Source organism: Phodopus roborovskii, unplaced genomic scaffold, assembly GCF_943737965.1.
Source record: "Phodopus roborovskii unplaced genomic scaffold, PHOROB, whole genome shotgun sequence".
In the NCBI taxonomy this organism is placed as follows: Eukaryota; Metazoa; Chordata; class Mammalia; order Rodentia; family Cricetidae; genus Phodopus; species Phodopus roborovskii.
In genome coordinates this window covers 51,280,179-51,424,357 of record NW_026126517.1, presented here as the reverse complement: position 1 = coordinate 51,424,357, position 144,179 = coordinate 51,280,179, and the positions used below count along the sequence as shown (strand labels likewise).

The window sequence follows — 144,179 nt, the reverse complement described above, 5'->3', positions numbered from 1 at the left end:
ACTTTTGTTAACATGTTGCAATCACCATCCCCATTTCATATACGTGTGAACTGAAACACAGGAACATCAGACACGTTGCCTTTGACAAACAGAAGGTAAATGGCAGAAGTGACTTGAAATCCAGCAGTTTGTTCCAGAATCTGGGACATCGAAACTGTTGATTCTATTCTTGTCAATATTACAACTTTTTAGAGTAACAACCCTGGAATACCAATTTAAGAATAAATAGGATGAAAAACAAAATTGAGGTATGCCATACATGCAATTTCCTTGTATGGCTTGCATTTTTAAAATTATTTCTTTTGTGTTTTTTAGATTATAATATAATTACTTTGTTTTCTTTTTTTGTTTTTTTTTTCCTTTCCGTTTTCTTCCTTCAACCCTTTCCATATATCTCTCCTTGCTCTCTTTAAAATTCATGGCCTCATAGGGATGACTTGGATGGATGTCACTGCTGATAAACTCTTAAGAGTCTATGGATGGCATGTCCAACATGCTGCAGTCTTTAGCCACTCACTACAGGCACACAGAGAATGCAGAGGGCCTCCTGAAAGTAAACAAGTTTCTGAGCACTTTGGACAGGAGAGTTAAAGCTTCATGTTGACAATGAAATTGAGAGTTTGACTGAAGCAAATTCACGGGACTTCCTATACCAGTGGTCAGGCAGGGCCTGAGGTCCTGAAGTCACTAGTAACTCCTCTGCTGCCTGGCTGCCAACCGAGTGGGATGATGGGAGGACCTCCACTGCTACAGAGAAGCTTCGCCAGGTAGGACACCTGGGCACGGTTCTGCATGCTTCACTCCTGGATGCTCACAGTCCTGCCCTCCAAAGTTTTCACCTGGAGCTTCCTGTCATCCTTGCAGGAGCTGATGACCTCTATGAGCACAAAGTTGTTTCCATCAGGAGAGATGACAGTCAGGTAGGTCTTTATTGCTGCCTTCACTGACTGAGAACTAACCCCAGTCCTGGAGATGTCTAATAAACCCCTTTCCTTTGTTGAAATAAATCAATGTAAATAAATAAATAAATAAATTCATGGCCTCTATTCCATTAGTTGTTTTATGCATGTGTGCACGCAGGCACACACACACACACACACACACACACACACACACACACACACAACTAGTGCGTTTGTAAACCTTTCTAAGTACACAAATGTAGCCTGTTTAGTCTGCGCAATGTTAATTGCATATACATTTTCAGGACTGACCGTTTGCTGTTGAATAACCAGTTGCTGTGCTCTTCCCTGAAAAACAAAAACAAAACGAATCCATTTCTCCTGTTCCCAGCAACCCTTAGCTGCCTATAGTTCGTTGTGTAGGGTTGGAGCTTCCTGTGTCACATTAGCATGTCTGCTCTTGCCCTGTTCAGTTCATGTATAGGCAGTCATGTTGGTAAGACTTTAAAATTCTCAAACTACATCTTGTAAGATCTTGGGTGTTTGATACTTATGTTGGCGTGTTATTTTGGACCCTGACTCTCCTACTTTAGTACTTAAATTATTGCATCAATCTGATATTAAATTCTCTCTATATAAACTGATCTACTTGTCGGGCTTATTGTGAATATTAGTTAAGGAATGGAAAATACCTGCAAAGGAATGGAATATGCACTCATCAGTATGATTGTTGTGTGGCAGTGATAGAAAATGTCATATTCTTTCCACTTACTCTCTGTTCTTGGCCCCTAATTCAAAAGAAGAAGATCAGATAGCCCCTAGAATGGCCCAGTGACCTGGGTTTTGAGAAGACAAGTAAAAGGAAAGAACATATATAAATCTCAAAGGTGGGAGGTGAGGAACCATGGTGCCAGATGAGACTGGACGGGCAGAAAGCAACCAGATTAGAGGTTCTTGTCCACCATCTGAAGGAGTTCTGCCTTTATCTTAAGTACAATAAACATTATTGAACAGTTTTTATGTCTGTACACTGCATATTTTTTTAACTTGGCTGAATGAAAATGAATATATCAGTGGTCATTTTTGTCTTGGCATAAGAAGGTACTGTGGAGAATAAAGAGATGCTTGGTGTAGCTCCTCAGCATACTTAATACATTATCAGTCCAGGAGATGTGCCTTTCTAGCACTTTGATTCTCCTGCAGCCTCGTTTCTGCCTAAATTGGTAGTGTCTAGTTGACATCACCATTGAGTCCTGTTCTCACTAAACTTTTACAAGACATCATATTTCATTGGACTTATGTCAAAAAAATCCTTACAAAGGATCTTTTGAAAGCAAGGTTAAAACTAAATTATAGAATGAACAATGAAGAAAGTCTCTTGTCCAAATATACTTACTACCATGTAAACATTTAGGAGAATTACAAAAAGAGTATAATTAAAATGACTTTTTAAATACTTGATATATTTTTAAATTCTTCTGGAAATTTTATTCTTTATATAAATATGTATTGAATTTGTTGAATTCTGCTCTATGCAGATTTCTATGACTGACACTGGAGGGGTTAACCCATATTTGCTAACATAATACAGCAGTAAAATCATCATTTTGTGTTACTAGGGACCATCCTGTGTATTTCATGAAGGACTCATTTTGAGTTATAGCAGGTGTCTAACTGTAATCACAGTCTTTACCTCATTTAGAGAGCTTCAGTTTACCTACCCAGCATTATAATGCTCACTTTGAGTAGTAGAGACTGAAGCAAATACTATACAGTAATTATTCAGGGTAGAGTCTAACACAATAGGAATAAAAAAACCAAACCCATGTTTGAAAGCAACATTTTCTCTACCTTCTCTGTTGATCCTCTAGAGCACTCAGCTTGGCATGTTATTCGATGCAGGGTTTAGAGAAGATTTATTAGAAGTTGTAAGAAACATGTCTGGACTGGAGTGTACGGCACTTCTTAGGAAAGTGTCCTGACTGTAAGCTCATCCATGTCTGGGGAAAATTGTATCTATAAATGAATAACATTGAGAACTTACATATTTACGGTTTCCAGTGAATTTGCGACTCTTATCTAATCACTATTATAATCCCTTCAAGCATTAGTCTAATCTCACATATGGCAGGTCTTAAATATTTTTAGTGTAAAATTATTTAATGATAAGAGGTTCAAATTTTTCAGTAACCATTAGGATTCACAGAATGATACACTCTTAATAATGTGAGGCAACTTCTCTCCAAGTTTCCCTAACCGTTTAGAGTCAGGACTTGATGCTTGAAAAGGAGCAGAGATGTCTCAAACCCAGTAGATTCATTTACTTTTAGCCAATTATAATGACTACCACATGGAGGTTGTTGACACTGCTGCATGACCCACACGCATCAGCACCAAGTTAATGTGCAAACCATGACCCAAATGATCGCCTTTATAAATCCCCACTGCTGTCAGATAACAAAGTCCATTGCCCCGGCCTTACTTCCTGGAATAACCTTTGATCTTCACAACAACAGTAAAAATAATTACTGACTTTGGCCAAACCAGGATCAGTCATTTCTCGTGAGTAGCTAGCTGCACAGCTGGAGCCAGATGTGCAGCTCTCCCTGTACAGGTCTGCGCTTACCGTCCTCTAGCTTTTATATCATGCTTGTCATTCGTTTATCAGAGAACCAAATGTTTTTCTTTGTAAATGTGTGTAAAACAGTCTCAGAATTTCAAACAATAACAAATCAGGGCTGAACATGCTGAGACGCACAGAAAGGAAATCTCCCATCTGTGTAAATCAAACAGTGGCATCAACAACAACAAAAAAGGGGGGAGGAGCGGGGGAAGAAGAAGAAGGAAAGAAAAAAAGAAAGAAAGCTAAAAGCATATACATATTAGTATACATTTTTCAATAATTTGTCCAAGGAAAGAATAATATTCAAGGAACATGCTCAAAGTTTTAGGGAGAAAAATGGGTGACTATTGCTAGAAATGGCAAGAGGCTGATAGACCCAAGGCTTTGGGGTAAACATGTCCTGGCTTGGGTTTGAACTTGCCAGACAGGGACTATGGCCAGAGGCACTAAGTTTGAGCCTTTGTCTTAAGCTATCAGGCCTTTTTCTCAGATCAGCGATGTAAGGAAGATGCCAGAAATTTACTGTCTTCACTATCTATGTGTGGTCCCTCTCCCTAGCTGTTTGCCATCAGGGATCTGTCTAACTCCTAATTCCACCTTAGTACTTGGCAGACATTACCTTAGCTTTGTTTTTAAAGCTAGGATAATTTAATCTGCCAATCATTGTAATCGTTGTCCCTTGTTTTCTTATTTTGACAAGGCTCCTAAATGTACTACCAAATAATTGAAATTGTATACAAACCAAAATAAGGGTTTATTTCCTTGAGTAATATCATCTTTCAGGTTGATTTGACTTTGTTTTCCTGCTTGATTGAAAGGCATTTCAAGCAATGGGCTTCTCATGGACACAAAGCCTGGATGATGTGGGTTGGGGGCCTCTTATCTTTTCCTCCTCTTGGGCAAGGTTAAATGTGAAAACATAAGAACACTTCAGTTTAACAAGTGATTGAGTGAGTTTACAAGGAGAACCATGGGCGTCACCTACCCTCAGGAGGAAGGCTTTATATATCCAGTTCTCATTGGAAGAAACCATGAATGCTGACTCTCACAGCTATGTGGAAAAGTATGACTCTAGCCAACTGCTCCACAGGTTTTGGAAATGCAAAGGAAACAAGTTCAGTTATGACACATGAGTTGTACCTGGTTTCAAATGGATTCAGTTATACAATGTTTTTCATTATTTTACTAATACTTTATCAAAAATCAGATATAATAACACATACATATGACACAAACATTTGAAATGACAAAAACTGGTTACAGACCAGCCTGAGCTATATAATTTTTTGCAGGATAGCCTAAGCTACATAGCTAGTTACAAGCCAACCTGGCTATGTAGTAAAAATTCAGCTCAAATAAATTAACTATATCTTCTCAAAGGGAAAAAAGACTCTTAAGACAGCTCCTGTTAATTTCATTTTAAGCCCAGGTAGCAGTTGTCATATAAGAGGACAAGCTAATCAATCTGACACTGAAATTCTCCATCTTTTTCCAGTAGTGTCAAGATCAGTTAGTCAATTGATCCAGTCTACACTGGAAAGTATCAGCAACTCTTAAATCAGGAAATTCTTTTGTTTCCTGCCCATGTCTTACAACACATTCCTCTGACATGATCACATGTCACAAGGCAGGGCTGCAAATACATTCCTGTGAACCATACCCAAACTGAATGATTCATTTGCTCCTGACCCCAAGTGGGACAAGTAAGATTTTCCTTTTTTTAAGAATTTGAAATCCTTTCAGACTATGGCTTTCACCCAAAGGTAATTTTATTTTCTAATATATAGTATCAATAAGAACTCCTAGGAAGAAACTGTGTCTGCAGAGATTGTTTGACTGATTAGTTCTACAGTGATCTGGAAAGGTTGGAATGTTGCAGGTCCAGAGGCAAATCACCTGACCTGGGCTAGCTTTATCTCTCTGAATAGCCTTTCCTTGTGTGCCTTTGTGTCAGAACTAATGTCCTGTGACTAACAGATAAAAAAAAAAATTTTTGCAATCTATTATCTTAGCAGATCACTGACTTCCACCAACCCCAAAACTAGGAATGGCATCATCTACAGAAAACCTTCTGCCATCTTGCTGTATGTAACCATCTCTTTGATGTACCCAGCAAAGTATTTTAAATTTTTCCTGATTAATGATTTTCTTTCTTCTATAAAATTTTTATAGAACTGCTTCCATGTTGGAACATGGAATATAGAATAACCTAAATCAGTGTTCTCAGACCATGGTCACTCAGATTCAACACTAAGATAAACTAAATGGGCTTCATTACTTCTGCCCAGGAGAAGGGGCTTTGGTGTCTGTATATAGATGTAGGGAAACAACTAACTGCTGCACAATGTCCAGGGTAGTGCTGCCGAATGCAAACAATTAATTCTCAAACTGCAAATAATCTCTGTTCCATCCTTTGTTAAATAGCTTTCTTTAAAATATGATTTTATGCTCTAAAAGTTTGACCTTTTAAAACTATTCTGTTAAATGACTTAGTATGCTTAAAAGGTTATGTCATGAAGTCAAAAACATTTTCATCCCCTATTTTTGCATGTCTTTTAGGTTTACACTATGACATTATAATATATAAGTGTATAGAGAAATGAATTCAGTATCATGGTTGACTGATGATAGGAAATGTCACTGAAAGGAGGTTAGATATGTGACTAATTTCATTTTTCAGTTGGATAAGATGTATACACTCATTTTTATTAAACTTATCTTAAAATTAAGTATGGATTTTATTCACTTTGAATATCTATTTCATAATTACAAAAGGTAATAGTCTTCCAAATAAGTAAGAGTTAGAAATCATTCTTTAAAAAATTCACAACTTTTACTACAACAACCAGCAAACATTTCTGTGTCACAAAAGAAAGTGCCACCTTCACAGACTGTCTCTCTGCTTCGGTGGTGGTGAAGACCTTTAATCTCAGCACTTGGGAGGCAGAGGCAGGAAGATCTCCGTGAGTTTGAGGCCAGTCTGGCCTACAAAACTACACAGAGAAACCCTGTCTGGAAAAAGAAAAAAGAGAAAAGAAAATCCCTCACAGAGATACCCAGAGGCTTCGTGTTTTAGTTGGTTCCAGGTACAGCTGACAACCAAGATTCAACCATCACAAATGGCTTTCAAGCTAAAGGATATGTTTGTAAAGGAACAGTAACAATCCTTTAGAGATTCTGCATGTTAATTCCTTATCTGATGTATAGCTGGCAACATTTTTCTCCTCTTCTGTGCCTTCTGTACCCTGCTGTTTCCTTTGCTGTACAGAAGCTTGCAAATCTCATGCAACCCTATTTGTTGATGATGTCATATAAAGAAATCAAGAACTTAAAGAACAAAAGCTAATAATCTCAGCAATAAATAGACAAATGAATTAATTCTCGAAAGAAGGAGTACAAATAGCCAATAAATGTAAAAAGAAATGTTCAAAATCTTCAGATAAATGTTAATTCAAATCAAACTGCAGTAGGAGTCTATGTCATTCAATGAAATTGGATACCATAGAGAAATAAACTTCAACCAATGCTAGTGAGGATATTTGTGGAAAGAAAATGTATATGCTGTGGCTGGGAGTGTAAATTAGTGCCACTGCTAAGGGGAATCAGTGAAAAGGTTCTTCAAGAAACTAACAATAGAAATGCTGTATGATCTAGCTATTCTACTCCTGGATTTACACTTAATGAATCGAAGTCAGAATACCAGACATCTTTGCAAGTTCTTATTTACTGTAACACTCTTTACAATAGCCCAAATGTGGAACTAGTCCACATGCCCACCAATACATGAATGAGTGAAGAAAATCTGTCTCAATGGGGAAAAGCACTTGCTGTGCATGCCTGATGACCTGAGTTTGATCCCTGTAACCTGAGATGGAGGGAGAGAACTGACTCCTGAGAGTTGTCCTTTGACCTCCACATGTGCATTGCACACATGCCACACTCATACATATACACACACATTGTACACACAGTAATAATCAACAAAATTTAAAAGTAAGAGTATAAAATGTAGTCTATATACAGGCAATGGAGTTTATTCGTGCAAAGAACAAGATTACGTCATTTGTAAGAAAATAGAAGAAACTGAAAATTCACAATTTATGCAAAATAACTCAGATATTCTCTCTCAGTATTTTATATTTTTAAAAAATGACATGAAAAGACAAGGGGGATCATTTGCAAAAAGGATAGGACCAGTGGGGGGGGGAGAAGATGCTGAATAGGACCAAAGCACATGATGACACATAGGTTTAAAAAAAATCACAATGAAATATGCACTATGTAATATATGTTACTAAAATAAATACGAAGACAGAATTTGTAAAATTTATTTTAGAAAAAGATTTAATGGTTTAAAACCTTGTGATCAATTATAAGGTACTTTAAATTTTTTTCCAAAAAACAAAAGATAGTAAAGTGAATTTTTATTGCAGAATGTAGTAAAGTAGTCTAACATTAGAACATCCGAAATTGCTCGTATTTAGGAAAATGGAATTTTATGGCCAGATTTCAGCAAAAATATAACTCATTAATATTAATATTAGTATTTGTTTCAGGCATACTTACTCTTTTCTTTTAAATTCTAATCAGTTGTATTTCAATTTATGTCAGCCATTTAAACCTATTTACATATTTTGTGCATATATAGATGCTCTTATATTTGTTAGAGTGGCTTATGTATATCATTTATATATAAATAAAGGTACATATATTTTGTAATCATGCTATGAGAGAACATGATTTTCTTTTAACATTTGGAGACCAATGGTATAAAAATATTTCTATTGTCACATGAAATATTAACTTTCCATTCTTGCTGACTTTTGATGATATTTGTGACAAAAGGACCATCCTGGTCATTAGGTTTGCTATATAAGTATTAAACATCTAAGGCAATTGTCACAGAAATCTGCATCTAAATGCCTTTATAGTTGACTTCTTCCGTTGGGTGGGTGACTGGTTGGTTGGTTGATTGGTTGTGCGTTGGTTGGCTTGATTTCTTATTAGTGTACATTAATTATAAAATAATAGGTTCTTTATGTTTTTATACATGTATAATTTCCTCTCCTCATTTTCCTCTCTTTTTCTACTAAATAATAGTTTAGCGATCACTCAGAGATTTAGTGAGGGTGGGGGTGTGCTCATGAATCTAGGCCCTTCCCAGGATGCTATTAGCTGTTGATATATGTGTAAGGGAAGCAGAGTCGGTGTCTTCAGTAGTATATACAGTGGTAAGCCTTCCAGCCTCCACTGGATAATTTCCCACCATGGTCAACATACAACCCTGGTTAAATTCCATAGGGCACAAGAGAAAAATAAAGACATGATAGAGAGAAAGAAACTTCTGAAGGAAAGGTGCTTGACAGGAGTGGAAGAGAAACAAAAGATGGTGGTCGGTGAGGGTAATCAGAATACATTGAATACAGGCTTGAAATTGGTAATGAAAAAATTATATTCATAAATATTATATAACAATATATTTTACAATTAAGCAGTTCATATGCACACATCCATACAAATATTAGAATCTTTTATGCCGTGGTAACCTAGAAATACTTTGTTTCAATTAAGCTGCTAAAGAATTTCTATAATATGAAAGTAAAATACTTGCCTTAAATTAAGCCAACAGAACTTATAAATCTAGGACAATGTTATGTATTGTTTCCAATTGCCATCATAATTTCTACATTTGAATCTATTATTAAATAATCTGGAGGGAATCACCAGTTCAGAGATCACACTCAACTCCACCTTTGATCTCAAATTTGAGCAGAAATTTTATTCTTCAACTTTAAATTTCAATTCTCTCAGTCTATTTTCCTGAAGAAAAATATATTAATAAAAGGTATATTATTTCTTACTGCTGAAGTTCCTCAAAAATACTTCTTTGAGAATATCATAATTTTTACTTGATAATATCAACAACAAACACAATTTCATATTCAGAAATTAGTTTCATTCCTTTGCATAGCAGTCATGGTCATGTTATTTCTAAATAAATTTACTAATGAGCATTAAACATTTTAAATATTACAATCCCAGTGTTAGGGAGACAAAGACATGGAGATTGCCACATTGAGGATCAGCCTGGGCTACACACACCAAGCTTCTGTCAGCTTGTGATACAGAGAGAAAGAGAGTCTCAAAAAAAGAAAAAAAGGAAGGGAAAGAAAATGAATAAATTTATTCAAATAAAACATTTTAATCCATTAAAATATTTAAAATCTAAATACTCTTTGCTTATTCAAGAAATATTAGTTAACTATATAGCTAAACAGAGGAAGTTGGAAAAATTCTTAGAAAGTCTGTGTGATCAGAAACCACCTTGAACTTTCAGTGTTTGGGGGCTGATAGTGTTTGACAGACTTTTGGTTTTTTTTTGTTTTGTTTTGTTTTGTTTTTTTTCCATATGGACCAAACAGTGAATTGCTGTATTACTCTCAAATGGGTGATTTATAGGGAGAGGTGTTGGGATAAACAAGGCCAAAGAATGTGGACCATAATGCTTTGGGACTCTATACTGTGTTGGCTAACACATAGTCTAGGTGCATTAATATAGATTTATGCAAATACTTAATATGTACTTAATCTGTTCTCCTATGGAAAACTTCAACATGAACAAAAGAAGTACCAGGCACAATTTTACCTTTGAACAATCTGTTTAGAAGGATAAGGTAGAACCCCCACACACACACACACACACACACACACAAAGAGAAAAGAAAAAAGAAACTGTCTACAGACTTAACATTTGCTGTTTAAAACTTCCACATAACTTTAAAACTAATAACAACATACTAACATTACACATACAGGATATTAAACAAAGGAAAACCTCTGTATAGCAAGAGAGGGGAATGTTACTTATAAGAGCTGAGAGCTATTTTGTCACACACATAAATGAGCCCCACAAATGTATCAACTCCAAATTCTGTATGCCAGGAGTCTTAGTTGGCTCAACTGGTCTCTCTGGCCTTCGTAAAGCAACAGGTAAGCCATACTGAGAGGCACTGGAAGATTCTGCTTCCATGTTCTCTTTGGCAGCATCCAGTTTCTCAAGATAGTAGGATGGGATTCCTGTTGCTCACTGTTTGGTGTTGACGACTGTTGTGGATTCATCCATTTTGCCAACACAAGCCCTTCCTTCTCCCTCCGTCCTCAGAGCTAGCATTGCTTTTTAAGTTTGATCTCCTTCCCCACTTCACCTTTTCAATCTGCTACAGTTGTTGCTGCTGTTGCTGATAATAAGGAGGAGGAGGAGCAGGGTAAAGAGAACAATAATGATGATGATGCATGTGAGTTTCTGGCTCTTGTGTCTCCACAGTTTTCTTTTAAAACGTCAAGTGATTATTCTGATCCATCAAGGTGATCCAGGTCAATCTCCCTGTTCTACAGTCATCTGAGTAGCCACTCCACATTCAAGATCCCTAAGTGAGACCTAGAGTAGTCTTTAAATTGCAACACAGAATGGGAATCTTGGAGCGATGTCCTTAGAAATCTGCCTAGAGCGGTTGCACTAACAAAAAATGTGAGCAGTGCTAGGCAAACAAGCGTCTGCTTTGAATTTCTTCTCTGACAGTTAGTTTCCCCTGCAGACCAAACAATTGCCAGCTTCCTTCCTAGCTCTCTATCTATAACCAAGATCCCTAGCATAGAGACCAAACAGTCAGCTAGTGCTCTGTAGTTGTTTGTGACAAATGTCCATAATTGATGAATATTTGATTTGCCACATTCTCTTGATCTTTATTTTTAAATATATTAATAAAAAGTCACATATTTTTACATTTAACCTTACATTAAAAGACAAGTTAACACAGTAACCATAAAGAATACTGTTTATAACACAAACTTTATTGTTCGTTTCCTTATCCACAGATGCCCACATTGAACTGCTAATTCCTGATTTTTTTCATCTTTACTTGAATAGTATACTTTTATACAGTTGTTCTGATTGGAATGTATCTATTGCTTAGCTACCTAAGAAGAGAAGAATTTACCAAAACCACGCTTCATCACCCTCTCCACTTCCTTACCCCCCTAGTAAGTTGGTGACCTTGTCAGATTGTATTTTTTTTTTCAGGGTAACTGCATTAAGTTCTCCCATCCTTCATCAGACACAGAAAAACTTTCTTTCTCATTGAGACATGGAATATTTGTTCCTCCCCTGATTCTCACAGGCGCTTGGAAACAGCAGAATTGACGCTACTTGACTTCTAAGGGTCGGCAATAAAAGACAAAACAGCTTTCTCATGATTCTCTTGGGATGCTCATTTCTGGAATGCAGCCATCGTGCTCTGAGGAAACCCAGAGCACAAGGAGAGGTCATGTGTCGAAGTTCCAGCCAACAGATCCAGCTGAGGTCCTAGCTGACAGCCAGGATCAACTGCCAGACATCTGAGGAAGTCTCAGTGATGACTCAAGTGCCAGCCATTGTCTGTCTATAACCACAGGAGAGACCCAGAGTGAATAGCTGGCTGAGCCTGGCCATTTCTCAGAAGCAGGAGAGAAAACAATGTTGTTGTCTAAGGTTGCTAGCTTTAGGGTCAGCAATAGGTATATGAAACCATTATAACTGCAGTTTGTTCATATTGTTATATTTTATCATTTCAGCATTCTGTCTAAATTTAATGTTAGTTTGTAAAAAAAAATTAAACAGTTTATTTTGAAACTTTTTCATCTTTTAACATCTCTAAGTTTCTAAGGATATTTTGCAAAATACTGTTTAGAATTCCCAGAAGGGGCATCATAATTCTGCCTCCCTGCTTGATTGATGTCATCATCAAGAGGCATGAGTTTTAAAATTTTGTTGGTTTGATGAAATTCTATATTTTATTGATGATAATCATACTCAGCTTTTCCCAAGTTTGACGGCTGAATGAGTTCATTTCCCCAAACGAATATAAAAAGCAAAATTGTTAGAAAATACTTACCTTTTCTATGATTATTTTTTAAAGCATATTTAGCAAATACATTAACAATATTGAACACCTTATGGGTGTGTGTGATACAAAACAAAAATAAATTTAATGACTTGTTCTATTACTCCCTACCTATTCATTCTGAATATTTTAACATAAGCAGAATTTAGTGTATTGTGAGCCCATAAATGAAACTTCATGAAAAATTGAGAAACATTAAATCCTTAGGATCACTAAATTCTTGCAAGCAAATAATGGTTCTGCACATGAAAGCCCTGTATACCCCTCACAAATGTTTTTATTATAATCAGCTACCATTGTTCTGATATCTAAGGAAATCTCCTTCTTATATGTTATAATATTTATTGAGTGTGTGTGTGTGTGTGTGTGTGTGTGTGTGTGTGTGTGTGTGTGTGTGTGTGTGATAGCATGCTATGGAGATCAGAAGAAAACTTACAGGACTTGGGTTTCTCCAATTATGTGGATCCTGGTGATGGAACTTGGTTATCAGTGTTGGTAATAAACACCCAATTTTCTAAGCCATCTTGCTAATCTGTGACCTCTCTTTATAGTGCTTTTTTCTTTGCATTTTTCTTACATTAACTTTTTCACTGAGGATGCTAAAGGGGGAAATATTCTGTCTGAGTTATGGAATTTTAGCATTTTTGTCTTAAGCTCAATTTCTTGATGGTAGATTAGTATTAAGTTGTAAATTTAAAATATTTTTTAAATTAAAATAATTTTATATTCTCCTAGTATCCACTTTCATCACTGGTCTTGTGTCTTTTTATTGGCATAGAGTAATTGCATAAAGTAGTGGATTTCATCATGACATTTTTATATGGGCAGATAAGGTGACTTGTCATCACACATCTCTCTTCCCATTCTTTTAAGCTTCCCCTTCTATTTCCATGTTTGTATGTGTTTGGTGGTTCACCTTTGTCGTCGTTGTTTGTAGTTTGGGTGAGTGTTTTAGGTTTTGAGTTTGTCTGGTTTTGCTTTGTTTTACATTCTGACACTTGGCTGTTTTCCTGACTCTGGCTGATGTTGCTTAGCGTGTTGATCTACACTTCCATTCATGTTCGTGCAGATGCTGTGGTTTTCTCCTAATAACTGAGTGATAATCCCTTGTTACGTCTTCTTTATCCATTCAATACATGGGCTATTACGCTGATTCCATGACTTAACAGCTGTGGATAATGCCACTATACCTGACTGTGCCATGCCTCTACTGGGTGCTGCCTTCAACCCCTTCAGATGATGCAGAGTGCTATTTCTAGATGGTGTGATAGTTCTACTCTTAGATTATTGAATGGCTGCGTTGATTTACATTGCCACTAGCAGTGCATTAGAACTGACCCCCAAAGTGTGGTGTTTTTATTGTTATTGTTTGTTTTATTTTACTTAATGATATTGTTCTCAATGGACAAGATAGAATGTCACCATAGTTGTGGTTTGTGGTCCACTGATGGCTAAGGAAGTTTCTATGTAAACAATTTCATCATTGCTAAAGGTCTTTGGAATTTGACATTTTTACTAAAAAGCATTCAGGTTCATATGATTCTTGACAAAAATAGGACACCTAACACCATTATCATAGCAAACAAATAGTATCAATGACAGCAGGCCAGGTGTGTTATCTGATGAATACTGGGAAGTGGGTGCACCAGCGTTTCCTACGAGAGTGTACACTCACTTTTCTGCATGTGTGTTAAAAGCTGTGTTTCTTAGAATGCAGAGCCCACAAATAACAATGCAAGCTAATAATACCAGTGCTGGTATCATTTAACATTAAATCCCTTGCTGGATTTTTATGAGCTGGAAAGCAGTACTTTACTTGTCCAGCCAGCCACCACTGGATTTTCCCTATTAAAAAGTTTAAAAAAAAAAAAACCTGTCTTGCAAAACCATCTCTGAGTATTTTCCTAAACTCTGCAACTGATAACTGACTCCACTGTCCTGGCTAAGCTGTGCTGTGGACACAGATGTCCTATTGTCCATTTGCTTGACAGCTCACATTGTCTTACTACAGTATAGGGACATTTTCTTTTATTGATTATTTTGTTTCCATAACCTCTTTTCTGTTCTCCGCTGTTGCATGCCTTCGATCACTATCAAGATCTCCTGATTTTTCCCCAATGCTGTGATAGTTGTCTTGAGCTCTGCACTGGGGGAAAATTCTTTGCTATGCATCTTTAGCTATCTTTTCACCCTGGTCCAAGTTTCCCATCCACATGTTTTGTCTCAAACTTTGCAATATATATATATATATATTATCTGTGTATTTATAGGTAACTTGGGTGATTTTAATTATGATCTGCTCTTAATGTATTGATATAAAATTCCCATATAGCTCATTGAATAAAGCCAGCATTTCTTATGATAGTGCATGGGAGGATCTGAGAAAAAAGTTTAACTTGTCACAGCTATGAGAAATGCTGTAGGATCTAGTGGATAAAAGTGGTTAATGTTAACAAATGTCCCATATTTCAGAGAACAGACACCTACACACATACAAGAAGAAAAAAAGAAAGAAAGAAAAATAAAAAAAGAAAAGTCAGTTGGACAAGGTTTGAGATATAATAGAATAAACCTATTATTCGAAATATGGAAAATACTGTTAACTTCATTACACTTAAGTTAGTGGATATATTTTCCACTATATAGTTTATATTGTTTTTCTTCACACAATTGTTGATCTCACCTCTTAGAACACATTAAGACAAAAATACTTGATTGACTCATGGGTATCTCCCCCTTAATTGTACTCATCTTTGCTGAGTGAGAGACCTAGATATTGATTTGTTTTAAAGAAGGGATCATGCCAAGAGGTCAGTACAATAGTCAAATCAAAGTAAAGTGATTCCCTGCATTTCACTATCAAATAGGCCTTTTCATTTTTTACATTTTAGATTTTTCATGTTTTTTACTCTTCTATATGAAGGCCTTAATTCATTTCAAATCCTCCTCTGCCTTTTTTTCAAGCTCAATGTAATTCTAGAGAAGCTCTCCAGACAAACACGAAGGTTGGATATTAAAGAGGAATATCATACCTTATGGGCTGGAGGGGAAGAGAGCCTAAGTCTCTTCAGACTCTGCTGTGGAATGATCCTTCTGTACACTGTGAATATGCGTTACTCTCATTGGTTAATAGAAAGCTGACAGGCTGATACGCGGACAGGAAGTATAGGCAGGGCAGCCAGACACAGAGGGCTTTGGGGGGAGGAGGAGCAGAGTCAGACGAAACACCAGCCAGCTGCTGAGGAAGCAGGATATATAACAAATGAGGTAACAAGCCATGATCCACGTGGCAAAGCATAGATAAGAAATATGGGTTAATTTAAGTGTAGGAGTTAGCTACTAACAATCCTAAGCTATCTGTGTCAATGATTTGGGCTGGCTTTTGAGATTGGGAAAGAAATATCTGCCTATAAGATCCAGCTCTTACTAAAGAGCTTTCAATTCATTAATCAATTGATTTTAATATCCCTGATTATCACCCTTTCCTCTTTATATTGATGTTATTGATCTTAAGTTATCCTGGGCTCCATTAAAATTAATTGATTTCATTTCTGCAATATTTATGTAGATTCTTCTACCCTACCGGCTTTTTAGATTTCAAAGTTTGTTTAAACTTTCTGGCCCACTGATGTTCTATCTTCTGTTTGTCAACACAGTTGTGTGTTAATTTCCCCTTTTAATGGTTATTTTAACAAAATAATTGGCAGGAGAAGAATAAACTTTAAAACCTCAAAAAAACTCAAAAATATGGTATAGGTATTGAATTTCTTATTCTCTGGTACATTCTGTTTCTTACAATTAACGACTGAAAAACAAATAGATTAAAAGATACCACCAAGGCAATGCTCAGGCATGTAATGCTACAGTAGGAAAGCTGAGGTGAAAATATAATACCAATCTGGGCAAGCAGGACCCATCTGTGGGGATAGGGGGACAGAGATAGGAAAAAAAAGATGTGTGGGAGAAACAGATTATTTCAGAGAAACGTAGGATTTACAATTGGTCAAGTGACTGAGATACAGTAGAGGAAGCAAATATCATTTTATTAATCTTATAGATAGGAACCAAATAGCTTGCAATAGGAAATGGTGGCACCTGTTTAAATATGCTACCTGAGGCCAATTGTAATCAGACACCTAAGATACTGTGAATCTGGTGCTGGAAAACAATGGAAGTAGTAAGGAAATACAAATTGAAAAGTTAGTCATGTGAGTGCAGTTCCCAAAGAGGCCCGAAGAGGGAGTCAGATCCCCCTGGAGCTGGGATGACAGGAAGCAATGAGCAGTCAAATAGGGATGCTGGATTCAGCTCCTCCAAAAAAGCAACAAGTGCTCTTAACCACTGAGCCATCTCTCCAGCCCTCATTTTTACGGTATTGGACACATTAAAATTTTAAGAGGTGATGTTGTTGAAAGCTGTGATGTAATGTCGCTCATTGCCCATAATAAAGATTTTTTAAATTGTGATATATTTTATTACTATAATTAGCCCATTCCCCTTTAGTGGATAATAGTCTAACATTTGTGTGTTCCTTTGTTTTATCCTCATCTTTCCTGTAATTTTAAATTTTAGGTGTGTTTCTTTTTAATAGCATGTCATGTGAATGCTTATTGAAACAAATATTTAAAATCAAGCAGGGCAACAATGATCACTTCAGTCTATTTGTCTATTTGCATTAAATGTTAGATGACCCCTTTCCATCATGTGTCTGTGCTATTTAGCCCTTCATACATGTTTCTTTCCCTCCCATTCCTACTCCATCTATGTGAACTGATTACATTTTATCACATTACAAGTATCTCCTATGCTGGTATAAAATAGATGCCATTCCTTGTTTCTGCAAATGAGGTGTTACGTCATAGCTACACCTATCCCTTTAAGTAATTTCTTTAAATACTTTTAAAATATAAAAGCGAGTTTGAATACTTACTTAAGGAATACCAAAGCCTAAAAAGTTGTTAGTAAACATTTTTATGGGAGAAAAAAGTTCTCTTCTGGTTTAGATGTTATGTATTGTTTTTCTGGTCTGGATTTATTTGAAACTTTACCATGAATTCTGAGAACAAAACTGAAGATGTTCATTTAGTCATCACCAGATAAAACATAAAGCTATATTATCTACCCTCCTGACAGTCTCACTCTGTAGCAAACAAATGAAAACAAAAATCCATTTACATTGCCAACCACCTGCCTCTCAGCATGGGTATTTTATTTTGAACATGATACAATTGTTCTTTCCTTTTGAGGTACATCTTTGAGCAATAGATTTGCTTTTAATAATATATTTTCTTTTAGTTTCCTGATTTGTTTGCATTGAAATTGCCAAAAGATTTGACAGATAATTTTGACTAAGTTCATAATTCTAAATATCATTTTTCCCTTAGCAAAAATCCAAAGACAGGAATTAAGTGTTGCCTGATTCTCAAAATTTGATTGATAAGTCAGTCCTTAGCCCAGAACTCACATCTTCAGTTCTCCAGAATAGACACATGGCAGAACTTCCTTTGATGCACATGAACTTTCAGTTCCCTTGTGAACTGCATTCCCTTCATCCAATGCACTGTGACCTGCACATCTAACTTCTAGTTCATCTAGCTCACTAACCAGCACATCTAATAAAGTTTGACACTTAGTTTTTGGTCTCAAAAAAGCATGTAACACCTACCTATTATATTGTCCATTGTATTACTCAATACCCTGGATAAGCTCTGTGAGTTGTGCTACCTCTGTTCTTTACACTACTTCCTGCACTACGTCCTGGCTGTGAGCTTAATTCCCTGGCATGTTTTCAGTGGGGTGTTCCTCAAGGCCTGAGGTGGCGTGGAAGTCCCCAGACAGGGTTTCCATGTTCTTTCTCCAGTGCCTTTTCAGATTCACCAGGGGATCTTTAAAATCTGAGCATACAGGTGTGATTTCTAGTAAATGTTCCCATGAATATCCCACGATGCTGTGTTCTTCTCACCCTGCAGAGCCAAGACAAATTTCCTTGATATCGGGTCCTGCTTGCTCTCCTGATTTATGCAGTAGTCTCTGATCTGGTCTCTTACACTTCATAATATTTGTTCCCGCTTCTAAGTTTTGGTGGCTGAACCCAAAGCTCTAGACTACAGTGAACACTCCAATCTCTGTCCTGAACTCTACTCTGGCTTCCCTGGATTAGTTCCTTGCTTTGATCAGTTCGTTTGTTTACAACCTTGCAACACATTTAAAAGTATGTTTTATACATCAGTGCCTTGTTGAGCCATTATCAGAGAAACTTCCTCCTGCAGCAGATGGGAACAAACACAAATACAGAGCCCCACAGCCAGACAGTGTTCAGAAAGAGAGAGAGACTTTGGAACATTCAGCCCTAAATAGGATGTCTCTGTCAAATCTCTCCCCTCAGGCCTCAGGGAGACCCATGGAAGAGGATGTGGAAATAGTGTAAGAGCGGGGGGGGGGGGGAAGGAGGGAATGGAAGACATCAAGAAAACAAGGCCTCTAAATCAACATGAGCAGAACTCAGAAGAACTCACTAGCTGAGGCAGCATGGACAGAGCCTGCACAGGTCTGCACCAGTTCCTCTGCATATGTATTATGGCTCCCAGGTTAGTATTTTCTGGGATTCCTGAATACACTAGCGAAAGGGTCCATGGTTCTTGTGCCTTTTCTTGAGCTCTTTCCTTCTGTTAGTTTGATCTATCCACCTTTGATAAAACTTTTGTTTTATCTCATATTTTAATTTGTTATATTATGAATGAATGAATGAATGAATGAATATTTAGCAACTTGGGTAAAGGTTAACAACTGACCTGTCATTTTTACCTGGTGAGAGGAAAAACAGTTATCTCCAATAGAGTGGCACTAAGTTTATCACCAGTCCAGCACAGGCCTCATGTTAGAAGTTGACCAAACACAATGGACTTCAGAGTTTTGTTGGGTTTTTTGTTTGTTTGTTTTTGCTATTGCAGTTTGGTGGTTTTTGGTTTGGCTTGGGGATGCTGTTGCATTTTGTTTTATTGGTTTGGAGAGGTTGATGTTCTTTCAGAGTTTTGTTTGATATTTTTGAAAAAGAACTTGAGTTGGCGGGGAGAATCTATAAGGACTTGAAATATAATATATAATATATATATATTTTAAATTGTTTTAAATAATGAGCATTTTTAGTATAAATTTATACACATGTATGAACCTGAGTGTGTGTGTTTTATTGAGGAAAGGATGATTACTGTGCAATTTGAGGTTCCTTATCAATCTTTTGGCTCAAGTTTTTAAAATTGCTCTTTTACTCTGGGAATGTTTTGGGGTTTTTTGTTTATTTTGTTTTTTGTTGCAGGAAAATAAATATAATCTACAATTTGAATTCTCTGTTACTGTATTTCACTATTCATTAGTAACCACGGTGTGTTGAAATGACACAATATTACTCAAATCTGCTAAATCATCAGGTTAGCTTTTGTTTCTGCACTGACAAAGTCTTGAGGCACTCAAAATACTATTCTCTCTCTCTCTCTCTCCTCTATAAATAATTTTATGATTTCCATAACTGAAGATATAGGGAATCTCCTTCCCCACTGTGTACAAACATCAATTTTTCAGTAAAATGGAGAGTAAGGGGGAAAACTTGATACAGGGTTTTAGTTTTCAGGACTTTGGTGATTTATAAAGGCTACATATTCTCTTATTTTCATCTCTGAGATCATTGTCTTTCAGATGCCATTAATGAGTATTGTAGTGGCCTGATCTGAGTCCCTTCGCTCCTTCTGTAACAACCACTTTAGTGTGGCCTTGTTCTATACCTAAATAAGAGAAAACATTGCCATTGCTTATAATTTTTCATATTTTCTCCTCAGTTTTCATCTCCTCCAACTTGATAAAATACAGATGTATATTTAGTGATGTGTATACTTTACCAGCAGAGGGATCTTCACTCTAAACTTTTAAGTCTTCCAGCTTTCTTCCCCTCAAACAGAGTGAACAAGAAAGCAGAAGAAATCACGTGACTCCACACAGACTTTGAATGATAGATTGAGCACTAGACTGAGCGGTTATGAGGTGGTTGCCTGTGTTTAGGGATGAGGATTTCTTCTGCCCTGAGCACAACTGCAGTGTAAGCTAATTATTCATTGTAAATGTCTTGAGAGATCACAGTTGCCAGACTGTAGAGTTGCCAGGAGTCTCTGGCTCAGCTTCCATGATGATGATACAGGGAATACAAAGTGATGGTTCTTCCGTTGAAAAACTAATTTTTCAGTCTGTTTTCTTTATTTCTGTGCGAAATCTTTTAGCCTTAGTTTCTTCAAAACTTGAGTATTTATGATTTATGTCCTCTTACATCCAAACTCGACAAAGAACTTTCATGAAGCAGGACAGATGTAAAGCAGAAAAAGTTCTGAAGTGCACAAACAAAAATGTCAGCACACTAACTATTTATAATGGCTTAAATCTATTAAAAACCATTATTTTTGTTTCTGGTAATAGCTAGATTATTAGTAAATATTACTAAGAATTTATGAAAATTATTTGGGAACATCATGAGTATACCTACATATAATTTGTGGAAGACACAAAATCAATGTCAATTAGAGTGTTTCTATGTATACATGCATGTATGTGCTCATGGGTTTTCATGTGTATGTGAGAAAGCATTAGTGAGGGCCAGAGGTCAATCTCGGGTGTCCTTCCCGAGGAGACACCCACACTGTTTTTGAGACTGGGTCTTTCACCGGGACCTGAGTCTCACCCTCTGGGTTGGCTGGCTGGTTCCATTTTTTCCCCCACACTAAGATTACAAGTGCACACTGCAGCATCTATCTACTTGGTTCTGGGGATTGAATTCAGGTCCTGAAGCTTCCATGGTAACACTGGGTAACTTTGCAGTCCCATTTATTTTCCTTCTTGTTTCTTGTTCTAGATGAATAAGAACAAATTAAAATATTTTCCATTCTAATGATTTTTGCTATTTTCAATATTTCTTTGTTTGGACAGATTTTTAAGCTATAATTCATAGACTGGTGCTTTGGCCACTTAATAGTTAACTATGAAAGGTACAAATGGGGTCATCAATTGAAAGCAAGTAATGGTCCACATAATTAAAAAACACTTTATATTTGCTAAATACTTTAATATAGGATGCACTTACATTTTATATTTTTTAAATAAAGAACTATGCCACACACATACACATATACTCACACTCATATACACACATGTACATGAATGCACTCACACACACACACACACACACACACACACACAAACAAAATAACAGAGGCTGGCATGACAAGTTTAATATATTTTAAATGTAAACATACATTCAAGTAGCACATTTAAAGAATAATATAATAGATTTCTATTTTTTAATCTCTAATCTTATCCTCAATGGTATACTATTAACTTATTAACTAAAAATATATTACTTAATGTATCCCCCCAATATAGTCAATACCATACTTTCTATACTGTAAACTGTGTTTTAAAACAACATTGTAAATTATCTGAATTATAAACAAGCCACAACATTTGGAAATTCCTAATGATAGACTTTTGCTTGGAAGTTACAGATTGTGATTAATTAACAGTGTCTTATGAATATTTCCAGTTGACTGTTACAAGCCTCACCATGCAGCTAACAGCAGCAGAAAGTGATCAGCCTAAAGACCCCACTCCTCAAAAAGCCAGTGTGTGCTGTAAAGGACCTTAGAGACCAGTTACCATTTCAACAGAGATAAAATAAATTAACATAAGAGAGAAGAGCATGCACACACGTGTACAAACACACTTTCACACCATTCCAGGACTTTCCCTATTGTACTTGGAGAAAGGGTTTCAAAATCCCCTTATAAAATCAGGTTTGCACTGAGCTTATTCGCAAAAATATGAAAAATGGCTCTTAGCTGTCTGAAAATGGCAATTCCATCATAGCCATCCTGGTATATTTTTTTTTCCTTCAGTTTAATTTCAATGGCTTCCCCCTAAATAAAATCCCTTGCATCACATCAACCGGCAACGTTTATTACAAAGGCTAGTAAATGCTAACTATGCTATTGGGATCCTCAGTTCTAACACATTTTATGCATGAAGTGACTCTTGTCTCTAGGGAGGAAAATGAACTACATGCAAATATTTCTTGACTTTGGACTAAGTTTTAAATAAGGGGAATAAAACACTGTAGCGGTAGTGTTCGAGACAATGGTCAGGTATGATTCATTTGAGGTAAGGCTGTACTGTGTTTTTGAGTGTCCATTTGGAAATGTGTGGACATAGACTCAAGCCTGTGCCAAGAGAATTTCTGAAGCTTTGACCTTGGGAAAAAAAAAAAAAAACCTACAACCCAGAAGCCAGAAGCAGCATGCTCCTAGAGTTACACCAATTCCATTAAAGAGAACAGTTAAAACAATCAGGCAGCCCTTCAGCTCCTGTGTCCTGCCTACTGTTTATTTATTCAAAGCCAGTTCAACATTTTACTTTAGCCAATGAAGCATAAGTGCTAAAAGAAAGTTTTCATTTAGCCAAGCAATGTTTTATTTTTTTTAATTTGGGTGCCTAGTTTTTAAAACGTTATTTCTGAATATTCTATTTTAGTTTTCATTGGTGCAATATAACCAAATGTATTCATTTCCCTTCAAATATTTTAAGCTGTCAAAGGAATTCTACTTAATATCCGAAATTATTTATAATAGTATTAGAAAAAGTGTTGACATAGAATTAAACTGGACTCAGCACACCCCATCAAAAGTTAGAGTAGGAATCTATTATATAATATAGGAACCTTTAAAATAGATTTTACTGATAAGGCATCCAAAAGAGAATACATATTCTTAAATAAATAAAAAGTGTATATACATAATATCATACATAGAGAGATGAAAATGGCTTGGGCTTATTTTAAGAAAGTCCCCATTTATCTGCTTTTTTATTGTCATTTTTTATTGTCATCATAAACATGGTGCAGATCAGTTTTGTTATTACCACAATTCCTTAGCGCTAGTGACAGCCACAGGAGCGTACTACCATATTTCTGTATTTCTTCAAAATGACATTGGAGCTGTCATCAAAATAGAGAACGGAGATGGCATTCAGTTTGGTTGGAGCACAACAAGGCTTGGGAACATGGTCAGGAAACATCAGGTGTACCTAGCAAAGACGGGAGATACAAAGGAAAATGTGGCTCTTGGAGAAATGGGGTAAACACTTCATTTACAGCTTTAAGAATATGATGCTTATATCATGATTTGTATCATCTGATCCTTTATATACAATAGACGACTGGAGGTGGGGATGGCCAACAGGATGTATTCTCAATCAACAATCACTAAGAATCAGACAGTCCTAAGTGAGTACTGGGGGCTTGAAATGCAGCCCATCAGATAAAGCAAGCTCTGTATGGAACATTCAGTGGAATTTTCCTTGTGGGGGATGACATGACACTTAGCACTGCCCTCCTTTAACTGGCCAAGTATCTTCTGTGTCCACTACAAAAATAACAGAGGCTGTGGGCTCAAGTCAGTGCAGACACACTTGGACTACAGAAAATGTTAAGTCTGCAGGATATTGTAATTGAATAGCTAAACACTGCATCACAAACATTGTGCCAACTCTTACTCCTACACAGTAAAGATAAGCTAAAATCCACAATGAAATAAAACCTATACTGGTTTTGCCTTCACTCGAGACCCTTCTCCTACTGGATTACCATATCCAGACATGATATGAGGGTTTGAGCCCAGTCTTATTTCATCTTGTTAGACCTTTTTTTTTTAAATAAGGGAAACAGAAGAAGAGTTTATCTGGTGTGGAAAAGGGAGGTAGGGGTATGGACTGGGAGAAGTGGAGGGAGGGGAAACTGTGGTCAGGATGTAATGTATGAGAGAAGAATAAAAAGTTTCTTTAAAATCCGGTACTTGTTTTAGAGCAACTATTTCAACTCTCCTTCATAAAATTTTTTACCACACTGACTGGAGTTTCGCATCATTTTCCTTTCCCTATACAATCCTTAGAAAACTACCAAAAAGCAAGCTGAAGCTGAAGAAAGGGGCCCAGATAGTTTGCAAATTGAATATACATTCCCTTAACAACAAAACTAAAAATGTTGCTGAATGGAAAAGTGAAGTGCTTAAATAAAACTTTGGTACTCATTTCGATCAGACTGGCAGTTTTCCTGTAGGTTATAATACCTGAACTTGAAGCCAGATTATGGTTCCCACCTACTCTTCCCTTCCCCCAAAGGAGTTTGTTTATGGGAAGTCCCACTGATGAGCCTTAAGGGACCTACAAAAAGGCAAACACGGCCTCTTAGAGTCTTGGTTTCATGGTATTCTGGCTGAAAAGATATAGGAGCCCTGCATATGAGCAAGAACACCGCACAAAATCTCCTAAGACCTCACAAAACTAAAAGTTGGAGAGGTTTTACAGATTTCAGATGCAGTTTCTATCCCTTGTCAGCTTTATCTCCCATGACTGGCACAGATATGACTGATAACCCCCAGGGTTCAATGGCCTTGGTAGCCTCAATACGCATCTGCTCCAAACAAAATGGATTGTTTTTTAATGATTCTTCAAACGTATTTATCACAAACATGCTGTTCTTTAACATGCCTGTCTTCTCATTCCATGTCCTTCACAGAGCAAGGTAAGAATATACACACCGCCAGAAACATTAAAGACACCCTTGCCCAGGGAGTTTGAGACTTGCAATGATGTGTCTTCAATACCACGATAATAAGCAACACAGATGAAGGTCTTCCAACTTGACATCAGGATTTCTTTTTGTTTTCTCTTAAAACCACTTCTACACTATAGCCATAAGAACTAAAATACTTATTTATATATTTATAAAAGAAAAACAAAACAAAGAAAATGACAGGATTTTTTTCTCAATCAGTATTCATGTTTAGCATGAGGGAATTTTGATCTATATGCTACATATCTAAGAAAGCAAAATTCTGCTTCTATAGTCAGGCATCATTAATTTAAAAATGAAAACAAAAATAGATCAAGAATTTTGAGAAATGAAGTAGCATTATTTTATAAGCTATCTTAGTTAGGTTTTCTGTTGCGATAATGCATCATGATCAAGAGCAACTTAAAGAGAAACAGGTTTATTTCATCTTACAATTTGTAATCCATCATCCAAGGAAGTCAGGGCAGGAGTCTGCAGGCAAGAGCTGACGTAGAGGTCATGGAGAAATGATGCTTATTTTCTTGCCCCTCATGGCTTGCTCAGCCTGCTATTTAGTAGCACCCAGGACCATCAGCCCAGAGAAGACCCATCCACAATGACCTGAGCCCTTCCACATCAATCACCAATCAAGAAAATGTATCCTAGACTTGGCCACAGGCCAATCTGGGGGTGAAGGGGGCAGTGCATATCTTCTCATTGAGGTTCCCTCTTCCAAAATGACTCCAGCTTGTGTCAAGGTGACTTAAAACTATTCAGCACATAAACTAACAGTAGCTGTTCCTTTCTGTCACTACATACAGAGTGAGCATGACTGTTCTCAATCTACCAGTAGAAGTCTGATGAAGTACCTTTGCAGAGCCTATATGCTCCCCATTGCTCAAGAATACTAACCCGTATTAAGAAGTATTTATGAAGTGAGGCTTATCTGACTTTAGTTCTCCCCAGGGATTTACTTTATGCCTCACATACTGTCATTAAAGTAGGCTATCTCATAAAAAAAAAAGAATATTTGTATTTTTCGAGAGACAGATCTCTCTATGTAGCCCTAGCTGTCCTGGAACTCACTGTGTAGACCAGGATGGCCTCAAATTCAGAGATCCATCTGCCTCTGCCTCCTAAATGTTGGAGTTAAAAGCATGTGCCACCACCGCCCAGATGAAAAGAACATTTTATATGTGACTGCCTATTAAAACATCAATTTGCTTTCTTTCATGTCCTCTCCCTGATTTTATTTCTAAAAATTTTTATGAAACCCATGTTTACCCACCATAGACAAATGCTTCAGACAAGCCAGGAGAGGCTACAGTATCTTTTAAGTCAAGAGTGATTAGCAGGTAAGCATCTAGGTACTTAAGTACTTGGTATGTCTGTTTATATTTCTTTTTTATATTATATCATATTATATTATATTTATCTCTCCTTATTTAGAAACTAGCTACTCTGTCCATCAGCTTTTGAGTTCAAATGGATTAAGGGAAATGTAAATTTAGGAGGTCAAATACAAAATCTAAGAGTTTGGAGCAGAGGTTACTAAATAAGCCTCCCTCACATAATGGGGTCGTTCTATAATCAGCAACACAACTCCACTCCTATCAGTCTTCTGTGGCTCTACAACTGTGTCCTCTGCTTTTCCTCCTAGATACATAATCATGGTTTTCATTATTAACCCATAGCAATTATATGGCACAATCTAGTGTGCCTCCTAAGAAACTGCTATCTTCCAGAAACTACCCTCTGACACATCAGTATGTCAAGAGAGGTTGGGTGATGTTCATTACATGGAGTAAAATCACAGATCCCTGAGTCAACACTTCAGTACCATAAGCACAGAAATATGCTGAAGCTACTAGAAATTTAATCATTGCTACATATCTAGAAGTATAGAAGTAGAAAATGACAGAAAAAAAGAGCAACTGAGGAGAAGGAAAACTCAATAGAAATGTTTTACTACTTATACATTATATTCAATGACTGTAATGCCAATGTATATTAAGAACTTGCTTGAAATAATTATGTCAAATCTCTCAGATGTGGTTCAGTGCAGCTGTTATTCAATGTTTCAGCAAAGATGACTAGTGAATTGCTAGTTTAAAACTCATTGCTGCATAGTAATTAATTACTTCAGTTTTCTCAGCTGAATTTGTATCAGTTTTGAGACCAAGGTTATTGACTTAAAACGATCTGAATTTCTTCATATGCTCACAATTGTTAACCCTGGCTGCAAGTTATGAAGGAATTTAAGAACTTGAGGTTGATAATTAAATTTTCTTTAAAGCAACTCTATACTATGTTTGTTATATAACCCATTGCTACCCCATAAGCACAGAACCTACCAGAGTCTGGACTATAGCATGGTTGGTGGCATTCATATGGGCATTAAGTGGAAAAGAACATTCTCCATCACAATAAAATGCGGCATATCCTTCCGGTGCTATGATCCAATCCTGAAATGTACAAAGTCAAAAAACTAATATCAGGTAAGTGACAGTAAAAAAAAAGATAATTCTTAAGGAGTGACTAAAGTTATTCCTCCTGAGTAAGTTTCCTTTCTTAGTCAAACAGTTATTCTAAAAGTACAGCTTTTCCTACATCCTTTAATTTTTAATTGAAATTTACAACAAAAGTATGGACATTTTCACAACAACTGATCATTTCTAATTTCTTCCAAGAGGTAACTATATAAAATGTAGTATACATTAATCGTTCTGTGTTTGAGAATAAAACTATCATCACAAAATAACGTTCTAAACTTTGTTTAAACTGGAAATGATTAACTTTAGGGCATTCAAGTGAACCAGAAAAGGTGGGGAGTGGCTGAAGTCCTCAGTGAGTCTGTGCTTTGACACGAGCATGGCCATATCAAGGACCCTAGTGGCTCAGACACATGGGAGTGGCAAGGCCTTCGCTGGGTCAGGCTCAGTGTCAAGGCCTTCCTTCAGTCAGAGCATAAATGTTGACAACAAGTGCATAATGAGACTCTTGACTCATGAGAAACAAGATAGCACTGCTTTCACCCATTCTTAAATGTTAACTTTAAGAATGCTATATTTCCTTAGATGGCTGTTAAACACAACTCATTGTGTTCCAATAAGGAAATAATAGTAAGGAAATGAAAATGATGTGCCTGAACCACATGCTGAACAGTTTTCAAAAATGATTCTTATACTGGAACAATTACTAACAAAGCCTATGACTCGCTAAGGATTTGAGATAAAAACAGAAAAGAAACACTTAAGTTCAACAATCTTACCTGCCACCCCAGATCGCGGAAACTCACATAGAGTTCGTGCTTCTTGCAGGCTTGTTTTTGTTCACTGGTATTATAATCTGCCAATTAAAGGAAAACAAAAATGTATGTTTTAAACAAATGACTGCCTGTTAGGTATAGAGGTATGCAATTTCTGTTATGAGATTATGGATAAAGTCTCTGGAGGAGATTATATATGTTAAGCAAGAGTTTGACTCTTAACTGAGAACTTTTGTAGAGTGTAGAGTTACTTTTGTAGAGTGTAGAATATCATTTGCTTTATAAGGTTCCAAAAAGAATTCTATTGCCACCATATGTCAGGCATAGGCTAGTGCTGTCATTCACTGAGTACTATTTACTGTGTGGTCATTCATTAATTCAGCCACATTAGTGGTACTTAGCATAAATATGTGGTGCATATTCATATACCATTTTCTGAAGAGGTGCTTTCAGAACAGATGCCAATGCCTATGGAGATTTTACTTAAATAAGTATCATCAGTATAAGATACTCTATTTTGACTTTCTGAGCATCACTTAAAAGCATGTGCACTGTGCACTTTTAGGCATCTTCATTCATGGCTAATGAAAATTTCCAGGAAAAAAAAATCAATCAAACAAAAATCTCAGGAAACCTATTCCTTTTTTCATTTCTTTCTCATGTCCAGTCTGTCAGGAAATCACCCACACAGCTTTCAAATAGATTTCAAACCCACTGGCTCATTCTCTCCATCATTGCTCCTGGACCAATGCACCATCACTAGCCAGGATTACTGCAGTATCCTGAGTAGTAGTTTCCCCTTCTCCGCTTACAATAAAGTGCTAAGGGAGCTTTTATCAAATTAAATATGCATTAGCCTGAAAGAACCCTGCTATGGTTCTAATACCACCAAAAGGAAAATATCCATCCACACAATGGTTAGGGGCTTTGTGTGAATGGGTCCCCTTACCTCTCTCACTCATTTCTAGAAATTCATCTCCTCTTTTACCTCATCCTAGCCATAAGAACTACTTCCTGCAAAACAGAGGGGTGAATTTAGACCTCATTTATGTCCCTCACACTTGTTTTATCCTTTTCCTGATATTTTCTTGCCAGGACATCAACATGGCTAACTGCTGTATCTTTCAGTATCTTTTAAGCTCCATCTCTGAAAGAGTCTTCACTAACTTGTATTTTTAAATATTGTATCACTGACCCCAATAGTCCTCATTTATCTTGGTTAGGTTGATTTAGTGTTTCACTTACACTTTGTGAAATTCTCTGTCATTACTTACTCGTTACATGCATTACTTCTTATCTATATTGCATCCCTTGAATAAATCCTCACCAAGGCAATATATTTAACTCTAGTTCATTGATGTATGCCAAGTATGAGAAATAGTAATTGATAAATAATATACATTTCATAAACATTTGAAGATTTAATGAATTTATTTCCCATTTTCCATGAGTAATTGAAGACAGATACATTGTTTAATTACATATTTTGAAATGCCTTAAAAACACTAAAATTTTATATTTTTTAAAAGTTAAATATACATATAAAACTCTAATCTTGCATCTGAAATAAATCAAAATATTTCAAAAACACAAAACTTCACCCAGAATTTTTTATGTTGTCACTGGAATTTGCACACAGCTTTTACAAATTACATTCTAAAAGATTTTAGTTATTGTGAAAGAGGGAAAATTAAGAGCAATGTAATTAACCCAAAGAAAGTTTGTGTTACTATTTCATCTTCTGACTTAATAATTTAACTACTAATGAAAGAGTCACACACCAGAAACCAAAGGGTTACCCAGTTGTCTTTATGATTATTTCAAATCAATATTTGTTTGATATCAATTTAGAAAACAGAATAGTAATTAAAATTTGAACAGAAGATTTTCCTCTTATGCAATAATTGAATAAGTATGTATGCTAATAGTGAAAATGACAACAATTTATTTTAAGATTATGTCCTCTTGCTTTCAGGGAAATTTCTACCTTAATCTGAATAATACTCCAAACAATTCTATTCAGGCAATAAACAAGTGTCTTTGTAACAATTAACAGTAAATGAATACATTATATACACAAGCACAGATTAGATAGATACATAGATATATAGATATATAGATAGATAGATAGATAGATGATAGAGATGATAGGCAGATAGATACCATTATTAGAATTTTATGTTTATTAAAAAAAGGAAGTGCATAAAATTAAAAGCCAAATATCTCATTTATCATTTAATTAATGTAGTTTCATAAATACTAGGGGAGATATATATCACATAATTATAATGAGGAATTAAGTTTATAATGGATTCTTGTTCCAAGAGTCTGACGTCATGGAGAGTTCTATCCATATGCTTATTCTGTCAGAAATAAAAATTAATGGGCACTGAGTGAAGTAAATATTTTAGTCAAATCAGCAAAGTCTGCAGTTAGGTTCATACTCAATGGTTGGCAAACTAAGCTGCAGGAAAAATGGGCAAGGAAATGATATTTATAGCTTTAAAAATATCAACTGGCAGTCCTTAGGAGATTAAATGAAATGGATATAATTCTACTGTTGATGACCAGGTCTACAAATGAAGTAATCCACCCAACTCCATTCTGCCCATTGCTTCTTGCCAGGAATCTTGACCTTCTCCTGGACTCTTTCCCTCCTCTTGTAACTCATCAGACTCCATACCCACTAGAACAGGCCACCTGGCATAAAGATACATGTAATCTATCTGTGTTCCCCTTCACAACTCCTCCAAACTCTGATCACCATGGAGCAATTTGTGCTATTTCCATCCTTAAGGCTCAGAGAGGCCCACACATCCTATACACTGGACAAGCTTGGCAAGTCTGCCTGATCCTAACTTGACTGTACATTGCCCAGGTAGCAGACCTACTACACCTGAACTCACAAACAGAAGTGAGATCAACAACTAACTTCTCCATGGAGTCCTCAACTAATGCCTATTGGAAACAGGATCAAACACCCATACATAAACACTGAGTCGAACTAGAACCCAGATGCTGATGGAGAGGACAAGACCATGCAGCAGAAACACATACAGACAGCTTACTTGAACAAGGAGGAGCTAACGGCCACTAGACTGATAGCTGGGAAGCCAGCATGGGACTGACTCAGGCCCCCCTGAATATGGGTCTCAGCCAGAAGGACTGAGCAGTCTAAGGGACCTCAGACAGTGGAGCCAGGATGTATCCCTGGTGCACAAAAGGACTTTGCGAACACATCCCCAAGGAGGGATAACTGCCTTAATCTAGAAACAGGAGAGAAGCCCTAGTCCCTACTTCACATGACCTGTCAGATCTACATGACCCCAACTGGATGGCATTCCCCTACATATGGAATTGGGGTAGGGGGATGGGAGGGAAGGGTGGTTAGAGTGCATGTGAGAGGGCAGAGAGGGTAAAAAGGAGGGAAGGAGGGGGGAGGGAAAGAGGGAGGGAAGGAGGGATGGAGGGAGGAAGGGAGGGGGAACTGGGATCGACATGTAAAATAATAAATTAAATTTAAAAAAATGCTTTGACTCCAAAATTTAAGTTCAAGGACAAGTTACTGGGGAAAAGGATTTCTATTTTTGTTTCCACAGAAAATGAAAAGATGTAGATTCCTTCCAGACTAATGTGGTTTGATCATGCCAGACCGCCTGAAACAGAGTAAGAGGTGGTCCTACATTCAAAACAGCTGGACAAAGCAGCCTTACAGACTACAGCCAGGATTTCTAAATCTTCTTCGAATCCCCCATGACAGCACCCCTTACCAGCAGGAAGTAGTTTGGAAAGAACAACGCCCAAATTCCCAAATATTGTGTATAAATGTTTGTTTTCATTTAATTGGACTTTGTTATATAAAATAAATTAAAAAAAAAATTAAAAAAAAAAAAAAAAGATCCTGACCTAGCCTGGTGAGTCGAATCTACATCTTTCCTAACCTCCAGTTCCAGGCCAGGTGGCACATCTTAAGCACCGGTCTAGGCTTCTCTGTCCACATCAGATACACAACCAACAATAGAAGATCACATGACCAGATCTCATATAAAAATAATACAAAGGATCAAGACATTGTGCACCCTTCCGTGAAATTCACCAGTCCTGCTAGAAATGCTCTCCAATGAGGATTACGTAGATGAAACTGAAGATACAGACCTTAAAAGAGAAATCACAAACTTTATCAAAGAATTCAAGGAATTTAAGGAAGACACAAACAGCACAATAAAATTAAAGAGGATGAAATTGAAGTGACCTGAGGGATATGAAAGAAAAAAAAACAAGCATAAGGCTAAATGAAATAACTGAATTCAATTAAGAGATATATAAACATCGATGAGAACTCAAGCTAAAATGAAGTTGTAATTGAAAAACTAAGTAACTCAACTAGAAAAATCGGGAGATTCTATAAATAGAATGGATCAAGTAGAAGGTAGAATATTAGGACTTGAAGATAAGTAGAGGAACCAGAACAACCAAGCAGATATTATTACTTTTTTAAAGCACAGGAAAGAAACATGCTGGAAATGTGGGATACCATCAGGAGACGAAATCTTCAAATTATAGGCATAGATGAGGGAGAAAAATGAAAGGTCAGTGGCAAAGACCAGATCTTCAACAACACCATAGAAGAAAGCTTCCATAAACTAAGAAAAAGCATATCAATAGGAATGCAAGAATCACACAGAACACCTAGATAAGACCCACACAGAGACCCCCAACTAAACAAGATCAGCAAACAGAACCCCAACAACTAGACAAGAACAGAAAAGACCCTAAGGCAAATCATAATTACATCATTTACATAAGAAAAGAGAAATATTCTTGAAAGTTGCTAAAGAAAAAGCCCAAGTGACACATAAAGAAAAAAACTAGAACTCCTAAATAAAAAACAGCTAACACCTCAATAGAAAAATTTGAAAGCCAGAAGAACTTAAAGCAGTGTGTTCCAAGTTCTAAAAACCATAACTGTCAACCAAGATTACTGTTCCCAGAAAAACTATGAACCAGAGTTGAAGGAAAATGAAAAGCTTTTCATGATCCAAATGGGCTAAGGCAATTCATTTCTACTATACCAACTCTAAATAAAACATAGGAAGAAATATTTTGGACTGAAAAAACGGAGGAAGCATAACCAAGAGACTGTAGAAACTCCTCTAATTACTGACTAAAAGCAAAAAACAAAAAACAAACAAAATTACTACAATTAACACAAATTTTTCAATAATAACTTCAAATATTAATGGCCCTAGTATTCTAATCAAAACACAATGGTGGTTTGAATAGATTAGGAGAAGAAAATCCATCCTTCTGTTGTCTCCAAGAAACTCAGTCCTAAAGATAGTTCTCACCTTAAAGTGAATGGATGGAGAAAAGGATTCCAATAACATGGGACCAGGAAACAAACAGGTGCTGCTCTCCTAATATCTGACAAAATAGACTTCAAAATAAAATTTATCAGAGCAGATAAACAAGGACATTTCATTCTCCTAAAGGAAACAATTAATCAAGAAACATGGGTGTCAGTTAAGAGACCCAGGCAGTCTATGGGACCATTGGTAGTGGAACAGTTTTTATCCCTAGTGTACAAAAGGACTTTGGGAGCCTAGATACATGGGGGAGAGTCTAGGCCCTGTCCAAAATGATGGGAGAGACTTTGATGATCCCCCATGGAAGGCCTCACCCTGGAGAGCAGAAGAGGAATAGGATGGGGGGGGGGGCAGTGGAGGGTATGGGAGGATGGGAAGGAGAGGGAACTGGGATTGATATGTAAAATAAGATTGTTTCTAATTTAAATTTAAAAAAAGAAAACACTGTAATCTTAAATATATATGCACCAAACTCTGGTAAACACATTAAAAAAGAAAAACTTACTACTGGAATTAAAGACACAAATTAACATCAAACCATTAACAGTAAGTGATTTTATTATCACACCTTCTCTGAACAAAAAAGTAAACAAAGAAACATTGGAATTAAATGATATACATCAAATGTACTAAACAGAATATTCCACCCAAACGCCAATGAATATATATTATGCTTAGCAGGCCATGGAAGTTTCTATACTAGAGACTACATTCTGGGACACACACACAAAAAAAAAAAATCCTTAAAAAAATACAGAAAATTTGAAATAACTCCCTCTATTCTGTATGACCACAATGCAATAAAACTTAAACAGCAAACAAACCTCTAGTAAGTTCACAAACTTGTACAGATTAAAATCTCATTTTTGGATGGTAAATGGGTTAAAAAAGAAATCAAGAAAAAGGTAAAAAAAAAAATCCTGTCTCTAAATGAAATAAAAACACAACACAATAAAACCTCTGGGGCACATTAAAAGGAACCCTAGGATGAAAATTTATAGCTCCAAGAGCCAACATTAAAAAAATAAGAAGAAAGATCAAAAAATAAATGACAATGCAACTCAAGAATGAGGAAAAACATCAAACCAAACCCAAATCCACATCAAGAAATAAAAATCAGAGCAGAAATTAAAGAAATAGAAACAAATAAAATAATTCAAAGATTCAATGGTTCTAAGAACAGGTTCTTTAAGAAAGTAAGCAAGATGCTTGGTCCAACTAACTACAAGAAAGAAAGACATAATCCAAATTAATACATCATAACTAAAAAGGGAAACATAGTTAGACAAAATAAACTTAAGATATTATACAGGAATATATTAAAAGCCAGTGTACCACCCAGGCATTGGTGGCACACACCTTTAATCCCAGCACTTGAGAGGCAGAAGAAGGAAGACAAAAAGCACAGTGAAGATGTTTAGAAAAGCCATAAAGAATCTTACTACTTTTTGTTTATCCCAAATTACATATAGATGTACAGTTTAAATGGAATTAAGCAATTTAGATTGAAAATGTTCTTCAATAGCCTAGTCTGTCTAATAAAAACCCAATACCACTCATAAGAAATCTTCTTGAACTGTTGGTCAGCCCAATTTTGCCCTTGGTTATCTCCCAGAGATTAAGGTAAGTTCTTGATGCTGATGATACTACACACATAGGATACAGAACTTTGAGGATCCAAGTTGGATCTGACCAGAAAGCCACCTCCCTGGAGACTACCTTTCATGATTCAGGATAGTGCTAAGAAAGCTGCCAATGACATAAAGCATCAATATTCCTATCCAGTTGTGAAGTCCATGAACCACAACAATCTTTAGGACAAGTTATTCTCAAAGGTGCAATAATGGCACTTATACATTAGGAGTAACCAATAGCTAGCTACCTAATGGGAGTTAAGACTAATCCAACAAAAGGGTGGCCATGCTGGTACTGAAACCCTAGTCAACTACCCAGGATTAGTGAGGTCATGAAAATTAACAGGAGTACCACCAGTTTACTAAATTAGCATACTTCCTAACTACATTCTAAACACTTCTACATGCAGAACTCTGAAGCCTCACCAAAGAAGCTTCTCTTTGCAAAAGGCAAAGACCATTACAGAAAACTACAACTTGTCACAATGCAGAGAATGGCTGATCCTGGAAGCCCAGCCCTGTTGGATGTATCTCTAAACAACTCCTACATGTAAGACTTAAGAAACACAGAATAAGAGGAGGCAGAAAGACTGCAATAGCCAGAGGACCAGGATATATACTGTGAGATTCTAGAATGACAGGGAAGCTTCACCTAGCTCCCACACTCAGACTTGAACAAGGACAACAATAGACACACTAACATGGAACATGAATTCTCTCACAATCCTTCCACCCCTAAACAAAGCACTTCAGATAACTAAGGAATATTCCCCTAGGGATGAGACCCCTAATTGCTTATCCAATACCAAGTGATGATCCCAAAAATCATGTACATACCAACTAAACTGAATGGACTCAGAATATTGTATTTATATATTCATGGGTGTGTGTGTAAAAGTGTAATAATAACAAAGAAGAGGAGGCCAGAAACTAAGGGAAATTATATACTTATATTTTAATATTAAAAATGTTAAAAATTAAAAATGGAGTCATGATAGAAATTAAAATTATTTCTGGTACCAGCCAATATTTTAAAAAGAAAGCTACCTTACTTAAAACATATGTATTGTTATAATATTTCTCTGGTTTTTCTTTTAATGGAGGTAGCAATAATATCTAACATTGAAGATATTAAGTATTTGTGCAAATTTTCATGACCAGTTTCTAGAAAAAAAATGTGAAATTAATTTATTTTGTTTAAAATAATTCTATTTTATCTTTGACTTAAAATAATGAAAATGCAATAAAATAGGTGGTAAAAACATGAGATAATAAAATCCTAAGATTACATAAGTTTCAATGTTATGAAACTAACTATTGAAAAGGCAAGTGAAGATAGGCTGGCCTGAATGTAAAAGGAATTACAATCTACTGAGGAAAGTCAAAACTCCATATGTGTATTAACAATGTTTTCATCTAAGAGGTATCATGATATTACAGAAGGTAAATGCCAGACCTAGATGATAGATAAATGGTAAAATGGTAGACAGAAGTGAATACATACATACATGCATACATACATACACATACATGCATACATACATAGAGAGATCCAAAATAAAATTTAACATTAAAGTGTAACAACAGCTTGAATGAATTATATGATGGAAATTCTGTTTCTAAGCAAAAGAGACTTCCAGCTTTCTTTTTCTTAGCTTTCAAAAAGAAAAGGAGTCTCGGATAATACTAGATCCTTCTGGGGTCTTTGATGGAGTTGGTGAGTGTATAGTTATAGTTTTCCATAATTATGATGAAAGATAAATTAGATATAAAACTTTAGACTCACAAAGATAGGATAGATGATAGAGTATTTTCTTTTTTGTCAAATATAAATAGATTAAATATTATAAGTATAAAACAAGAAAAGGGGAAGTGAACAACTAGATAATTAGGACAAAAAATTTAATTTATTCACAGAAAATGATTAATGTGTCCTAAGGAAGCTCAAGATAGACTATTCAATAAAGTGAATTTGATATGTTCTTAAGGGTAATTTTTGATAAAACTGAAAAGGGAAACAGGCTACACTTAGTGAATTACCCAATTTGAATAAATGCAACCCAACTCAAATGAGTTGCTGCTATTTGTTTGCATAGAGACTTCTGTGCTTTTTCTGGGTATAAATTTATGGCACAAAACATTAGTCAATAAGTTAATAGCTACCCTGGAATGTTCCTTTAGTTCTATTTAGCCATGCATCCCTGTAACCATACAAATGTCATCTATACCTTAGAGGCCACTGACATAAAATTTTATCTACAAACTTTAGGCTCTAACTATCTGCTAGATGTCTCTAAACAAAAGCTTCCCAAATGTCTCCCGCTCGCTGTTTCTACCTCTAGCCCCTGTTTTCAAACTCTCAAACTGAGGAAATAGGATCAACAGTCACCTGGTGGTCATATCCAAAACCATATAACTCGTAAGTGATGTAGTCAGTTTTAAATGAGAATCAATAGAAAACAAAACGTATCAATAAAGAAACAGGGCTAGCTCATGTATATTAGATGTTACAGAGTAATTGTTTGAGAAAGGTCTCTAAAACATTCACAATCTACATAATAATCAGTTTTTAATGTTGAATTTCTAAATTATTCCTAAATTATTGAGATTAGAAATACCTTTCTGTATACAGAAATGCAGGATTTTCAGTAAAGTATTTATTTTAGAGACCTCAATTGCAAACAAGCAAAATGTTCACTAAAAATGATGTGATTAACGACACTAATTCTGGTATTATTGAAATACTGCAACATTTTAAAAATAATCAGGTCATTTTGCTAGGAAGATGACTAAATCACGTCTAAAATACACAAAACATACCAATTTATTGTGTAGTTTTACTGATAATACATTATAAAGCACTCTGGGTAATTTAATTGATTCTATTTGCTTTTGGGGATTGATATGTTTCAAAAGGCATAGATTTCCATTGTATATGTTTATTTGATTTGAGGATAAGTGTAGAATGTTTGTGTTAGGATTAACTACATGAGATAACTACCCTGAGAAGCTAGCAAGACTCTAGGCAAAACCACCACATGATCAGACCCACTTCTAAGGATCCTTAGAACTAAGCATGTGATAAAATGTCTTCCAGCAGTTCTGGCTTGAGCTGAGACCTGGCATTTTTCCTATTAGCTGTCACGGACTCTTAATACTCTGCTGTTTTGAGCATGTTATGTAACTCTTGAAGCAACATCATGGTCCATGGATTCTTTGAAAACCTTATTAACCTAAAGCCATTGTAGCTTTAGGAATGGCTAGTTTAAAACTTTGCTAATGCATTTTCTTCCTTCATCTACCACCAAATTTTAAAAAAAAAAAGTCATTGTGCATGGGCAATAGGACACTTACAATATCTTCTAGAGGGTTGCTGCTCAACGTTCTTGCTAAGGAACTGAGACAGGGTCAAACTCCACAAATAGTCTGGAAGCAATGGTTCTGCAAATGTTCACTTAAATGTGGAAGTTGGTTTCCCAGAAGCAAACAACATGTTAATTTATTTAGTAATTGGTGGGCTCCTATTTTGCGGTAGACACTCGTCTAGGCTCTCCCATAGGCTTGTTTAAAGGACAGAGAGCATTGAAAAGTCATAAGGGAGGAATCTTATTTTTCTTCTTCCCCCTCCTTTCCCTTTCTCCCTCCCTCCCTTCACGCCTTCCTTTTGTCCTCCCTCTTTCTATCACTCCTCCCCTCCTTTTTCATGTTTCTGCAGGGTCTCTAGATAGCTCAGGTTGGCTTGGAATTCTGGATTTCCTAGACTCAGCCTCCTAAGTAATGGGATTAAGTGAGTGTGCCACCATGTCCATTATAGATGTCCTTGAAACAGGAAAAAAAAAGTTGAGTAAAATAGTCAAAATGACCTGACCTGGATTCTAATTCTCCTATGCCTTATGCTTTTTCAGACTTCCAATATTTTATGACATGCATTAAAAACTGCAAATTGACAAACCTTTGTCTATCATTGTTCTTTCTTTAACCTTCCTCCACCATGAATTAGTCAGGGAGCCCTTGTTCCATTGTTTCTTATGAAAGCCTGGTACTATTATCGCATCTATTATTTTTATTTGGATAATTTTACATTTTACCTGGCATTTCAAGCACTCCAGATATAAATTGTTCTGTTTATATTACCATTCCCTTTCCTTCAGTCCCAGCTTTTAGTCCAAATCCGATGACGCTTTTCCAGTCTGCTTATTACCTATTGAAAGGTTAAGTCTCACAGAAAACCATCTACTTTCTTATTATCAAAATATGAACTAACTTCAAAACCATCTACCACATATTTCACAGAGATGCTTGCCAAGGACCAACTCTGCAAAGGGAAATATCAGTCTATATTATAATAAGCATATACACCAAATGTGTTGGGAAACTGCTGAAAAGGTTCCTGGTTTTTGCTCCATGTGTTTTATTCATCTATGGTTATAGAAGTACATTTGTCACTTTGTGGTCAAGAAGAGAAGATAAATAGAGTGGGCCCATAGGGAAAAGGACTTTGATGATTCCGGTTGCTGGAACCTTCTGCCAGAGTAATTACAAGCTCGAATAATAAAGGCATGGCTGTGTGTTCTGCTTTCCAGTTTCCTCAAAAAAATGTTTACTATTCTATTCAAGGTTTAGAAAACCCCTCTCTTGATGTGAAGTGCTATATTAAATTAAAAACATTTCAGTCAAATCAGAAACCACCCAGCATATATGTATATGTACACACACACACACACACACACACACACACACACACACACACGCATGTGCGCATGCGCGTATATCTTTGACAAGCTAGTATTTGCAAGGAAAAGGGGGCCTTAGAAGGTTATTTTAATCAATTTTCTATAGCTTCTTGCCAAACTAAATATTTTGTGAATATCTTTAACAAAGTAGCATAAAACTACCATTATACTCCAGCGAAATTTTATTTGAAAGTTTCAATTTATATGTAGCATTTAATTCAGTATAATGTAGTACCAAATATAATTCTCTCCTATTGCTTCCGTTTCTTCACATATGAATTGATGTAGCAACTACATTTCAGGAAGTCGAATGAATTCCACCTTTTGAGAATCTCAGGTTCTAGTAGTTTTTTTTTTTTTTTTTTCCTTACTTTGAAGTAACCTCGAAAAATGAAGATTTAAAAAAAAAACTAATATCAAATATTATTTTAAATTATATTTCTAATTTACCAAAATACTGCTAGTGAGATTCATGGCTGCACTCTGCTCATCCTTTGTGCCTAGCAAAGTACTATATATATGGTGCCTGTTAAGACACCTATGTACATCATTATCAGTAAACAAATATTTTTTTACTAAATTGAGAAGTGCTATGATTAGTAAAGGCCCAAAGTTATTTTTCATAGATGGAAATAGATTCTTGTAATAATGTAGAGATCAATTACAGCCAATTTTGCCTTATACAAAGCATGCTTGCCTCCTAAACTAACCAAGGTCCTTCTCAGCATGATGCACAGAGTTAAATCACTGGCCATTACATACTTTCTAATTAGTGACACTTTTAGCTCCTTTTCCAACCAAAAGGAGAATAGATTAAAATCAAATTAGACTGATGTCAGATGTACATCTGTAATATTTTGCTGAAAAGTTTTACGTGTATATGTGATTGGATAGTTCCAGTATCAGCCCCCCAGGTAATTAAGGGAAATACAAACACACCTTGATCCTCTGATAGTCTGCCCTGTTCCTGTTTTCTAAAAGAATCTAAGCTGCATGATTCACAAGTAAATAGTAAAGGAACTATTTGCTGAATTCACCTGGTTGACCATTCCTTGGGGAAGTTAGCCTGCAAGTTGTGTCATTTTGTTATGGCTACACTTAGTTGACTTAGCCGTTTCATAACTTTATTACTGCCAGCTTGATTTTAATTTGAATGGAATCTTTCAACACATGAAGGCACATCACAGTTATTTTTAAATGAATTACTAAGTGATTCACTGGTGAAACATGCTGGGGATACTAGAAACATCACCAGATGATTTAATATACCAAACGAAGGTATACACAGCTGGCAAATTTATAGTGGCAACTTGACTTGCAACATATGACCCAATAATTCTCTGGGTACAACTGTCACTCTCATTTTATCTTACCTCCAGCACTGGACATCCTGGAGGAGTCCTGATGAGAGCTGGATTTATTGCGGTTTTGATTTTTCCGTTTGCTGGCTGCTCTCACAGATCGAAGAAGTACCTCACTTGCCTTGAAGAAGGCCACCATGAACGGCTGTTTTGACTGAGGTCCATGTCTTCCCACGAGACCAGCAGATTTTACGTTAATACTGCGTCCTAGGACATAACATATAAACATTTGGTTTGTGAGAAAGATAAAGTTGTGTGAGTGAGTTCTGCAATACTTTGAAAAGGAGAAAAATATTTAAGCATTATTAGAATTTTTTTAAGACCAAGAGTCTTATAAACCTTGATATTTATAATTAAAGACAAATACCCAGGCATGTTTGTTTACTTGTCTTATTATTCAACCACAGAAAAGAACACATAGAAGTACGCCAGGTAACATCCCATGGCTGCTCTTGTTCACTGATCCTTTCTCAGACAGGAAGAGAGGTTAAGAGTAATAGATTTGCTTAACCATCAAGCTTGAAATATCCACATCCAACATAGATTCCAAAGTCAACTCTGAGCTTTTCTGCACTAAAAACCCAGTAGTTTTTCTCTAAATGATAAGAAATGAATGGCTGCAGGGTGTATCTACTTTTTTCCAGCTTGCTTTAGCCTTTCTCATATTAAGTCAATATCGATAGCCTTTCCCCCATGCTCACTTCTGGCTATGTCAGTAAACTTTACAAAGTTGTTTGCTCTATTTAACATTCTTCATGCCATTCTGGGAGACTTTTCCTGGGAATGCAGGTCTGTTGTGAGTCCCATGCTCATTGTAAAACATTGTGAAACAAACACGAAATTTTCTAAATTCCTCTCCCAGTGAGTTTCCACAAACTGAAAGTTGACTGGGAAGATTTGAGAAGATGCAAATGAAATCTCCAAAAAGGGAAAAGCCCTAAGTGTGCTCATGAACTCACCTTTGATGTGTACTGAGTTTACATCTAGAACCCTTGTTAATCTGCATATGTGGCTGTATGTCAAAAGAAGAGGGAGAAACCAGAGTGTGTTACAAGTCAGAGCATCCTAGACTCTAGAAACTGAGGTGTCTTGTAATGCCTTTTCCATGGAGTAGCAATATTTATAACCATATCAATATGTTTGGAGTGCTTCCTGTGAATATACTATATGATTTTCTGGGTACTTCCTCTGCATTATTTAATATGATTCCACAAACACTACATAGGTACTACTATGCTCCCAATTTAAAGCAATTGTCACTCTAAGTTATATGTTTTATATACATATATGTGTGTGTGTCTATAACTAAATATATATAATATACAAGGACCTATTATATATTCTGTACCTATATACACAAAGAAAACCATTGTTGCTTTCTAGTTCCATGGAAATCACCCAAAGGAGAACTATTTAGTCTTGTGCTGTAACTTTACTTGGAAATTACTCTGGCTTACTGAAGTTACTATATTAGATATGAAGTTACTGATCCTTTAAGAGTAATATATAACATGACTTGAAATATGTGCATGATTGACTCTGGCTTGCCCCTTGAGAAATGTGCATGTGTTCTTAAAATATTTATTCAGCAAAAATTATGAAGCAACCACAGTCCACTACAAGACATAACCAACCGTAGAAGAAAGAAAAGAGAAACAAGTCCCTAAAATGGCATCAATGGCATTTAACCAAATAAGCCCTTGTTCTTAACAAAGTATATTTTGGCAGCAAAAACAGTTTTGTGTGCACATGAATTGTGCAGAGAGACTCTACCATCCGAAAACGAGAGTGTGTTGTAAGAGTTCATGCAGCTGTTGTGAGAGAAAAAGAGGTTCTTCACATGCCCCAATGCTACTTTTTAAAAGAAAGTTCTCTCCAATCCAAGCTACACGGATATCTTCAACAATCATCCTATTACCGAGAAAAGTTGTCTACAAGAATGAAAATGGGCATCTGCCTCACAAGCCTCTCTGCACTCACTCAGTCCTAACAGGAAAAGGACTTACAAATAACCCAAGCAGTAAACCTTAAACAAATAAGCATACACATTTTTCTTTCAAATGCAAACTTATGGTGGCTCTGTGCCAGAGTGTATATACTTCTTAGGAAAACTTTATCATTGGCATAAATGAAAGAGGCAGTTTGATTTGTGGTTAGAGTAGTTTCCATTTTGCTTCCACTGTAACAAATGTATTAATTCAGCTCAGACTTCCTCCTTCTGGCAGCTCTTGTGCTGTAAAAAGAGAAATTAGGAGTTCCAGCCAAATACCATACCTTGAACTGACCCACTTCAATACATAAACACTTTTACAACGTGTTTATTCAGGTGTAGCCCTTGAAATCGGTTTAAGAGTTTCCAGCGACAGAGAGCTCAGCAAAAGAAAAGAAAATGCGAACTGAGAAACTTAACTGCTGTGGAATAGAAGACCTGGCAATCTGTTCTTCATTTTTTTTTTTTTTTTGTCCTGTTTTGAAATATAACATTAAAAAGTATTTGTTGAAACTTTTACTTTGATATTTTAACGAAGTGTTAATTTAACAGTAGCTGGACTTTACTTGTATACATAGATGACTGCAGAGACCGTTTTTTAATATATGATCTTTCTGATTCTGAAATAGGTTACTTCACAGTGGTAAAAACTGGTTCTCTATTCATTACAATACACGTGGGTTTTTATAGTTAAATAAGCACTTAACTCAAAGCTCCAAGTTTCCCTCAGTTTGAAAAGTTTCTTTTTTCCAAAAATTCTCAATACTTTTATTTTTAGCAACAGAGAAATAATGCTGCTCTGAAAATTTGTATTCTGAAATTTGTAAAGGTGTGTGCTACAAATGAGTTTTCTTGAGATTTTTCAAAGGAAGATATTGTATATGAAACAAAGTGTCCCTTCAAATCAATGTGAATTCTTTTTCAAAATGAAGTAACAATTAAGATTTTCTAAATGCATGCTTTCTCAGTTACCCTTAGTCTTAAGCAATGTTATTAAAGCATTAACTGTTTTATCTACTCTCTAGATGAATATACCTATATTGATTATGCTGGTTAAACCTTTTGGATGATTAATCAGCTGTTTCCATTCCAAGTGCTCACAGAATCTTAGAATATATTGCATGTAATAAAGATAGTGAAGCTTTTAAAAATATATGGAATCATTTTTCATTTTATAACTAAATATATAATATGTGTTATGTATTGGAAAAATGAAATAGATAGGGCCTAGACCATCCATTTTGACTTAAGAAAACTGTTTGTATATTACCAGTGCTATTCAATGCTGACCTTGTTTTTTAGTTATTTCCAAGTTAGAAAAATATACACAATGACAGAAAAACAGATTGAACATGTAATGGAAATTAAAATGGGATGTGATATTTAAAAAGCATTAATATAGCAGTGGTAAAGATTTTAGTCTGAATCTACAGTTAAACACTTTACGACCCAGCCATAACTTGGCATAGCTATAACTTAATAGTTCAGTCCAACAGGGATACATTTGAAAAAAAATGTAGTGAACTACAATATGGAGAAATATTTTACCAACTACACATACAATAGAGGAATAACATTAAAAATATAAAGAATTCAGAAAACTAGATATCAAGACAACAAATAATCCAATTAAAAATGGGACAAAGATCTAAATAGAATTCTCAAAAGAAGAAACTCAAATCACTGAGAAACACTTAAAGAAATGTTCAACATCCTTAGCCATCAGGGATCATAACTATTTGAGATTCCATCTTACACCTGACAGAATGACTAAGATCAATGAACAGGTGACAACACCTACTGGCAAGGATATGAAGTAAGGGGAGAACCCATCCATTGCTGGTGGGAGTGCAAATATATACAGCCACTACAGAAATCAGTGTGATGATTTCTCATCTTCTAGGGAGTAAGATGAGAATTGATCTACCTCAAGATCCAGCTGTACCACTCTTGGGCATATACACAAAAGATACTTCATCCTACCACAGAGACACTTCTCAGCCACATTCATTGCTGCTCTATTCATAATAATCATAAATTGGAAACAAACTATTAGTCCCTCACAGATGACTGAATAAAGAAAATGGGGTACATTTACAAAATGGAGTATTATTTAGACATTTTTTTAATGAAGTCATGAAATTTTCAGGGAAATGGATGGAACTAAAAAAAAAAAAACATCTTAAGTGAGATAATCTAGAACCATAAAGGCAATTCTGATATGAATTTACTTTTATCTGTTAAATTGATGATAACCAAGCTACATTACATAGAACTAAAGAGGTTCAAGATAGAGTAAGGGACTAGGGAAGACAGAAAGCTGTCCCTGGGATGGGGGCACCCACAGCCATACAGCAGAGAGAGACCTTGAAATACTCATCCCTAAACAGGATGTCTCCATCATATCCCTCCCTTCGGAGCTCAGAGGAGCCAAAAACAGTGTAAGAGTCAGAGGGATGGAGAACACCAAGAAAACAAGGCCCTGTAAATCAACATGATCCATGCACATAGTAACTCACAGAGACTGAAGCAGCACCCACAGGGCCTGCATGATCTGCAGCAGATAGGGTCCTATTACTGAAAGAAGTGGACACAGCCCTCATCCCTAACCCAGAAGTCATCTCTAATTGATAACCATTTGCAAACAAATTTCCTCCAAAGAGACTCACTGGGAAAACAAACTCCTCTTAAGTGTGGGATGCATGCCCACAGGTAATAGCCAACAGAAAAGTAATTCACCGGTGTCTTTGGAGGCTCTTTGTCTCATAACATCATGTCAGTACTTTTCCTTGTTGTTGTTTACTTACTTCTATTTTTCTTAATTTTATTTATATATTTTTCTTCTTTCTTTTTACCCTACAGTATATATTTATATATATGTTATGGCTTCCAGTTTTTATGGAATTCCTGAGGGTGCAAATAAATGGGTCTTGTGCCTTCTCTTGGGCTCTCTTTTACTTCTGTTTGTTTTGTTCCAATCTAGTGTGTTAGTTTTTGCTTTATCATATGTTGTGTCTTTCTTTATTTTATGTTATTGTTATCCCTTAGAAGTGTGTTTTCTAATGATAGACAGAAAGAGGGTGGATCTGGATAGGAGGGGAGGTAGGGAAGAACTAGGAGGAGTAGAGGGAGAAGAAAAGATATTTCATATATATTATGTGAGGGAAAACTCTATTTCCAATAAAGGAGGGATGAGCTACTTAGAGCAAGGTACCAAAGACTCTAAAGAAGTAGTGACTTTAAATCTATAAGTAGAGTTGTTTCTAGCTCTAATACAGTCATTTCATCTCTAATTCTAGAAACAAAAAAAATATACAGAACCTTTTAAACCCAAGTTTCTGTAAAACATTGAGGACTGGGGTTACTATGGAACTTGGTTAGCAGAATGACACAGTAGTGAAAATGTATTCTCCCTACATGAATGCTTCTATAATAGGTCAGGATGGCAACAACAGAACAAGCTCTAAAACAGTCATCTGTATCAGAATCAGCTCAGCAGAGACTTCTGAGAATGGGAGAAATTCTCTGGAAGGTTAATAGACCAGCAACCAGAAGATGTTAGAGGTTCTGTACTAATGCAAGAGATAATGCAACCAAGAAAAAACAGCTCCCTTGAAAAATACCCATGCCTTAATGCCATGTACTGTGAGGGGGGCAGGGATGCACGCAGTGGGAGGATAACAGGAGGCAAAGAACTTGCTTTCCAGGAGTTGCTCAAGTTTAGATATGCATGTGCTCTCCCACACGAATAAGGAGGACGGATAGAGAGGTGAAGAGGGCTAAAGGCTCTTTGAAGGATGTGGCAGCATTCCAGTGACCTCACTAGAAACAAAGGAATGCCGTTTATGGAGAGTATGTTGAGTTAATGTTTAATAGAATACTTGAGTTCTGAAGTATAATAATTAATAAAAAGAAGTACAGGACCCAAGAATTTGATATTGACTTGTCTTTTTCCTGTAGAATTAAGAATGTCCAGTCAATATTTGCATGTAAGAAATTAGTCATCCTTTTTTTACCTTGAAATTTTTGTGTGGGTCCCAGGTAATAAAAAGAAAAAGATTGCTTAGTGGATACATGGACAATTTTTTACAGCTTTATTAATTACAGTAAAATTGGGTAAAAACAGGATTAAGATGTCTTCTAAAGAAAGGATTGTTACCTTCAAATAAAATTCATTAGGAAAATAAATTAGACAGAACTCCACTCTACTAAATCTTGTTATAATTGAGAATGGATATGTAAGATTTCAGTTTCTACCACTCTGACCTCATTGATTTGAGCAAGTACTGGGAACAGCATTAAGGCAAATTCAGCAAAAATACAACTGAAGCTATTTCAAACTTACAGTAGCAGAGGAGGTAGAATACTGTAGCAAAGACATATCATAAACTTGCTGGCTTATATTTCTAGATGATGCCATTTGGAAAATCATTAATTCCTTAAAATCAGGATTATTGAAGACACCCTGACAGAAAGCCACTCTTCAGTGGCTGGAGAGATGCCTCAGTGGTTAAGAGCACTGACTGCTCTTCAGAAGTCCTGAGTTCAATTCCCAGCAACTCACAACCATCCATAATGAGATCTGGTGCCCTCTTCTGGTCTTCAGGCATACATGCAGGCAGAAAAAGGAAGGAAGGAAGGAAGGAAGGAAGGAAGAAAGGAAGGAAGGAAGGAAGGAAGGAACCAAGGGAAGAATGAAGGAACCAAGGAAGGAAGAAAGGAAGGAAGGAAGGAAGGAAGGAAGGAAGGAAGGAAGGAAGGAAGAGAGGAAGGAAGAGAGGGAGAAAGGAAGAAAATCCAGAGTCATGCTGATGCACTGCTAAATGCTTCCACATCAGCAGGTTCCGTGTCCCTGTAGGATACATGATCTGAAAGGCATTCACTTGAGAAGTTATCAGAGGTTAAGTGCTGATATCACTCTAAGACATCTGCATAAATTCCAAAGCACCTTCTTCCTATAAACTTATTGCTGCTGACTGTTTAACCCAGAACACCTGTGGTAGAATATGTACAAATTAACATCCCTTCCTTTAAGGGAAGACACAGCACCCTTCACAGAGAACAAATAAACCCCCTGGTTTTCATTGGCATGTCTACTTGATCTCACTCACATTGAGCTTGTGGTTAAGATTGATCCTAGCATACATAAATCATGAATTCAGTAACTCTAAAATACACTGGAATTTTTGCCCTTTTTGGAAGCAAAAGGTTTTAAAGGCACAGAATTTTCTGCCTACCATATATACTAAATCATACTTATATTACACTTTTAAGGAATGTAGTTGAGATATAATTTTATCTACTTGAATTCCAAACATACTTCAAGTCAGTGTAGCCTTAAATTATGAATCTTCTAATCTAGGTACAGATTTTAGCTTAGATGAAAATATGCATAGTTTTAGTTGTGTAACAGAAATGCAGACCCATTCCAGATACAAACATACAAACTTCAAGTGCTCCAAGTATAGTTTAACATGGCTGCTCGAATTTTAAGATGATTTACACTGACTCATGAATTCAAACACAAACAAAGAAGACTTAGATTTTAATTTTAATGACACTGAAACCTGAAAGGTAAGTGATACTTTGAAATTTATTATGAACTTTAGAACACAAGGTAAATTTTTTAACAACAATTCTTCATAGTAATTCTCAAATCATACTTGATAAATAAAGCTTAAGAATCAGTGTTATTTCCTGGAGCTTTGGGAAAATTTTTAAGCTAACCATTTCTTTTATAAGTTATATATTTAGGATTATATGAAAACTTTTAAATGTGTCAAAAAAAACCAAAAGATGGAATTAATGGATCAATATGCCCAAATAAGTGTAGAACTCTGTGGCTGATAAATTTAGGGGAGATGGAGAATGACTTAGTAGTTTTTGTGTTACCATGAGGACCAGAGTTAGAACCTTCTCAGCACCTATTTAACAAGCAGGACAACTGACAAATGTCTGGACCTCTACTTAGGGGGTATCTGGTTCCCTCTTTTGTCCCCTTTGCAAAATCTATGTGTGCAGGAATTCACACACATACACACGTATATATGCACACTCACATAGACACAGAAGCACACACACATTTTCAAAAAATTCAAAATAGAAAAGTCTCAAAAATATGCACAAGAATATCCTGACACACTGAAATGTCCTAACTGGGCATTGTCTGTGATGAAGAAATAGATAGATGCTGAGCATGGTGGTGCACACTTTTAATCCCAGCCATCCAGGGAGATAGAGCCAGGCAGACTTCTGTGAGTCCAAGGCTAGCATCATCTACATAGTGAGTTCCAGGACAACCCAGAGCTACAGTGAGAACTTATGTCAAAAAGGAAAGAAAAAAAAAGGAAAGAAGGAAGAAATGAATGAAGAAAGATATGGCAGGATAGAAGAATGAGTATGGAAATGAATATCTAACACTAAAGAACTTTTGAAAATGCTATATGGAAAGCTATTACTATAGAAACTTCCTAGAATCTACACACACACACAAATGTGCACACTTAAATGGTGTATAAATGAAGTGATTTGGACAATGCCTCCCCAAGACAAAGCAGATAATCAAATAAATATCCTTATGCCAAATATGCACCAAATTGCTTCTTCTGAGTTGTTGGTCAGTGAAGACTGGCCTACCCAAAATCACTCCCCATAGATCAATCCTCCCCAAAATTACCAAGTATTGCTATTTCTATTGATTACTCTCTAGAACTTGATGGGAAGACCCCATTAGCAAGAAACCAAACATTTGAGTCATGGGCTATGAAGCCATCAAGCTGATACTGACCTGGAAAATCTCTCCACTCCTACTGGCTTTTTGATGTGCTTGAAGGTACTATGTAGGCTACCAGCAGAGTCAGGTAATCAACAGGCTACCAGCTTCTAACCTAGGGATCTACAATAATAAATGGACTGATGAAATATGCTCACTGATGCAACAGTGGCATAAGATCTATGCAATACCAAATATGCCAAACTCCCAGTATGGTTGGGCAGGGGCTCAGAAAATTCCTCCTATGGCTGAGGATCTATTGGTAATTGATGACCACCGGGGTTAGTGGGAGTCAGTTTCCTTCAAGGATGCAGCTTTTGACAATCCACCTAGGCTTCAGTGGATGATCTTACACACATACAGACAGTACTAAATGGACTAAGTAGGTTTATAAAAAAAATAGAGTACATAAAATTGGGGATGAAAGGGTGAGAACTTGGCAGGAGAGAAAGGGGTATGGGCCAATGGATTTTACACAATCATGAAAACTTAAACCAATAAAAGAAAAAACAAAAATGTATCTCTCATGCAATACCTAGAGAACAACAAGAACAAAAATAAATGAATAAAAGAAATGTCACAGCCCACTGTAGTGGTATAATCTCAGCGTTCAGAAGGCTGAGGCAGAAGACTTGCTATGAGTTGCAGCCAATTAACTACATAGAAGGCCAACAAATACTACATAGAAAGCCCTTGTCTCAGACACAGGGGTGGGAGTATATAGGTAAGTACAAAGAACACAGGAGGAAGCAAAACAGCAACGAGATTGATAGGAATACACAATGATGCAGCCACTCTGGACATCTGTACAGAGAATCCTCAAAACTCCAAAAAGTGCATCTACTATATGAGCTAGCTGTGCCATCCTTTTGTATCCATCAGAGGACTAAACATCCTGCTACACCGATGCATTTAGTAATGAAAACTTACTACATGTACACTGTGGAATACTATTCGGCAATGAAGAAAAATGAAATCATGACATTTGCAGGTCATGAATACAAGAAAAGAGTTTTTACTGAGGTAACCCAAGTCAATAAAGACAGATGCCATGTGTTCTCTCATCTGTGGTTCATGGCTCCAAATCTTCAGGTGTGGGTATATAACCTGAAGAACCAGAAAAGCCAGTAAAGTAGAAACAGAGACATGGGCAATAGATAATCCCACTTTACCACTAGCCAAAAGAAATAAAGGGGGGGGATCCACACACAGTATCACCACCACCACCAAATCCAAAACAAACAATAATTAACAATCAATAAATGGTCATTAATATCCCTCAATAGTAATGGTCTTAACTTGCCTATAAAAAGACACAGGCTAACAGAATGGATACAAAGAGATAATCCATCCTTCTGCTGCATACAAGAAACACACAACTTCAAAGATGGACATTACCTCAGAGTTAAGGGTTGGGAAAAGATTTTCCAATCAAATGGACCCAAGAAACAAGCAGATGTAGCAATCCTAATATCTAAAAAATTAGACTTTAAACTAAAACCAATCAAAAGAAATGAAGAAGGTTATTTCTTATTCATCACAGGAGAAAACCATCAAGATGAAATCTCAATTCTAGGCCTCAATTTGGGGCCTAGGCCCCAAACACAAAGGCACCCACATTCATTAAAAAAAAAAAAAAAAAAAAGGACCTTCTGGCTTTCAGTATTTCCATGAAGTCAGGTGTAATTCTGATAGGTTTGCCTTTATATGTTACTTGGCCTTTTTTTTTTTTTCTGCTGCTCTTAATATTCTTTCTTTATTCTGTATGTTTGGTCTGTATGTTTGGTGTTTTGATTATTATGTTGGGAGGGAACTGTTTTTGTGGTCCACTCCGGTGTTCTGTAAGCTTCTTGTACTGTCATTGGCATGTCTTTCTTTAGGTTGAGAAAGTTTTCTTCTACGATTTTGTTGAATATATTTTCTGCACCTTTGAGTTAGGTTTCTTCTTCTATACCTATTATTCTTAGGTTTGGCCTTTTCATGCTGCATATTTCCTGTTTATTTTGTGTTAGGGATTTCTTGGACTTAAGATTTTCTTTGGTCAATGAATCTATTTCTCCTAGTGTATCTTAAACACCTGATATTCTCTCTTCCATCCTTTGTATTCTATTCATTATGCTTGCATTTGAAGTTCCTGAGTGTTTACCCAGCTTTCTATTTCCAGCATTCCCTCAGACTGCGTGGGGTTTTTCTTGTTTGTTTTGTTTGTCTTGTTTTGTTTTTGTTTTTGTCTTTTTGGTGTTGTTTTGTTGTTGTTTGTTGGTGTTTTGGTATCTATTTCAGCTTTCAAACCTTGCACTGTTTGAATTGTTTCTTGCAAATTTTGGGTTGTCTTTTCTTCCATTTCTTTAAAGGGTCCTCTTTCAGGGTCTTTATCATCTTCATGAAGTTGTTTTTAGGGTCCTTCTCTTCTGCTTCATCTGTGTTGGGAAATGCCAGTCTTGCTGGAGTCCCTAGACTCTGGTAGTGTCATATTGTGCTATCTGTTGTTAACTGCAGTCATATACTGTCACCTACTCATCCTTTCTTTCAGTGCATTACAGGTGGGGTCTCTTTCTCTCCTGGTGGGTACAAAACAAAGTTTCTCTTCTAGTAGGTGCAAGCCAATCTGGCAGACTCTGGATGGGCTGGTACACACACACACACACACACACACACACACACACACACACACACAGCACCTAGTCCTCAGGGGGTTTCAAGCAGGGCACCAGAAGACAGGGTCCCCTCATGAGTGGGGGTCCCATGAGTGGAGGTAGGACCAGGATGCTGGCAGACTCTGGATAGGCCAGCCCACAGGGACTGGTTTCCCGTGTGTGTGCAGTCCCCAGGCTTCAGGAGGCTCCAAGCAGGGACCCAGAAGGTAGCCTGGAAAAACCTTGCTCTACTTTTGTAGTACCAGATGGTGCTCCTCAAGCTGTTATAGGAGGAAACATTCGAAAGTCTGCATGGAGGCAGGTTCACCATACACACCTTAAGAAAGGTGAGCTAGATAACTTTGGTAGGAAGTTTTTGTGGAGTAGTAGTCTAAGGGAGGCATGGCCCCACAGTTCCAAGGGACACAGAAGCTGCTATTGGCACTTTTTGTATGGGCAGTACTCTTTGCATGTACTATTTTTAGCAAAAAGTAACAGTTCATCAGCATCTGTACTTGGACTTGTGAAATATCTTGCCATTCTCTCCCCAACCTCCCACCCCAGCCTAACCTGGAGAAAGCCTTGCCAGTCCCAGAGTCTGAGGCAGTGGTGGGCTTAACAGGGCTTTCCTCATGTCATCAATATTCATTCATGCAGGGAAGGATATACTCTGTTCCCACAGGGCACTTGGTTGAAAGGGAGAAAGTAATTACATTTTAATAATGTTTAGTTAATAAACAGTTACAATTCCAGGTGACACAAAGTATTAGAAGAAGCTCCTTTTCCTCTCATTGCAGCAAAATAGAGAGGCATGGAGGGGAAAGAGGGTCTGCCAAGGTTTGCTACTATTTGCAAATGAGTGCCTGATGCATTCATTTTGAGATGTGATGGGGACTGGAAAAAGAAATGAGTGTATGGGGGCAGAAACATTGGCAAGTAACTGGGCCATGGCAGTAAACACAGTTCTTGAAAACCAATGCTCAGCAGACCCCAGGAAAGGAAGGTCTGGGGACAGAAAGGTGCACACAGGATCAAAGCCAGAGGTCTGTGTCTAGTGTGGAAGCTTTTCGGCAGATTCAAAGATTTTATAGTCTGGAGGGAGGGCTGAGGTGGTAGAAAAACAGGTGTGGTCATTCCCTGGGCATCAGCCTAAAATGAGGGGTGGACTCCTCCTGCATGGGCATGCCTGACAAGTACTTTTTTCCTTGGCCCCAATTTTCATCCTATGGAAATATGGATCGCATACTAAAAACTACAGTTTATCTCCACAAAAGCTCTTGGTTTTTAATAGCAGTTGTCTTTATATAGCTCCTTTTCCCTGAGGCCCTATGAGCTTTGCAGACATCATCTGTCACATACCCCAGAAAGACTGGCTAGCATTTTGTCTTATAGCCCTCATTTATTTTAAGAAAGCAGAAACATTCTTTTCATAAAACCCTAAGAAGAATGAATTATTTTTAGTCTTCTTTCCAGTTATGTGACTTTTTATACAAAAAAAAAAAAAAGATTACACTGAGAAAATTCTTTCCTTCAAAAAAAAAAATGGGAGATGTAAATAAAGCTAAATGCTAAGCCACAGATTAGCAAGAATTTACCAAAAAAATCTTTCAAAACTCTGTATATTGTGATATCTATACGAAAATAGATCAGTACAACATTTTAACACGAAGGAAAGAAAAACAAATGAAGAGGACTAACACCAAATACCTAATGCAATATACTATAATAAGTATTCCCGTTTTTCTACCTTTCCAATTATTGGCTTAAGACATTTGGGGCCAGGTATAGTGATGCATCCCTGTAACCTCGAAGTCAGGTTTGAAGCAGATGAGCTCTTTCCAGTTTGAGACCAGCCTGAGCAATGTAGCAAGGTGCTTTACCCAGAACAAACAAGTAAGTGGACAGAAATATATTTAAAGGTTTCTTTACTGTCTTCATACATATAAAACGGAGGTTTTATAAAAAGCATTCTTCTTACTTCGTTGATAATTTTCCTGTTTTCAGTCAACTCAATACTTCAACACTGAACCAAAAGCAGCTGCTGATCAGTATGGAAGCCAGGTATTTTAGCTGTTGCTTTACAAGCATCGCCGTATCTACCCCTCACAAAGTCATACTCAGATTTTAAAATGATTAAAATGAGGTACAAAAAAAGTTGTTTTTTTAAAATAACATTTTTAATTTATTCTTTGACAATTTGATACATGTATACTAGGTATCTTGATTATATCCACCCACTTCTCCAGACCCCTCCAACTCCCTCATCCTATCTCCAGTCTAACACCAGATCCTCCTTTTAGAATTCATTATTAGTAACTGATTGTTATATTTTTATATTTTACACACTGGTTCTGATTAGTACCTACCACATGCACATGGTTGTATGTCCACTTGGGCATGGCCACACCCCTAAAATGAAGTGACTAACCCTGCTCCACAGCTTTCAACTGTCAATAGATCTCAAGCTATGAACAGGGAAAAGGATAAGATTTTAATATCACTTTAAACCCTAAGGTAGTATCCTTTCCCCTGTTGGTGCTAGGAATTTATTACAGCTAATGTTTCTCTCTCCGGTCTCTCTATGTAAACACTTCCCACCTTATGAAGACTTCACAAGGTCTATCTTTACATTCTATCGATGGCACATGCAGCGTGGCTGTCAACTACAACAACACAAAAAATGTTTTTTTAATTCAGAAAATCCTGGAAAGGCAGATCATTTCCCCAAGTTTCTATTTCACAGAAACTGCAATATCACTTTACAGAGAAAATAATATGTGACCTGTGAATTCGCTATCCACATTCTCTAATCTAACTACTAACGGTGATGCTACTGGCTTTTGTCATTGGCTTTTTGTTTTGTCGCTCTTTTCAGATTTCCCTTTACTTTGCGAATCTGCAACAGACGTATTGTGCTTGAACTCAGCACCACAGAGAGATCTCCTGACTTCCAATAACTTTTTCCTTTCTTCTTCCCTTGTCCGTAAAGCATGCAAACCCCAGCCCTACAGCTATTTTATGACTTATTTTGAACACAATAGGTATCATCAAGAAGTTAAATTCATTTGTAAAGACTAGGGAAAGCACAGCTACCTAGTATCTCATATGAGTATTTCACAGTATTTGTGGCTATAGCATTAGTTCCAAAAAATATTTTCCCCTCAGGACTTCAGTAGAGCCAGAGTGAAGAGCCTGCAATGGGGCCATGAAAAAACGCTGGAACATGTTCTTAACATTGTTTGTGGAGAGTGTTATTCCATGGCTACTTCAAGGAAAATAAAACACAAAAATATAGATTTATCGGAATACTTTCATATCCATTTTATTAAATGAAAGATTTAAAAATGGTGAGATGGCCTGGAGAGATGGCTCAGTGGTTAAGAGCACTGATGACCTTGCAGAGGACACAGGTTCAATTCCCAGCACCCACACAGTGGCTCACTACTGTCTATAACTACAGTCCTAGGGAATCCAACAACATCTTCTTTCCTCTATGGGCACAAGGTATTCATGTGCTATAAAGACATACATGAAGAGAAAAACACCTATACATATAAAATAAATAATTTTTAACAGAAAAATGTGCCTTCAATCCACCACTAATAAGCACCATTTATCTTTAAACTGCTGCTTTTAAAACCTATTTCCATGTGTGCTCTTGAGTTGTAATGCTTAACTCTGGAAAAGTAAATGAGGTTATAATACAACTCTCATTCAATTATAAATATGTTATAAATTAAAACAAAAGACACTGATTTAAAAAGGGGCCTCTGGCAGTAGAACCATGATATAAACCTGGTATGTGAGCTAGCTTGTTGGAGCCTGTTCCCTACGGTGGGATGCCATGCTCAGCCTTAATGCATGGGAGAGAGACCTGGCCCTGCCCTACATATTATGCCAGACTATGTTAACTCCTCATGAGAACCCTTACCCATGAGGAGGAGTAGACTGGGGGAGGGCTGGAGGAGAGGTGAGGGGGTGGGAGAAGAGGTGTGAGGGAGGACTATGGTTGGAATGTGAAACGAAATTCAAAAGAATAAATAATTTAAAGAGAATATGTAAAACGTGGATTGACATGTAAAATAAGATGATTTATAACAAAATAGAAAAAGAATATATGAAGCAACCAAAACAAGACAAAAAATAAAGAATTATTCAGAAAAAAACTATTCTTTAAATTATATGAACATGACAAAAATAGAGATTTTTATTTGTTGGTTTGTTCAGTTGTTTTTGTTTTGTTTTTTAGATAATATCTCATGTGGTCCATGGCAGCCTCAATATACAACTGAAAATGACTTGGAATTCCTGGCCCTCCTTTCTCCACCTCCCAAACACTGTTATTACAAATGTGTATTACCATACCCAGCAACTTAACATTTTTTTTACAATAATATTTTTATTTAAATTTGAAACAAGCTTGTTTTACATGTCAATCCCAGTTCTCTTGCCATCTCCTCCTCCCCTTCCCCCCAACTCCCATCCCAACCCCCTTCTCCTCCCCAGGGAGGGTGAGGCCTTCCATGGGAGATCTTCAAAGTCTGCTGTATCATTTGGAGCAGGGCCTAGGCCCTAACCCCACCCCCATGTGTCTAGGCTGAGAGAGTATCCCTCTATGTGGAATGGGCTCCCAAAGTCCATTCATATACTAGGGATAAATACTGATCCACTACCAGAGGTCCCATAGACTACCCAGTCCTCCTAACTAATACCCATGTTTAAGGGGTCTGGATCAGTCCTATGCTGGTTTCCCAGCTATCAGACTGGGGTCCATGAGCTTCCCCTTGTTCAGGTCAGCAGTTTCTGTGGGTTTCTCCAGCCTGGTTTTGACCCCTTTGCAACATAACATTTTTAATAGACTACTGAAATATATTCTATTGCACCTATTCATGATTAATACAACCACAAAACACTCCCACACCTAAATCTCAGGGTTCACTGTGAAAGAGGGAGGAGAAAGATGGTAAGAGTCAGAGGATCGGAGGTTTGCTGAGTGATTGTGTCTCCCAATGATGTCAGAAGCTTTGCCGATAAAAAAAAAAAAAAAAAAAAAAAAAAAAACTGCCTAAATGTCAACTGAAAAAAAGATGACATCAATGGACATGCCAAAGTGGCCTCAATTCTACACAAAGAACCACAGACAAGCTGGGAGCCTGAGACCTAGACTTCTCCAGGGAGGAAAACAATTGGTTGTTCAGTGCCAATTGGTTAGTCTTTACATTCAAAAGTGTGTATAAAATAACTATTAATGAAAGAAGATGCCATAAAAAAGAGTGGGGAGGAGTATATGGAAAGTTTTGGATGGAGGAAAGGGAAGGGTAAAATGTAATTATAATCTCAAAACTTAAAATTATTTCTTATTTAGAAATAATTACTTGTGAGTAACATGGATTACAAATATGGTATATCTGCAAGTATTAATTAACAAAAAAGTACACATAACAAAACAAACCATTTTAAAAATTAGAATCATGAACCCATATTTCAATGATCTTTCTCAGAATACAAGGTTTTCTGAAAAGCAATTATGATTAGGGAATAAAAATATCCAAGCATGCCAACAAGTAAATAACAGGCCATGTTGACAGAATTTTCTTTTCAACATTTGTGGAGGAAAAAAATTCTAATGTGTTGCTTTCCCAAACATAATCTTGGTAGTCAAGATCTCAAGGGAAGAAACATCACTGTCTCCCTCTAGTCTTGGATACTGGTTAGGAGGGTAGGCGAGAACACAGAAATTCGAGATTTAAGGTTGACTTATTGTGAAAATTTGATGAGTTTTAGAAACTGCATATTGAATGACCTTCAGAGGAATCTGCTGTTTCTGGCTAAACCAGAAGCCTGAGTATTTGTTGCTATTTTACAAAAATGGGAGGTGGTAAGGATCTACCAAAGACTTGACCTGTAAAAAGAAAGAAATGATAAACTAGAATTCATTGGAATAAAGATTTCTCCTCTGTCAAGGTATTAATAGACAACTTACAGACATGGGGAAAATATTTCTAAAACACTGTTGTCTGGAATGCTTAAGTAACACTTAAAACTCAATAAGAAAAGAACCTAAGCTGGAAGTGTTGCTATATACCTGCAACAGAGTCTGGAGCAGGAGGGTCGCAAGTAGGAGGACACTGTGAGGTATGTTCAGGGTCTCTGTTTCAAAAAAACAAAAAAAGTGAGAGCAGTGTTATGTCTTAACAGACACTATGCCAAACAAGGCATTTAAATGACATATGAAGAGATGTTCCATATCCTATGCTGTCAGATTATGCACACTTATCTGAATGGCCAAAGGAAGAACAAGAACACTTACTCCATGTTGGAAGGAATGAAGAAGTGTACAGCCACTATGGAAAAGTTTGGTAAACTCATACAAAACATTTTTTAGGTAATAAGGATTGAACATAAGCCCTCGGGTAATGCAAACACACTATCACTTAGCTGTATCCCTGGACCATTTATTTCTGTTTATCTTATGACAGGGATTATCTGAGTAATTCTAGCCAGTCTTGAGCTTTTCCTACAGCCCAGGAAAGCCTTGAACTTGACATCCTAGTTTCTTAGCATTCTAAGTGGCTGTGATCATAGGCCCGTGCTACCAAGTCTTTCTCAAAACTAAACATGTTTTATTTCATGATGCTACAAACCTTAGTATAGAGTTAAAAAGTCTCCACAAAAAAAAAAAAAAAAGCTATTTACAGATGCTTTATTAAATGTGCCAAGTTCAAGTCGGGAGATACAGCATGTCCAGATTAAAAAGACTATTTAATACATGATTCTGACTGTATTATATGCCTGAGAAGGCAAATTATGTTGAGATTTAAAAGTCAACAACTGTTCATGACTGAGGATTGATACACACATGGACAGAGCACAGCCTCAGGGAGTAGAGAATATTACTAATAGTAAAATGCCAGATTCATGCCCTTATAAGACTTTTCTCTAATCTACAGATTATAAACTAAAAATGAGCCTTATATTGGTAACTATGAGTCATTGTAGTCGCTCAACAGTAATAAGTATGCCACCCTGGAAGGGGTATCTCAAAAGAAACAATCAAATTATTCTGTTTTAGGAGAATTGTAAAGTAGCTTCTCTTCGGGAGCCAAAATTGGTTTGAAGATAAAGTTGAACACAAAGAAAGGTCGAGGGAACTACAAGACTGCTCCCAACTAACAATCTCAGCTCCCATGGAAAGGCTATCATAAATGCCCTTCCCGGAGAGTGAGATCAACAACTAACTTCTCCATGGAGTCCTCAACTAATGCCTGTTGAAAATAGGAGCAAACACCCATACATAAACACTGAGTCAAACTAGAACCCAGAAGCAGATGGAGAGGACAAGACCATGTGGTAGAAGTACATAGAGACAGCTTATCTGAATAAGGAGGAGCTAAGGGCCACTAGACTGATAGCTGGGAAGCCAACAGGGGACTGACTCGGACCCCCCTGAATATGGGTCTCAGCCAGAAGGTCTGAGCAGTCTAAGAGACCTCAGACAGTGGAGCCAGGATGTATCCCTGGTGCACAAAAGGACTTTGCAAACATATCCCCCATGGAGGGATAACTGCCTTATTCTAGAGATAGGAGAGAAGCCCTAGTCCCTACTTCATAGGACCTGTCAGATCTACATGACCCCAACTGGATGGCATTCCCCTACATATGGTATTGTGGTGGGGGGTTGGGAGGGGAGGGTGTTTAGAGTGCATGTGAGAGGGCAGAGAGGGCAAAAGGGATGGAAGGAGGGAGGGAGGGCTGGAGGGGAGGGAGGGCTGGAGGGGAGGGAGGGAGGGAGGGAGAGGGAACTGGGATCGACATGTAAAATAATAAATTAAAAAAAAAAAAACCGCTTTGACTCCAAAATTTAAGTTGAAGAACAAGTTACTGGGGAAAAGGATTTCTATTTTTGTTTCCACAAAAAATGAAAAGATGTGGATTCCTTCCAGACTAATGTGGTTTGATCACGCCAGACCGCCTGAAACAGAGTACATGCTGATCCTACATTCCAAACAGCTGGACAAAACAGCCCTACAGACTACAGCTAGGATATCTGAATCTTCTTCGAATCCCCCAAGACAGCGCCCCTTACCAGCAGGAAGTAGTTTGGAAAGAACGACGCCCAAATTCCCAAATATTGTGTATAAATGTTTGTTTGCATTTAATTGGACTTTGTTATATAAAATTTAAAAAAAAGTAAACTGACTGTGATTATAATAAAATGGCTGTTTTCAGGAAAAAAAAAAAGTAGCTTCTCTTCTAAATATGCCTTCTCCAGCCTCTGGTAGTTCTCTGGGTTTACAACCTCAGGCACAAATTCTCTCTTGTTGAACAGAACTTAAGGCCAAATACACTGTTGTTGATTGCTCCCAAGGCAAAAGCACCACTATTATACCATTGGGGATATCTTGCTGGCCCAGTCACTTTTGTGGTCTCTGGGCTTTACATCTGGATGGGACTACTGATAGCTCTTCTACTTTAGCAGCTTACATAGCATAACTTCTGATAATGATACTCTGAGAACTAATTCTCAGGAAGGAAGTTTCCAGATCAGTTCAACCCCATCCTCCAAGCTGTTTCTGAAACATGTGGTGTGCTCAGCAATAACATCTTATCTGCAAGTTCTGGGAGGTAACCAAAGGCAATTTTAATAACTTTTACTGTTTCGGGAGTCTCTTGAACCTTTTGCATCAGATGGAGACTATTACAAAGATCCACAACTGTCCAAAATGTACCATAAGTTGCCCAATCCCAAATGACACATCTAGAATCCAACCCCTACACCTAAGACTCAGAGAAAAACATAGAAGAAACAAAAAAGATTGTAAAAGCCAGAGAATCCTGCTGCAAGAAGATATAACAGGTATGAAGCAAACAAAAAATCTTCACAGTATAGCTGCCTAAACAAGACCTACATGACAACAGCATCAGAAATTATGGCAATGAGGACAGGGAAATTTCACAAAGTCCCACTCCTAGATGAGCTCAAAGCTGAGAGGGAAAACCAGTTTTCTCTAAGTACGTGCTCTGCTAAGTTATCCAATTCCAAGTAGACAGCCCTATACACATGTATGTACAAGCAACACTAAATTGACTCAGTAGGTGTGTGTGTGTGTGTGTGTGTGTTATAATTAATGAATAATTTGGAAGATGGATGAAGGAGGAGTTGTAGCAGGGAGACATAGGGATGAAAGGCATGAAAGCCTCAAAAAATTAAAACTCTGAGTTGAAAAAAGAAATCAATCAAAAGCATTATTCATCAACATGGAAATGAAAGAAAGAGCAGCTCATTATCAAATTCATAATAAGTTAAATGTGGCTATACTTAATGTTGAAGCCTATAACTGGCAGAAGAAAAACATCTTTTCTTCTAATTTATGAATTTAAAAAACCATGATGATATAAGGAGCTGAATGAAATATTGAAGGAGTTTAATTTGGAAAAAGAAAACATGGCAGAAATTTTGTCATTTTGCAGGGGCCAAATCATAATTGAACTTCAGGGGGGAAAGTATAAAAATTCAGAGAAAGTTTCCTGTAGAGCTCATGTGAAATTCATTATTCTCCTGTAATGGTTCCAATATCATTGTTTCATTAGAAAGTTATAGAAATGTACTTTTTCAGTTCGGACCTTATATGAGCCTACTGTCAAGTACAAGACTTAAGACTTTAGAGTCTGCCTCTGAAATGGCTTTAGTTAATAATGGTCAAGATTCTTATTGTTCCTATGACAAAGTATCTTCATACACAGAGTGAAATAACAAAAGTTCAACATGATGCTCATTAGCTAAGCTCCCTGCCAACATTAAAGTTTGATTAACATCATAAACATGATTCTAGCTAACCATCCCCCAAATACATTATTTGAATATTTATTTTAAATGAATTAAGTGACTGGCAAGATACTTGGTGGGTGAAGGTGCTTGCTGGCAAACCTCACAACCTGAGTTTAATATATGAGACCCACACAGTGGAAGTAGAGAACAGATTCCTGAAAGTTGTTCTCTGACCTCCACACTTGCAAAGTGGCATGCATGCTCCCTGAACACTTCCCATACAGACAAAATATATATATATGTATATATATATAAAGTAATAATTTTTAATGAATTAAAGATGCTCTTAGAAGGTAAAACATTTATTTACTTTGTAGGATTCAAAGATATGGAATCTTAGCATTAGAAGGACAATTGATGCTATGCCCAGAATGAGAACATATGAAAGCATGGATTTATATGGAAAGAAAATACATTTTGATAGAGTGAGATCAAAAATATAGCATGCATAGTTTATGAAAATCATATATATTATTTGGTTGAACAATACATAAATTTAGCACTGATCTTCATGTTCATTTACTTTAGTCATGAAAGGTTTTGTTCATTCTTTTGCAATGGGCAGGGGTCAACTGTGGTAATATATTACTTATGATTTATTAAAGCTTGTCTGAGGACTCAGAAAGAAAAGTCAACCACAAGCTATTGAGGTCAGGCAGCTTTAATTCCAGCAGCTATAGAGCTAGGTGATGGTGGTACACACCTTTAATCCAGGGACTTGGGATTAAGAGGTAGATGATCTCTGTTATTTCAAGGCCACACTGACTATATGAAATTGATCCAGTCCTAAAAGAAACAGCTTATACAAAGATTATCTCAGTAGTGAGATGGCTGTGTGGAGTAAAAGGCAGAAGAAGACAGGAATTAAGAGCTTTGCCTCTGAAGATCCATGGAGACAGGATCGCCCTTTCAGCCTAGGGTAGAGGTAAAATATAGTGGCTTAGCTACTTTGCTTCTCTGATCTTCAGCTTGAATGCCAGTATCTATCTCTGGGTCTTTTATTTATCATGTTATGGGCAACCAAGACAAAAACAAGAAATCTTTGTTCAGTGATGCCCTCTAAAATGTTATCCCCCTTACAAAACCCTTGGGACACAGCTTACATGGCTTTGAAAATTAACAAATGCTACTTCCAAACCACAAAGGAAATCTCATTCATATTTATTTTTGAGTAGAAATCTTGCCATTTTTACCATTAATGTGCATGGATTTTCCTCAATGGGTAATTTTACAAATATTAATAAACACATTGCAATCGGTCATGCTTTAATGCTTTTTAATTATATAAAAGCATGATAGAAATAGAAATCACTCTGAAATGTGGCAACTTTTAGACTGAATTTCATGTTTGGTTTTGTTAATGAAAGCTTTCTGAGAGTCTTAAGGGAAAAGAGAATAGTAAGCTGGTGAATGTGGTAAGGGTTCTCTGGAAACGATAACAATCACAGACTTGCAATTGCAAAATGTCTGTGTGCTTTCTTACGTGATGACTTGAGAATGCACACATGCTTGGCATTTCTCCTCTACACTTACAAGAAAAGCTGTGCGACCTCTCTTCCTTTGTCTCCACCAATGTCTCCATCTCTGATTTATGCAAGGGAATGTTTTGAGTTGGACACGTTGTGGCTTGGTTCAGATGGTGGGTGTCTTCACACTGCGTTCTTTCTGCATACAGTACTTAGATGTGTGTGATGTTCTGAGTGTGAGCATGCGTTCTGGTCACAGTTAGCTTATTGTTACCTGATACAGTCTTAGAAGGTTCTTAAGTGGATCTTCTGCAATGCACCAATCTCTAGGGAAAAAGTCAGCTAAATGGAAAATGCTTCTATCTGTACATAGTTCATGACATCACAGAACAATTCCATGGTCATTAGCTATCATTTTCAGACTTTTTTCTTTTTTGTAATTAGGTCTTCAAATATGCTTGTTTTACACATTAATTTAGTGTCGAGACTGTAACGAATACATCCACTTTGATTTATGCATTCTATTCATGGAGTATTTAAAGATAAACCTTCTTCCACTGGCCTCTTCATTTATTCTTACATATCCAATGAAAATGCACGCACTAATTACCCTCAGCATTAAACAATACACAGAGGGCACATTCATCTAGAACAAAGCATAGCAGTGTATGTTCCACCTGGAACAATGAACAAGATGTGAGATTCATGTCAGTTTGGGGATTTAGAGACTCAATATTTATTTATTTATTTGAAACCAGCAGTCATTTTTATTACCATAAATTTACCAAAAGGGGACCACATGGCTTATGAAAAAAATTGATTTAATTGCTTTCTAAGATAAGGTTCAGATATTGGAAAGGAACACTATTAAATCTTAAAATGTTTTCTGAAATCCTTAAGTAGACATAATTCAACTTTTTGAACTTGGATAAATAATAGTGAGATACTGCATTCAAAACAGTAAGGACAAAAGGAAAACATCACTCGGTCTATAATTTCTTCTGCTACTTATTAATGCTGTCAGCTGATATTCAGATTAATAAGCTACATAGATCCTCTTACCCTTGAAACAGATCAATAGTCATTTGGCAATAGAGTGCATTTATATGGATATCTTCACGTAACGTATAAATGACTATCCAAAATATACTAAGGAAAATACACTGAATTTTCTTAAGCAGAAAGCTCTATTTAAAAAGAACAGATTCAGAGGCTGGGGGAGAACAGATTCAGAACATTAGATTTAGATAGTGTTTAAGAATCAATCTTTACTCATACAAGCTAGACTTTAGAATGTAAATTTGGTAATTTGCACATTGGTTTAAGGTACCTGTAGCCATTAGATGCTGCCATATATGTTTCTAATTATAAATATGCTACATATCAAAAGTCATCATGCATTTTGGAAATTCTGATGTTAACAGGGTATATTTAGGGGACATAGGACAATGCAATGTTGAAGTAGTAATTTATTGGTGTATTAAAATATTCTGCATATAGAAAGAAAAATATAATGTTTTTAAATCCCTCAAGGTTATAGAAAAAGAAAACTACTAGCCCTTATTAGCATCATTATAATAGTTTTGAAATTCCAGAAATGAAAACATAAAAATCAGAAGTTAGGGACTAGAGAACAAGAGAAGAAAAGCCCAGACAATAGAAGTTTTAAAATAATTCAACTTTATTTTCTGAAACCTAAAGACATTTTTTATAGTTTTCACAATAATCTTGGTGAAAAAATAGGGGATGAATTATTTGTATATGAAAACAGAACAAAACTTTTGTGAATAATAAACAGAAAAAGTGGAATAGGCAAATGAGCTAGCCTAGGCTAGCTACTACCTAAACAGAAGAATCCCCAACAGGAACTGCCTTGACTAGCAGGGGGATTCCTCTAATGCTCTTCCAATTAGTTATGAATGCTCTTCATTTTTGAAGAAAACATGTAGCTCTGGCTGGTCTGGAACTTGCCATGGAGACCATACACTTAATGAAAAGCTAGCACAAACAAGACAAAGCACTACTTGTATGCTCCTTTCATAACTTCAGTATGTTATGTTACTCATGCTACCCTTCCTCTATGAACTAGCCTTCCTTTGGGAATTTACCAAAAAAAAAAAAAAAAAAAAAAAGAGAAAGAAAAACCAAAACACACACACACACACACACACATTTAAATCATCTTTTCCACCACTGTAACAAAAGAGCTTTTCCTATGATAAAGTTGCACCACTCTGTTAGTTACCTCCATCCCAATGCAGAACAGCAGACTTATATTCCTACCATATGGGGCACCAGGTACATCCATCTAAGGTAGCTCACAGTTCTTTCAATGATCACTACTACAGCCATTTCATTGTTGCTGTGACTAAAAATGTAAATATCTTCATCTATCGTGCTGGTTAGTGTTCTTGCAACTTGATACAAGCTAGAGTCATTTAGGCAGAAGGAACCTCAACTGAGAAAACCGCCCCCTACCAGACTGGCATTTGGGCAAGTCTTGAGAGCTTTTTTTGTTGGTGGTGGTGGTGTTTTGTTTTGTTTTGCTTTGTTGGTGGGCATTTTGTTGTTGACTTGGTTTGGTCTCTCTCTCTCTCTCGATTTTTTTTGGGGGGTGGGATTTTTGGGTTTTTTGATCGGTGGTTGAGGTGGAAGGGCTCAGCTCATGTTCCACCCCTGGCCTGGTGATCTTGAGTGTAAAAGAAATGAAGCTGAGCAAGCCACAGGGAACAATCCAATAAGCAGCTCTCTTCCATGGGTCTTAGATTAGCTCCTGCATCCAGATCCCTCCCCTGGCTTCCCCTCAGTGGTAGACAGTACTGTGGGACTGTGAGCTGAAATAAACCCTTTTCTCCTCAAATTGCCTTTGGTCATGATGTTTTATCAGAGTAACAGAAACCCCAACTAAGACAGAAATCAAGTCGGTACCAGGAGCAAGGTATTCCTGTGACAGACCTCACCATCTATGTGGGGAGGATTGTGGAATGACTTTGGAATTTGGGGCTAGAAAAGCCATTGAGTGGTTAGAGCATAATGAGCTGTCATAATGAGCGGGAACTCAGCTTATTCTCAGAGTGGTGCAGACAATGGAGGACTGGCCAGGGAAGTTTAAGAGTCCCGTAAAGACTCTGGGGGCCACTTATATGATATTCTGAATTAAAAACCACTAAAGTGAAACCTTTGCTTTGGTGGGAAAACTGATACTGGACAGCTGGAGCGAAGAATCAGCTGTGGTTAAGAAAAGGCCAACATAATTGAGGACAAACCTTCAGGGAAGTGTTTCCTCGATGTCAGCACACAGAAGCTATAGTCCAAAGAGACCAAGGCCATACCTTGTGCCAGCAGCCGAACTTGGTAATGTGTAAGAATCACCCAGGTAGTTCTCATTTTGAAGGCATGAAAGGTTCACGGAAAGCTGCTGAGGCTTGGCTCTAAAAGAAGCCATTGTTGAACATGCACTCTATTTGCAGTAAAAGCCCCAGGATTGGAGGAGTCAGGGAAAACCGAGGATTGGCACCACGTGGCAGGATCCGAGTCCCTGAAGAGAACCCTTGAAAGACTAGTGGTGAAGTACAGTCCACTTGCAGCAGATACCCCAACATACTGCAGATTCCTGTAGCATGGGATGACCTCCAAGGACAGCCGCCAGCGATGGAGCGAAGCCACCCTGAGCCTGTCAGACAAGCTGCAAGTGCAGAAAATACAGACCTGGAGAAGTGGGGCTCTTTGGGGCCCGGAGGATTGTGGGAGGGTCCCAGACCTCAGGGCTGAAATTTTTACACTGCTAAAGTGTGGTATCGCTTTTATTTGATTATGGCTGTGCCCAGGATCTTTCCTCTTGAAATAAGAAAGTATTTAACTTGTTACTTTGATTTGACAGGAGCCCACAAGTTGACTCTGAGCTTTGAAAAGAGACTTTGTCATTTTAGAAGAATTTTGGCATTTAGCAAGACGTTGTATATTTTAAAGAGAACAACCTTTTTACAGTGTTTGAAACTTTTAAATGCTGTGTGACTTAAAATTTGTGTTTTCTATTGTAATATTAATATTAGCATACTATCTTGATGACAAGTGAGAAAGGAAGGGTTCAATAGCTATGTGTTTTTGTATGAAGTCGACAAGGGGTCAGCTGTGCTGGCTAGTGTTTTGTTAATTTGACACAGGCTAGAGTCATTTGGGAAGAAGAAAAATTCCCCAACACACTCGCCTGCAGGCAAGCCTGTGGGGCATTTTCTTGATTGATTATTGATGCGGGAGGCCCAGCCCAAGAGGAGTGGTACCACCTCCTGGGCAAGTGATCCTATACTGTATAAGGAAGCAGGCTGGACGAGCCATGAGGAGAAAGCCAGTACCAGTACTCCCCTATGACCTCGGCATCATTCCTGCATTCATGTTCCCGGTCCAATGTCCCTCAAGGATAGACTGTGATGTGGAACTATAAGCTAAAATAGATCTTTTCTCCCCAAGTCACTTTTTGTCATGCAGTATAAACCCAAACTAAAACATCTATTTTCCCTAACTTCTTCATATGGGCCCTATGTATCTAGAATAGTTAGCCTATTCAGTTTTCATCTCATTTAAATTAAAAACCAAAAGTTTACATTCTAATTCATCTATAAACTATAACTAAATCTCTGTCTTTGGCATGCATCAATTACAATGGAATTTAATTTTGATTAATACTTCGGTAGTCTTTTCTTGATTGGGTTCAAAATTTAGCGGAGTTTGTAAATCTCCTACTGTAAACCCAAAGTTTTACCTTGGCATACTAGATAGTAGACCCATGACTCTCTTCAAAGGCAAATGGACTTTATAGACTTATTTTTAAAAAGAACTTTATACTGTTTAGGGACATTAAACAGTACACTAACTAAGCAACATTGTGATGACTTGAATACCAATGAACCAGGAACATATGGGTTGGATTTTCCTTGACACACAAGCAGGTTTGAATAAAAGAGGAAAAAGTCATTGGCAAAATTCAACCTGAGTATTGCCAAATATAAAATGTCTGAAAACAGGGCTTTTAAAGCAACATTCTAATGAAGCCCAAAATACTATCTTTGTTTTTCCGTCCTTAAATTATTCTATAAATCTGTGTTGTAAAAAGAAGGAATTAATTTACTTGGAAGGTTTAAACACACAAAGTACCAAACAATGGTACTTTTATCATGTTGGGGTTTTGGACAGAGACCCAAATTTAAAATTGAAATTAAAATTACCATCTAATGAACTATGCATGTAAAAAAAAATTACACATATGTACCAGAAATATTCATGAAGACTGTGTAAGTCAGGTAAGTGTAACTTCACAATTTAAGAGAGTAGAGGTCTTAAGTTATACATCTAAGCCTGTTTTCTATTTTAAAAGTAGTATCTATTTTTACCACAGACACTAGTAGCCATCATCAAAGAATGCTGGACAACTTTGAAAATGATTTTGTAAATTGTATAAAATCATTTTCTGAGAGTCTCTGTATTTTGCAAGAAAAAAAGATATATTTGAAATGTTTGCTTTGTTTTGTTGAAACAAACAAATGGAGCTCAGAAAATCATCTGTTAAGCATGAAAAAAAATTCAACAAAATATCCTTAAACTCTCATGACAGATCCGTTGCAGTTCATTTGTCAAATTTCTAAAAAAGATTATTTCACAAACATAGTTTCCACAGGTTCTCTGAGTCACAATGCTGCTTTTTATTTCAATAGCCTTTTGATTTCCAAAATATATTTAGACCTGTTTCCCATTTTCCTTTTCAGGAGAGGATGAATAAAATTCAATAGTATAACTCACTGACTTTCTCCTCATTTTGTGACTGAAGCTATTTAACTACTTGACTGTGGTTTGGTCTTGTTGACATGTGAGCCACAAAGGCCTTATTTAATTTTCAAGATAGTTTTTTTCAAGTATAGTTTATTACATTTTACTCACTTATTTTTGTGTGCATATGTATATGTCTAGGGGTTGTGCATATCATGGCACATTCATGGAGCTTAGAGGACAGCTTGCAGGAACCAGTTCACTCTTACAAACAGGGTCTTGGGGATTGAAGTCAGGCCATCGGGTGTGGCATGAGATAACTACACATTGAGCCACTTCACTACCCCTCAAGACATTTTTTTGATACATGTGTCCTGCATTGTGCAAGCATGGTAGATACAACCATGAATGAGAGATGCACAATTCCGGACACCATGAACCTGATATTCATTCAAACACACAATCATAGATTGGTCCCTATGATTGATTGAAGCTATACTTTCCTGTTACTCTTGATCTAGTTGCAAGACTGTACTATTCTTTACTTGAATTCCGTGTTCCTTCCATGACTCCACTCACTTTCTTAATAGAATTTGCAGCCATTTTATGCATGAGAGTTGTTCTATCCAATTCTAGATGGTTAACTTTCACCTAAGCAGACCCCACCATTGCCATTCTATACATTTATTAACATTGTGTCCCTGTCCAGGAATAAATCACCCCTCCAGTTTCCATTGACACTCCTCACATCCCCAAAATTCTCTTTCTCTTCACCTCTGTTTCTTAAGCTCCTACCCCAAAGCTGGGAGTGCCGATGGAAGTCAATAGTAGAATGATAGTCTAGCATGCAGGAAAAACTAAATTCCGTTCTTGGGGTAGTAGACAATGAATGCCTCCTTGTCTGCCTAATATATTTGAGGCAGGCCTGGGATACATAAGGTAATACCTCAAGGAAACAAAGTATTTTGCTTTAAAAAAAAAAAAAAAGTATGTTCACAGTCTAATATTACAAATAAAAGATGGTCTGTTGGCTCTATTGAATTAATGTCCTGTTTGCCATTTTTTCTTTGCAGGAGAGGATAAATAATATTTAATTGAGAACTTTGAAAACATATATCATCATTGGGAGTGAGTGAAACTGCAAAGAGCTGAAGCATCTGGTTATTTATATTTATAGGAAAATAATGTCACATGTACATTTGCAATGAGGCTGCAGTTAGTAAAACTAAGGTACCAGGAGGGTCCTCGGTCTCCCAAGGCTGTGTATGCTCTACTTTTTGATTAAAATCAAATCTGGTTCCAGCCATGAAGGATCATAAAAAAGGAGCTGGCAGATAGTTAATCTTTTAAATCTTTGTGAAGACTGAATAGAGGCAAGGAAGGAAGTTACTAGAACTGAAATGAAGTCATGCTGGGCATGGCAGTGCTTTCCTACAATCTCAGCAGTTGGAAAGTTGAAGCAAGAGCATATTTTGAAGACCACCTAGGCTTCATTGTGAGACTGTGTCAAATTAACAAGACGGATCTGCCAAGGGGCTCGTGCAGAAACGGTTCTTACACAGGATAACCTGACACTAACTGAATATGTTCTAACATTGACTCCTACTTACATCCTGTTTATGATATTTGTTTCAGAGAGAGGCATATTTCTTTAAAGATTTATCTATTGTTATGTGTATAGGTGGTTTGTTTGCATGTAGGTCCATGCACCACATGAATGAAGTTCACATGGGGGCCAGAAGAGGTCTCCAGATCCCCCAAAACTGGAGTTACAGACTGTTGTGAGCTGTCACATGGGTGATGGCAAATGAACCCAGATCCTCGGCAAGAACACCAAATGTATTTAACTGCTGAGCCATCTCCCCAGGCATCACACATGGCCATATTTCACCTCAAGATTGGGAAAACATATCTAGCCTGTATCGGGGGAAGAGGATTAATATACTAAAGAGATCATTATTCTTGCCTGTTTAGCTGTCATACCATTGAAAAAAAATGAAACCCAAGAAATGAGAATTTCTCAAAAATCTCCTGCTGTAAGAAGAAAGGGCAGCCAAATAAAGAACTTGCCAGACAATGTTGAAATAGAGACTAACCTCAAAAGAAAGAAAGAAAGAAAGAAAGAAAGAAAGAAAGAAAGAAAGAAAGAAAGGAAAACACTTGGCCCTGAGACAGTGCTGGGCAGGTGACCACGCCTCGTGATCCTGCTTTGTCAAGTGTATATCTTGCTTACTATTTAAACCTTATCCTCATATCAAGACTCTGAATATAGACTTGGATGGTCAAGGGTCATTGGATGTCTTTTATCCTCTTATCAGTGTGGCCATACTGAATTAGTATTTCCTTTCTGGCTTTTATTATTTTTAAAAAATTGTCTGAAGATTATTTGTGCATGAAAGACCAGGTAGCTTGGCACAGTGAACTATTTTAATATTCTTCACATTAGACTTCTATGGAAACAAAGAAAAGCACCAAAAGGTTGGATCCAAAGCAAAACTTAGGTTCTAAATATCTGAAGTATTTGAAAAGAATTTAATGCTAGTTTATTTTGGGCTCAAAATATAAATAATATAATAGTTCTTTAAGGCATAATTACTCATGAAATACAAGAGAAATAAATATGGGGCAAACTAAGTATATAAAGTTCTTAGAGGGAAAAGAATTGACAGTAGAACAGAAATTAAATTGTATAGTGAAAGAAATAGGAAAGCAATAGAGGAAAGAATGGAAAAAAAAGAGAAACTTCAGAAAATGCATGTGTGGTAAGAAAAGGAGTGGAAATTAAAAGAAAACAAACAGACTGATCATGTTTCATAGATTTCTTGATTTGTTTAGTTAGACATTTCAGGCATATCCTCTGGGAGAACACTTGGGTAAGTACACACCACTAATTTAATTTCTCTCCTTTGGGTCACATACCAAGAAAGAAAACAGTTGGCTCCACCCCCACAAAGCTGATTTCCCAGTCACATTTCTGACCAGTAGTGTACAGTAGTCTAAGACAGTGAGAATTATTGGAAACTCGTTTAAATATGCTCTTTTCCTTGGCTTACATTTATAAAGCTTAAACTTAATTTTCAACAATAATTTCAAATCCATAATTAGAAAATATCCTACAGCCCAACATAATTGAGTTACTTACAAAATTTTAGAATTCAATATAGCAAATGAAAATCTGTAGAAAAGTCCAAGATTTTATCTGATAACACTTTCAGTAGTAACTGATTTTTTTTTAAGACCAAGATTTGGGAGCACTTGATTAACCTTGGGACATAATTTGTGACTATCAACCTCATTCCACATAAACAATCCTTGAAGTCGAAACATTTATGATGTCACAAACAGGCTATGAAACTGGCTGGACATAGGAGAATCACGATCAGGTATTACTTCCTTTGAAAGAGACAGAAACAGCTCCTATTTGGGTTTAAGTGTGGAGTCTATTAAGGCAATAGCATACTAAAACAGGAAAACTAAATGAGTCACATTCTAGGTGACCAGTGCCTGATTCTGGGAAAAACTAAAGGTAGTGTAACCTAAACAAGGATGTTTTCTAATCAATAAACCTTTAAGTTCCAAGTTCTCTGAACCTAAGTGTAACATTAGAAGGATGTAGGGCATGGGCCACAGAGGACATTTTTAAATATTTAAGAATTACAAAACAAGGTAACATAAATTGAATAATTATGTTCTATCCTCATATCATGACAAATGTAATTTTGAGCTACCCAAAAGTATAGGTTTGAATGGCAAGTGCTTGAACTCTATGTGATCAAAGACTGACAAGGCCCTGAAGAAATTGGCTGAGACTTCTCTGCCCTTATCTGATGGGGCCAAAGATTTTCTATACAGTCTACAGAGTCTGTTCATTTTGTCTGAAATTCCCATCCCTATAACTCCAACCACTAATCATACCTTTCTTGTCTTGAGGATTATATCTCAGTTCTACTCACTGTATTTTTCGCTACACCAAGGCATGCTCAGTAACATCACCATGTGATCACCACTTTGGGTCTTACTCATGACAAACTTCAGGAAGCCATTTCTGCATGTTTACTGCCATTGTGTCCAGCACACCACACAGTAGGCCCTCAGCGAACACTGTGTGCATGAAAGAATTAGAATTTTGCCTGGAGTTCCAAAAATTACTCCTTCCATAGGTGATACCGGAGCAATTGTCTTTGACCAAATACCATGCATGTTGACAACTTTGTGCAATTTCTTCATGATCCTTGCGCCATCTGTATTCCTGTATCATTAATTGCTAGTTCTTGTTTCCCTACCATATCCAATACAATTTTTCTTTTTAGACATATGTTTATATAAAATATGTATGTGTGTGTCCATAACCACAGCCAAGCCATAGGTCCATAGAACTTTCATATAGGTTATATTGCAGTAGCATGACTAGGTATGTGCTGTTTATCATATCCTTACCCAGGCCCAGATTTAGTCAATTCATGTGTGGAAAAAAAAATACAGCTCCATGAGTTGATTTATCAATATTTTGTATTATCCTAAGGAATGTGTTGCCTTGTACATAAGTATAAAGCATCAATTAAATAACACAAAAAGCCATGGGTATAAGCAAGTCCCATTGAAAACATTCAGGTCAGGACTTACCATCCCCCGTCTCTGCACAGAGCTGCAAGCCCAAATTGTTCTGTGGGTTAATCACCCAATGGTTACTGGTCACAGTGATGTCAAAGACAAGCCAACCCACATCCAAAGCTTGTGCCTTCCTTGTGTCTAACAGAAAAAGATCCGCATCCCTAAAGAGAGAGGAATGAAAAATAAATGAATGGTTTGAATGAAGACCATATGAAAGTGAAAACATTTCAAAAGCACTTTTAAGGTAAGATGAGTTAGAGAACAAGGAAGCAGGGGAACTCCAATGATGAGCAGTGAGACACTGCTACCTCCCAACCCAAACCTGGGACCTATTAGGAGTATCTGAAAGTAATTTCTATTTTTCTGTTTCTCATTGTCATTTCATGCTATCCTAATGGTCTTAATTTGGTCCCTAGTCATCAGAGCTCCCTCCAACCAACATCTGTTAGTACCCCTTTAAAAAAGAAAAGAAAAATTATTAAAATGAATTGAGACAGAAACAAAAGTAGCTGCTCCAATTTGGATGAATGTAGACTCTCAGAGGAGCCCAGGCAGGGGATGTGTCAGCATCTGTTTTAGGGATAATTGCTTTAGGCTTTACATTTTTAATATAATAGCTTTATGGGTAGTGAAGTCCAGAAGGAGAGTCACTGAGTGTGCCACTTCATGAAGACATAAATCTCAGGAGTGGAGAGGCACAGCCCTCAGTGGCATGTTCTCATTCCTCTGTGTGTCAATATCCTCTTACAACAATCATGGCAATGAATAGGCACTGGTACAACCTGAATGATATGACAATTAACATTTGTGAATAGATCTTGAATCTTGATTGTGCTATTAAGTTATAAACATATGTTTGTTGGATTATAGAGAATGGCTTCATACATCCTTTCCCTACTACCATTAGACGGTGAGCTAAGCAGTTGCCTGTCCCTGACATTTCATGTGATAAACACTCTACCAACAGAGATATCTTCCCCAGAGCCCTCAAAAGGGGTAATTTTAACAGGATAAATTAACAAAGTTCTAGCTATTTAGGTGATATTTTCCATTATTTTAAAATTTTATTACATCATATTTTCATAAAACAAACAATATCATCCAACATCAAGTCACAAATCTTTGAAACATGCCAATAATCAGTAATAACTATAGATTGATGCATATGCTTAGGGGGAAATCATACCACAGGAGTTGCGCAAGTTCTAAATGTCTGAATTTTACTAATACAAATTGCAACACATTAGAAGACAAATGTACAAAGAAGTGTGGTTTCATAAATCCATATAATCTAGTTTACCTCTGAAGAGTTATAGATATTCAACTGATTTTACAGGAATCAACACATTTTCTTATTCTCGAACAAAACTATTTTATTCTTATAATTTCTTTTCTCAATTCTCTCTTTATACTAAACTTGCCTTCAGACAATGAAATTTGCCTCTGGATGATCAAATATATTATCAGTGAACACAATGGCAGCCATTTTGTAATTTCATTCATGCAATTTCATTCATGATTGCAACTTAAACAATCACTAAGTCTGTACAAAATTGGGTGTGAATTCCTTTGAAGTATAACATTTCTCTACCAAGAATTTTATCGCCGGGAATAGTAGAAAGGTCTAATTGTTTCCTATGAACAGTCTAAAATAAATCTGTTATTCAGTGGCACTGTTTTTATTTGACATTTTTTTCCTGGACTTAGCACCACATGCATACTAGGCAAGAGCTCTACAACTGTACCAGTGCATTGACTGGAAGAGAAGAAACTCTTGTTTTAAGGTGCCCACACTTTTAGTAGTTTGAAATAGCAGCTTCAAGAAATCAATACACTCACTCACTTGGGAGATTTCCCACATGAAACAGAGTTCACTAATATAAAATACTAAGGAAAACAGGAAAAAAGAAATCATGTCTATAGCATCCTTGGGCAATGAAGCTATCAATGGATGAGTGGGAAAAAAATTGGAGTTTTAGAAAAATAACTGCAACTGGCTGTGAAGTAAATGAGAATGTGAAAGGATTGGAAAGGGAAAATAACAGATAATTTCAGGAACTAAGTGACTACAGAAGCAAATAGGAGGGATTTTTCATTAAATAATTACATAATGTTGCTTATTGCTTATAGGATGCATTTAAATACATATTCACAAGACAAAAACATCTACCATTTTAATGCAAGATAAATTTGCATTATGAACAATATTGAATAATCCCTAAAGTCAGAATATACTTACTATATCTCCATAGCACCACACTTGGAATTCAAATACAAAACTTCTTTGTGAATCAAATCACTTGACAAGAAGCAATGGGTAAGATAAGGCTACTTTTGATAATAAACTAACTATTACAAAAGCAGTATAACATTTATACTGCTTTTATTTTTTGTACTCTTTTTGCCCTTGCAAGAGATGGCATCACCAATTATATTTTTCTGCATTGTTTTATGAAGGATACTGTATGGCTTGTGGATAATATTTTTTTGCTTACCTTTAAATAAAATTGACACACATTTCACATTTATATTTTCCCACAACCTAAAAAGAGGTATAAAATTTTTGGATCCTTTGTGTCTTAGAGTTTCCATTGCTGTGATAAAACACTGTGACCAAAAGAAACGTGTGAAGGAAAGGATTTATTTAACTATACTCTCATATCACAGTCCATGATGGAAGGAAGTGAGGGCAGGAACATAAGAAACCTGGGGCAGGAGGTGATGATGCAGATGCCCTGAGGAGAGGGATGCTGCCTGTGCTGCCTGTGCTGCCTAAGGTTTGTTCCTTGTAGCTTGCTCAGCCTGTATTCTTTTTTTTTTTTTTTTTTTTTTTTTTTTTTTTGCTTTCTTTTTTATTACTATTATTTTTCTTATTTTACATATCCATCCCAGTTCTCTCTCTCTCCCTCCCTCCCATTACCTCCACCCCCAACTTCTCATCCCATCCCCCACATACACATTCCACAAGGAGGGTGATGCCTTCCAGGAGGGATCAAAAAAATCTGTCAAGTCATTTGGAATAGGGACTAGGCCCTCCCTCTGGCCTCTAGGTTAGGGGAGTATCCCTCCATGGGGAAAGTGCTCCCAAAGTCCTTTTGTGCACTAGGGATACATCCTTGTTCCACTGTCAGAGGTCCCTTAGACTGTACGGGTCTTCTAACTGAGACACATGTGAACATCATCCCTGAAGGGGATCTGAATCGGTCCAATGATGGTTTTCCAGTTATCAGTCTGGGGGTCCCTGAGCTCCCCGAGCTCCCCCTTAGTCAGGTCAGCTGTCTCTGTGGGATTCTGAAGCCTGGTCTTGTCCTCCCTCTCTGCATCTGGATTCCAGGAATTCAGCTCAGTGTTTAGCTGTGGGTGTCTGCTTTTGTTTCCATCAGCTCTATGTGGGTGTCAGCTTTTGTTTCCAGGGCTCTATGATGGTGAATAAGTTAGTCATCAATCTCATTATCAGGGAAGGGCACTGTTGCTTAGATTCAGCCTGTATTCTTACAGCACCCAGGACCACCAGCCCAGAGGAGACACCACTCACAGTGAGCTGATCCCTCTCATGTGAATCATCAATCAAGAAAATGTACTACAGGCTTATTCACAAGCCATTCTGATAGTAACACTTTCTCAATTTAGGTTTCCTCTTTTAAAATGACTCTAGCTTGTGTCAAGTTGATATAAAACTGGCCAGCACACTCTGAAATGACATACTGTAAATATAGTTTCCCAAAGCCAGGCACAATAACTCTTACAGGAAATTATGCAAATACCTTTAGGAAATCCATTTAAAATCTGTACTTAAAATTCTGGATCTGTGAATTAATTAATTTTTCTAAACTTTAGGAAGATTTGTTAATACATTCCCATAATGGATTTTAACCCATAAATCAAATTAGGATGAAAATATTAATTTGAAATATCACAAATAAGTAAAAATATTTATATAATCAGTAATAACAGATAATGTAAGAAATTTTCCTGATTGACTTTATGTAGAGATACAGATCTCAATATATATATATATATATATATATATATATAAATAATTAACTAATACATATCAAATTAATAAATTTAATATATTATCTCATAATATATGATTACTATACATTAATAGACATACATATATTATATGTGGCATATAGTTGTTGATTTACTTTTTATTATGACAAAAAACTCTAAAGGGGGAAGAGCATATGTTGGTTTACAGTTTAAGGGAATACAGTCAATTATGGTAGTGTAGGGAATGTATGGCAGCAAGAACATGCTGTGGTTGGTCACATTAAACCCACAATAATGAAGCAAAACATAGACAGGAAGTGAGGCTGACTAAGCCTTGAGGCCCACCCCCATTGCTTCACTTATTTCAATGGCATGTCATCTCCTAGACTCATATCTTACCAAGAGTTCAAGCACATGATCCTATAAAAGACATTTTATATTAAAAACAAAGCACAACCAAGAGAAGTTTTGAGAAACTGTCAGGACATTTGCCATTCTTCACCTCTACCATGCACAGTGATGTCTCCAAATTATCCAAGCTTTTTACAATGGAAACTTTTTCATCTTCTTTTATAACATTTTTCCTTGGCTAACCTGTCAAGACTATGAAAAGCATAACTCACTTACACTTCCATATCACAGTCCACGATGAAAGAAACTCAGATCAGGAATTTATAGTTGGTGGCATACCTACCCAGTTGCCAAACAAAAATAAAGAAATAAATAAATCCTCATGTCTCTTCACATAAATATCACCACCACAGTATAGAAGATTAATTGGTAGTTCTAGTATTGAGCATATTAGCAAAGTATGTCTCAAAAATGAACTAAAATTTCTGAATTTTTGTCCTAAGGTTGGACGTTTGCCCAGCCGCAACGGATACATCTACAAAACAGTCCCACACCTAAGACTCAGAGAACACTGCAGAAAAGAGAGCAGAAAGATTGCAAGAGGCAGAGGAACCGGAGTTTTGCTGTGAGATGGTGTATCCTACTGATGTCAGAAACTATACCCATAAAGTCTCACCAGTATGACTGCATAGACATGAGCTAAACAAGGATGACATCAGTGGACATCCATGCCAGTGTGGATGGGGGGAAAGCCCCAGAGCCTCAACACTACACAACAGGCAACTAAGAAATGCAGAGAGTGGGAGACACAGCTTTTCCCAGGAAGAATAACCAGTTGGTTATCAATACCAAATAGTCAGCCCTGAAAACAGGCATACAAGTAACATACAAACTGAGAACGTTACAGTTAGGAATATATACATTTATTATTCTATGCATGTAACAATAGAGAAAAAAGAGGCATGAATTTGAAAGACAGCAAGGAGTGGTGTAGGAAAGAAAAGGGAAGGGGAAAATAATATAATTAAATTATACTCTCAAAAATAAAAAAATAATGTGGAGGAAAGGTTAAAGCTTGGACTGTTTACTAATTGATGTTTTCAAATGACCCTTACAATTTCATACAAAACAAACATGCACTTTTAAAATTCTGAAAATCATGAGTATCATTGATACAGAACATCTGATTCTATATAATATTTCAAATGTTTAGATTAAAAAATAGTCAAACAACCAGGCAAGGTAACACAAGCCTTTAATCCCAGCACTCAGGAGACAGAAATGGGAGGATTTCTGTGAGTTTATGGCCAGTCATATCTACATAGTGAGTTTCAGGCCAGCCAAAGCACATAGACCCTCTCTTTAAAAAAAGGTAAAATAGTAATATTAACTGACATTAATGGAAAGCACTGCTGAAATTTCTTTAAGCTGGATTTATTTAAGAAAAACGTTGTTTTTATGTTATAGAGCTTTATTTAGATCATCAAAAAATTTTTAATATTTAGTAAATTTTCAAATGTCATTATACCCTATATTTTAGGCTGCAAAAGAATATAAATGTTTATGTGCCACCCAGTAAATATGCAAAAGGAGATAAAGTTAATTCACAGGAAAAATGATTGGACAGTCCAATCATTTTTCAAACCTTAGGAAATGAACACTGTGCCCAGGGTGGCTTCTCCAGAGCTCAGAAAAATGTGGTGTGTCCCAAGAAACATTTAGGGAAAAATCAATAAATACACTGTCTTCTGAACCAAACCATTCCCACATTTGGGTTTATAGCTGAAATCTTCTAATGCAGCAGAACTTCTCAAACTTGGAAATGTGAACACTTGGGATCAGAACATTCTTGGTCAGTTAAGGGAGATGTCCTGGGTCTCTCAGAAGGGTTAGCCGATCCATGGAGCAAACTCAGCATATCCACACACTCAATGCCAGTGGTACACACAGAGATCCCGCACAATCCCCATTACTGTGACAATCAAAAACACCTTCAGATACTGACAAGTGGTCCCTTAGGGAGCCATGTGGCCCTGGTTGAGAACTGTTGATAAAATAAAGCTTGATCCCTCTATACCAAGAAACATAAGCTGTGCTTGAGTGCTGTCCTGCACTGGACAGAATCCGCACAGCCTCCTCTAGGGACCAGGAAATCTTCCACTGTAGAAACTGTCAACATACATATATTTGGAAGAAAGACCACAAAAGAATTCCAAATCTTAAAGAAGCAAAAAGGGAGAGAGATGGTGTAAATAGGAAGGTGGTCATGAACTGAAACAGGGACAGTTGAGCCGAACACACCAAGGAGTGAAGGGAGCCAATGACACAGAGCAGTCTAGCTTAAAACGTTTCTACAATGGAGCACAGAAATTTATCTCCATAGGAGAGCATTAGAAGGAAATGTTGATGGAGAAAGCCACAGAATCAGCTGACCTGAACAAGAGGGAGCTCATGCACCCCAGTCTGATAGCTGGGAAACCAGCATAGGACTGACCCAGTGTTAGTTAATGTGGGCTTTAGTTAAGAGGACTGGGCAGTCTATGGGGCCTTTAGTAATGGATGAGTATTTATCCCTAGTATACCAATGGATTTTAAAAGCCCATCCCACATAGGGGAGGGCCTAGGCCCTGCCCCAAATGATAGGACAGACTTGGAAGACTCCCTGGGGAGCAGAAAGGATATGGGCTAGGGTTTGGTGGGGGTAATAGGGGAGGATGGGAGGGTGAGGGAACTGGGATTGACATGTAAAACAACCTTGTTTCAAATATAAATAAAAAAAGAAAAAGAAAAGAAAATGTTGACTCCTAAAAAAAAAAAAAAAGCTTATTTTCTTGCTGTTGATCATTTCACTTGTGTATTATTTAATTAATTAGATATTTGGGGCTTTTAACATTTCATTGTAATATTTTAAAGTTAAAATCCACCCCTTCATCAGCCTATAAAAAGTTCCTACCCATCCTGGAAGGTGAGCCCCTAGCGCCCTCCCCAGAGGTCCCTCACCCACCCACATGAAGAACTCATTTCCCTTCATTCACGTTTCCACATCACTCAGTGCAAACTTACATCATAGTTCTTAGCACATTGTATTATTGTTATTAAAGTCTGTGTGCGGCAGTCTCTCCACATCCCACGGCCCCCAGGCTATGAGCTTTGGAGATCTTATTTACTCTGCCTTAGGTCCTCTGTGCTTGCTCAACAAAAGCATGCGTGTGGCGTTCAGCTGCATGATCTGGAAAATTTTAATAGTGTGGAAACCTCATTTCTCAATAATGTCAATATATGAGGTGTGACTGAAGAGCAGTGCATTCTAGATGGAATTTAGAGCTGTTGGTTTTATATAAAAACGATTAAAATAAATGAAATGATAGAAAAATGTGTTACCCTCTTGAGCAGGAAAAATAAGGACTTGGATACCTATCAGAACACGTCTTTAAATTGCACATGCTTGAATATGTATAAGCGTAAATCATGGATGTAAGAGACAGTAGGAATGAAATATATAATGTAAAGAGTTGTAACTTATATAGGATAAATGAGTGGGAATGCAGATGATATAATAGCTCTGTCCACTTTTAAGTGTGGGTACATTATACTTGTGGTTAATAGACCAGCTGAGGCCTCGAATGTGAAACATATTCAAAGCATCAGTCTAAATTATATCAAAGATACACACACACACAAAACCACACCTTAGGGACAGTGAGCTACCATATAAGATAATGCATACATAATCTTAGATGCACTGAATTAAAACTTGCAGTCCATGAGAATTCACTTTGGAGTTTTACTGAAAATGCTACATTAAAAATGTTACAAGTTTGATGACAGAAGCTTTGAGAGATGACCTATGTTTTGAAAACATGAGATAATATTTTCTTTTCTTACCTCTATTTTAATTCTTTAAGAAACTGTGTGTGTGTGTGTGTGTGTGTGTGTGTGTGTGTGTGTGTATGTGTGTGTGTGTGGAACAGCAGTAAATTATTTGAAAGATGTATCTGAATTTAAAAATATTTTTATATTGTAATTCTTTCTGTTTTAACTGTGATCATATTATGTGGAAACAATGAATTTTTCACTTGGTTCTTCTCTCACAGAATTAAAGTCAAATTAGTATGAAAAAATAAACAGAATTAATAAAGAGAATTAATTTAATTTTCACTGGGGAAAATGTCCTTCCGTAGCTTGAGGAATACAAGAGAAACTTATTTTAAATCCTGATATTTTGATGTTGGTCCTTCTTGCTAAGGAGCAGTTGATAATTCTACTTAGTATATATGTAGCATGAAGTTGTTTCTCTCTATCCCTCTCTCATTCTCTCTCTTCGTGTGTGTGTGTGTGTGTGTGTGTGTGTGTGTGTGTGTGTCTGTGTGTGTGAAAATATCCTGAGCAAAAGGAGCAATTGACTTGTACTGGTCAGCTTCATGACTACAATGAAATACTTAAAATAATCAGCATATAAAAAGAAGAGGCTGTTCAAACTTGTAATTTCATCAGCTCCTGTCAGTACTGATCAAATGGCTCAATAAATACCTTTGGAGTGTTGTCTGGAGGAATACACCTTGGTAGGACCCTGTGGCTGAACCAACTACTCGTTAGTCATGAGTCCATACTTGAACAAACACAGGTAGGTAGAGGTCCCACATTCCTCTTCAAGGCATACCCCCAATAGAATAAGGGTATCTTGTAAAGTCCCCATCACCTCTTAAAGGCCTAAGATCACACTTTTGACATATGGATGTTTAAGTGGCATTCACTCTCAAAACTATAGCAGGGCCTAAATAAAAGTTGTCTTTTTATTTTGGTCAATAAAAAAATCTCTATTTAGAATCAATCAAGATATTCCCAATGAGTATGACCAGGTATATCAAGGATTCTTTTGAAAAAGACTTGAGATATTAAATAGCCAAGTACAAGTTATTGTCTATTAAATTATACATGTCAAATAGCAATGTCAAATATTAATTCAGATCAAGCAAGTTAGTAGTGCTGTGGATAAAAATAAATGCTTAAAATGCTCTTCCTTCCATTGTAGAAAAATAGTTATAAGTAAAATAAAATTATAGTTTTATAAATATTAAGTAATGTTCAAAATACTATTTTCAAATTTCACTTAACTTAAAAAGATACCAACATTACCTAATACAAAACATGTTTTATAGGACTCATTACAAATAAAGGTCCTGTATCTTAATTCTATAAGTACAACCAGTACTGGACATTGTGGGCCACCCCTGAAATCCCATCATTTGATAGGCAGAGACATAGATCTGTAAGTTCTAAGCTAACCTGGACTATATACAAGACATTACCTCAAAAAGAACAAAAAAAAAATCAAAGATCAAAAACAGCACTATAGTAAGATTTAAAAAAAAAAATACATTTCACCCATGGCCAAAATTTACAAAGGTTAAGAAAATGATATGGATCTTTGTGATTTTTTTATTAGTTCTCTTAAAAATAGCAATGCATATAGAGTAACATTTATTAAAATGATCCTCCTTAATTTGTATTCCCTGGAATATTAATAGATGCTACACATCCAAAATTTGATTAATTTTTTAAAAAGATCAGGTAAAAGAAAACTAATAGCCTTTTTTAACCCCAACTAAGACTTTGTGTTTTGAGCCTTCTCCAGGTTATCTAATAAAGGTGTTTGGCCTCAGCTTTTTATCTTCACTGATTATTGTGAGAAATTAATGGAATGTTCTTTGGAAAACTATTGCTATGGAACATCAAAAAAAAAAAAACTAAACATTAGGAACTATAAAGAGTTCTCAAGGTAAAAAAAGAACAAAACACTGACCTTTCAGTATTTGCATCACCAAATGACATAGCAGTTCACCATAAGAAATGTTTGATCTCATGAGCAGAAGCTACTGGCAGATAAAGAACACCTTGCTATAACATGTCAATTGTCCAACAAAGATAACTAATCATTGATTAAAGGTGTTATCCAAATGATTTCTGTGTTAGGTTAAAGGTAAGGAAACATGTCTAAGGTCCCTCTATAATTCGTACTTGATAGTTCATTTGCATTAATCTGTTATCAGTAACATTTTCATAGATTTAATGTTTCAGTCTATTAGCTGTTTTCACACAGTTCTCAAATATCTTTAGACAGGATATATATACTGATTGTCAGATTCTAATATAAGCAGAACTATCTTTATTCAAAATACACATAACTAATCATATAATATTCCACCCTTACCTAGCAAACCAGTCCTTCTATGACTACAAGAATACTATATTATTTAAACAATTTTATATGGATTTTTATGTAAATAATATAAAATACAAATTTTCTGAACTAAAAGGCAAATTTACAAAATGAGATAAAAGCCCATGGAAAAAACATAGAGACAGGCATGATGCTGTTTGGTACACAGATTGATCAATAGTAGAAAAATATATAAATATAGGAGGAATTTTTAATATTTATTCATTTTTTAATTTTAAGACTTATTTTCAAATTTTATTCGTGTGTGTGTGTGTGTGTGTGTGTGTGTGTGTGTGTGTGCATGTTTGTGTGCATGTGTGTCTCTAGTGCTTAAGGAGGTCAGAAGAGAGGTTCAGATCCCCAAAAGTTGGTATTGAAGGTGGTTGTGAGATGCCTGATATGGGTGCTGGAAAACAAATTACAATCCTCGGCAAGACTGAGAGCTCTTAACTGCAAGCCATCTCACCAGCTCCTTGTTCTTCCTTTTCAGTGGACCTCTACCTGGCTAAGAGTCTCCTTTCACCGAAGAAAATACACTGTGAATCATATAGGTCACCGATGGCTTTCAAACTAAAATTCAGTCTTTGCTAGGATAAATAATTAATATAAAGTCGATACCTATTTGTGTATTCCTTGATGATCTGATATATACTAATCTTAATTGTCTCGTTTTCAAATCGATGGTGGCTCTTGTCCTTATATATCCGAAATTCAGCTGCTGTCACTGCTTCTCCGTGTGGAATCTGAGTCAGGTCAAACCGAAACTCTTTGTAATGCCTCCTCTGATGAGAAAAGTCCTTGTCTCTTTCAACTGAAAAAGAAATGCAAAGGAATGAAGAAAGGAAAACGTTACCTCTTTGTAAAATATGGAAACTAATGACAAATTCTCCACCTTTTAAAATGAAAACAAACAGGATAGTATAAAACTGTAAAAACACAAAAACCACGACTAGTATGTGTTTCCAATTAAAGGAAATTCCACAAACCAATAGCATTTTAGTTCGAATGCAATATAACTGTCTGGTTTTATACAAATTCCTGGATCCTAAATGGAAAGACTATCCGAAAATGTTTTTAAAAATGAAGGTTGTAAAGTGACTGCCAATATGTACCAATCACCAGAACATGGGTTTCATACAGGATTTTAAAAGATGTCACAGAAGCCTGCAGAGTTCCAAGTAAAGTCAGTGATGACGTTTAACCTGGCCACAGAGGAAAGAGGGGAGGAGCACTAAGGGTCTGTAACACGGAATCTTATTGGTGGCAGTTTTGTAGACAAATATAGCAAGTCCTTTTTTCAGATTTAAACCAAACTTATTTTTTAGCTGATCCATTAAAAACAGCATCCGCATTCATCACGTGATGCTTCCATTGTGTGATTGTGATGTAGTCACTGCACAATATTTAAATCAAGTTAAATACATATCCTCTGACGGTGATCATTCCCTTACAGAAAAAGGGGGGGAGCAAGTTCTTCCAACTTTGTGAAGCACACAATAAACAGCATGCATCCTTCTGTGAGACAGTGTGCCCAAAAAGCTCCCTCCACCTGACAGCAATATGTACCACAAGAAAGGTCACTTCTGCAGTGGCTTCCCCAGATGGGGGCTATTTATTTATTCATGTGCTTCTGTGAATGAAATATCCTCCTCTATTTTAAGGCTTTCTCATGAATGATTGCCCTAGTGAAGGGTTAACATCTAAAGACCTGTGTCTCATCTCACTCAGGGTAAATAGGAGACCAGTTCTCCCCTTTATCTACCTTTCTACCAAATGAAAGAAAAGATATAGGTCCCCTGAGAATAGTAAAAAAATACTGGAGGACTTAGTACAGTAGGATTTGAACATATTGTAACATGATATGACTTACTGCACTGGCTGACATAGTCTCCTGGTAGCCACTGCAGCTTTGCTAATGGGTTACTACAAGAAAGATTCATTTAGACACATTCAATGTCATTTGATGGACTTTATTTCTCTGTTTCTTTGTTTTTCAGAATGTTAATTACTTAGAATAATACAGGAGAGTGATGCAAAACAAAACAAAAGCTACTATAATACACAATATTTTAGGCGTTTTATAATTATGGCCAACAGTAATTTAAATTTTTCCCAATGACTTCATTACTAAAATTTTAGTACAAAAGGATTTTTAAAAATACATACAAGCTGGGCATTGGTGATGCATGCCTTTACTACCAGCACGTGGGAGGCAGAGGCAGGTGGATCTCTGCGAGTTCGAGGCCAACCTGGTCTACTTAGCTAGTTCCAGGACAGGCTCCAAAATAATACATAGAAGCCCTGTCTCAAAAAAAAAAACAAATACAAGTGCTGGACTTAAAATTTTTTTAAATTGTGTTAACGGTAGAGCTGACCCCTTTACAAGGGCATGTGTGAGCCAGCCCCTCGTCTGCCTTGCAGGGGCATGGGCAACGGAGACATGCCTTCATGAATCCCACCTTCCCTTCCCGTCACCACCAAGTGATGCCAGGTAGGAAAGCTGGCCTGAGCTCATGAAATCTGGAGAGCTGGCCCTGCCCCTCCTAGCTTCAGTACTCAAGACAGTGTGCACTGCGTATCACTTGGGCAACATAGCAGAGCTGGCCCTGGTGGTATGGGTACAGGTGAGCCTGTCTGAGAGCATGAGAGCAGAACTACCCCTACCCACTGCTGCCTACTACACTGGGAGAGCTAGCCAGGGCAGTGCTGGAGAAATGTCCTGGTGGTGGAGATGAGGGAAAGTTGGTGGGCTGACAAACTCAGCTACCACCCAGGCCCAGAACCAGGGGCTATGAGTTGGCTACTCCAATATCCACCCCATCTATGAACTGCTGGAGCACATAAAGGGCTGGTCCTGCAGATACAAACCTATAGGACCTCAACAACACAGAGCAACAACAGGATATCCAAGCAGAATCTTAGTGAAGGCCCAGTGTCAGTAGTGTAGCAGAAGCCAGAGGCCTTGAACCAGACCAATGACTCATTGCAGTGAACACTTGTAAAGATGTATGAACTGAAAGATATACAGTGTGACTCACTGTGTCACACTATAGCTTCCACTATGAGATTTTTTTAATTGTATTTTATTGTATTTTGTGGGGGAAGTTGCAAGGGCAGAGGGCAGACATGAAGGGACAGGGAAATGAATGGATTGGGATGCTTGATATTGAATACACAAAGGATTAATTTTAAAAATATATTTAAATGGTAAAGGCTGGTTACAAAAAAGTGTTAGGGTATAGAAACTTCTTTAGATCAGTTGACGTGATTCTAAGGTGATTCTAATGAGATTTTAAGTATTCATAACTTGGGGGTGTAAGGTAGAGGAGGGTTTAGGATTGTTGGAAGGAGATTGTGGCCATCCATATATGATACTGGAGAACTGAGTCATTGAGATATATAAGTTCCAAAGTCAGATGAGATACATCTCTGAAATGACTCATAGAAAAAAAAACACAACATGTCTTGCCTTCATCTTCCAAAAGAATCTTGTGTCTATTTTCCACCAAAGTAGGTGATTAGGAAGCCAAGAGCTATCTGACTACCTGCAGCCCAGGCACTGTGATTAGCATCCATAAATAAGAGGATGAGACAGAGCCATTCCTGTGCTCCACAGCTTTCTGGAATAGTGATTTTTGACTATCTGACTAGCACTAGCAACACCTAACATGATTTGGTGAAGTTTGTTTTATTAAGGTATCATTATTTTATTCCTGTCAAAAGGCTATGTCCAGAGAACGTGAGAGGCACTTTCTCTAAATGAGGCAAATGAGTCCATTTTAGAAAGTGATTTGGATTCATAATTTAACTTTGTTCTGTCTTACTTCCTGCCAGCAATTATACAGACTGCTGTGAATGTTTCCCCATCTCCCTTCTACCTGTGAGCCTGCCTGAGAACGTGGCAAGGGTAATGACAGAAAACGCCAGGCAATTGGGTGGCTAATCACTGAAAGTGTATTGCCAAATGTGCAATTTGCCACAATTTTTGCTTTGAGAGAACTAAATGAAGCTAGCTGTATTATTATCTTCTCATCTTAAATTTAAAACTGTGGATGATACCACACCTTGACAATAGTTAAATAGCATTTGTATGGCATAAATTAATATATTCTGTTGTGTGAAACCTATCGCATAGAGCTGCCTTTCCTCATTTTGAACATGGGGGAAACAAAGAGTGATGTGAAACAAGTTTTGTCCAGGGTTACAAGTGCCAGGACCTGCTGATTCCACTTATACATTATTATTTTTTTCCTGTCTTAATTACTACAGGAATAAAAATCTTGAATTAATAACTCTAATATCCAAAAGAGTTCTGTAAAATTAAGATTGGTTTCAACCTCATTTGGTAAATAAACTCGAAGTCAACTGGAATAAAGTGACTTAAATTCTCTATCTTCCTTGGTTTATCTAAATATTTATTGCTTTGCTGTAGAAAATCTGGATCTAAGTAATCCCCTCCCAGACCTTATGTAAGTAGTTCCACACGTGATGACATGGACCTACTGTACATTCACAAATATGTTTTCTCCATTCTGTGAAGCAATAGCCAACATTCTAAATTACAGCAACCATTAATCAAATTTTTTAACAATAATTTCATATTTTGAAATTGAAATCAAAACTCATTCCATAATCCTGGACATAAGAGCTGAGATGTGAGCTTTGTAGAATCCAATCTAAAGCCTACATTTTCAAAATGCAGATAATTTGTACTCGTGTTTTATAAACCATCTACTGTTCTGGAGTCTAGACTGTTGAACCCTCAAAGAAGACAAACTTTCAGAGTTTACTAACATTTGTTTTCAGTATAGCACACAGAACAAAGTTCCATTGTGAGTCTGATAATTCATATTCCTACATTCTCCGATCAGAACAGCAACAGAAATTCGATGGAACTTTGAAGCTAATGATGGAAAGACTTATTTATAAGGACTTCAGCCCCAAATAATATCTATTAATATCCAACAAGGAAATTTAGATTCCAGCAAAGAGTAATTATAGAAGGAGGCAAATACTAATATCTCTAAATTGAAAATTAGATAATGACAACAAGGTAGTAACAGACATCTGACTTCAAAATATCACTGTCAATCTTGCATAAATGTTCAAATAAAGATACCCAACTCTACACTTGTACCATAATTATATTTTGAAATGTTGACAGCTTTCAACTTTGAGATGTTTATAACTATCCAGCAGGATTGCTCTGTACTTTTACTTCATTAACTCCTTTTGAAAAATCAAAATTCCTGATGTAGTGTTTTTAACAGAAATACACATTCACATTTCAATAAAATCCTTAGATGTAAGTAAGCATCTTCAAGGCAAAGTCTTACCTCTTTCATGTTGTGACAATTTGGTAAATATTAAGCCTTCTTAATAGTTTAATGCATTATAACCTGTTGTTGTGTTAAATGGTTTGGGAAACTTTAAAGATAAAAGTAAATAAGAAAAAAATCAGAAAATTCTATTCTATTGCTACCTTTTACATTCATGTTATTTTAAATGTTTTCCTTTCACTTATTCCTTGGTGTATTGTTGAATCAACCAAATGCAAAAAGTTTCTCAACCTATTTTTCTATCATCATCTTTAACAAAGAATATTTCATTGGATAAAAAATTCAAATTGATATGAAGTCCATAATTCTATTTTGTTGAAGAAAAAGTTATTTTGTCTATTTAATCCTCTCTAAAGCTCAGGAAATATTAAAGAAGGTGTGGAAAGAAGGTAAGATCACATCAAAGGTAGAGGAGAAGTGGCAGGGCTAGAACCCTGACTTCTGGGTCATGTACTTTTGTTGGTGGTGGTTTTCACACTTGAACTCACAGAAGTTACGATTACTCACATAAGATCCACACAAAACTGGGCCCTTGCACATCCTATCATGGAGTCTGGAGAGTTCATGGGACCCCACCACTCCTTGAGGATTTATACAGTAAATGATGGTTGATGAAAGGAGAAACATTTTCTTCATTGGTATAACTATTGGTAAAATACCCAGGATCCTGTAAAGGAATTCTTACCCATGTTCCTATAAGCAGGCCCAATGCCCTAATGAAACTCACGCAGTCATTGGGGTGGGGAGAAGACATGGCTAAGTAGTTTAGAGTGTTTTGGTGGTTTTGCAGAGTTCAGTTTCTAAAACCATATTGGATGGCCTATAATTTCAGCTACAGGGTATCCAGCAACCTTTTCTGGCCTCTGCAGATGCTACTCCCATGCACAAACTCTCACACAAACACATAAACCTTTTGTTAAAAAGGAGATAAAAGTTGAAGGTGAGACATGAATGTTGGGAGAAGGACTGAGATCAGCCAAAGTTGGAGGAAGACTATGATGAGGATGTCCTTCTATAGATGTTTCTCTTATTGGTTGATGAATAAAAACATAGTCAATAGCCAGGCAGGAAGTATAGGCAGGGCTAGGAGAGAAAGCAGTAAGGAGAGAGAGAGAAATCACAAGGGAGACACCATATAGAGACAGGGAAGATAGGATGGTCCAGCCATTCTCTGGCAAGATGAGGCCATATAGAAATGCATGGATTAGTATTTATGGGTTAATAATTAAGAGAGACCTAGCCAGTAAGATGCCCTAGCCATCGGCCAAGAGTTTTATAATTAATATAGCTTCCCTGTGTGATGGGGAATGTCATTTTGTATATATGTTTCTTTTATTGGTTAATGAATAAAGGCCAATAGGAAAGCAAGATAGGTGGGACTAGGAGACAAGGAGGATTCTGGGAGAGGTAGTAGAGACAAGTCAAGATACAGACTGTGAGAGGATAAGAGATCCAGACTCTCTCTGGTAAGACTACGTGGAAACACTTAGATTGATAGAAATGGGTTAATATTTAAGACAGAGCTGGCCAATAAGAAATGCTAGTAACTGGCCAACAGTTTCATAATTAATACACTGCCTCTGTGTGTTAATTGAGGCTGACGTGGCTCTGGGACCAGGCTGGTGGGAAAGTGCGGAACACCTATGTTTATCTGGGGATAATTGGCTAGGGAACCAAGCTAGAATGAAACTCTAGCAACAGGACTAAGGAAGGGAATGGGTAAATCTGACTGATCAAAATATGCCATAATCACGTATGAAAATACCTGTTACTATGTATAATTGTATGTATGAAAAAAATCTGTTACTAGGTATAATTGATATATGGAAATAAAAACATAAAAAATATCTTAATTAATGACTATATACATGAAACAAAACCATCAATATAAGGAACTTAGTTCACTCAAATCAAACTCAGATTTGTTAAAGGGAATTGGAGAACATGTGCTTTAGTGGAGACCATTTCATTCCCCCAAACTTACACACATTATTTCCTTTGTATGAAGTAAGAATGAAACCTTAGGGGAAACTATAACTACATTTGAAGAGCATTGTCCCAGTGTATTGAAATATAACTACATTTAAAGCACTTTGTATCAGTCAGCTCACCTATGATCATTGAATTGAAAAAGAGAACACTACAGACTTTTAAAATATTAGTATCTGATGACATGTGTGAAAAACTCAACAGGGAGCATTTATCTGACAATCACATATTGACTCTACTTTATAGCACATTCTTCTCTTGTTACTGCTATGTCACAGGAATGTTGTTTAAAAATCATATGGTATATGATGGTACACGCTTTGTATTCCAATGAATGAGATTGTATAGACATTTCTACATGGTAACATAACAAATTACCAATAAATCCATAAACATAGAATTATTTATTTGACCTAATGATTGGTAATGGTGTTATTTAAAATATTACAAGGATTTGTTTTACTGAGGACATACACACACCAAAAAAAATTCTATCAAAAATTAGAATCACAAGGGATGACTAAACTTGCTTCTGCTTCTGGGTTTTATGTTTGCTCCAAACATTTTTTATCTACATGAAACTCCAGAACACAAGTCTGAGAGAGCAACAGAAAGCTTAACTACATTTGCACACCAACATAAATAATTTCTTATTATAGTTTGGCTTTAAAGCCAAACTTTTAAATGTGGTAATATAAAAGCACACAAGAGGTAAAATTTGAATCAAGAAATTCATATTCCATGTTAAAATCTATTTATAGTAAAAGTTTGTTTTCAATTATTTTTACATTTATGTGTATGAATGTTTTATGTATATATACTCATATACATTTTGTACATGCCTGGTACCAACAGAGATCAAAAGAGGTGCCTGGATCTCCTGCAAGTAGAGTTATGGATGGTTGTGAGCCACCTTGTGTGCAAGAGAAATAAGTGCTCTTAATTACTGAGCCATCTCTACAAACAGCGCCACCATCACCACCACTCTTGACACAGGGCTCACTATGTAGACCAAGTTGGCCTCAATTGACAGAACTCTGCTTTCCCCTGCCTCTTGAGTGCCAGGATTAAGCTACAGACCAAACTGGAGCTTAAAAGTTGCAAATTGTCAGAATTCGAAATAAATATGAAACTGCTTCTGTTCAAGATACACATGCCAAAGACATTTGTTGGTAAGATAAATGTATTTATTCTCAAAAAAAAAAAAAAAAAAAAACCTTGCTTAGTGATTTCAACACTGCTGGAAACTGGAGAAACATGTTCTGATCTAAATATTTTCATGTCTGCAATAACTGATGAATGAAATTAAATGACAAGACATAATGGTTTATTTAGTAATTTATTGAAGTATTAGAAAGGTATGACCTTAGGCAGTCTATCTTAATCTCCTACTCATGAGCTGCAGCTGAGAAGACACAATAGCATAAATAGACAAAAACAACAAGCTAGGTAGTGGTAGTGCATGCCTTTAATCCCAGCACTCAGGAAGCAGAAGCAGGTATATTTCTGTGAGTTTGGGACCAGGATGGTCTACAAAAAGACTTCCAGGACAGTCAAGGTTACACTGAGAAACCCTGTCTCGAAAACACAGAGGAAAAAAAAAATAACACTTTCTATGAGGATGGCCAGCAGATTAAAGTATGGAAGAAAAAAAGTCTATAGCTACTATGGGAATGCTAATCTGCACGACTTTTCAAGAACTCCTTCCAAAAAAAAAAAGAACTCCTTCTTGATCCACTGAGAAGCATAAACTTGGGCCTGTAAAGACCTATTTATTTGTCAAAGAATGCATATATGAAGGTTTTCTATTGACAATCACCCTAAAAGTGTAACAAACCCCAGATTCCAGGAGCCCCCTAGCCTCTTAGTAACATTGTGCTGTGTGACTTCAAGAATTAGTTCTCTCCTTAAATGTTGCAAAGCACAGTGTCAGTTGTTATTCATATTTCCTAGTTGCTATACTTTGTCATATGCCTAGATGGGTATGAGTACAAATTAAGATAAATGTGATTTTGTAATTTAAGAATTTCAATTAATGATCCAATATTAATATAATACTCTGTTTTAAAACTGTTAAGGTTTAAAAGCACAAATGATTAATTCTTAAGGACAGAAGGTTTGACAATGGCTGAGCTTTAGAACTGAGCACCTATCAGGGTTATTTAGAATACTATTATAATAGCTATAAACATCTACCATTGTCTCAATAATTAATCATAAACAGTGAAAACAATAAACAAATTGGTGATTGGTTTAAGAAAATTAGTATGTTTGAAATTTTGCTTCTCCCTTAGTTGATCCAACAAGGAAGGTATTACCATTTTCTTCCTGTAATATAGGTAAAATATTAATTTCCTCAATACTAGAATGCTAATTACAAAGCAAAAAAGCACATGGGAAGTGGGGGGACAGTGAATGGAGAGAAAAGTAGGAGAAAGGGAAAGGGAGGAGAGGAAAGCACACGCGACCAGGAAGATTGAGTCAAGGTAGGATTGGAGGACGAGAGAGAGAGAGAAGGAACATAAAAGAGGGAGCCATTATTGGTTTGAAGAGAAAACTGAACCTAAAGAAAGGTCTAGAGACCTACAAGACTGCCGCCAACTAACAATTTGAGCAACCGTGGAAAGGCTACCATAAATGCCCTTCCCGGATAGTGAGATCAACAACTAATTTATCCATGGAGCCCTCTTCTAATACCTGTTGGAAACAGGAGCAAACACCCATACATAAACACTGAGTCGAACTAGAATCCAGATGCGGAGGGAGAGGACAAGACCAGGTTGCAGAAACTCATAGAGACAGCTGACCTGAACAAGGAGGAGCCAACGGGCCCCCAGATTGATAGCTGGGAATCCAGCTTGGGACTGACTCAGGCCCCCCTGAATATGGGTCTCAGCTAGAAGGACTGAGCAGGCTAAGGGACCTCAGACAGTGGAACCAAGATGGATTCCTGGTGCACAAAAGGACCTTGTGGACACATCCCCATGGAGGGATACAGCCTTAACCTAGAGACAGGAGAGAAGTCCTAGTCCCTACTTCAAATGACCTGACAGATCTACATGACCCCACCTGGATGGCATTGCCCTACATGTGGAATTGGGGTGGGGATGGGAGAGGAGGGTGGTCAGGGTGTATGTGAGGAGGTAGAGAGGGTAAGAGGGAGGGAGGGAGAAAGGAAAGGATGGAGGGAGAGAGGGGGAACTGGGATTGACATGTAAAATAAAAAATAAATAATTAGAAAAAGAAATATTTTATACAGGACAGCAGAGTGAAATGATTAGAAGTTTTACTCTAAACAATAAATAAAACATGCTTGTAAAGGCAAAAAAAAAAAAAAAGAAAGAAAGAATATGTGGTGGCACGTGCCTTTAATTCCAGTACTCCAGAGACAGAGACAAACAGATCTCTATGATTGCAAAGTAAACCTAGTATACAGAGTTAATTCCAGGACAGATGAAAGTTACACAGAGAAACCCTATCTCAAAAAAATTAAAAAAAATAGAAGTAGAAGACACAGAGTAATAAAAAAGCTACATAAAGATGGGAAGCACAGAGGAAATTTGGATACTATATGCTATTCTGTTATCTTTAAATTGTTTGACTGCTGAGGAAATAACAACTGTTAAAAGAAATATTACTGGATTAATTCAATTTATATATCCGGTTCTATCCGGTTCAAACCAGGTCAGACCGGTTTAGACCGGTTCGATCCAGTACACACATGTTTATCAGGCTCGGTCCGGTTCAGACCGGTTTGATCTGGTTCAGACCAGTTCTATCCAGTTCATATAGGGTTGATCCTGTTTGGGCCGGTTCAGACCTGTTCAAACCGGTTTAGACCGGATCTATCCGGTTCAGACCAGTTTAGACCTTAGACTGGTTCAACCTGGTACAGACCTGTTTTATCCAGCTCTATCTAGTTCAGATGGGTTTAGACCGAATCAAACTGGGTCTATCGGGTTCAGACCGGTTTAGACAGGCTCGATCGAGTTCAGATGGGTTCGATCCGGTTCAGACCGGTACAGACCTGTTTGATCCAGTTCCGACCAGTTGGATCTGGTTCATATTGGTTCAGACTGGTTTAAACCTGTTCAAACCGGTTCAGACCGGTTTGATGAGTTTGAGACTGATTCAGACCCGTTTAATCTGGTTGTATCCAGTTCAGACCGGTGTTATCCTGTTCAAGCCAGTTCAATCAGATTCAGACCGGTTTAATCACTATAGATTTGCTTTCTGTTGAATTTAAGTTTTACTACATCATGTTCAGGCGGATACACTAACGTATTTCAAATTTTATGATACAATAGTTCATTTTACAAATCAACAAATTAAGCCAGAGAAATAAATGATACACTGAGGCTCACATACAAATCAGTAAAGCACTAAAATACCAAATATATTTCCCAGATGCCTGCATTCGCTTAAGCACGCTGTTTTTCTTTACTAATTAAATACATTATTCCACATGTCAGCATCCACAGGTTAAAATACCAAAATCTCTTTAAAATAATAAGGTCCCTTTTCATGCTAATCTATTAACGTACAATAGTCAACTCCTTTTTAGGGGTAAGGTAGAATAAACATAGATAAAAATCAATGCAATTACAGGTAGAGAATATTTGAATATTAGTCTAAAGGTCTTTAGTCTAGAAGTCAGTGTCTCATCTAGAGCAGCCTGGGAAGAATAGTTTCACCCACAGCAAGTGGACACCACTGTCACAGTGAGTCATGCCATGCCTAGTACTGTTGGGGACCATCACTATCCTCCCAACCTCAGGTGTCTCAGGAAGAAAATTACTGCCTCTTCAAGAAATAAACAGAATGTTCAGCAGAACATTCCAAGGTATAGGCTTGTGGTCTCACAGCCAGTTAAAGAATAACTCAGGGCTCTCTCTCCTGCTACAGTTTAACAGCCCCCTAAAGAGTAGCTAACCAGCTCAGGGCTATCTCTCTGCTGCAATTTATAGCCAATTACAGGTTAGCTAAACAATTCAGGGCATTCCTTCTACTGACCTTCTCATTCTGCCTTTGTGTCAGTGCCCATGCCCTGGCTACCCTCAAACCCTGCTCACATCCTGCCCACGGTCCTATATAAGCCTCCCCTGAGAAAATAAAATTTATCAGCTTGAAAAAAAAAAAGCTTTGACTTCAAAATTTAAGTCTAAGGACAAGTTACTGGGGAAAAGAATTTCTAATTTTGTTTCCACAGAAAATGAAAAGCTAAGGATTCCTACTAGACTAACGTGGTTTGATCAAGCAAGACCCCCTGAAACAGAGTCCCAGGTGATCCAACATTCAAAACAGTTGGGACAAGGCAAACTTACAGATTACAGTCAGGATTTCTGCATCTCCTTCAGATCCCCCATGACAGCACCCCCTACCAGCAGGAAGCAGTTTGGAAAGAACAACACCCAAATTCCCAAATATTTTTTATAAATGTTTGTTTTCATTTAAATGGGCTTGGTTATAAATGGTTAATGATCACAACCAATTCTTTTAAAGGTAAAAAGGGGATTATGGTATAAAGATGAATACTTCGTCTTAAAATGGATTTTCATTTACTGATATAATTTAAGGTCAATTTTGTGATGTGTATATTTCTCCTCTTGTTTAGGTATTGTGTTTATATTGCTCATTTTAAAATATAATGTATAATTTAATACATATTATAGATAGTTACCTATGATAGTCAAAACTTAGAGTTAAGTAAGTTAGGTTTTCAAGATACACAGAGATGTATTTGAGATGGATAAACATTCTTTAAACCTTTCAAAGACCTACATAATATGGCATTTAAAATGGTTTAGGGTTTTTCTTAACAGTGAGGCACAACTGCTCCTGGAAACACCACCTGCATCAGAAAGGAAGATGGACCTTGAAGAAACACATTATGGAATTTGCTTTCAATATGACAAGACTAGCCATTTGAGCAAGATATTGCTCTTGTCTGGACTGTTTGACTTTATGCTGTATAAATTGGACATGCAGGACCCACAGGAAAGTGACTGCTGATACAAGATGGACATTGCTACAGGGTTCCTGCTTCATAGAAGAGTCTGCCAGACAGTCTGCAGGACACAGAGAAAGGTGACTGACAAACTGCCAATACAGATGGACAGTTTAAAGTTTCCTGCTTTGCTGAGGAGTCTGCCAGACACACTATGGCCTATGGGCTGAAGATGGAACATTGCAGAAGAACTTCAGGTGACTAACCAGGCGGCGAGTTGTCTCTGTCATTTCTAGAGTTTGTGATCCTTCTGTGGTCTTTGATGGAGTTGAAGAAAGATAGTTATGGTTATAGTTTTCTTTAGTTAGGGTTAAAGATAAGCTACATATAGGACTTCAGACTCACAAAGATAGGATAGATGATGAAATATTTTCTTTAAATCTTGCTAAATGTTAATGGACTAAATATTGTTAACTGTGGTTCTTATTTGATAACTGTTTTGTTATACATTTTGCTATGGTAAGGTTAAAACTCTTCTTTTTATTTTAGACAGAAAAGGAAAAGATGATGGGAGATGTCATTCTGTAAATATGTTTCTCTTCTTGGTTAGTGAATAAAGCATTGTTGGCCAATAGCAAAGCAAGATAGGTGGGACTAGGAGACTAGGAGGAGAGAGGAAGTAGGAGGGAGGAGATCCAAATGGAGGATAGAAAGAATGCCAGCCCTTCTCTCCAGAAAGATAAGACCATGTGGAAATACTTAGATTAATAGAAATGGGTTAATAATTAAGAAAGAGCTAGCCTATAAGAAACAAGTAACTGGCCTACAGCTTTATATCTAAAAAAAAAAAGTCTCTAGATCTTATAATAACTAATTTGATATTCTTCACACCAGAGTTCCTAAATGTATTATGTTCTTTATTGTTTGGTTATGAGTTTGTTTTGTTTTGTTTTTAATAAGACTGGCCTGAAACGTATAATCTTCCTGCCTATACCTCTTGAGTACATGGATTACATATTTAAGCCATCTATCCTGGTGACAACATTTTCACCTAATAATGACTACTACTTCTGACTCGGTGTAAATTTTCCCAAGGTCAACATTTCTACATACTTCAAGTTGTCATTCTTGTCACACTTCCTTTTTTATGAACTTTGCCTCTCTCCTCTTTGTATTAGTTCCCAGGATACATACAACAGAATCCTGTAAGCATACCTATGTGTGAAAAAAGTTGGATTTATTGGCTTTTTTCAATGGATGTAAGAGGTAAATGACACAGGGACAAGAGTGTTAGAAAGGAGTCATGGTTGAGAGACAAGTGATTTGGGAGAAGATTCCAGGAGGCTGTTTGTTTTGCTTTGTTTTGTTGCGCCATCTGGCAATGGAACCCCAACTGACCCAAACTCATGACAATCTTGGTTCAGCCTCCTGAGTGCTGATCCTTCACATAAGAGCCACTTTTCTCAACTCAGTACTACTTCCCTTCTAGAAGAGGTAGTTTTACCATTTGCTGTAGTGATTAGAAACATTCACTAGAGCTACAGGTGGCAAAGAAATAACAGCCAGTGTTATAATCCATAATAGGATATGATGCATGGTCATTTTTGAGACACAATCAAAGTTCTTATTCTTAATCTGCTCTCAGACATGATCATGAATTGGTCTTGTTTTAGTCTTCTCTCCTTGTCACAGAGATTTGTTCATTATTTCCACTCACATGAACTAATTCTCACTCTCCTCACACAATAACTACCCCTTGCATGCTCTAAAACAAACCTTAGTAGTTAGGGAGACAGAAGGAAAAGGAGCCCAGGATGACCAAGCAGAGTAGTCCTTTTTCAAAGAGTGATAAAGACAAATGGTATTTTTCATACAAAGTAGGAGGAAACAAAGATGGAGCTAAAAAAAAAAAAAAAAAGAGTTGGAGGTTGGGAATGTGGGAAGAGTGGAAGGAGGGAGGGAGAAAGAGTTCTCACAAAAAAGTTATCTCTTTCCTCTTGCATTATAATTATGTTGCCTTTTATCACATGAATAAATGCTTAAGAGAGTTATCTGTTTTCTACATTTGTGCTATCTTGACATGTTTCTTGATTTATAACAATAAAAATGGTCATTAAAAGCTAATTAACAGAATATCGGTTTCTTTGTGTAGAACAAAGTTTTTAACTAAAAAAAATAACAATGTGGCTGTGTTGTTATTCTAGAGTTAAAGAAAATTAGGCTAGAATTCTACATTATTAGACACAAAGGAAAAACATTTACTTGACATCCTCTCTTGATACTTCATGCCTACAAGTATTGCATGTTTTAGTTGCTCTCGTGTTGTCCAGAACTATCAATCCAATAAAATTTTCTATCTCCCTCAGGGTTAGTCATATTACTATTTTTAAATGTAGTCAAGTGTATGGAAAATACTTTTTTCTTATACTGTAAACATTTTGTAAAGTTAATTAATTGGAAATTAAAGACATGTATTCACACTATGGCTTAAATACTCATACCAATATGAATATTAAAATTAATATAAAATAATACTGAAAATCATACTTGATTAATAAATGTTATATAATAAAAATGGCTTCATAATATGAGTGGCTTATATTTACTCTAAGTAAGGGACTGTGATATCAATGTCTAAAAAATATTTGAGAACAAGACAAATGCCTAACTTTCTTACAGACACCCCTTAGTAAATGTTTAGTATTTAATTCTCATAGTCTCTCTGACTGCAAAAAAAAAAATTGAATCCTTTTATAAATTGCCTGCATCTAGAGGTCACCAATATGATTCCATCATATTTCACCGAATAACCTTGAGAATTCTTAAAACAGTCCGTTTATAACCAATTGAAAACAATATAGCTTATAGTAAGTTCACCCACAACAAACAACTTAACTTTATATCCTGAAATTGGTGAGGTGACAGTTTATGCATAGTGAATGTTTGTGATTATCTGACAAACACAGGTAAAAGGTTTGGAGAGTTGTCTTCTAAAACTGTTCTTTGGCTTCTCTAATAGCTGATACTGTAAAGAAAGAACAGGAACATCATATGGCTGGATGACAGAGAAGCAGCTAACTTAGCACCTGTGTTTGCTTACAAGACATTGGAAGGTCATGAGTCACAAGACCTAGCCTTTGTGCTACTGTGAAAAAAAAAATAGACATAAAAGTTCATTCTCCTTCTTTCTCAACCTGAAATCCACCCTTGCCTTCTTTGGTTACAATTCAGAGATAATCTGCTTGTCATCTCATATACAGTGTTCAAGTGAAGCCACACAATATAACTGTCAGTGACTAAGGTTTGTATGCTCTTATTTCTATAATAATAAGGACTTCCTACATCCCCACTTTTAGTATATGCAGTACACATTTAGGAAAAAATGTTAGCAACATTCTACTTAAGGAAGGGAAGGCTTGACAATGTCTGGGCATGCAGAATGGAAGTGAAAAGGAACTGGGATTTATATATAAAATAAGATTGTTTCTAATTTAAATAAAATCTGAAGACAAAAAGAAATAATTATACCCCTTGGAAGAATCCTTAAAAAACTGAAAAGTTAACAATTATATTAAGTGTGTTCAGCCTGTTTAGGAGGGATAAAGGAAGTAAGTGTGAGACAAAGTTTGTATAGCTAAAGGGTATATGAATTTTTTTTAGATGAGCAAACAAAAGCAATTCTCAAATTAGCTGTTTCAACTGTTAAATATGCCCAATGGCACTCATGGAGTTTACTCAACTAACAATTGAATCTGCTGTTTCTTTAAAGCAAACTATGACTTTTCAGTAAAGTCTGGCACATGGAAGAAAGCCATAGAGAAGTGTCCTAAAGAAACTGACATGTCCCTTACTTTTAGAAAGTGTGTTAGTGAAACAAAAGATCTCAAAGAATTAAGGTTTCCTTCCTTGTACCATGCTAGGGGAGAGAAAGGATGAATCCATGGTGACAATAGAGACCCAATGACTTGATTTTATATTTTCTAAAATAAGGAATAAAACTGTAGAAATAAGGGATAAGGAGATGGCTCAGCAATCAAAATGGCTCAGAATAATCTGTAGTAAAACTGTTCTAGGGAATCTGACACCCTCCCTCTTCAGGCCTCTGTGGGTACCAGCCACACATATGGTTGCACATACACACAGGCAAATATACTTATACATGTAAAATTAAAATAAAGAAACCCCTAAGGTGCACACTGAAAGAACATGTCGCAAATGCACTCAAAAAATGGGAGCACCTACAGGTTCTGTTTAGGCGAATACCACTAGTGGCTGCAAATGGTGGTACATACACCCCTACCCTGCCTCCCACTCTGGAGGCAGGTGGTGGTGGTACACACCTGCCCTCTCTCCCATCCCAGAGGCAAGTGGTAAGACTGAACAGCACTTCTGCCTGGCCCTACTCCTTCTCTCCTGTACCTTCAGTCCCTGCTTCAATCCCTGCCCCACAGGGTGCTTTTTCCGGAATTTAAGGGGTGACTTCAGACACTGTTAGAGCTTTGTAGTCACCTTTACTTAGGTCAGTTGTGCTCATGCCTCGGAAAATAGCATCAGTCAAAATGGTACATGTATCCCCTTTCTTCTTTGGGAAAAACTCAAATAAGCAGCGATAACGTCAATAGAACCATTGAGTCATGTATTTATTTTCAGTTGCACACTATGTTATGACTTAAAAATATATGCTAGTCTAGGAGAATCGTTATGATTCCCTAGGGGGGTTTATTACATTTGGAGAGAAGAGAAGGCTAGTTGAAAGAATGTATTTCTCTTATGTTAGAGTAATTAATAAATTTCTAAATAATTGACAGAATAGTGTGTTGTAGAAGATGGACAGATATTTTGAAAATAATCTGTCCTTTATTTATACATAAAATACGTGTTAATTCTTCCATGACATATGTGTGATATGTGTAATTATAAACTTTAAACCTCCTTTAAAATTGTTGAAAATAGTTTGCTTACTAAAAATATGGTTCTTGTCATACAGATATCTCTAGAAATCCCTCCCCTTAGAGCTCAGGGACTGTGAAAGAGGCAGAAAGAGTGTGAGAGCCAGAGGGACTGGAGGATGCCAGGAAAACAGGGCCTCTAAATCAGCTAAGCAATGCATGTGAACTCGCGGAGACTGAAGCAGCAAGCACAGGGTCCACGTAGCTCTTCACCTGGTGCTCCGTGGATATATTACGGCTTTCTGCTTTGTATTTTATGGGACTCCTGGGTGTGTGAATGAGCAGCTCTCTGCTTCTTGTGCCTGTTTTGGGGGCTCTTTTCCTTCTGATGGGTTATCTTGTCCAGTCTTGATGTGATGGTTTTATTTTATCTTATTGTATTTTATTTTGTCATGTTTGGTTGTTACGTCTTAGAAGCCTGTGCTTTTCTAATGAGAGACAGAAATAGTAGAACTGTAACCAAGATCTATTGTATAAGAAAACAATCTATTTTCAATAAAATGGGGAGATAAAATGCCAAAAATTGTGGGTTTGTGACTTGTTTGCTATGACTACTTTCACTTGTCTTAAGTTGAGAATGAACACTTATTGTGTGGAAACTGGGGTACACAGCATATGACAACTATTGATGCAAGTTTTTACAAATTAAAAAGGTATTTTCTATAATTAGAGACCGAATTCAGAATAGCTTAATAAAAATACAGCAGGTGTCAGAACCAATAAAATATTCACATGCTTGCCTTACATCTTATCAAATGAGACTACACTGTAATATGACCCAAGGGATCCTCATTGGTCTCAGGCTAGTTTGTTCACATGGACGGTCTCAGATTTTTTGTTGATTTGGTTTCACACTCCTGAACTCTTCTGTGCTGAAATGTAAGGTCAACCAGAAAATACAGAGTAAAGTTCATCTATGAACAGTTTCCCTTATATGTTCAAACTTACTATTTCTTTGGTCTCCAATCCAACTCCATATTAATTACCAGAAAATGCATTTTCTCACACTAGTGTTGTTAAAGTTATATATATTCTTAATGTTAATATTAATCCAACTAATAGATATGTATTATTACATAAATACTTGTGTTCAGCAATAGACTTGATCAGTATATTTGTGTGTTATGTGAGTATATTTATTGTTGTAGTCTAGCAGAGTGGTGTATGCCTTTAATCTCAGCACTTGTGAAGCAGAGGGAGGTGGATCTCTATGAGTTTGAGGCCAACCTGGTCTACATAACAAATTGCAGATCAGAGAAACCTGTCTCAAAAAAAAAAAAAAAAACAGAGAGACAGACAGACAGAGGTAAAGAGAGAGAGCCTATTATATCCATACCACAAATTAAGAAAGGAGAAAAGGATATGAAGAGAGGGATTAGCAGGGCAAAGCTGACTCCTCTTCCGCTCTACACATCAACTTGCAAATTACTCACATGGAAATAACTACTTAATTCATGTTGACTGACTACCTATTGAGTATAAAGGGTTCACAATGAAGTCATGAGAGGTGGGCTAGCAGCTTGCATTGTCAAGAATACATTCTATAGACACTATTTTTTAAGCTACATACTAATCCACATTGTTTAGGGCTCATGGGAGATATGGTTCTATTTTTCCATCTCTCTGTGTCTGAGGCTTGGATTCTGTCCAGTTTCCACCAACCCATTTTTTCCTTCTAGAATGCCAATTATAGCTTTTATTTTGTTCAGGGGGAAAGCAACAGATAAAGGAAATTTGCAACACTTGAAAATCACATCAATGGCAAGGGACTAAGAAAGGAATTTTCTGTCAGAAACAATTTAGGAGAAGGAGTTACAAACACTTTTCAATTTAAATATAAAACTAGAGTGGGAGATGAACTTGAAGTTAAACAGCCCTGGTTTAGAACTTTGAAAAACAGGCATATAATCAATACCACCATGGGTATGTTTTCAATATGTTTTGATTTGGCATAATGAAGTATTAACTTTCTTCTTTCTTAAATATCAAATGAAATTATGACCATATAAATATGTATCTAAGCATGAGCCACATGACTTAATTGCTCCAAACAAAGCAATGTAATTAACAAGTTGGTGAAGTGGAAATATATAAAAGATTAAAACATCCGAAAAATGAACAAATAATTTAATTGTAGGTAGTATTTACCAAGAGTTCAAAAAATGCCATGCCATAAATTAAAAACTGCAAATGCATTGTTCTATTAACACTGTATAGAAAAAAATCAATAAGTACAGTTCAAAATAATCTCAAAAGTTTGTTACCTCATTCCTACTGCAGCAAAGTTAGCACTGAGTCCTAAGTGTGAAATAAACCCTGTAACATCTATTTTAAATGTTTATTGTTTACATGTGCATAAATATTCTTAAGACCAAAAGTCTGCTTAAAAGTAAAATTCAACAAAGTAAAGCTTTCTCCCATCACTCCAGAGAAACTTACACTTGGAAGTTAACACTGTCTACATCCAGCAGCATCATGGGACTTGGTAAGGTCTAATTATGTGACAGATCCCCAGTAAGAATGACATCTTCAATTACTGAGTTCATAAACTGCTGGTTGACAGTTTCTAGGCTGTGGAGCACTTAACACCTGACCCCCATCAAATACATATTCATACAAATAAATACAAAGAAGATTTCATTGTCAAACCACCAAGGGTACAGTGAAGACTCTCCTGGCCACTTGGTAAAATCTTGGGAATTTTTAAGTTTTAAAATAAACATGATGCCTTCATAAAATACAACGAATTGAGCCAAGAAAACATAGTCATGGACAGGCTTGATTTTACTGAAAATCATGTCATTTAGTGTTACTTTATTAAATATTTTTAAACACTTCTGGGGGTATTTTTCAGATCTAGAACCTGAGTCTTCTTTATTTTTGAAACATCCTTTTGGACCTATTATTACACTAGAGAAACTTCTTTCAAATCACAGAGTCATAGGTGCTTAACTGCCACACCCATGTAGCACAAGAAGCAAGCAAAAAGCAAACAAGAAACAATATAATCTGTACATCTTCTCATTGTGGTTGTGTTTTACAATTTCACCCAATCTCAATTCATAAAGCTTTAACAAAAGGTGTATAAAATAAACAAAGTATATTTTGATAACATATTTTAAATAGTTGATTATATTCTTCACCTCAGTTCAACTGTGATTGTATTGGACTATTTAGGTAAATAGTAGTAGTAATCCAAGAGTAAAAAAGCAACACAACAGAAGGTATTGTTCAAGCAATTCATCCCAAACAGAACAACAAAACACTCCAAATGTCAGCTCCCTAAATACACACAGACACACAGGCAGGCTCAGTTGGCTCAGGGGCTCATACATGTGCATGCTTGCTTTGCAGTGCTGTGAGGCACTTTCAGGTGCTAAGGGTCACACACACTTAAACAACACAGACATAAAGTACATGTGGGCATCTTTATCTGGGGCAAAGTTTGTTGCTTTTAGGATTGTAAAGAGAACTGAGGAATATGTTGTTGAAATTCATATACTGATACTGATAGAGATTTTTATAATTTGTTTCGGTTGTGAGCCTAGCCTTGACCAGCTAAGTCATCTCTCCAGTCCACAGAGTTTTTTCTCAATGAGACAAGTAACTTGGAGATATGAATAACTTGAAGAAGGTCCAGATCTGAAAAATACTCCAAAAGTATTTAATATTTACTGAAACAGCGTTAAAGGGCATAAATCAAAATAGTCCAAAACAAATAGTCCAAAAGACAAAATCAAGCCTGTCCATGCCCGTCTTCTTAAATGTAGCAAAATATAATAGATTTTAAGCATACAATTTGATGAATTTGAACAAATGAACACAATCATGATAGAGAAATACCAATTGAAACAGAACTCCTCGGCAATATTTTGGAAATGCAGTCCCATTCATACACTGGAACCTATTCATTCTTTCTTAGTGCTCGTGCTCCATTTTGTGAATACAACAAACACATCCAAGCTGTATAAACCTATTAATAGACCTGTACTCAGATCAAACTGGAAGCTGGGATGAATTGGTCTGTGATTCACATTCTAGTTGAAATTTTTGCAAGCACAGGTTTTTATATCTCTTGAATGATGCCTGAGTCTAGTGAATTTCTAATAGGCATATATTTAATTGGGGCAGGGGAGGGTTTCCAAACACTGTTCCAAACCAGTCAAACCATGTCATAGTCCTGCTAGCAATCAGCAAGAGTTCCAATCATGGGATTAATGTTGGAGTTATTCTGGTTCGTTTGCTATTCTAATCTATGTAACTAGAATTTTCACTATCCCCATTGAATAGCGATGGCTTCCTCATATTTTTGTGTCAATCATACAACTTTTAAAATAACAATTCCATTTGTATTTCTATAACATTGGGCATGCTTACAGAATCAACATACATTTTAATTTACTTTTCTTTTTGTTCCTTCTCTCTCTCTCTCTCTCTCTCTCTCTCTCTCTCTGTGTGTGTGTGTGTGTGTGTGTGTGTGTGTGTGTGTGTGTGTGTGTGTGTGTGTGTGTGTGTGTGTGTGTGCATATTCATGGATACAAGTGTAGATGTGTGTGGAGGCCAGAGATCAACATCTAGTGTTTTCTAGAATTGCTCTCCACCTTGCGTTTTTTGGAAAGGAAGTTCTCACTGATCTGGGAGTTAACCTAGCTGTCATATTGACTGGCCAGCTACCTCCTACATCCTCTTGTCTCTGCCTCCCTACTGTGGGATTGCAGGTGAGTGCTGCTGCTCCTGGCTTGTCACAAACATGCTGAGGATCAAACTCAATGCCCCATTCATGTACAGCAAACATTCTGCCAGTGAAACCATCTCCCCAGCCTCCTACTTTTCATTTTCTTAATGGTAATTTAGCTTGACCATTTCATTTAGTACTATAATCCCTCTGTAGGTAGCATACACATACAGTAGGAGGCAGTGGTTGAAGTGCATTTCTTTCTCTGTGTGTTTGTCCAGCAATCTCAGCATCATTTGTTGAGAAGATCTTCTTTGACACATGTAAGCTCCTTTTCTGCTTGAACCATTAAAGTTCTGTCAGGTTATTTCAGGACTCATGCTGATTTGTTGCTGCATCTGCTTAGTTTTTTGGGGTTTTATTGTTTTGGTTTGGTTTTTTGCTGTTGTTGTTTTGTTTTGTTTGCTTTTTTCTGCACTCTTGATCATTGTAACTTTATACTAAGTTCTGAAAATAGATAAGAAAAATCTTTTTCCAGACTATTTTGATACTCTAGATAGCTAACATTCCCATGAATCAGTTTGTCGATTTGTATCATCTCTTTGAAGCCTTTGTATATTTCGATTTTGATACTGACTCTATAAGTGAACTCAAGGAAGATTGCCATCTTAAGGGCTTTGAACTCTCTAAGTCCTAAATTTGATATACCCACTCAATTGTTCAAGTCTTTCATTTCACTGTTCTTTTAACTTTTACGGTACAACTTGTATTCTTCCTTTCATTGATTTTATAGACCATCCTCAGAGACTTTGTACAAGCTTACATTATACAAAAATAGGATATTTTACTTCATTTTTAATCTCTATGGTTTTTATTTCTGGGGTTATTTTCTGATTTGGATTACCAGTACAATATTGAGTAGTGTTCATAGTTAGCTTCGTTTTATTTCTCATCTTATAAGACAGTCACTCAATATTTCACCTTCTTCTGTGATAATGTATCTATGGATCACATATAGACATTCTTGTGATACTGGCATATTTACTTAATATACTAAAATTTTAAATTTTACATGCAGTTTTTAATTCTCTTCCCCCTCACTCTCTCCCACTGAGTGTCTGAGTTTGTGTGTGTATGTGTGTGTGATGAGTAAAGGTGCCATGGAGGCCAGAATTCCCTGGAGGTGGAGTTTTAAAATGTGTGAGCAGTCTGACAGAGGTGCTGGAAATATATTCTCTGTAATAGTGTTCTGCTTGCTTAACCACTGAGCCAACCTTCAACCCCCAAAATCCTCGAGTTTTTATTTGTGCCTATGTTACAGTTCTTATTTTCTTGCTTTGAAGAATCTCCATTTTCACTCACATAAAATAAATGTGTTTATTTGAGCCATATTTTGATATTGAAATGTTGGTTTGACTTAATTCATTATTGTAAAGGTTCTGTTCATTTGTTGTCTGTTTTTCATCATGTAAGATGAGAAGTCAGCCATCACTTGAATCATTATTTTACTGACTCTAGTGTATCTGTTTTCCTCTCTGGTTGCTTTCAATAATTTTCTTCATCTGTGGTTTTTAACAGCTCAAACTTAATGTGACTTGGTATATCATCTTAGAGTTAATTCCCAGTGATTTGGTTATGACTATGCCACATTTTCTTTCATTTAGACATTATAAGAGAGTCTGTATATTTGCATTCTTTAAAGGATGTCAAATTTTATTCTAGTTGAGAATTAAATGTCTTGTGATTCCTCTCAATTCTCTCAAAAAAAATATAATTGTAATTTCTTAGGATGAACCTATTTCAACTTATTGTTAGTTCTAGGACACGTTCCTACCTTAGTCATCCTTTATCCCAAGATGCTACTTTCTAAGATCCTAACTGAACATGACACAGTCATCATTATTTCTCCATTTTGGGCCTTCCTGCTGATCTGCACCTGGGCCAGGGAAGGAGCCAGAGGTCCTCAATATGAACAATTGTACTTCATTCATGCTGCCACGGCCTTAGCCCAGGCCATGCACACAGAACATCTCAATGGCCAAAGCCTCTATAGTATAGTACAGTGGCAGCCTCCTTCATATTTGTTCATGTACAGGAGCTTGAGATGGACATGAAGTCCATGACTAACCATGTAGCTCAGACTCTGATGTGGACAGAACTCTTCTGAGGACTAGGCATGACCCTGAGCTACCTCTTTCCAGAGCCTGCCACCATCAACTACTCATTTAAGGAGAGCCCATTGAATCCATGTTTCCATGGGAAACATGCATTGTGTTGCTACCCATCTCTAGAGGAACAGTGTATTACCTGTAACCTCTATGAGGCCGTCTGTCCTGCACAAGCCATAACAGTTGAGGCCAAGCCAAGAGCCAATGGCAGCCACCAGACCACAATGGCATGACCAAATATATCTACTGTGGTTTCTACCAGAAGACGTACCCTTTTGATGCCATCATGGAGGGCAACTTTGAGTTCTCCACCAAGACAAATGAGGAGTTGCTGTACAATAAGAAGTTGGTCAACAATGGGGACTAGTGGGAGGCTGAGATCTCCACCAACATCCAGGCTGACTATACCAGTGACCTGGTCACTTGGCTCCTGCTGCCCATAAAGAAGCCATGATATCCTCCCCCACTGCCTGCAAAAATGAACATCTGCTTGTGGAACTGAACTTCTTGGGAAAGTTGCCACCATTCACCGAGTGTTACTTTTGTTGTTTGTTACTATTATTTAACACAGGTTCCCACAGTATGTCCCAAGGTGTCACGATCTACTAGCAATCCTGGAATCTCTGCCACCTGAGTGCTTGCCTGGCCTTTCCAACACTGAATGTGAAAGTCTAAAATTAGTTCATTACAGTTGAAAGAACAAATCATCCATTTATATAAACTTTATGAAAGTTAAAATAATTTAAATGAACTAGACATACTATTTTCCCACAATCATTCTTTGCTGTAAGACTGAACAGAATTTAATTTCTTGCTTAGACCAAGTATAGAGTCTTAACAACCCACATTACTAAATCTAGTCATTGGCCATGAATAACAGTCTTATGAAAACTTTAAGAAAAATTTAAAATAAAATACTAATATGTAGTAGGCCCTCATAATTTTTTTCCCAAAGGCAAATTTAAAAAAATTAAAGATGAGGTTGGACCTGTCACTGTAGAGTGCTTGTCTGGCATATGTGAGGCCCTGCTTTTGATGAAACAAGATTAAAAACAAAATAGGTAAACTAAAAGGTAAATACAAATTTGCATTGTTTCATTATACTGTGTAAAGATATTTATTTCTCTCTAATATTATTAATTAAAATATTTAATTTTTTTTAAAAAATTGTGTGTGCACATGTGTGGGGGGGTTATGCTGTGTGTGTGTGTGTATGTGTGTGTCTGTGTGTGTGTGTGTGTGTGTGTGTGTGTGTGTGTGCACGCACGCATGGGAACCTATCCTCTAGGTTCTGGAACTCAAACCCAGGTCATCCTGAAGTCTTGAAGGCAGGTGCCTTTACTCACTGGTCCATCTTGTTGGAAGCACAAGATATGTACATTGTTTGTTTGTTTGTGAGATAGTGTCTCATGTATCACATACTGTCTTTGAACTTGGTGTGTAGCTGAGAATGACCTTGAACTTCTGATTCTCCTTGCCTCTGCCAGCTGTGCACAGTACACTAGTTTATGTGTTGCTGAGGATCAAAGTCTGGACTGCATGAAGGCTGTATAAGCACTCTACCAGAGGGTCTGAATTATTTTACATTTTAAAGTATACTGGATACTTATTATGCTTCTTGGAAGAAACAAATTTTTTCAACCAATTTCTTTTTAAATATTTAACCTCTTTAAAACTAGATAAACTAAACTACTTTTTAAGTCAGTCAATTTAACCAACTAAATTACTAATACTTTACCTCTACATTGTAAACTGGAGCTAAATCTTCAAATTTTTGCATACTGTATCAATCATTTGACTATTCTTATAATTTTTCTTTTGCCCTGAATTCAGAACTACATTGCTTTCTGAACTGATTAAATTCTTAAAGGCTATATTTCACAAGGATTAAGTTGCCCTTATTTCTTAAAAAAAAATAGATGGTAAGCACAAACATTCAGGAAAAGACTAAATGAAGCTAAGGTCTATAATAAATCAAGTTGCTCTCTATAATGTGAAAAAATAACTGATGGACTTGCTATAGAGTATCTCTCTTACAAGTTTTAGTATTTCAGTGTTGATAACTGAACATCAGAAGTAAACTGTAGTCTAATTTCTACTTTGTAGATGTTTTAGTCTTAGAATAACTTAACAATTGGGCAATTTATAAAGTAAGGTTCTGTGTAATTAGTTCATTCAACATTCTGGAAGAACTGTCATTCTCATTGACATAAATCCTGGTCTGAAGTGACAGAAATATTTTATCTGGTATAATATCCTGTCAGATACAACCGTTGACAGCACCCAGTGTTTCCTTAATAAACACACAGTGAGTAAAGTAAAAAAAGCTTTTCCAAAATTCCTGAGCCAAAAGTCAAATGTAGGGCTGCCTGTCTGATCCAAAATTTATGCTCTTGCTACATTTCCTTGAAAAACAAAATAGAATAATGAGTTCCTTAAGTAATTCTAAATTTTAAACACTGTGGTTTTAATTAAAAGGAAATCTCAAATTTTAATTTGTGATCTATCATGGTTTCCCAAGATAAGTCAGGTTTGGCTGTAGGCGTGTCTATGAACAGCGCAAGCACTGAGGAAACCGCAGCCTATGATTGGTTCTAGGAACCTGCCTTTCAGTTTGGAGGAATTCCTTCGCGTTTAATGTGCTTTCTGCCCAACTTCTGGATGAAACTTCGGAATATTTATCTTAACACAGTATGGGCATAAATCCTGATTGTTTTCTGGATGGAGTCATTTCTCACAGTAAGAGGATTTTAGTCTTCTAAGAGCAGATCTGAGTTTGGAGAAGCCCACTCATGACTGGTCGGCCTCCTGTGCTGAGAGGCTGCGGTGAGATCCCATCAGTCTCATTCTGAATTGGCTGTTCAAATGCAAACAGTGTTAACACTAGTGACCTGGGACGTCAGGAAAACAAAATTTTAAGGGAAAATGTTTTATCATAGGAAAGATGTCATATCATGAAAGTGCAATTAGACTATGGATCTTTGGTACATTTTGATGACTGGTAGGTATATGAGCTAGAATCTCAGTTTTTAATGAACTTTTTATTTGAGCAGGACCTCACGATTTTCACAAATAAGTGTATACCAATATTATCCAAACTCGAGATTCCAAAACAGGTCATAGCAAATCACTAAAACTCAATGTATATTTAATAAACAGAAAGTCAATATTTTGCTTTTTTTCCCCTCCATATGCATTCTTAAAGATTCCTTTCTTGATTCTTTAAACCTAGTACGTTTGCCACAGTTCTCTTGAATGCCCACAAAATAGTCCTTAAGAAATAGTCAAAGAAATACTTAAGTAGACAAAAAATATTAATGGTGTTCTTAATGGTGTTCAATACCAACCAATTATTTTCTAAAAGACTTAAATGTTTATCTAAAATGCACACTTTGCCACATTTAATTCAAGTTTATTTCAAAGGGAAAACAATGACACCTTGTGTGTGTGTGTGTGTATACATATACATGTATATATGTATATATATATATATATATATATATATATATCACGTAGCTTCAGTTTAATTCACCATGTACATGACTGTCAGTTGTATTTATTATTTCCTATACACATGAAAACTCATAAACAAATTCTATTCTGCAAGTTATTTGAAGCATAGTAAAATTTTAAATCCCCCAGAGGACATTCACCAAATTTTATGGCTAATATCTTTACACTGCACATGCACATAATAAGAAACAGAGCTGTCATATTTAGTTCAACGGACTTTTATAATGAGATTTATATTTTTGCCAAGAAGTCTGAGTTTCACAACAGATATACTGAGACGATGGAAGACAAACATAAAACCTTATTCATAGTCCAAGGTAGGATTTTCCCATACAATTTACTTGCTGTCTCCAAGTAAAAGAGTCACTCTGTAGAAAATTCACCTTAACTTTAAAATGAGTTTGTAGAACAACCCTTAAAAGATAATTTTGCTACAAATGGTTTGATGTAATGATTTCATCAGAGTGTAGACTATATTAATGAATTGGATCATATTAATTAATTTGGATCAGTTCACTTACCATGAAATGTCTACTGCTACTTTACCATGGTTTTATTACTATGCAAATTCTTGAGTAATAGCAACTATTGATTTAATAATACTTGCAATGTCCCTTATGTTCCTCTTCATTAAATATGAGGTTAAACTACCATAAAAATATTGCAGGAGTTCTTCCCCAAGAACGTGAGAAAAGCATGAACTGACTCCTCTCACACAAGAGACAATACTATGGTACCCTACCCTCTGTGATATGGAAGTTATGCTCTGCCTCTCTGGACTCAATGTAACAAATCAACCCTGTCAATCTTCTTGGAAAACATTAAACCATTAAGCTTTAACTCTTTGTATACTGATGCAGAATAAGCTGCCTGAGACAAGAATACCAAATCCTATTCTCTCTGACATCATTCACCCTTACCCATCATCTCTTGCTAAGAAAATCAGAGGGAGTGGTAGTGTCCCATTAAAGACAGTTTCAAAATTCATGGAGCATTGGAATTCTATGGGGAAAGCAAGGGACATTTTGAAATATGTCTCTCTCAGTGAAGAATTGGCTAGGGCCTCACACAGCCTATGAATGTCTCAGCATATTAAACCCCATAAATATAAACTGCATTCAATAACAATGAAGAAGTTTTACAAAAGCTAATCTGGGAGTTCAACACACAAAGAAACCCTGACTTGAAGCAAGAACATAGTCTTGTGGTTTTCAGTTATTTTCTCCTCCCTATTTTCAATGAACACCTTAAATTCTATATGCTGACAATAAGTAACTTAGAAAGACTTCAACTATCGATCTGGTGACTCTTACTTGCTGGTGGTTTATTCTTTATAGACACATGAGCATTGTTCAGATGGTCCTCATCACATCACTAGAAAGAAAATGCCACTCAGAGCAGTTTAGACAAGATGGCAGCCTGGAGGCTTGTGATGGCATTATTTACACCTCCATCTCAGAAATTGTGACCCTCACCCATCTCCTTAGAGGCAGATCATCCTTTGTCATTTATCTCTTCTTTCATTAAACTTGCACTCTACATACTAATTGCTATCCTCTTTCGGTTGCCATGTATAACTGATTCAGTTTCTGGTTATTTATTTCATACCAATTATATATTCAAATATTTGTGACTATCTGCTCCTTTTAAATCCTTTTTAAGTGCATGATATTGTGCATATTTATGGAGCACAGTGTGGTGCTGTAATACATGTGTTCATGTGGACAATAAATCATGTAGCAATTAAGCAGGATATTTTACATGATTTTCCCTTTGTGATGAGAACAGGAAGCAGAAGCTTATCAAATAGGACAGAGATTCCAGTGATCTTAGTGAAGGTCAGAAATGCCAGAAGATAGGCCTGTTTCCTATTTCTTTGTTATCTGACAGAGCACTCTGCCTAGTGACCATATGTCACTACTGGACTGAAATTGAGAGGAGGTATGTGAACACCTGGTTATTTCAAATGGCCTCACCCACTCACCCTCTACCCAGTACCTCACTTCAGTCTCTGCCTGACCCGGGCGAGTTGTCTCTGTCATTTCTAGAGTTTATATACTATCCTTCTGTGGTCTTTGATGGAGTTGAAGACAATTAGCTATGATTATAGTTTTCCTTAATTAGGATTAAAGATAAGTTACATATAAGACTTTAGACTCACAAAGATAGGATAGATGATGAAATATTTTTCTTTAAATCTTGCTAAATGTTAATGGACTAAATATTGTTAACCATAGTTCTTATTTGATAACTGTTTTGTTATATATTTTACTTTGTTAAAGTTAAAACACTTCTTTTTATTTTTATTTTAGACAGAAAAGAGGAGATGATGGGAGATGTCATTCTGTAAATATGTTTCTCTTATTGGTTAGTGAATAAAGCCCTGTTGGCCATTAGGAAAGGGGGAAAAAGTCTTCCATATTTCCTGGACCCCTATGAACAGCAGTTCTTCCCTTCCCCTTCTATGATTCCATCTATGAGTCTATAATAAGTTTCTCCCTAACACTCACCCTCTGTGGTCTGAGAATTTCATTCCTCAAATTTGTGAGACAAGAATCCCAAAGCCACTGGCTATGGTTGGCTTTGGTATCTCTTGAGTTTTCTGGGACCTAACTGCCTTCAATGGGAAAAGCTCAGGGGTAGAACATTTGACTCTCTTTCTCAATCATGTTCCACTAGTCCCATGTCACTCAGACATTTGTATGTTTATGTAAGGGATAGCAAATTCCCTGTATTGACTGTCCATTTTTATAAGGTTTCTATTTTTTTTTATTCTGTAAATTAGTATATGTGTGAGTACTCACGTGGCATTCAGAAAACACCTTTGTGGAGCGTGTTCTGTTCTTTCCTTCCACCATGTGGGTTCCATGGGTGGAGTTCAGGTTATAAGGTATAATAGCAGCACCCTTACATTCAAAACTAACTCACCAGACCAATGATTGGCTTCTAGAGAAATAAATATTGAAACTACATCTTAATATTCTAAAAGTGAAACATCACTTCAAAATTTCCTTCTGTGGTTTTCATCTGGACCAGAGTACACTCAGAGAGAGAACCATTATTTATATTCCAGTTAATTTGGGTAAGGATGATACATGCTTCTAACACAAATAGTTAGGATTTTATGAAATTATTTTTTAAGAATTATTTACTCTATCAAAACTAATGGTATATTTACACTTCCTTGCACGAGGTCAAAGTTTTTACTTAATCCAGAACCTTCTTTGTGTATACTTCCGTAGCATTGCCTATAAAACGCTGTTTGTTGCCCAGTTTCCTGGAAGACCACCCGAATGGAAGAATAAACACCTTGCAAACATCTGTCTGACTCCTAGTTTCTGGTTGACCAATTGCTGTGGCTTTGTTATAATCATTCAGTGGCCAAAAGAACACAAATTTGTAAACAAAACAAAAACCTCTACAACCCAGCTCCTGCAGCTTATTTCCTGTTTTCACTTAGCAACAGCAAATACAGTATAGTTGACTGGCACTCCGCTCATAATTCAATATATTCATACTGCGCATGAATCAAATCGGATTCAGCTACCAGATAGTAAATGGCATCACAGTAAGAAAAGAAGGAGTACCAGTGTATTTGGGTTGCGTCTATACATCAGTATGGAAACTGATGCTCTCTGGTACACTTATGGTTAAGACCAGGAACTTGCCATGGATCCTCAGCCAGGTAAGCTTTTCTCAGTTCTGAACTTTCTCCCAGCACTCAGGAGGCAGAAGAAAACAGGCCACTTGAATTTGAGGCCACTGTGTCTATCTACATAGTATATACAGGACAACTAGTTCTATAGAGACACAAGAATATGTGGCTAGACAGATCATAGGCCTTAGAGAAGAACCTACTACTATTATCCTGGTAAATGGATATTTTATTGAACTGACTCCTAATGACCTATCTTTATATCCACAAGTTAATTCACCTCTCAGCCTTCACAAGGGAAACTTCATTTTTAGTAGTTGGTGGTTGACAAGGAGACTCTAGTTGGTCAATATGCAGAAAATAAGAGATTGCAGAAGGCTCAGATCTAAATGAGATATCTATATCATGCCCCCTATTCTAGGGCTCAGGGATCATTGCAGAAGAGGAAAAGGAAAGAGTGTAGAGGCCAGAGGCAGTAAATAACTATAAGGAAACAGTGTCTTCAGGACACAACAGGACAGCTGCACATATGACCTCATAGCAGTTATGACAGCATGCACACACACCTTGCAAGCTGATCAGACCAAATCTTAGCATATGAGAGAAGTCAGGCACCAAGTCCACCTCTAATAGAAGAGCTATTGGAATCCTGCCAAAGAGCTTTGGGCAGACAGTGGGAAAAGGAGAATCCATTTTATTCTCTAAGAGAGTAGCCACTTGTTTGCCAACCATGAACCAGTAGAAGGCCAAGCATTCTAGTATATATGGACAGCGGAAATTGGATTTGATATGTGAGAAACACAGACAAACAGAGAGGGAGAGAGTACAGAGATGGATGTGGAACAGGAAGGCATAGATCTTAGAAGATTTGAGTCAGGGATGAATATGACTATAATACATTGTACAAAATCATCAAAGAACACACACACACAGGGGGTTGTATTCCTTTCCTTTCCAATTATTAAACAAAAGATACATGACTAGAGCATCTTTTAAGACCATGTAGACAAACAGTGGGTCCCTTCAAATTCAAATTGTACCCCAAAAAAAGGTAGAAACTGCCTGAACATGTTAGCAGCAAAATGAACATCACTTGTATATCCATGTCACCTTGAACCCAAATTCGAGCATCAGTAACCTGATTGTATTCCAGATGACCCATGCAATAACAACTCAAGTATTTTAACATAGCAATTATCACTACTGCATCTTCCCTTTTCTAAGTTAAATGTTAAATTTTTTATCCATTTGATCTATATTTATCATGAGCCTACTGAGTGTAAGGCACATTTCTCAGGATTAGGATGACAGCAATGAATGCAATGAGCCTATCTTCATGGAATTCATATTCTACTGTAGAAAACTGTAATTATGGTGTTTAATAGTTGATGAGTATACATGTGATGAATTGGTTAATACCATCCTCTGTATATCTGCACATGTACTTTTCCTTGCTACATACTTAATTCAAAACTCCTGCTGTCTTATATCACTTTCCTGAATAACATGGGGTTTAAGCTTAGACAACTTAGCAAGACCTGTCTTAAAATTTAAAAAATAAATAAATAAATTGTTTCTGTGGGTTATCCCCAGCATGGTCTTGACCTCTTTGCTCAACACTCCTCCCTCTCTACAACTGGATTCCAGGAATTTGGCTGGGGAATCAGCTGTGACGCTCTGCTTCTGCTTCCATCAGCTACTGGATGAAGGCTCTAGGATGGCATGTAAGGTAGTCATCAATCTCATTGTAGGGGAAGGGTATTTAAGGTAGCCTCTCCACTATTGCTTAGATTCTTAGTTGGGGTCATTCTTGTGGATCCCTGGGCATTTCTTTAGTGCCAGATTTCTCATTAAGCCCATAATAGCTCCATCTATTCAAGTATCTCTTTCCTTACTCTCCTTCTCTGTTCTTCCCCCAACTTAAACTTCCTGGTCCCTCATGTTCTCCTCCTGCCCCCTTCTCCCCTCCTCTTTCTCCTACCTCACAATCACAACCCCCAGAGAAGATAGAAAACAAGGGGAACCTAAGAGAGACATACATGGAACCCCCAAGAAGGGGAAAGGGACAAGATCTCCCGAGTAAATTGGGAGCACAGGGGAGTGATTGGCTTCTTGAAGAATAACTCAGTGAGCACACGTGGAGCTGTGGTCCATCAGAAGAGTTGAGAAAAAAGATAACAGTGCTACCCAGAATCTGAATCACTTGCAGAACACATTTCAAGGAGGTTGTATTTTATATTCTTCACAATGAAAAATCTTTAAAAGACTTCCATCAAGTGGTCCTAACCAATTAACTGATTTGGAACAGGCTCACAGTCTGCATTCACTACCTATTAACTGCTGTACTTTCTCTACACCTATTTTAAATCATGAGGACCAAAAGTAAGTGAAAATAATCTCAGATCTTCCCTTGAAACCAGGAGAAAGGAACTATTTCCATCTACTCTGACAATCTACTCATTCACAAAGCCTATGTTCAAATTGCATTTCTGGTGAAATGTGTCTCTTCCTGAACATGTAGTCAAACTTTCAAATCTTTTGCATACATGTTATTTGTCAAGGTCTGTTACGGCTCTATTTTTATTTTGAACTGGTTTAGAACTTTGAAATTATCTTAATTATCTTTCAAAGGCATTTATTTTTTCTGACTGAGATTCAAATGCCAGGTGTCATCGTCTTAGCCTGGATCAAGCTAGAAATCCTTACATCAAAATATATATTCATCATTCTCTCTCTGTGTGTGTCTCTCTCTCTGTCTCTCTCTCTCTGTCCCTCTCTTTCTCTGTCTTTCTCTCTCTCTCTCACCTGTCGCCCTCTCTCTGAGGAAAATTCTTTGACAGAATATAATCATATATTGTTACATGTTGTATATAAGTATATTGTATTGTACATTGTATATTAGCATTTAATATAATAAATATAATACTAAGAGAATATATTTCAATCCTATTTTCTCAGTAGTTGTGTAATAGTGTCTTGTCCAAACTGCAAGTTCTTCATGGTGAGCTTACATTACCAAGTTTAAATAAGATACATGTACATCCATTACGAATGTATGGATTGCAGCAAACATCTGGAAAATCATCGTTATTTCCAAGGTTGTTTTAACTTTATGATAAAAGATGCTCTTCCCTGGAGAAATTCCTTGTCCCTTTCTCTGTACAATTCTTACAGTCAGAGCCCTATGGCATGGAATTTTACTACTGTGTTTTGCTTACTTTGCTATTCTGACGGGCTAAGTAAAAGGAGCCATTTATCAGTTTGTTTGGTTTTCTTCCTTAATTTTCCTTTCCCCATCCTAAGCAGATAAACAGATCTTTGTGCTGTGTCTTTTAGGGGATGGTTGTGTTTTATGACAGAAAACAGAAGTTGCTTGTAAAAACAAAACAAAAATAAAACAAACAAACAAAAAAAAAACTTCTGGCATGTCTTAGAACAGATTGTGCTACATACACACATTGGGGGAGGGGGAGTTGGCCAGCAGTTTTAAGGGAGACTGGAAGGAGCAGCAGTAAGCAGAGCCCAGCTAGGGGCCCAGCAGGGTCATTTTCCTCCTGAAGAGGGGATGCAGCTCTGGAAATGGTGTGGAGAGGAAGATGTCAGCAGTTACCACTGGGGCATCACTGCAGAGAAGTGGAGCAGGGCCACTGGACTTCAGAAGACTCTGTGGGCTTAGAGCACACAGAGGTCAGCCATGTTTCCTACAAAAGGCAGGAATAAACAGCCTTCTAAAAGCTGAGGCTTTAAGAAGTACATTCATTACAAATATATCGCAAACACATGACGCTATAAAGGAACTGAAGAATTCATAATATTCTCAGTAACTCAAAGAGTGGTTGAACCTCAGCTTTCCACATCCATCACCAATGATATGAACAAGCCAGGAAAAGCCCCATTCATTCTTATGTACCAATTACTTCACAGTTTAACAGTTTAGAATCTTTTTTCATTTATATTTCTAGCTGTCTTCACTGTATACAATTGAATCCAATTCAGAAAGCATGTTACATAAAATCATACTGTGTGAATACTAGGCGCGTAGTAAAAGGAAAATGAAATTATAAAAGGAAAACGTGTAAAAACATGTAGAATTTATGTAACACCAAAAATAAGTCTGTATAGAAATTTTGATAGCATTCATTTATGATAGCATGGATACATTGATATGCCATTTGGAAAAATGCTCTAAAAACTAAAGAAACAGAAGAGAAGGGTATTACTTCCCACGAGCTAAACTAAAAAGGATTTTGATTCACTGTTCTTAAGCATTTTGAGGTTATTTGCATAATATTCATAAGTCATTTATGTGCCTCAACAACAGTTTGTAGATATCTACTATATCCTTTCATTACGTTTGTCAATTTATATAACTATGTATTTAGTAGACAATATCTATGCTTTATATACACTCCTTTTTTTTTTTTTTTTTTTTTTTTTTTTTTGAGGCAGGTTTTACATTGCCCAGGTTCACCTCTAGCTTACTGTGTAGTCCAGGCTGAACTTGATTCTCCTTCTTTTAACACTCAGTCATAAGATTATAAGATTGAATAAATACACTCAGAGCATTTATGAAAAAAAAGATTATAAGATTGAGCCACGCATGCATACCTAAAAGCACCCTCCAAATACTTTTACTCAAATCAATTCTTGGCTTTGACCTTTTGTTTCATTTTTCCTGGGTAGAAAATTATTTATTGGGACCTAGTCAAATATAACCAATTAATAAAACTTTGCCATTTCTATTAACAGCTCATACTTACCCCAGTAAACACTCTGAAACAAGATTCATTTAAATAATAAATGCCTAATTCCCCTTTAGTTGTAAGCATGACCTATTGCATAGTAGGTTCTGTATGTGCTAGCATTTCTTTAATGACCCACCCCTCCCTGTGCTTCATGAATATCCTGTTGTACCCAAATCCTACACGGCACTTACAATGACATTGTAAGACTTTCTAACGCTGGGTATAGTTTAACAACTGTCTACATTAAGATTTTTATCAAGATTAGTAAATGCTCTGTTCTTCCACTTATTCTAATTACAAAAATGAATGTTTTATCAGACACACTCTTATTGTTTAAATGCTTACCGTTGTTATGGTTAGGAATGCATATACATATACTTACATGCATGCAATAGCAATTAGCAACCTAAAAGGGGAAAGGAGCTTGAATTAGAAGGGGAGCAGGAAAGAGTGTACGGGAGGGTTTGGAGAAAAGAAAGGGGAGGGAGAAACATTGTAATCTCAAAGATTAAAAAAAATAAATATCTATTGTTAATTTATGATATCTCCTCACCTCTCCAATCAATTTTAAGTTTTACTGAAAGTCACTAGTTTTGTACTAAGATCATTGTGGGTAGGAGGTTAACCTATAAGCCACTCTCTGTCTGGGACAGAGGTCTGTTTTCTGTAGAGAATTTAAAAACAAAAACACAGGCAATTATATTCACTCTGCTTTGTATCGTTATCATGCCTCAAAAACTCTGGACAATGTCAGTGATAAAACATCCCTTCTAGTAAAAATAAATGTGTTGATACAAGTTCAAAAATTGTCAATTGGCACATTTTTTATCATTTTTCTTTTAATAAGCATTGCATTGCAGAAGCTTACAATACAGCACAGCGAACAGTGAAGAATTTAAGTACAATTATACCTTTCTGTAACAATCATTATGTTAGTTATTGTTTATATCAAATCAACCAGAAATATAAAGAAGCCAAAAAAATCCAAATAATTATGAAATTATAACCAAATGTAATAAAATCTTGTTATGAATTGTCTTGTGGGTCATTTTAGTAGAATGTTTTCAAAAGTGAAAACTTAAAAGTTTCTAGAAGCAATTTAAAGAACCCAAATAAAAGACTGAAGACAGGCACTATTAAAAGCACATGCTGCCTTTGCAGATGCCCTGAGTTTGGTTTTCAGAACCCATAACATAGTAAAAATGGCCATCCTACCAAAAGCATTCTACAGATTCAGTGCAATCCCCACCCAAATTCCAACACAGCTTTCCACAGGTCACTAAAACCATTTGACCCAGGATAGCTTAAACAATCATCAATAAGAACTGTTGATGATATCGCCATCCCCAGTTTCAAGTTGCACTGCAAAGCTATAGTAATAATAATAACAGCATGGCATTGGCACAGAAACAGATAAAATGAACAACTGAGTCGAACTAAAACCCATACTTAAATCCTATATTAGGTGTCTATAAATCCTATATAGACACTAACTTTTTATAAAGAAACCTGAAAAGCACACTGAGGGTGGGGAAGACATCTTCAACAAGTAGTTCTAGTCGAACTGGATGGCTGCATGTAAAAGAATGCAAATAGATCCAGACTTATCACCCTGCACAAAACTCAAGTCCAAAGACCTCAGTTAAAACCAGATACACTGAACCTGATAGAAGAGAAAGTGGGGAATAACCTTGAATTCGTTGGCACAGGAGAGAAGACCTTCTGAGCAGAACACTGTTAGCACAGACACTAAGATCAACAATTAATAAATGGGACCTCATGAAAATACAGCAAATGGCACAGTTATTCAGATGAAGTAGCAGTCTACAGAATGGGAAAAGATTTTACCAACTGCACATCCAATAGAGGGCTAATGTTCAAAATATATAAAGAACTCAAGAAACTAAATATCAAGAAAACAAACCAATTAAATAATGGAATACAGATATAAATGAGACTTCTTCTCAAAAGAAGAAACTAAAATGGCTGAGAAACAAAGAAATGTTGAACACCCTGAGTCATCAGGAAAATGCATGATCCATGCACATAAGAACTCACAGAGACTAAGGCATAATACACAGGGCCTACATGGGTCTCCACCAGCTGTGGTCCTAGAGCTGAAAGGAGAAGTAGATACATACCCACATGCCTACCCAGAAGCTACCTCTAATAATTAATAACTACTTACAGAGAAAATTTAGTTTCCTCCAAGGGAGCCTCAATGAGAAAACAAATGACTCTTAAGGGTGTGCTGCATGTCCAGCAATAGATGGCCAGCAGAAAGCAACTCAACAGCATCTATGAAGGTTCCTGGTCTTACCTTTTAATTTTTGTCTTATTATCTTTTGTATCTCTTTACCCTAACAGGTCCTTTGTGTATACATTTTGGCTTCCAATTTGCTGTTTTTTTGGAATTCCTGAATGTTTGAATGAGTAGGTCTGTTTCTTGTACCTTCTCTTCCACTCTTTTCCTTCTGTTTATTTTTTATCTATTCTGATATTAGTTTTTGTTTTCTCTTATATTTTAGTTATTTAAAAATGAATTTTAAAAGCAAAGAGGTGTTTCCTTGGTGAACAATGATAACTACACTTATCAGTGAGTCTAAGTATCCTTAGGATGTTTAGGATGTAGGTAAGATTTGGATGATTTAGTAAAGTGGCCGTAGATTCTCCTTCAAGATCCTCCTGGCATTCTTTCAAAAGCAGAGATTAAAGTTTCTAAAATGTTGGTAAATTAACAAACACATCTTCCTTTTTTTTATTCTCCCTGCTTGCTAATGAGAGTTAAGGGCAATTGGATAAATTTGCTTTATGTATTTCAGTACAGTTTTGGAAAATACTTTTATTCCAGAAATATTTTCTTTAGAAAAAAAAAATGGATTACCCTGAATCTCAGCCTTTAGTTAATAAAACGTGTGAGGGACAGAAAAACAACATCCTTGGCATTTGCACAATACTGGGGTAATAAGCTAGCTATGTTAACAACCCATTTTGCATGACATTCACTCTCTACTACAAATCAAGAGATATATACCGAGTGTACAGTTGTCAGTGTTGCCTAGGACACAGAGGCGATTTCAGCCATAACTAGTGGGTGAGACCAAGCCTGTCTGGATCTATCTGAAGCAGGAATTTCCTAATTTATAGACAGCCTCTCCTTCCACTCTAGCAGGTTTCTCCTGCGATTCACCAACCAGGCTGGATCAGAGAAGCTGAAACACGACAGGGATCTTTAGCTAGAGATCAACTCTTCCCGTGTGACCTTCTGTGGCAGCCAACCAAGAGGGACCCTAACTAATTTATCCCTTCCTCCCAATCTCCAGCTAGTCCTTCAAGACCAATTTACTTTTTATTATTCTGATATAAAGCTGCTTCCTGTTTTGCCAAACATTACTCCTTGTTCATGCCAGGTTTGTCTCTTAAATGTCAGAATCAACAACACAGACCAATCATAGTTTCACCCCTTGTAGCTGGCAAGTTATATAGCATTACAAGAAGACCGGTACCCTCAGTCCAGCAACTGAGTACTTCCTTTCTTCAATCTCATGACTGGCTGCTTCCTTCAAATGGCTACAACATTTTGAATCACAAGTCTTCAAGAGTTGGACTTCAAGACTGGTAAGTTCATTATTAAAGACTTTTTTTCCTAAAACATTTTATGTTGTATTTTAATATTTTATGTCCTTTACTGGTGCATTGAAAACATTCCATATCCAATTAATGGTAGTGTTGGAAGACACGTGGAGCTTTACAGAGTTAAAGCAATAGCCCTACATAGCTGTCCCACTAACATTAGTAAAGGCAGGGAAACACAGTAGTAAACAGTCTGAGATTTCATTGTACTGAGTCCTATTATAAGACATAGGATTTGCAACAAGTGCTGTAACATCTCAGACTCTCCCCATCAGTTACACCTATCACACAGTAAGGAACGCTTGCTATATACGCTATATATTTAAGACAATGGATATGTATCTGATATAATAGAAACCAGTAAAAATCATTAAATTCTACTTCTGCTATTTCACTTCGATGTGAATTAGTATGTCAGCACCAACGACTGTGGTGATGCCCTACAATTTGAGGCAGGAAATGGCTGAGTAAATAAAGGTCCTTACCACTGAACATGATCACCTGAGTTTGGTTCCCAAGTTCGAGGTTTCCCACTTGAGGAAAGAGTATACACCTACACACACCACACACACACACACACACACACACACACACGCACACACACACACACAAATAAGTGAAACAGGAAAAAAAAAACCCTTTTAAATCTACAATTTGCTGCTATCTGGCTCCACCATATTAGTCAACTGTTGGTAAAAAGTAAGACAGCCATAGAATACTGATCAGTTTTTCTTAACTATTAACTAGTAATTATGGTCCAATGTCCAATTGCACGAGCACATTCAAAGAACAGGGAAGATATGTCCTTATGCCAACTCTTGGATTTTTTTTTTTTTTTTTGGCTTTACACATTGTGAAATGTATTTCCCCTGACTTATTATAAACTGAAACCATATCTTGGTCATCGTCTGAAGTACAAAACAAATACTGAACATAATTCAGTTAACAATAGAAAGCAGGTAAAAAGCTTAATCAAACACAACTAAGTAAGAAAGGTAGAGCCAAAGGCCAGGACATAGAAGGATCAAACAACTAAATTTTCAAAAATTTAGTGTTCTTTTGCCCTTGTTTCCTGAGGACAACACAAATGACTTGTGAGCATTTGAACCATATCAATCTGGAATGTACGGTTGGGATCCACTGTAAAATGTAAACCTGCTAAGATGTCTCCCTAAACCCTGATGCACCATGGTTCCCCCCCACACACACTGCCTCTAGTCCTTTGTACTGAAAGGTGTCCTTAGGTTTTGTTCAAGATAACACACTTATGTAAAAAGGGCTGAGGCTTGAAAAATATTTTCTTAACTCACAGGAGCTTAAACCAGCTAGTTATTTAGATAACAATACATTTTTTTAAAGGTTTGCTAGTATGCTTAGTTTTAGTCAGTGTTGGGTTTATTTAAACACTGAATGTGGAAGAGACAGAATTTTGATGTTAAGTTGAATATGGAGTCTTAGTCTCTATTTTAAGAAATGTATTAATAGCTAGGGATGGCTATTTTTAGTTATTTTAAGGATTTTTATCAAATCTATATTTTCCACTCAATGTACTATAAAATATTGAGTCAACATAAAATATTATGATCTAAGTTGTATACACTTTGTGGATAATAGCCTTTTGGGTAATTTGAGGAGAAACTTATAAGTTTTCAACCTGTTTTAAATATGTTAGCAGTTATTGTAACTTAAACAGACTAACGAAGACTTAGCTATTATCTGGGGAAGAAATTAGTCCAAACAAATAATCTAACAAAGTCATGAAATGTGAGGCTAAATTCTAAACAGAACAAATTCTCAATAAGGATAAAATGGCAATGAGAATCCTCTAAATGAGAAAGCATAAACTCAAACTTAATCTGAATTACAGACAACACCAAATAAAGTCCAGGATTTCATGACTATTTGAGCACAGTGGTTTTCCATCTTGAAATTCGGGAGTTTATTCACCTAAAATTTCATCATGAGCATGCCATTTAAAAAAAACTCAAGATCAAAAAACAAATTGACTTATGAAAAATACATTAAAAACTGCCTTTTTTTTTTTTTTTTCTTGTCTTCATAGGGCCATTTCCTTTCAAACAGGCATCTTTCAGTTGTATAACTTCAGCCTGAATTCTCTTTCCCCTTCTACACAATCTCTCAGCTAAACTAAAACCAGACAATGGTTCCAGAAGCGTGACTGAGGTCATGTGCATGTCACAGAACCCATCACTGTGGGGTCTCCCGGGGGAGTGCCACACAGAGTAGGTCTCCTGAAAGCTGGAGCACAGGAGTCCTACGAGTTTCTATGACAAATACAGTGTATGGAAGGAAGGCTTGTTTTGACCCATGGTTTGAGAAGACACAGTTGTTCCGCCATGGTTAAGGATGGCTTGAGAGCATCCTGATTGCAGTGGCTGGCGGCTTCCTTTGTGGAAGCAGAGAGGCTTTGAGGGGAGAGGGATTGGAATAACCCTCAGAGTTCACCCTCAACAAGACCTTCCTTCAATCAAACCTCATTTCCAAACTAGCCACACACACCCTCCAAACAGCAGTATGGGCTGGGGAGCAAGCACTCAAGCACATGAGCCGGTTGTCACATGTCCCATCAAACCAAAGCAGTTTAATATGAAGGCCGTCAATAAAACTTGACACTTTTTTTGTTTTCTCTGGATAGAGAAAAAGTTACATGATTCTTTGCGATTTCTTCCTGGTGCATTTACTTGCCAGAGCCTGGTAGACTATGGATCTCTGCTAGCCTTAGATTCCGCAGAGTCTATTCTAATAGTAGTAACAGTAGAGGATATTCATTGACTGTGTACCCACATGCAGGTTCGCAGGCCTGTGACAGTACTTGATTAAGTCCAAATTACGATTTTCTCCTACGATCTCTACTTGAAAGGATTTAAAACAGTTATAATAAAGTGAAATGGTTTGATCAAGGATGTGCAGCTTTCAAGGTCAAAGCTGGTATACTAACAATCTCCACAAAGCCCTCACACTATTGGCAGCCAAGGGGGAGATGAAAAACCTCTCCTCCTCCCCTTGAAGAGGATATCTAAGGAGTATTAACTGGTTCGCTTGATGGGCAGCCGTTTTCCCTGTAGCCCCACTTGCTGGCAGTTTATTTACATAATCATTTGCATAAAGTTCAAGTTGAACTGTCTTTCATTGGACATTTACTAATGAAAGAAAAATACAAAATTTGGGGCTGGGTAGGTGGCTCGGTGCTTAAAAGTATTGGTTGCTCCTGCAAGAGTCCCTATGACAGCTAAGAAGTGTCTGACGCTCCAGTTTTGAAGGATGTGACTCTCTAGTGGTTTCCTTGTAAATATGTCTTTTTGTAAGAATGAAAATATAAAAATTTAAGAAATATAATAATATTTAATAAATTTGAGGGAGAACTATCCTGGGAATGAGCATTCTAGTTGGTGATTCAAGGAGAGGAAGGTGGTTCTGGCCTCAAGGCTCAGGGGTTCATTATTTATGAGACAGGCATAGCTGAAATGCCTGCTATTCTACTCAATTCTGCTTCTGTGACGCAAAAAGAATTCTACCTGGGGAGAATGGAGGTAGCAAGCAAGAAAGACAATAATCCCAATTTACCTTACCATAACATTATGTTTTCTTGCAACATTAATTGTGGAATGTGAATGCTACATGGGAGAATATGATACGATTGCACCAGGATTCAAACACTAGCTCACAGACATGAGTCATTTTAAAACAGCAGCTTAAGGTAAACCTTTAAAAGGAAAATGTGATGCTCTCTACACTCGCCCTCCCTGCTCTGAACTGGATCTGCTGCCTGTGTAGGACAGCATCTCCCTAAAATTGCTATTTCACTTTCTGGGAATCTTCATGTTTATCTTTTTTTAAAAAACTCCATTTGTTCTATAGTAGCTTTAATGTTGAAATCGGTGTGGGGGGGGTGTGTGTAGAGAGAGAGACTCCCACCTCCCACCCCCATCTAGAATGGGATGGTTGCTTTCATCAGTTCATTCTCAACTCCTGAAAAAAAATTCTCTCAAGAGAAAATATGATACCCCATTTAAAATTCTTAAGTCAATAAAAAAAAATTTTCAGCATGTATGTATCTTACATTGAAAGCAAAGTAGTTCTAGAACTCAATGGACCTAGCATCCAGTTATTTGTTTACTCATTCAATTATATGTTTATTCGCTTGTGTGCAATAGTTCTAGTGTGGACCTCCAGACCGGCTCCTTCCTACATGCTGCTGCTCTGCCCTCTGCATCATGAAGATTTGGGGGTTTGCCAATGGATTCTGTGGCTGTCAGTAAGGAGCATGAATGGGAACCATGGCTACGAATACAATCCAGGAATTTATTGCTTGCTTTCCTTCCCCGCTGAACATCTGGGGGTTGGCTGCATGGCATCTTTGTTTCCAAGGCAACAATGCTTCTCAAGGTACCTCTCCCATATATCTGTCCTGCAAATCTTCCAGTAACAATTTTTATCGTGTGCCTAAGAGTAATGAGAAGCCCCAGAGCTGGTCTCAGCTACTGAACTATCACCTACATTTCTTTTTTTTTTTTTTTTTTTTTTTTGAGAAGATCCGTCTACAACAATATAAATATTAATCAAATTTTCCTCAAATGATTCAGCTTACAAGTGTTTCCTCTTTCCTTCTGGGACTCTGAACAAACACTGGGGTGATACAGGGATAAATAGGGTGTGGCTCTTACTGCTTGCACTGGTAAGTAAATGCCATGTGCAGCAGAGTGTTGTGGGTGTAGACAAGCAGGGCCCCAGGCCTAGCAGGGCATTGTCTTCGACCTCACATTCCTCTGATACCATCTTTGAATTACTAGCCATTTTTAGACAAGGACTCACAGTTTTATCTCACACTGGGAGTCACAACAGATTTGTAGTCACACCTATAAATATGACATAGATGCCTAACACAAATGCAGACCTAATAACCATCACTACTGCTCTTCCATGTCTTAATTAGAGTGGTTCTCAACCTGTGGGTCATGATCCCTTTGGAGTGATTGTTTCACAGGGGTCAGTTATCCTGCTTATCAGATATTATGATTCATAACAGTAGGAAACGTACAACTATGAAGAAGCAATAAAATAATTTTATGGTTGGAGGTCACCACAATAAGAGGAACTATATCAAAGGGTCACAGCACCAGGAAGGCTGAGAACCACTGCTAATTTCTTTTAAAGACTGTCCTTGAAGCTGTGTACACAGTAGTTCATTTCATCCTTTGACACCTAGTGACGGGGACAGAGCCACAAAAAACTCAACCTACTTGCTCAAGGCTACACTGCTTGCCAGTTTGAACACTTGATTCCAGATGGGGCAGTCTAGCTTCCTTGATGTCTTGTACCTCAGCGATGGAGTCATAGAAAAAACAACACTTCAACCTAATTTACAAATGAACCTGAAAAGCAGTAACCTCCCACTGACTGATGTTCTGGAATGACTGTGTTTCCTACACAGAAAGGCTGAGGACAGAGACATAAATGTGAAAGAGATAGCAGATGACAGAACCTGAGATCTTAAAATAACATGAGTGAGGGGTTTCATGAAAGTTACAAAAATCAATGATTTCCTTGTTCTGACGCATCCAATAGTGCCAAATAAAATCCAAATATGATTTTACAACACTTGAATGTGACTTTCTTAAGGTAAACACATGCGCGCACACACCAAATGAATATATGTGCATGTGTGTGAGGTTTGTGTGTGTGTGTGTGTGGCTTGAGCATATGTGCCACAGCATGTGGAATTTAGAGGACAATTTGAGAGAGTCACTTCTCTCTACCACATGGATTTCAGAGATGGAACTCAGCTTGTCAGGCTTGGTGCCAACTTCCAATATTAACAAGTTTTCAACACCCATTTCTAGTAATTAATTGAAGAAACACAATCTCTAAGATATACTTTATTACATTCATTTCTAAAACATGGAATTATGTCTTGCATTAAGGGTATCTTTACTATCCCACTGCTTATAAAAAGGAAGATGAAAAGGACATATTATGAAGATATCACTATCTTAGAAGTTATAGACTTGGAAGGTCTTACTTTAACTGCTATGACACCTATTTTAAACCCATACATGGCTTTGTCATGTAATATTCTTTTGGCTCTTTGCCTGTTGAGCAGAGAACAATGCAGTCTCTTTGAACATAATGTCATTGTTAGCGTCTTTTCTTCTGAAAGTACTAGAAATTACTTTTATTGATCTACAAATATCTTCTCCCCACATTTTAAACACTGCTTACATTAATAGATTTTTTTCCTATTTCTTTAATAATAATCTATATACCCACCACTGTTTGAACAACTCTCATACAAATTACAAAGATGACTACCTGGTTATGTGGATTATTTGAAATATTTCTGGGGGAGGTAGGCGGTAGATAAATTTTCCCATCATTATTTTTAACTTACTTTCAAACTTTGAGAGCTGAACCTTAAACATCCCAATCTCACAACATGGAAACAAACCCATTTCACCTCCAAAAGAATGAGCCACTTGACAAGGTTGTCGGGTTTTAAAGGATATCTTAGCCACGCCTATTATTTTAAGAGATGAGCAAAGGGGGGAAACCTTGAAGCTTGGCTCGTAAAATATGAACAGAAGGTGCAAAGAGGACCTCATAAATACTACTTAGAACAAGGGATTCATTGTTTCCCTCCAGTCCTGTGAGTGGCTCCTGTGATCTCAGACCCTGTCTGTGCATTAGGGAAGCCTCTCCCTTTGACCTGTGAGGTTTTGGTTTTTGTTGTTGTTGTTTTGATTTTTTGTGTGTGGGGGGGTGGGGGGAGGCAAACTACTACATTATGTACGACTGCACATAGAAGCTGGTCTGTGTGTTCCTTGTGCACATATACTGAGACATATGCCTTTCTTTTTCCCAAGTCAGTATTTCAATGCAGAAGGGTGAAAGAGATTTTTGCTAGAGCTTATATGGGGATGCTAAATTAGCTTCTTTGCCAGCATGAGGTAGACAGGGGACTTGCCAGCACATTCTCCACCTACACCACTTAGATCAGTTCATTTATAGTCTTTTTTGTTTTGTTTTGTTTTTAAGTACTTTTAAAAAGTATATTATTTCTTTATCAGCCTTATCTACATTGTTTTAATCTAGCCCATTATCACCTCTTGGGAATTTAATAAAGGAAATAATGTCTTAATATTAGTGGTATTGGTCTTAAATGAAGATAATATAAAGAAAAATTGGATGAGAATTGAATGCTGAATTAGTTTTGTTCAGGGCTGTAGTCTTTTCAACCATTTACCTTGGTTTAAGTTGGTTTTTTATGTTTGTTTGTTTTGTTTTTTGGTTTTTGTTTTTTTTTTTTTCCTTTTAAATTTTAATCACCTTGAAGAATAGGGAGATCAAAGTATCAATGAAGTTTAGCCAAAGGAGGCCTGGCATAGAGTAGACAAAAGGAAGTGGGCAGAAGGGGCCATCAGAGAAATCATTGCAAGGGATAGCAAAAGTCAGTGAATTCTAGTGCCCTGGGGTGCTCTCCTCCCTGTGGGTGGAGGCTGCAACTTGCACATCAATACCTTCTCCTTCTCATCTACTGAGAAAACAGGAGGCTCTACCTAGATTCTCAAACTGGAACTAATTGATTTTCAACTAATCTAAGCCTTTCGTTATAAAGAAAGTAAGACCAAAGGCAATTCCCAGGAAGGGTGGGAATGGTAAAGACAGCATGCCAAGAAAGCCTGGGGCTCCAGAAACTGCAAAACTAAAAGGGGGAGAATTAAAAGTGTTGGAGTTGGGGCAGGAGGTAAGGAAAGAGTGTATAATTACAGGCAGTGAGAGTAAGAAGCTAGATACAGGTGGTGTTTGGGGCCGTCCAAAACTTCTAGCCACATGTCCATTCCTTCCTAAATCCCAAGTTACTTGTCATCAGACTTTTGAAACTGACTATTTTGTAAGTGACCACTAAGACATAATTTCTTTTTTTAAATTAAACTATGTTTATAGTTATCTCCCTTCGGGAGCCACCCGAGTCACTTGGCAATAAAATAGCTTTAAGAAACACAATCTAGTTGTCCTGGTTATAAATGAGAAAAATTATTGATGAAGAGAGAAAAGGTTTTCATCCTTAGAAATAATCTTTCCCTTCAAACAGAGAAAAAAAATTTAAAAATGACTGTTCGGTATTTCTTATTTCAGACATAATTCATGGATATGTGCTATGGTGGTTTCAAATCATCTTTTCTCTCTACCCACCACTTATATTTAAAAAGAAATGCATCTATTTATATTACACCTGTTAATAATGCTGTTGAAGAAACTTCATACCATAGGAAGCATCTTTACAAAAGCTTATTTATATACAAGTTCCTCTCCATTGAACACTTGAGCCACTTTCAAAGTTGTTAATTGAGGACATAAACATTACGATTTTCCAATAATGGGGGAGGTTATTGATTTTAATAAGGGAACCTTAATTTAATGCTCCCCATATTGCTCCTTTCATATCTAACATATTATAGATCACAAAAATGTTCAGCGTTACATTTATATACTTTATACCTGCACATTAACATATATCTTAAAATATATCTAAAAAATATTTGAAATCAGCACATCAATGACCCAAAAATCTACCAATAAACACAAATGGCAAATTTTGTTTTCAGAAAAAAAATATGTAGGTAATGAATAACACAAGTTTCCTATTGTTTATAATTTGCTCTAAAATGTTTAGTTTTGTATCATTAAATAATTAGATGAAACATTGTTATCATATTTTTAAATAACTTTAGAACTATCCCAAAGGCATATGTCCCAAGACAGGAATTGTACTTGCATATTAAAAGTATATAATCTAATTGTTGGTTTGTATAAGTACTTCATACACAAGCCAAGTAAACATTTAGGAAAAAGAGATATAAGAAGTAAAAAAAGTACTAGAAAGATATTTTTGTTCCCCACAAAATTAAGTGGTAGTGGTAGCAATTCAACAAAAGCTTGGCTGGTATTCAACACTTTGAGGGTGGGGCTTTAATCTGTAAATATTTCTTACTGTAACAGAAACTAAATTTGGTCTAGCCATTTAGATTTGTTTCTTTAAAGTAAACAAGTTAATAAAAATCATTTAAAGGTAGAATACTAAACTTGGCTTATATTTAAATGCTTACATACCCTAAGTCTTGCAACTTACATTTCATTTTTATATTTTAGTAAAGTACAATATTTTTCATTTATGAAAATAATACTAATTTACAGAAAAAATTAAAAAATAAGTAGTGTGTTGGATATGAGTCTGAATCTGGGTTAAGCTAAATTTGTTATGAGAAATGTTACAGATACCATCCGCATATTTATATACCCAGGTGGCTTCCTTAGAACACGCCCCCTTCTACTACTAACAGAACTCATTTGGACTTGACACAGACATTTTTTTTTCTGATACTAAAGAAATAAATTTATCTTGAGCTCCCTAACAGTGCAAAACACAGTGCAGGTAATATATGTTGTTGAATTACATTAAGAGCACTGGAATTTTTTGTTCAGTTTATGATGATAGTATATGCTTAGCTTTCCAAGTATGCTTTGATTTGTTTTATGCATGGAAGGATACAGAAGTGAGCTTTATACTAAGTAGTGATTGCCTATAAAGTTTGGTTATATTTGTAGGCACATTTTAAGAATAATGTAATTGTAGCTCAGTTTTACTTCAAGACAAGTACAAGAAATTCACCCAGGATCAAAATCCATTTTCTAATAATTTCTTATGTGATATTTGTTTGGGGGTTATTAATAAAGAAAAACTATATGGCTTATTATTGAGGAAAACACCACTAATAACCTATTTAAGCATGCTCTAAATAAGGTTTCTGAAGTTTAAATTTAATATTATTTCTCTAGAATAAAATAAGTAATTTTAACTGTTAATATAAGTAATGAGCTTGTAAGCAGCTGTGCCATCATCACATTGTAACCAACACACACAAAAAAAAAATAACATTAATTTAAAAGCAAAATATTATTTAATGGTAAAACAGGGTTCTAGAAATCATTGAATAAATTGTTTTCTGTTTGCTTTGTTTTCTTATTTTACCTGCATTTACAAAAGGTAATGGCATACAAGTTCAAAAATCTAATTTTTTCTAAAATAAAAGTAGAAAGCTATTACAAATGATCAAAAGATTCAGTTTAATCAAACGCATGAAGATAGATTCATGACTGAGCTATTATTGCTTATTCTCAATTTCTCTTTTGTCATGTTTTAGATGACCTAAACAAATAACTAAAGTTGGTCTAATAGTCTAGATTTGTTTCTCTAAAGTGAACAAATCGCTAAAATAATTTAAAGGTAAAAATTATTGTGTTTGTTTTAGATGTTTACGTGGTCTAAATCCATGTAAGATGTCTACATCTAAATATAGTGATTTACATTTAGTTGCAAAAGTTGTCCTATTGATGTTACTGTGAACTCTTGAATAAAAAAGCTGAAAAGTAAAATGTTCTAAGAGGAATATTTTTATGTCTCTCATACTAAGAAGAAATAATCAAACCAATTTTGAATTGAGTTTTATTTGCAAGCTCTCACATAAACCTTATATGTTGCAAGCTCTCACAGAAACCTGCTAATTATATGTACAAAAGAAAATACCATGAGAAAGACCTGTGGAGTACCTGGCATGCAGTAGAGGGTGACTTTCTAAATATCAGTACTAGGAGCTTTGTCCCTGGTGACACAAAACATACGATTTAGTAAGCACCCTATCCTCCATGCCAAGATTGCCAAGAGTAAATGACCACAGCATATTAAGAAACATACACTACAAACTTGGCCACCCGTCACCAAGATTTGCTGCTCTCTGACTTTTCAAGAAGTATTTCCTTTGAGATAGTATACAAGGAGAGTAAAATATTTTGAATTCAACCCAGATTGCATTTTAATCTAAAATTTTAAAAGGTGCTACTTTTATAGGGACCTTGATTCTTAAAAGTTTATTAAATTTGTTGGTTAAATTTTAAGTCTTAAAACTAAATTATATTTAATGTTACTTTCCTTTAAACAGCTAAAGATATTCAATTCATTTTTAGCATGTCCCAAAGTATTTTAAGTTAAAACAGCCCTTGTAAAACGATTTTAAGTAGGTAAATTATTTAATATACTCATGAAATGGAATACTAGCCAGTGATGTGTCATTTGCGATTGTCAATATTTAAAAATTACCATGAAGCACCAGCACTGAATGAAATATAATTTTAAAACCTACTCCTTAGTATCCTTGTTTATATTTATGGAAATTATCAATTAAAATATTTTCTCTCAAAGGATAATTTGGTATAGATAAATACTATCAAAGCAAGTTTTATATTTATCTTGCCTGTGTCAAAAATCAACTACATATGACTACATTCTAATCATTTCTTAAGGAATGTTTCAATTAGAGTGAAACTTCTGTTTTTTCATTGAACTTCCTTGATTGTTAATATTTTACAGTTTCATTTGATCTTGGTTAATTTCATTTAAAGATCTTTACAATAATTTCTTCTTCTAGATGGGAATTTTTAAGTAGCATATGAATATGTATTCACATGCTCTTTAAATTACTAACAAAAGTGCTTTGGAAAGTTACTTTTATTTTCCCATACATAAATACTGCTTTCTTCCTTTCTCTATTCCTCTCTTTCTTTTTTCCTTTTTGCCCAAAGCATTGCTATCCTTATAAATTCCCCTTTTTATAATATTGCCTTTTATGCACATCTTTAAATTAAATTTTAACAAGCTCTCAAAGGACCAAATTCTACCCAAATTGTGACTGTTTAATTTTAGCTATCCATGCTAAATATATGTGACTCTGTAGCCTAAAGCAAAACCTTGTATCACTGTAAAAAATGAAACAAGTCATTGAGGAGAGTTTTATAAAATGAATATATAAACATGACCACCTACCAAGAAGCTGCTTTACCATTAGAAAAAAAAAATCTGCTTTATAATTATACAGATGAAGAAATAAACGAACAACATACCTAAGTTGACAAAGCTCATGACCATGTCAGCATCATTCAGAAAGTTGGTATCGTGTAGGCTGGCAAGAGGAGGGCTCTGGGTAGTCAGAGGAATCCTTGGAGACAACTGCATACGGTGAGCATACCCATTGGGAGAGGCTGGGTATCCCTTTCTTGCCTCTTTGGCCTCTCCTGCCAGGGATACCCTCACCAAATATTCCGACTCTTCGGGATTTTCCTCGCTGGCCATAGCATTGTACAGATCCAGCATAAAGAGGGGTGCAGAAGATGCTTGTTTTCCAGGTGAAAATGGCCTGGGTCTGTGAGGCAAACCCAAAATGGAGAGAATTTCCCTCTGTATTTCCCGTCTTTCATGATTCCGCAGCCTTCTATAAATAAAACTGGAGTGGACGTGATTGTCTCCCAAACCTCCTTTTGCATAGCCCACTTGAACCCAGCCGCTCCAGAGGAAGCCCACAACACCCCTAAGGAAAAACACAGCCCAATGCATTTTTGTACAAAAGCAAAAGTCGATATGTTTAATCCTTCTTGTCCACTTAAAAATTATAATAATAATCCAGGTTCCTTAGAGGTCCACTGTGCCAGTAGCTGAAAAGTTGTAAAAACAAATTTACCTATTCTTCATGACAGTGATATTTCTGAACACAACATCCTCACTCCATTTTCTTCTCCTGTTGTAAATATTTTAAAATACGTCAAGAGTAGTTTTTTCTAAGAAAGCTGAAATTCAGATTTCTAATTATCCACAGTTGTTAAGAACTTTTGCAGTATTGATGTAGCAAAAGCTGGCTAAAATTCCTTGATCAAATAACCTATGCATTCCTATGTGAATTTATGATAATCAGGCCTTTGGTATTTGAACTGACGAAAAGCTGGTCTTCTGATAGACTGTGGCTCCCAAGTTCTCTTCACTGGCTCTGACTTCTTCTCAGTGCTTGAACTCCTTCCAAGACAAATCCCGAGGTCAGAACCACAGATCTACGCTGATCTGCACCTTGCTGTTGGAATTATATTTGTCCGGCAGCCTAGTGATAACTCGAACATCTCTTGTATGGTCTTAGTGTAAAACAAGACCCAGGGTTATACTGTTCAAGTAAATGTGTTTCCCTGAGTTTACTTGAAATCCTTTCTGTAAATCCATTCAATCTTTTCCTCCTTCTTACAGTTAATTCCACCTCCAGCAGGCACAAATATACCAGCCCTCTTCAAGAGAGATCTAAGGAGAAATGTAAGCACAACCCTGCTGGGAAAGAAGAGGCTTCTCATTGTAATTTGAAACTGGTAAAGCAAGAAGAAGTTAACCCTTTTGCTACCAGGAAAGCCTCCATTTTCACAATTTTACAACCATGCATGTAACATACAAAAATGATATGTGGGGTGTACAAGTTCCAGGGAGGGTAAAAACCATTTTTCAAGTAGCAGATTGAAAACTTTGCCACCCTTCCATACAGAAATGTTTTTGGCCTTTTTAGTGGAATGCATTAATACACTTCTATATCAAGTCTCAGGTTGTAGCAAGTTAACTTGGTATGCCTCAGGTCCATACTTTAGATTATTTCAGCTTTTGGAAGTCATTAAAATTTACTTCTTTAAAAACTGAAAGGACAAAAATATAATTAAAATAAATTGATTGATTCTTAATGACAACCAGCTATTTTAAGGCAAAAAAAAAAAAAAAGTAGCCAATGAGTCACTAGAAAATATATTCTATCAAAAAAATAGGATAATTATAATAATTCCAGGATGGGGATTATTTACTTACTTGTCTGTGAAAAGATCTAAGCAGAAATATATATTTATTTCTGACTAAATCAGTAGCTGAAATAGAAATATCTAGCATATACCATTCTTAACTTTTACTTCATTACAACTGAATGTAGACATAGTTACAATAAGATATTTATTGCAAAGAGTACTCAGTACTTTGATTTAACTTGTGCAAATAAACACATAGTGTTAAAGATCAAATGCCCTGCGTGATGACACACAGATTAAAAGTGGAATTCCTGAACTTTGACGGGTAGAATAGAGAAAGTGTGCACCTTTCTAGAATGCCATACCTAATCTGAGGAAATGAGCAAAGTATGTGTTTATCCTTAATGGTTAATGCCTTTAAAATTTGGAAGTCGGCAATGTTTCTCTGCCTGCTATAATTTTCTTCTCAGGCATGCATTTAACCTTAGCATTTACAGAGCATTCATTGTCTGGGACAGCATTCCGATAGCAAGGTAAATTTATCGAGTGAATTCTAGAGCTGTGGTGAAATTGTAATTTTTTTTTCTTTGCCTAGAGGTGTCTCGTTTCTTGTTAAATTTCTTTTAAGACATTTTCTCTGCGTGAATAAGACGATCCTATTTCTAACAGTCTTCAGTTCATTGGTGAATGCTTCTGAATCTGACTAAGACATCATCTCTCTTGTACAGATCCACTAGGAAAACTGGACCGTGCGAGTGAATGCACTGGCAAATCTGCATCGTCACAGGGTGCCACAGCAGTCATAGCAGCAGCCCAGATGCTAGAACACAGGCATTGTTGTCAAAAGAGACATCATAAGGTAGAGGAGCCATGCAGACTTCCCACTGTACTAAGCAGTCATATGAACTGCTAGAATTCCTAAGATTATTTGCTTTAGGTCCAAACCAAGAAGCAAAGTTTGGTTATCAACACAGATTCAGATCAATTCCTCCTCTGCATTTATAAAATACACTACAGATCAAGTAGACTATGATTCTCTGTATCTTAAAATATATTTTCAAAGCTGTGGATTTGCTTTATGCCTCAAAAGCACAAGAGAGTTAGGGAGTAAAATCAGCTGCACCAACAGAAGAACACTTCTTACTACATATGTATGGATTTTTTTGTCCCCCTATGAAACGCTTGAAAAATAAAAATAAGCCTGGATGTCACACGTCTCAAAAACTTTCCCTGAACCATAGTTTATAATACCAGTCAAGATAATTGTAATTTAATTGCTTACCCAGGCATATAGTCTTCCAAGTATTGGCATTAAGTTGCTAGCAGGCTTGGTCAGATTTTAGTATCCTCTTTACCCTTACCTCCCTTTCAATACAGACTAGACTTAGCCCACATTCATTTTCCAAAAGATCAATAAGAGGACAAAAATAAGAAAAAATATTCTAAGACTAAACAGGAAGTGCTAGCTACTATATGAAAAGTTAGAGTCCTTCCTTTTCAATTGAAAGTAAATGCATTTTACCACATCTTAATCCCTGGATAGAGTTGTACCTAAACATTTGAGAACAACTTGAAAGATAAAGTAGATTTTGTGATACAAGGGACCAGATACAAGGGATCATTCACACACAAGAAAAAAGTGAGATTAGGAGAAAGGCCTGGCTCATCACAAGAGGCTGCTGCAGCCTCTCCACAGGTCACTCTTCTTTGCAAGTTTCTTTTCCCTGTGAAATCTGATGCTTTTGTCTCTGGATCTGTGAAGCAATCATACTCAATTTGCCAATCTTCAGCTTCTCCAAAAGAAACTTGTTCAAAGGATAGTGGAAACATTTGTGAAGCTTTTTTGTTTTAGAACTTTCTTTCTCTCTCTCTCTCTCTCTCTCTCTCTCTCTCTCTCTCTCTCTCTCTCTCTCTCTCTCTCTGTGAAGCAATCATACTCAATTTGCCAATCTTCAGCTTCTCCAAAAGAAACTTGTTCAAAGGATAGTGGAAACATTTGTAAACCTCTCTCTCTTTCTCTCTCCTCTCTCTCTCTCTCTCTCTCTCTCTCTCTCTCTCTCTCTCTCTCTCTTGCAGTGTTGACCTAGAAACTATCTGTATCTGGAAGGGATATAGTATCTGTAAGAGCATTTAAGTGACTGGCGGAACTACCAGCAAAAAGAATTCTGGAAAGGCATTGACAGGAGTCCGCTGTGTCCAGAGGATGGCAGAGTAATGCTGCAAAACCACTCTCAGACAGGTTTTGAGTTGTTTTTGTTTTGTTTTGTTGTTTTGTTGTTTGCTTTTGAGGGGGGTTGGTTGGTTGGTTGGTTAGTTGGCAGACAGGGAGTTGGTTTTTGTGTTGTTGGTGTTGTTGTTTTCACAGTGATATGAACAGGACTGTAATCATGGGCAGCCTACCCTTTATCTGATCCACTACTAAATAAAAATTAGGAAATACATAATAAAGATAGTAGAAGTTTGGAAATGTTTGCTATTGTTGAATAACCAGGATTATATAAACAAGATTTTTTTCAATATGTTTCTAAGATTGTATTATATGAGTTTGAGAGAGTAGGTATTAATTAGAAACATATTTTCTGAATAAATAAAACAACAATTAGCCATTAAAAAGTAGACATTCTTAGTGATGATTCTATAACTACTAGACGCTTGCCATTACTTGAGAGAAAAAAATATCATGTGATGAGTTACATTCATGTTCATAAAAAAACCTCTGCTCTGTTATTACAAGGAAATTCCACTGAATTAAAGTTGCTCTTGATAGACGTGATTAATATCTGTTCCTGTCAGCAAATACCTCACTCTTTTGAATGACAGTGTGGCTTGTTTTAATTGCATAATGGTTAATCTTGGTTGTCAACTTCACAAGATCTGGAATCAGCTAAGAGATGTGCTCCTCAGTGAATCTGCTAGGTGCTCCCTGGATCATTAACCAAAAAGGAAAGCATACCCCAGGGTGAACAACCTTCAGTTGGCACTCTAGCTATGAAGTCTGTTTCCTATGCTCGGCTTCTTTCTTTTTGGTGCTTACATCTATGTGTTAACAGTAGCAGCAGCAAGTGCTGCTGCCACCATCCTTTCCGACAATCAGAACCCAGATTCTTTGGTCTTTCAATATGGACTGAGGACTGGCAGGGAAACTGCTGAAGACCCCTTATCATGGCCTGAGGAGGGAGGGACTGGGTTGTTCATCTCATCAAAGTATGGGCAATCTTGGTTGGATAACCCACCCATATCACAGAATTCCATCTAATTAATACCCTTTTGCAGTATATACACATTCTACCAGTTCTGTTCCTCTGGAGAATTCTAATAGGTATAATGTGTTTGGTCTTTGCCCTAGTGCTGTTTTGATGGCCCATATTACAATGTAAGAACATCTGAAAATGACCACAGTTCATTGATTAGATTTTAGCAATAATGGAAATTGCTTCCAAAGGCTTAGCAGAAAGGAGTTACATAGAACACAAGACATGTAAATGAGTCCAAGTTCTTAAACCCACACTGTTCACACTTTACTCTCTTATAGATGGCTGACTCTAACCAATATATTAGGCAATTCAAAATCTGTGGCAATGTGACGGTTCAATGGCAGGTATGGCTACCAATTTACCCTAATAAATCTCATGAAAAACAAGATAACACTCAAAAGAAAATAAAGTTTATAAATGTCACTATTAACTGTCACAATAATACAATTTAAAGTAAATATTAAAATTACATAATACAAAAATTATCTTAAATGCCTGGTTGTAGTTTTTCATACTACCTTTTGCTACAGTAAGTATGAAACATTTTGTTGCTGTCTGGAGAGATGGCTCAGTGATTAAGAGCACATACTACTCTTGCAGAGGACCCAGGCTTGGTTCCCAACATCCATGCAGCCAGGGAATCTGATTCCTTCTTCTGACCTTTGTGGGCATCAGGCACACAAATAGTACACTTACCTGCATACAGGCAAAGCACTCATACACATAAAAATGAAGAAATCCTAGAAAAAGAACTTCATAGAATTTCCCTCAGAAGCTTTAAGATAAATTTAAAGCTTTAATATCCTCAAATACATTATAGCCTATGTCCATTAATAACTTTAAAATCATAAATATATATATTACAAATTATATATATATATATATACTCTGCAAATTAAGAGATATGGACATTGTTTTGAAATGTGCAATATACTTAGGAAATATAATAATAACATGGATAATAACTAATATTTGAGCTGTAGTCATACAAAAACTCATCTAACATAGTTTTCTGATAGGGACTGGCTTAAGAATTGCCACTTGTAGAAGGGGGATAGTTTAAAAAATGCCAATAATGAGTCATCTAAAGACCAAGGAAATCATAATTCTTGATAGCAACTCAAACATTAACACTTTTAAATGATTAATATGTAATCCAAGTTAAAAAAAAAACCAACAAATATTCCAGGACAAATGTAAATGACTATAGATTAAAAGGACTATGTTCATGGTTATAATGAACAAGTTTCCAAATAAGAGTAAGATTTTTTAATAAGATTCCGTGGTTTTTAATAAATGTCTATTTAAGTGAATATACAGCATTTATTCCAGAAAGCCTTTTATGTCATCTATATTCTAAGCAGTAGCTTTCTAGAACTGTTGTAGAAATAAGCAGTCTATGCTTTTTCTATAAGTCAGTTGCTTCTAAAAAGATTTGCTCAGGTATTGAAATTTAAATTCAGAGTCAAAATGCACAGTTTGCACTGTGTTAAAATATACAGATCAATTCTTCAAAATGGTATCTATTTACTACACAAATTTCTTTG

General features: G+C 36.6%; 1 protein-coding gene across 1 annotated transcript; it reads right to left on the bottom strand.

Annotated features, from left to right (window-relative positions):
• Window positions 1-23,374: 23,374 nt before the first annotated feature.
• Bmp5 (bone morphogenetic protein 5) lies at window positions 23,375-138,892 on the bottom strand. Its single transcript, XM_051197967.1, has 7 exons — window positions 137,684-138,892; window positions 85,716-85,908; window positions 74,543-74,691; window positions 41,479-41,673; window positions 28,376-28,452; window positions 27,459-27,569; window positions 23,375-23,579 (listed from the first exon to the last, which is right to left on the bottom strand). Exons 1-7 carry the CDS (start codon window positions 138,171-138,173, stop codon window positions 23,430-23,432), a joined length of 1,365 nt encoding a protein of 454 aa, XP_051053924.1. The 5' UTR covers window positions 138,174-138,892; the 3' UTR covers window positions 23,375-23,429.
• Between the last annotated feature and the right edge of the window lie 5,287 nt (window positions 138,893-144,179).

What these genes read in the sequence shown, in the direction of transcription:
- Bmp5 (XM_051197967.1), bottom strand. Translation starts at nt 138,173, where the DNA reads ATGCATTGGGCTGTGTTTTTCCTTAGGGGTGTTGTGGGCTTCCTCTGG. An exon ending in CTGTGCAGAGACGGGGGATG is followed by an intron (nt 41,674 to 74,542) that starts GTAAGTCCTGAC and finishes GTTATGTCCTAG; the next exon opens with GACGCAGTATTAACGTAAAA. An exon ending in ATGCTATAGTCCAGACTCTG is followed by an intron (nt 23,580 to 27,458) that starts GTAGGTTCTGTG and finishes CGTCTTTGCTAG; the next exon opens with GTACACCTGATGTTTCCTGA.